The sequence below is a fragment of the Carica papaya genome, chromosome 1, assembly GCF_054855325.1.
Source record: "Carica papaya isolate Zhongbai chromosome 1, ASM5485532v1, whole genome shotgun sequence".
NCBI lineage: Eukaryota > Viridiplantae > Streptophyta > Magnoliopsida > Brassicales > Caricaceae > Carica > Carica papaya.
The window spans coordinates 11185238-11329416 of record NC_142309.1 but is presented as its reverse complement, the minus strand read 5'-3'; the positions used below and the strand labels follow the sequence as shown (position 1 = coordinate 11329416).

The 144179-nt window shown below is 35.6% G+C and overlaps 7 protein-coding genes across 15 annotated transcripts; 2 read left to right on the top strand and 5 right to left on the bottom strand.

The window, feature by feature from the left end:
- Window positions 1–4090: 4090 nt before the first annotated feature.
- On the bottom strand, window positions 4091–17952 carry GTB1 (global transcription factor group B1). The gene is made up of 17 exons (XM_088219433.1): window positions 17793–17952; window positions 17626–17715; window positions 13697–13835; window positions 13342–13411; window positions 13103–13247; window positions 12888–13023; window positions 12563–12809; window positions 12275–12466; window positions 12061–12186; window positions 11561–11947; window positions 11380–11487; window positions 10230–11006; window positions 8566–8707; window positions 7320–8491; window positions 6247–6456; window positions 5506–6001; window positions 4091–4773 (listed from the first exon to the last, which is right to left on the bottom strand). The coding sequence occupies exons 1-17, from the start codon at window positions 17821–17823 to the stop codon at window positions 4310–4312; spliced, it is 4932 nt and encodes a 1643-aa protein (XP_088075559.1). The 5' UTR covers window positions 17824–17952; the 3' UTR covers window positions 4091–4309.
- Window positions 17953–31475: 13523 nt separating this feature from the next.
- PFA-DSP5 (Phosphotyrosine protein phosphatases superfamily protein) lies at window positions 31476–34835 on the bottom strand. The gene is made up of 5 exons (XM_088219428.1): window positions 34504–34835; window positions 33890–33983; window positions 32832–32889; window positions 32701–32744; window positions 31476–32092 (listed from the first exon to the last, which is right to left on the bottom strand). The coding sequence occupies exons 1-5, from the start codon at window positions 34650–34652 to the stop codon at window positions 31829–31831; spliced, it is 609 nt and encodes a 202-aa protein (XP_088075554.1). The 5' UTR covers window positions 34653–34835; the 3' UTR covers window positions 31476–31828.
- A 2017-nt stretch (window positions 34836–36852) lies between these two features.
- LOC148269209 (uncharacterized) lies at window positions 36853–43916 on the bottom strand. The gene is made up of 2 exons (XM_088219419.1): window positions 42445–43916; window positions 36853–36930 (listed from the first exon to the last, which is right to left on the bottom strand). The coding sequence occupies exons 1-2, from the start codon at window positions 43691–43693 to the stop codon at window positions 36872–36874; spliced, it is 1308 nt and encodes a 435-aa protein (XP_088075545.1). The 5' UTR covers window positions 43694–43916; the 3' UTR covers window positions 36853–36871.
- Window positions 43917–72694: 28778 nt separating this feature from the next.
- Window positions 72695–79672, top strand: DMS3 (defective in meristem silencing 3). Of its 2 annotated transcripts, none has more exons than XM_088219410.1 (8): window positions 72695–72852; window positions 73335–73451; window positions 73636–73750; window positions 74051–74288; window positions 74748–74939; window positions 75029–75349; window positions 75630–75855; window positions 79325–79672. In XM_088219410.1, the coding sequence occupies exons 1-8, from the start codon at window positions 72832–72834 to the stop codon at window positions 79370–79372; spliced, it is 1278 nt and encodes a 425-aa protein (XP_088075536.1). In that variant the 5' UTR covers window positions 72695–72831; the 3' UTR covers window positions 79373–79672. The 2 variants fall into 2 exon arrangements, with proteins under 2 accessions (XP_088075536.1, XP_088075532.1); XM_088219406.1 differs by having other exon boundaries at window positions 73335–73478.
- A 6284-nt stretch (window positions 79673–85956) lies between these two features.
- LOC110816360 (ubiquitin carboxyl-terminal hydrolase) lies at window positions 85957–86796 on the bottom strand. Its single transcript, XM_022044515.2, has 2 exons — window positions 86596–86796; window positions 85957–86446 (listed from the first exon to the last, which is right to left on the bottom strand). Exons 1-2 carry the CDS (start codon window positions 86701–86703, stop codon window positions 86165–86167), a joined length of 390 nt encoding a protein of 129 aa, XP_021900207.1. The 5' UTR covers window positions 86704–86796; the 3' UTR covers window positions 85957–86164.
- Window positions 86797–90141: 3345 nt separating this feature from the next.
- Window positions 90142–120209, bottom strand: LOC110816315 (zinc finger CCCH domain-containing protein ZFN-like). 8 transcript variants are annotated; one of them, XM_088219363.1, is made up of 10 exons: window positions 119794–120209; window positions 118399–118556; window positions 107567–107629; window positions 103253–103372; window positions 99011–99301; window positions 92934–93263; window positions 91274–91723; window positions 91086–91158; window positions 90684–90790; window positions 90142–90514 (listed from the first exon to the last, which is right to left on the bottom strand). In XM_088219363.1, the coding sequence occupies exons 1-7, from the start codon at window positions 119870–119872 to the stop codon at window positions 91448–91450; spliced, it is 1317 nt and encodes a 438-aa protein (XP_088075489.1). In that variant the 5' UTR covers window positions 119873–120209; the 3' UTR covers window positions 90142–90514; window positions 90684–90790; window positions 91086–91158; window positions 91274–91447. The 8 variants fall into 8 exon arrangements, with proteins under 8 accessions (XP_088075489.1, XP_088075482.1, XP_088075504.1 ...); XM_088219356.1 differs by having other exon boundaries at window positions 90684–90777; XM_088219378.1 differs by having other exon boundaries at window positions 91387–91723.
- Window positions 120210–134475: 14266 nt separating this feature from the next.
- LOC110816361 (GDT1-like protein 3) lies at window positions 134476–141207 on the top strand. The gene is made up of 9 exons (XM_022044516.2): window positions 134476–134906; window positions 135167–135235; window positions 135469–135612; window positions 135877–135975; window positions 136160–136232; window positions 137481–137566; window positions 138659–138742; window positions 138942–139001; window positions 140867–141207. Exons 1-9 carry the CDS (start codon window positions 134808–134810, stop codon window positions 141053–141055), a joined length of 903 nt encoding a protein of 300 aa, XP_021900208.1. The 5' UTR covers window positions 134476–134807; the 3' UTR covers window positions 141056–141207.
- The last annotated feature ends 2972 nt before the right edge of the window (window positions 141208–144179 follow it).

Below are 144179 nucleotides of genomic sequence, written 5' to 3'. Positions count from 1 at the left end.
TTCTTCTATCTTTAACAATGATGTTAAGTCTCTCAATTTTTATTGACAATATTTTTTAGGAAAATGTGTACATATAATACATACGTACATGTATATATACAGGAGCTAGTTAAAAGAATGCTGAAAATATTTGGAAATGATGAACAAGAGTTCCATACCGTGCAGAATACAACAAAGAAGGGAAGGTTTTGGTCGAATTTTCTGATCACCTTCTTCTATCTTTAACAATGATGTTAAGTCTCTCAAATTTTATTGACAATATTTTTTAGGAAAATGTGTACATATAGTACATACGTACATGTATATATACAGGAGCTAGTTAAAAGAATGCTGAAAATATTTGGAAATGATGAACAAGAGTTCCATACAGTGCAGAATACAACAAAGAAGGGAAGGTTTTGGTCGAATTTTCTGATCACCTTCCTCTATCTTTAACAATGATGTTAAGTCTCTCAAATTTTATTGACAATATTTTTTAGGAAAATGTGTACATATAATACATACGTACATGTATATATACAGGAGCTAGTTAAAAGAATGCTGAAAATATTTGGAAATGATGAACAAGAGTTCCATACAGTGCAGAATACAACAAAGAAGGGAAGGTTTTGGTCGAATTTTCTGATCACCTTCTTCTATCTTTAACAATGATGTTAAGTCTCTCAATTTTTATTGACAATATTTTTTAGGAAAATGTGTACATATAATACATACGTACATGTATATATACAGGAGCTAGTTAAAAGAATGCTGAAAATATTTGGAATGATGAACAAGAGTTCCATACAGTGCAGAATACAACAAAGAAGGGAAGGTTTTGGTCGAATTTTCTGATCACCTTCTTCTATCTTTAACAATGATGTTAAGTCTCTCAATTTTTATTGACAATATTTTTTAGGAAAATGTGTACATATAATACATACGTACATGTATATATACAGGAGCTAGTTAAAAGAATGCTGAAAATATTTGGAAATGATGAACAAGAGTTCCATACAGTGCAGAATACAACAAAGAAGGGAAGGTTTTGGTCGAATTTTCTGATCACCTTCTTCTATCTTTAACAATGATGTTAAGTCTCTCAAATTTTATTGACAATATTTTTTAGGAAAATGTGTACATATAATACATACGTACATGTATATATACAGGAGCTAGTTAAAAGAATGCTGAAAATATTTGGAAATGATGAACAAGAGTTCCATACAGTGCAGAATACAACAAAGAAGGGAAGGTTTTGGTCGAATTTTCTGATCACCTTCTTCTATCTTTAACAATGATGTTAAGTCTCTCAATTTTTATTGACAATATTTTTTAGGAAAATGTGTACATATAGTACATACGTACATGTATATATACAGGAGCTAGTTAAAAGAATGCTGAAAATATTTGGAAATGATGAACAAGAGTTCCATACAGTGCAGAATACAACAAAGAAGGGAAGGTTTTGGTCGAATTTTCTGATCACCTTCTTCTATCTTTAACAATGATGTTAAGTCTCTCAATTTTTATTGACAATATTTTTTAGGAAAATGTGTACATATAATACATACGTACATGTATATATACAGGAGCTAGTTAAAAGAATGCTGAAAATATTTGGAAATGATGAACAAGAGTTCCATACCGTGCAGAATACAACAAAGAAGGGAAGGTTTTGGTCGAATTTTCTGATCACCTTCTTCTATCTTTAACAATGATGTTAAGTCTCTCAATTTTTATTGACAATATTTTTTAGGAAAATGTGTACATATAATACATACGTACATGTATATATACAGGAGCTAGTTAAAAGAATGCTGAAAATATTTGGAAATGATGAACAAGAGTTCCATACAGTGCAGAATACAACAAAGAAGGGAAGGTTTTGGTCGAATTTTCTGATCACCTTCTTCTATCTTTAACAATGATGTTAAGTCTCTCAATTTTTATTGACAATATTTTTTAGGAAAATGTGTACATATAATACATACGTACATGTATATATACAGGAGCTAGTTAAAAGAATGCTGAAAATATTTGGAAATGATGAACAAGAGTTCCATACAGTGCAGAATACAACAAAGAAGGGAAGGTTTTGGTCGAATTTTCTGATCACCTTCTTCTATCTTTAACAATGATGTTAAGTCTCTCAATTTTTATTGACAATATTTTTTAGGAAAATGTGTACATATAATACATACGTACATGTATATATACAGGAGCTAGTTAAAAGAATGCTGAAAATATTTGGAAATGATGAACAAGAGTTCCATACAGTGCAGAATACAACAAAGAAGGGAAGGTTTTGGTCGAATTTTCTGATCACCTTCTTCTATCTTTAACAATGATGTTAAGTCTCTCAATTTTTATTGACAATATTTTTTAGGAAAATGTGTACATATAATACATACGTACATGTATATATACAGGAGCTAGTTAAAAGAATGCTGAAAATATTTGGAAATGATGAACAAGAGTTCCATACAGTGCAGAATACAACAAAGAAGGGAAGGTTTTGGTCGAATTTTCTGATCACCTTCTTCTATCTTTAACAATGATGTTAAGTCTCTCAATTTTTATTGACAATATTTTTTAGGAAAATGTGTACATATAATACATACGTACATGTATATATACAGGAGCTAGTTAAAAGAATGCTGAAAATATTTGGAAATGATGAACAAGAGTTCCATACAGTGCAGAATACAACAAAGAAGGGAAGGTTTTGGTCGAATTTTCTGATCACCTTCTTCTATCTTTAACAATGATGTTAAGTCTCTCAATTTTTATTGACAATATTTTTTAGGAAAATGTGTACATATAATACATACGTACATGTATATATACAGGAGCTAGTTAAAAGAATGCTGAAAATATTTGGAAATGATGAACAAGAGTTCCATACAGTGCAGAATACAACAAAGAAGGGAAGGTTTTGGTCGAATTTTCTGATCACCTTCTTCTATCTTTAACAATGATGTTAAGTCTCTCAATTTTTATTGACAATATTTTTTAGGAAAATGTGTACATATAATACATACGTACATGTATATATACAGGAGCTAGTTAAAAGAATGCTGAAAATATTTGGAAATGATGAACAAGAGTTCCATACAGTGCAGAATACAACAAAGAAGGGAAGGTTTTGGTCGAATTTTCTGATCACCTTCTTCTATCTTTAACAATGATGTCAAGTCTCTCATTCTTTGCAAATGTGTGTATTCACTTGTGTGTGTGTGTGTATATACATATACTGATTCATTACTTCTTAGTTTATAACTAATTAAATTGATAATATTTACGTAGTAGTTATTTATTAATACAAATGGTAAAAAAAAAAAAAAGGTTTTGTGAGCTTCTACTAGAAATAGCAAAAGAGATTCTTGTAGAAAAATAGAATAAGAAGAAAAAGAACAACAAATAAAATCTCAATGAAAACCACAATAAAAGATCTGCCAAACTTACTCAAAACATTAGTTATAGAATAAGGTATATTATGGGTCAACCAAAATTAAATATTATCACATTTATATTTTTAAATTTAAAATTAAATTCTCATTTAAAGTTAACTACAAAAAATATGTAATAAATAATTTTTAAATATAAAAATAAAATTAATTTGATAATGTTTATAATAATTATTTACTTAAAATTTCTAAATACAAAACTAGAATTTAATTTTTAGTGAACTAATAATAAATCTATATGAATTTACATAATATAATAACTAATATATTTGAAGCCTAAATATTTTAGTCTCACATCCCTCAAACTCCACCTTTCATATTATTAAACTCCAGCATATTTATTATATCTCCTTAATTTACTAGAGAGCTCACCACAATGGTGTACATATATGTGCATACCAAATCTGAGTTGGTTATGCTGGCGGAAGATCCTTCTTTTCTTTCTGCAAATATATATTTTTTTGTTATAACATATTTTAGGTGAACATATATAAATGAGATGCATACATAGACGTAGATATAAGAACAAGTTGATACATACTAGATGTCTGCTTCTGTTAGTCACCATGTTATCTCATTTTTTCCGTAATGATGCCATTTGAAAAGTTGAAGATGAAGAAAATAAATGGACAAGCAAAAGATTAGAAAAGGAAGATATCTATTGGAGACAGGTGAGCATCAGTTTTGTGCAGCATTCATTTTGCATCATTAGAGCAAAATAAGCTTTCCCTAATGTGTTAATATACAAAGGCAGCTAACCCAATCAAATAATTGCAACATTACAAAATCTTCTAAACATGGTAATGTGAAATATGGTTACTTTCCACCATAAAACTTAACACGACTGGTGCATTATGCATTCACCAGCCGCCGCCACTTCCACCACCCCCGCTCCCACCCCACCCATTGTCTCCCGAACTTTTCTTCGTCCCACTGCCCCACCCTGAACTTTCATTATCTGCACCACCACTACTGCCACGTCGCCCCAAACCACTATTGTCACCACCTGCTGACCCACTGCCCCAGCCATTCCCACGCCGACTGCTGCTTCCACCACTACCCCAACTACCAGGAAAAGCTTCCCGGCCTGGTGAATTTTGAACTTTAGCACCTGGGAAACTACCCCAACCACCACCATCTCCATCCTTAGAACCAGAATCCCATCTAGGGGTATCATAAGCTGAATCATGCCTCTCACTGCTAGAATTGTTTCCCCTGTTGCCGCCATTGTACGAGCCTCGTCCACGCCCATGCCCACCATATGGCCTTGGTAGCCCACTTGGGTGTCCATCACGACTCCCGCCATTTCTATAGTCACCTCGGCCTGCAAAATAGAAAAATAAAACCACAAGAATCAAATTGCCTGCGCAATACAAAATAGTTCAGTACCTAAAGTTTGAAAGCATTTGAATGATTAATTATATAAGCATTTACTATATATGCAAATATCAACCAGAAAAAGAAGAGAAAAGCCAAGAATCAGACAACCAATCTCCATTAAGATCCGTAAGTCAGTACTGAGATTCCCAAAATAATAAAACAAACACACAAACAATGTAAAAATTCCTAACCAAAAACTGTTTACTGCATTTCCCAGCATGTCTGGGTTAAGAGATAATCAGCCATGACATTGCTCTTTCTGGATAAGTGGTAGGCTTCAAAATTTGGAATCTCAAGGTTAATCTTACCTACTTGCTTTAGATATTAAGAGTTTGATTGTTTCTAGAAGGAGAAATTTGTAGATTATTATAGAAGTTTCTTGGCAAAAATTATGCAGAATAAATGTCAAATATCCTACCACTTCAAGGTAGGTTTCCATGAATACAAGGGATAGCTGGTTGTTATGGTTCTTGTGTGCGTGCATCTCCATGTGCATGACGAGATACAAAAGATATAGTCACTGGTGAAAAGGTCATCTAGTGCTTGCAAGGTACAGAGGAATATACATGCCCACAGGTCGAAATTGCGTGCATAGTTCTCATGTTTCTCTAAAATTTTATCCAAAATATTGCTGCAAAAATGAAGACAGAACATGTTCAATATATTAGAAGTTTACCTGATCTTGACCCGGGTGTAGAGGACCGATCCCTGTCAAAAGATTGGGCCCTCCAGCCCCCATCATTAGTTGAACCACCCCAGCTGCTACCGACAGCTGCTCCGGAAGAGCCCCCGGTTGCAGGGCTTCGCATTGGTACCATAGCAGCAACTGACCTAATTGATGGTGCTGATTCATTCACAGGGTCATCAATATGCCTCTGGAAATAAGCCACAAGACGATCAATGTCCTCAAACATTCTTTTCCGGAACTTGAATCCCTTGGGATACAAACCAATATACTCGTGGTGGGGATTTGTGCTCCGTATATAAGTTAAAATGAAAGTTCCAGGATGCTCATGTGATATGCCAAAACTATAAACAATCCTTGAAGGATTCTCAGACTTCTCAATCCTTAGGAGCTCATCAACTTCTACTTTGGTTCCCATCTTGAATTTCCGATAATTAAGCATTGCCTTGAGTTGAGACACCAAAGGATCAACATATCGATCCATAACCTACATTTTAAGGTAGCCAGTTAGCAACTAAAGCTCTGTACAATTGCACTGTCTATTTCATATAAACTAGCACCAAAACAGACATCCTAAGCATGACAGCGATCTAATTACTTTCATCAAAAATATTGTTAACCATATGGTTACATCAATATTGTGGAACCTCCTACACTTCCAATTAATAACTTTATCTACAAAGCAATAACAGAAGAAACTTCTAAAATAATTTAATAAGAAATGGGACTCACCTCATCCAAGTCCTCAAAAGTGTTCTCCCCAATTTTTAATGTCTTTCCAATACGAAGCAAGCTCGTGATGTCCTTGTGCTCCTTTCCCCCTTCAACTATTTCCTTGTGAGCATACACTCCATCATAAACTTTGAGTGTCAAAGTTAAATAAGAAGGCCCACGAGAACTTGGATGAATGATACTCTCACCAGGCTCCTTGTCGGACAAGTACTGTCAAACATTCAGGACTCAATAAACATTTTTTTAAAACAAAAAGTATACCAAGTACATTAAATCATCGGTATCAAGGGGGTACCACCAATTTATAAAAATATTTACAAATGAGCTCAATAAAGAATAATGCCATAAAGAATTGCAAATCAAATGCCAGGATGGTTCTCCTGAGGAACACTAAGTTAAGCCAGCACGTTGTTTCCCAAAATCAAGTACCAATGAACTACCCAGTTCTGGGCCTTAAGCAGAAAAATTTGTTACAACGAAAATCACCAGATGCCAGAGAAGCATTAAACAGTTCATGAGACAACTGAACCAACATTTATTACAGATGCAGAAATTTCAAACAATGGAAGTCTTAGTTGTTTGGTTGCACCAAACTGAAACTGAAAATACATTAAGCCTATTAGCAGAGATAAACCAGTGAATGCAAATAGTTTATCTCATTTTCTTGCTTGCCATTGGAAAACTTGCAATTCATACTGCTATACATCCAGTAATGCACACTATATTGTAAGGATTAATGAATCACTGAAGCCTTTGAGAAAACTTTCCCTGAAAGAATAAGTAAATAAATATTTGACAATACATCAATTAAGTAACTTTTAACAGTTACGTAGATAATATCTTTTGAAAAGGTGGATATGCAATAGTAGAATAAACAATTGACTTCCTACATGCCCTTGGAAGAGTTCACTGTGTAACCCAGAGCCCTTCTTGTAAGTGCCCAAGATCAGTACTGAGTTATGGGCATTGCCATAGGGCTTCTTGTCCCTTCAGTATTCTAAGAAACTGGATGATTAATCATAAAGTTCATGAATCAATTCTATTCATCAAGCACAACTAAAATGACAACATACCGCTCTTGCTTCATCAGCCGTTATATTCTGAAAGCGAGGATGAACAATCATCCTAGGCTTGAAGTGTTTCTTTGCAAGCTCCTTCTCTTTCCGAGCTTTATCTTGTTGAATCTGTAGACTGTTTTGATCCTCATGGTAGTACGGATCAAGATTCAGGACATGCTGATGCCGGTTACTTCTCATCTCACTATCTTTACAAACGAGCAACACCTGATACCTATTCTTTTGAATTGATTTGATCTTGCAGGACAAAATGTCACCTTCATGAAGCCTATCAGACAACTCAGCAATATCCCTCCAATCATCCGAATAGTCTTCCTTCATAAGCATACCAGTCAATCCAGAATCTAGTGCACAGATAGCTCTCCCCCCTTGTACCCGCCGAACAGAGACCTGCACAAGTCTACCTTCAGCTAGTGTATCTTCAGTTTCACCTGATATCATATAAAATTCCTCATCTTGACTTGGTTCTTTATACTGTTTGCGCCAATCTTGAAAACCATGCATTAATTCTCTTCGTATATCATAAAAAGTTTCTCTCTTATTCTCACGATTCTTGCTTTTCAGATAATTAGGAAGATAAAGGCTTTTAAGTAAACTAGGCCGGTCTCTAACATGCTCTATTGCCATCTCTGCATCCTCGTCGTCATTTGTATCACCTCGGACATCTTCCTCATAGACATCTTTTGCCATCTCTTGTGCAAGACCATAAGATTCTGGATGTATTCTAGTGTCATCCAACAAATCAATGAACTGGCTACTGCTAGCAGCCAGCCCACTTCGCCGGATGCGGCAAAAGCCAACTGCATTGACAAACACCTTTTTACCAAGTCCATGGACTGTCACAAAATCCTTTCGGGTAAAAATTGTTCCAGCTCTTACCAAGGATCGCTGCAGAGATGCTGCCTTTCTAGGCCCAAGCCCAGAGATGAATTGTAAAGGAGCAAATAACCATTCATGACTTGTAGCCAAGTTTATGTCGAGGCCCACCTGGTTTGTCACATCTACCATAACCTGTTCAACCATCCCATATTTCTCATCAGGAGTGAGAAAGTTCTCAGAAGGACAAAGTTTCCAAGATAAGATTTCCCTTCCTGGTCCACACAACGTTGCAACCATGGCCAATGGATTCTGAAGATAACGCCCAAGAGCAACAGCCCGCTTGACAATGCCTGACAACATATGAAAAGGAATTTGATTGTACCAGAAATACAATACCCAAATTCAAAGATTTTAACTAAATTACCTGACTGCCCAGGTAACTGATCAGATGAAATTCGAGAATTTTCATAGAGTCGGGGAAGAGACTCATCCCCATATACAATGCCCAGTTCATCCATCTCATGCCCAACATCCCGAGGATTTTCCTCCACCATCTTGAAGATGATCTGATAAAAAAGTGATGAACTAAGCCTCAGAATGCATGAACCAACTTTGGGTAAGATATATGACACTATTTAGTCAACATTAAAACACTATCAAACCATTAAATGTTGCAAACCTATGGAAGGTAGATGTAATAAAATGCCACGACTTCCCCTGCTTTGTACAGGACCAAATAACTCTTAATAGACACAAGAGACAAAGAGAACCAATGTGCAATGACAAAAACATCATTTTACTTGCCTAAAAAACAAGAAATTTATCTAGGCTAGGATTTGACTGATAATAAGCTGGAAACAGGAGATAATTTACAGATCGGGTATAGCAAAAATATTGAGCAACTCAAATCTATGAAAGAAAACATGGAAAACAACGCACATGCTGCACTACTGTAGTTTCAACTTCATGAATTTGGACAACATTCTGGAAAATCATGAGGAACCAGCATCTTTGTTTCAGGGATCCTATCAGCATAAAGCCTTCAAGTCGTGTTTAGCTCATTTTTCATCAATTTCTAGTTCTAATTTCCATTTTAGCTCTAATACATTTTAAAATATAATTTATTGTTTTAAGTTATTACCACAACTCTCACCTTGATTTCCACAACCTAGGAATTAGATTCCTAAGGTATAGGATAGGGGTTGCGTTCCCAACATTAATGAATTCAAGTGGGATGGCCATTCCTCATATACGACAAATTATGCTTCACTCAAACGTATTAAGCTAATATGAGAAGTAAAACTAGCACATTTTATGGAAAAAGAACAAACACAAATATAAGTGCTACAGCATACACAAAGTTATTATCTGACGATGGTGACGGAAAAAAGGGATAAAAATTAGGTAAGTGAGAAGTATGCTGCAATCAGTAGGTAGAATCATATCTCATGGGAAGATAAATGTCTAAAAGATAGTATGATTTCTTTTTTTGATAAACAAAGAAGATAAATCTCCTATTTACTCAAATGACATATTCAGAAGAATCTATAAAATTTTGGAGTAATCTAATACTATAATATTAAAAATGCAATCAGATAGAAAAGATCAGACATGTGAAGTGCTTCACAGCTGACTGGAAAAAAAGCACTTAAATCGGCAGATCAATTAAATACAAATAAAAAGCATAACCATGAGATGAATATCATGCAGAGCCAACCATGTTTGCAACTCATTCAAAAACTGAAGAACAACAGAAAAATTAATGCATCTTTGTTGTCAACAGAAAGGTGCCCAGGTGCCCAAAGGCAATAATCTAATCTGCATAACAGTTGAGGGATGCTTTCCCTAGCACAGGTAAAGGCAAGCATCTAGTAAAACCAACATCTCAGGATATTCCAGACTGAGTATTTATAGGACCTAGTAGTATCAGAATTCAATCAAACATTGAAACTAATTTCAATAGTATTTTCACTTGGCATATAATTAAACTCTGAGAAACTCATTTACGGAATTTTTAATATGTTGTAAAAACGAAAGAAAATAAAAAATAATAACAAAATAGAATATGTAAAACATGGTAATACTTACCTCATAAATATCATCCTTCAGTCGAGTACAAGACAAATTCACAGCTCCAAGAACAACAACATGCGGCTGGTGGTCCGTCATAAATTTCAAAACTCGTTGTTGGTCATTTTTCTTACGCTGCTGGTCATTAATATTTTGAGACCGTAACGTGAGAGATCCAGTGTAAAGCACATCAAGCACCTCCCCAGATGAATCTAACATTACAAAGGTGGTTGCTGGCTTTCCAGGGCCCCAACAGCAAGCCATGACCCTTGGAGCAGCTTCATCATCAGAGTTTATATCCACTTCCTTCTTTTGATAGGGCCCTACAGAAACTTTATTCCATAAAACGTTTCCATACTGCAAAAGTAACCAACTTTTAGCTCTGCTAGTTAACAAGGATCTTGCTTCTTTCTCCATTGAAGGTAAAAGGAAACCAAAAAGGGCATCCTTCAGGATCAAATTCCTTTGCTCATTCCACAATTGAGCAGATTTGCTAACGCCATGACTAAGATAAATGCCAAATTCCTTAAGTAACTTATTTAGAGACTCTTCTGGCATTTTAAAGGTGACTTGAAGAAGCTTCTCCTCTTCAGCCTTTTGGATAAGGAGCCACTGTGCATCCTCAAAACTGTTCAACGGCTTCTCACGCAACCACTTCACCCCTGCAAACTGATGAAACGAATCTATGGCCATGTTTCCATCTGCAGTCGGACTTGTTGATACAACAGCATTGTCCATGAACTCCTTCCGGACATACTTCCTGACGCATGGCTCACAACTTATTTCAACAGCAGCCTAGACCCAAAGAAACAAAAACAGGCATGGACAAGATAAACAAAAAAGTTTTCTTTTACTAAAAGATAAAAAAAGGGCGATTAGCATCAACATCCTTGGACATGATCACAGGAACTACTGCAGAGTGTCCAATACTGTCCATAAGGCTCCTTCCCCACAGCGGCTAGAAGCGTGAACTGCTACCGCATGCGGATTCAAACCCATGAATGGGAAGACCAAGTCCTCACCGCTTGGGCCACCGTATTGGAGAAAAGATAGCATTACTACTTGGGCTAGCATCTTGGTGGTAAGATAAGATAAGGGATATGAAATTATGTTAAAGGAACAAGTAAAACACGTGTTCTCTGAGCATGGACAAGTAGACAATACATACCATGTGCCTGGCCCCTTTAAGGACAGCTTGAGGAGTTTCAAACATTGCACATGTAAAGTTTGAAGCCATCTCCTCTGGTGTTTCCTTAGCATCCTCCAATTCGTCACTCTAAAACAAAATCAAGTAGAAAGATTAAGCCCATAAACAACAGAATAATGACCAGAATATGAAGCATACTTACCACATGTTGTTCTAAAGATAAATGTAATCCAATTTGCTCAGCGCTGTAACCAAACTTGCTTGCGACTTCCCAAAGGCCAGCCTTGCTGCAGATACTATATTGTGATTTCCTCTTGGGCCTCTTATATTGTCCTTCAACACCTACCTCACCCGGAGGGAAATGTAAGTTGAATTTTGAGTCAACATCATCAACCTCCCTTTCTGTTTCCGCATCGCTTAAAGACTTAAGAATCGATTTAAAAAGCTGCTGGTTTAAATTAAGTCTTGTTTCGTCATAAATTTGACGGGATTCTTCTTCAAATCTTTTATTATAGTACGAAAGAAGTGCACTTTTACGCTTCTGAAGAAGTAACCACTTTCTGTCCAAGTCCCGAATCATCCAAAGTATCTAAATAGAAATTCAGGCCATTATTCACAAATCTTACTTCCTATCTTAATTCAATAATACCTTCTATATTAATTCAGGTAATAAAAATGCTGCTCCCCTGAAATTCCATTTACCTTGTGCCACTTTATTGTAGGGTTTCTTTCAGATTTTTCAACATTATTATCATCAATTTCACCCTGGTCAGGATCTGTCAGTAGGCTCAGGCACTGCTCCTTCCGATACATAGCAATGAAGGGAATCTGAAACAAATAATGAATTCCAGCATACTAAGAGAATAATTAGCTAAAAGAATATATTAACCCATAGGATAATTAAGAAGTTACTAACATCTAACTTCTGCACATGATGTAATTCCAAAAATTTAGTAATGTCATCCTTGTTTATAGACAAATCTTTCCCTCCACTAATCTGCTTCAATAAAGGTACTGAACCAGTTGTAAGTTGATTGTATATCCAGCTACTCTCTTCCACTATGCTAACTTCATCAGTAGGGGGAGTACCGGTGCTTTCCTCAGATATCTACAAAATACAATAACAATAAAATCATGATTACATGAAGACACCAAGTGGAAATCTAAGACCATAAACATAAACTGGAAAACACAGCATCAATACCTGCATTCTTTCTGGAATATCAGTCATGCGAATCTGATCATCCTTCTCTGTCATATACTTTTCAGTAAGAACGATTGGTTCAAACTCATCCTCAAGTCTCCTTTCTTTCCATTCACTAGAATCTAAACCTTGCTTTCGAAGTTGCAGGAGTTCATCAACATCACCAAATATTTCATGAGCTTCCTGCAAAGCAGATGAAGAAACTCCCGGTGCCTGCCTAGACTTCTTTTTCTTCAACTTCCTCCGTCTAAGCAAAATGTCAATTATTAAAAATGCATTCTCATTTGGAGAAGAACAAAACATATGCGGACAGCAAACAGTTTACCTGACAGGAGCACCATGTTCATCCACCTCTTCTTCATCCACAATAAAATCTGCCATTTCATCATCTTCTCCAATGTCTCCATCCTCTTCCTCTTCTACTGGTTCCTCTTCTTCAGCCATATCTTCAAGCGGCATACCTACATATCAGAGTTTACAATGAGTTTGAAAAACTGACCCAAATATGAAAACATCTGCAGGAAGTAGAGGTATATATACCTTCATCATCACCAAATAAGCTTCTTTTGAGCTTCTCCTCAGCAGTTCGTCCAACTTTGCCACTCCCATCAAATTCCTCATCAGATAAGCCAAATCGACCATCTTCCGAATCTTTCTGAGCTTTCTTCAACCTCTTGAACTTTTTCTATTTACCATTTGTAAAGCAAAAATCTCATTAATAAGCAACTAGTTCCCTATTTTCTTTTTTGGCAAGAGAAAACAAAAATAAAACTACCAACCTTTTGAATGTTAATATTGTTATCCTGGAGAAGCAAATAATCATCTTCATCAAGAACATCCTCAGATTCCCTACAAATATTATCAAAATTACAAAAGAGAAAAAAGATTAGATGTTGAAACTCACCCTTCACTGGATTGCCAAATATCCCACAAAAAAAAGAAATAAAAATTCGAATTTGCAAAGTTTCTTTATTCAATATATGAAGCCCTGAAAAGTTTATAAATGTGCAACAGCAGTAAAATATGAACCCATCATTCTCATTCTATTTCTACCCTTTTGCTGGCAGGTAACTTCTTCGCCAACTATGTAAAGCATTAAATGAAAGTTGGCAGATAACGGGGAAAAATACTCACTTTTTCTTCCTTCTTTTCTTCTTTTTCTGCCTCTCCTCATCACTGTCTTGTCTCTCCTCCTCCTCCTCCTCTTCTTCCTCCTCTTCTTCAACATCATCTACTATAAATCCATCCTTCTCATATTCATCCTGCCCTTCCTCTGCACAAACATAAGACAATTTAACAGTAGGAATAACCACCCAAATATCAAGTCACAAGGTCTATTTTATAATTTTTAAGAAGCAAAGACAACAAAAACTTTTAAAAGCAATGCATACACTAAAATTTGTCATTTGATTTATACATCTCTCCTCATACAAAACATGATCAACTAGGGGATTAATTGTTTTCAACCCCTTAAAAAGTTAATCAGGCATAATAAAAACAAAGTACAGTCCCAACCCAGTGGCCAAGTCACATCATGCCATTCATTTAAATCCGATAACATGAATACTTAAGTAGATGCTCAAGTGTGTCTGTCTGTGTGCGTAAGAAAGAACAAAGGCAGATTAAAGGTTCCGCATAGATTTAGTTGTTTGGAAAGAGTGTGTCCCTGGTTAGTAAAAATATTTTTGGAAGGTGTGTGATCATCTTTTATTTCATAATTTCTGTCTTATTTCAAGTCATTTCTATGAATTAATATTAAGATAACATACGCAAGGTATAACCTATGAGAAACTTAAAAATAATTATATCTATAACATCAAATTTAAATCAAAAGTTGTCTATGTGGTGCTCTTTGTAATACACTAGTAAATGTATTTTAAATTCATCTTCTACTATCACTAGTATAAGAATACCCATTACATTAAACACACATGTAGAAGTGAACAAATGTGTAACACGGAAATGTTTGTTCTTGTGTGTGTATGATAAAGAGATATTAGAAACAAAAAAAAAAGCAAAAAACTCCAAGAGAACCAAGGAAGAAGTACTCCTCTGTCAAAATCAATTAAAAGATCAAGAAGTTGCATTGACAGTGATTTTAAAAGCCACAAAATTGAAAAAAAAAAAAAGAGAGAGAGAAAGAGAGAGATCATAAGAAAACAAAAAACTAGAGAAAAGCTTAAGAACTAACCTTTATGTGCTCATAATGTTTAATGTATCAAAGAAGGGACGATTAGCCCTCATTAAAAGCACCCTATCTAATCTCCCTATTTATCTCCTTTCGGTGTTCAACATTCCAACTTGTGTTGCCAAACACCCTGGAATCCATTCAGTGCAACTTTCTCTGGGAAGATGAAGATAGTAACAATAGGAAAATCCACCTTGTAAACTGGAAATAAATCAAGAAACCTATTAAAGAGAGTGGTTTGAGCTTAAGATCTATAACTACACTTAAAAAGGCCCTTTTTGGGAAATGAATTTGGAGATTCTGGAACGAAGGTAAAAACCTATGGAAATCAATCATACTGTGCAAACGGTTCAACAGTAATTATCATGATCAATCTAGAATTAAAAATAGCACATTTAGTTCGAGCCTTTGGAAGAACATTTGGAAACTAAACAATATCATTCTACAAAACTCTAATTGGGTTATTGGGAAGGGTAACAAAATAAGATTTTGGTCTAACATATAGCATGACAAGTCTACTTTTCAAACAAGATACCCTCTTATTTACGTTATTACCGGGGACAAAAATATTTTGATTAAAGATGCTACAGTTCTTGACAACTAGGGCTTTTAGCAGGTGTTAGTATTCAGAAACTTACACGATTGGAAGTTAGAGAAATATTTATCCTTACTAAAAACTCTTTCTTCAATTCAAATCTATGACAGGGGGGATAATCAAAAATATCTACTCTCCAAACATGGTACCTTTATTGTCAAATCTCTCTACAATCACTTGGCGGGCAATTTTAATCAGAACAGTACTAGCTTCCCTTCCAACATAATATGGAAATCAGGTGCAACTCCAAGAATTTCATTTTTTGCTTGGGAAGCTGCAAAAAGTCACATTCTTACCCTTGACAACCTAATGAAAAGAGGTTTCAAGATTCTCAATAAATGTTTCCTACGTAAAAACAATTTTAAAACTTGTAACCACCTGGTTTTAGGCTGTTTGGTTTCACAGCAACTATAGAACACCATTATTAGTCTTATAGTGTTGTCTTGGGTCATGAACAACAACATTCATGCTGAACTCCTAGCATGGGAAGGCATCAGCAGCAAGAGGAAGATGTTAAGATGAATCTCACTCACCATAATATGGATCCTTTGGAAAGAGAGAAACAATCGCGCGTTTGAAGGAATAGAACTTAATTTTAACAAACTCATTGATTGTTGGTTTCGCAATTTTGCTTCCATTATTTTGGGACATAACATCGACTGTCTTGATAATCTTAGTTTTGTTGTCGATAGTTTAATCGACTTGCAAATACATTGTAAATGGGTTGTGCCCCCTTGGCACTCTAACATCAATACAACTCCACACTTTTATTTAAAAAAAAAAAAAAAATTTAATGTATCAATCTTTGGTAGCTAATTTCATTTTCAAATGTAATAATAATTTAATTTTACTTAAATTTCCTAACTGAACATGCAACTCTTTTCCTTGTCATAGCAAAAGGAGATATACAAGAAAGAAAACATAGTACGAGAGGGGGAGATGGCAAATCATCCTTAGAAAAGGCAAAAAATACAGAAATTAAGAAGAAGAAAAGGGATAAAGCACCAATACAATTAATTAGCCGAATCTCTAAGTGAAAAAGACTAAGCAATCCATGGGAGAAACCTGAGGGGCTTGCTGCAGAAAGTAGCAGGAAAAAAAAAACACTATCCTGAAGTGTGGGAAGTAAGAACATTGATTAAAGATCTCGTGGTACATTCGAACAACATAATCCACAGCCCATCAGAAAGAACACTGCTGCTTAACGCCTTATGCTCTTTGGTCCTCTTAATCAGTCAAATGATGAATTGAAATGAAAGATTTCAAGGTTTCAGGACAAACCATAATTACCCAGACAGGTAAAAATGCAATAGACCAATCTACCAAGCAACTTTCCAATGTAGTAAATGATGGTTGCTAGTCTCCACAATCCAACGATGCAACACATCACACCCTTCTTTTTTCGAAATAGCAACATATTACACCCTTGTCAGGTAATAAATGGCATAATTATAATTCTTTTACTAAATAACATATCTATTTGCAAACAGTAAATTATCATTTCCTACTGGAGAGAGCTTCTTGTTAAAGAGGGTAATAATCATAAAGGATGAGAGATATGGCTCCGAGTTTTTTCCTAGAAAACATACTGCTCCTAATTGTTTTAAACACATCAGGTGAACAACAACAGTCCACCGCAAAAATTTTGAAAAAGAAGGGTGACTATGAAATCTAAACCAAATTTCAAAATTAGAACTCCCAAAAGAAAATCTTGCTGTGAACTGTGCCCCGATCTAATGAAACAGATTCCAGTATTTGGTTGCTGAGAAGGTCATCAAATAGGAAAATGTTTTAAAAATTGCAACAAGTACTGGCATCAACCACAGCAAGTAGAGAGTTCTTCTATCTCCTTCAATGTTTTTCTTTTTTTTTTTTTTTTTGTAAATTATATAGAGCTTTAACAAATGTAAAAGTTCAGCTGTCTCGGACCTCTAAAAAAGGCAGAGCAGAGAGGGAATATCAACCTGAACATTCTCTAGGATATAAAAAGAATAGATGCAACTCTAATGTAATAAAAAACCTAACCGGGACCTTACCCATCGGCTCTGTTCCATGGCAAGTGAACAAACTCTAGCCATGATATCAGAAAAACAGTAAAACTTTTTTCCCGAAACATTCAAATCCACCAAAGCATCCAATAAAAAAAAAAATTGTATAAAAACCCTAATTGATTAACCTATTCACTAAATATCCCCGACCTTGTACAAAAAGAAATAAAAAAAGTCCATGCGGAAGAGGAAAAGATTATGTAGAACTTTATCACAACAAAACAGCCAGTACCGTCTTCATCCTCCTCATCGTCGTCGTCACGTCCCTCGATTGCGTCTCCATCCACTGGCTCTCTGTCCTCGTCCTCAAACTCTACCTCGTCTGCGCAAATTAGAAAAAATCACAATTAGCTGAAGAAAAGAACAGAATGGAATTAGGGTTTCCTCTCGGTAAGTTACCTTCGTCATCAGAAACTACATTTCTCCCCATATTTCTTACAGAGAATCAGCTCAGAACAAAGAGAAGAGAAGAGAAGAGCGTGGGTGTGTAGAGAGGCTGGAAATAGAGAAGGTTAAATGTTCTCCATTTTTAAATATTAAAATCGATGCTCAATTTTATTCTCTTATTTTTAAGTAATGTTATGTTTAAAACAAATTTCAAAGGTCTTAGGAAAAATATATAATAAATAATAATAATAAATTACGTCTCTATATAATTAAGACAATAATTTTTTCTATGGTTAATTATTATTAACACCATAAATAATTTAATTAATTAAAAATCAATTAGTAATTTATGTTTATCTTCCACCATTGTTTATGTTTAGTATATAATGAGTATTTCGATTTTGAGAGTTACAAACCAATTGATCATGAATTATCATAATTTTGGTTACTATAGTTAATAAATTGTAGTAAATATATTTATATTTTTAAAAAAAATAAAAAGTATATATGGATATTAAAAAATAAAATAAAAAATTATTCCTTATACAAAAGAATTATATGCTGTTTTTATATTATAATATTATTATTTTGTTTATTAATAATAAGATATTCGTCAATACATATTTTTTATAAACAACATCAAATATAAATAAAAATAGAGATATTTTAAAAAATATATATTTTTTATAAATAAAAAATAAGACTCTTTTATTATTTTTTTAAAATATTATTTTAGTGTGTTAATGGTATTTTTTTATATTATATTACAAATTTATGAATAAGAGTATGTTTGTAGTTAAATTATTAATTAAAAAATAAATTTTTTTTTTATAAAACATTTTCCTGTCAATAAGAGTGTTAAAAATAATAATGTAAATCGTTGGTTTTGTTTTTAAAAATTGATGTTTATTACCATTTGGTAACTAATATTTTTTATTATAATTTTATTTTTGATATGTTTTATTTATTTTAAATATTCAATTTCTCTTTATTTTTTTAATAAAAAAAGTTAAAGATCATTAGATCATGTTTGAACATCTTAAAAAATAATCTAAAATAATGATTTTGATTAACTCACTAATCAAAGTTGTTCTTTTGAGCTATTGCTTAAAATTTTCCAATATAACCTAATTATTCTAAATTTTTTCTATTATGAAACGATAGTAAATTGAATGTTTAAAATAAATGAAAAATGTCGTAAATCAAATTATAACTAAAAAATATTATGAATCAAACTATAAGAAATATTAAATTCCAATGTCTAATTTAACGATTTACTTACAATGATAAAATAATATCATATAACAAAATAATGATAAGTCTATTAGACCTCAAGTGTAACACCCGGCTCCGAAAAGTAGGTTCGAAATAATTTAATAATAATAACGATAAATTAATTTAATTTTAATTTGTTGTGAATTTTTGAAAAAAAAAATAGTATTTTGAATGCTTTTGAAAATATTTTCAAAAATTATAGCCATAATAGAAATAAGAAAGGACTTATTTGAAATGAAATTTGAAAAATTGTAACAAAAATAAGAATAATAAAACTTTGGCCGCATGGACCTCTATGTTAGCAGCGCGGCCAGTCGTCGGGTGTCGCGTGACAGACACGTGGGCACGCGTCCACGCAAGAAGCCACACAGGCAATCCGTGTGCCAATAGATCCAATGGCCCATATCTCCTCCCACATGCACGAACGGTCCAAATTCGTTCTCTCTTTAGGCACGATCGAACAATCATATTCAATCCGATCATGCGGTTCAGATTTATTCTTCGAATAAGAGTAATCCAACGGACAGGAAATGGTCATGTGTCATTGCACGGACAGCCCAGATCAATTCAAGGAGGGCATTTATGCGTCGCATTTCAAAAAACCCTAACCTTAACTGCATCAGTCCTCGCTGGAGACGAAGAAGAAGGGTGGCCAGAAAGGAAACTAACCATCGTTGCCACCGCACCAGAGCCACCACTGACGCCGGAGAGATAATTCCCCCCCCCCACCCCCGCCCCCTTCTCATTCGTAATTCGATTCTAAACCTCCCTACTTCCATATCGAAGCCAACAGGCCAAAGAGTAAACTGACTAATGTGAACGGAGCTCGACCGAGCTGCAGCTGCCATGACTCAACACCACTCCAATGAGCCCTTTCTCGTTTTCTATTTCGTTCGATTCTTTGACTCTTGTATTCTCTATCTTTTTTTGGTGTAGGTTAACCGAAGAGAACCCTCGACTACGAGAGAAGAACCACCACACCGGGAAATCCCCCTGCTGACAAGGCTTCGATTTTTCCCTTTCCTCGCCAACTGAGGCCGTCTAACACCTTTTTTGCAGGTTTTCATGTAAAACAAGTCAAAACTGGCCAAAAACAGCCAGGTCAAGAGGAGACACCACCGTTCGCGGTGGAGCCAGTGCTGGAGCACGGTGATGTCGCCGTGTTAGAATTTTAAACTGGTCGAAAAGCTTAAAGATGTATATTTTTTAGCCTTTTGGGGTATTTTAGAATACTTGATGTGTATTTTTTATTTTCGTAGAAAAAACCCAAGGAACCTAAGAACCGCCAAGAAGAATAGTGATAAAGGTGGTATCTCGAACACTGACTTGAAGTAAAAATCTCTCACCATTTTCTCCCTTTACGGTAAATTAAAGTTTAATAATTAATAATAGTGTATTTTGTAAAAACTAGAAATCTCTAAATTAATTATAAGTCACCATGTGTAGCTGGAAACGATCGATATATAATATCTTTAGTTGTGTTGTCTATTTATTCATGTACTACCTAAATTGTTATTGTTTAATGATTTTAATCGTTTTTTCGTTTATTGATTATTTGGTTGTTTTTCTCATATGTTGACTGATTCGAAGTAAATGTTCTAATCGCGTTTCCTTGATTGTTCGTATTATCTATTTATATGTCGTACTGTTGATATGTAAATATGAAATGGATATGAGTAATTGATAGCTGGTTAATGATGTAGATATGTATGAAAGGCTTATCGGGTATCCTAGGGAAGGGTACACAGACCTGTTGCATAGGAGTTTACCCTACCGTAGATATTATCTCAGTCGAACGGGGCTGAGAAGTTCCATACCAGAAAGGGTTAATATGTATAATTCACCCTCATACTGGACCAATTATTGAGGCGGTAATATGTTTGGTGCTCATTGCTGAACGGGGTATTGTAACGACCCCGAAAATTCTAAAAGAAATAAATTATGAATCTAGTGCGGAAGCAAAATAAATAGTTAAGGTTCAAATTCCTTAGACATAAACTTAATATCTCAAATAGTACTACGGGAATTACCCGTTTGAAGAAAATACAAAAAACTAAGGAAATAAACGGAAAATAAAATGAAATTAGCATCCTACTCGCAACCCTCTTGTGAATTGGGCTCTGGACTCTGGTCCTCTTGATCTGAAATGATTAAATAAAGAAAGAGTTACACTAGCCCAGTAAGAATATCACACTACTCACTGACACAGAAATGAAAGTTGGTAGAAAACCAAAACAACTAATGGAGGACTTAATTAAACAAATGCATTTATTAATAATAAAATCATTTACCGTCCACCTACCGCAGTGAGATTTTCAAAACCGACCTATAGAGACAATAACATAGTACTTATCATAATTTCATATGCAGTCGGTAATACGCACACATTATAAATCCATATTCAATAAATCAAACAACAACTGTCCCTTTTCATCAGCCTGCCAGTATTCATGGGGGTTAATAGAGATGTCCCCACTACACGTGAACTTTTTCCTTTAACATTCTCAATTAACGGGTCGTCCTCATACCCCGGTCCAGTATGAGTGCCAAATTACTAAACCTCAATACCTTGTCTGGTATGAGGGTGAAACAGACCGTTTCCATACCTCGTCTGGTATGAGCGCCAAATTACCAAGTCTCGATACCCCGTCTGATATGAGACAACGTTCACGGTAGGGTTCCCTATTGTACCCAGTCCGTCCACTATCTCTTCAGATACCCAATAAGACTGTCGTTTCATCCATTCACGTAATCATATAATTTTTCGTTTTTCTTTAGTTTCCATTTTCTAATTCAACCGTAATCACATAAATAAACAAACATGCATCGAGGAATGCAATCATCTCTCAGTTTTTCAATTTAATAGTAGTCACATAAGGCAGTAATACATGCATTCAAAATCATAAAATCAAAAAACTAGATATTATTATGCATTCAAACTGTAAAATAAATCGACAGACATTAACAAAGAATAATTTCTGATTTTGGTTCCATTAGTAACCCGTAATTAATTATAGATATTTTTTAAATTACACAAATATGGTATTATTATTTATTTAAACTTCAAATCTATAACAGAGAATAGGGTGAGAGATTCTTAATCAATTCAATGCCCAAAAAGTGAAACTTGTTAACTGCGCCTACCGTCAGTCCTCGGATTCCCTAAATTTTTCTTCAGGAATTAAAACGCGTTATAAACACCAACAAATTTCCCAAAAATTCCAAAATCAGTCTCAGGACCCAATTTTGGCCAATTTCATAATTTTGCTCTAGCAACGGGCAACGGCAGTCCACCTCAGGTCGACTGTTTTCGGTCAAAATCGGCTTTTCGGTCAAATTCAGCCGATTTTGTATTAACCCATGCAAAAAAATACGTTAAGGAGTCTCGGTTGGCCAAAAAAATAAAAAAAAAATTGAAACTCACAGGTGGCCGGTCCTTTTGCTCCGATTTGGCCATAAGAGTGTTTAAAATTGAATTCTAAGTAAAAAGGAAATTTTTTACCTCTTTTGGCGGTCGGAGAGTGATGCATGATCGGTATCTCAACAGGTACATGGTAGAAAAAGAGAGCAAAAAGTATACTCTTCTTCCTTTAACCTCTAAACAAGTTTTTGAAGACCAAATGCAACTTGAAAAGTTCCATGATGAATTCACACAAAGAGAGGCCGAGAGAAGAAAAAAAAAAAGAAAAAGAGAAAAGAAAAGAGAGTGAGAAAAAATTAGAGTGGAAAAATGAAGATCAAAAGGAAAAAGAAAGAGATGTGCATTCGACCATAGAAAAGAATGAGGGAAAGAAAATGAGCTTTTATACTAAAATGAAAGATGTGATAAAAGCTTTATTTTCGAACAAGCCAATGATTATATTCATGTACAAGGAAGCTTGTGTCTCAACTAATGAACTTGACCTTTCTTTGCCAAGTGTTGTGGTTGAAGTTTTGCAGGAATTTAGCGATGTCTTTTCCGATGATCTACCATATGGTTTACCACCTTTGAGAGGGATTGAACATCAAATTAACTTCATTTCGGGGGCTTCCATACCAAATAGTCCAGCCTATAAGAACAATCTCGAGGACACCAAAGAGCTTTAAAGGCAAATGGAGGAGCTCTTACAAAATGGGCATATTCGAGAAAGTTTAAGCCCATGTGTAGTGCCCGTCTTATTAGCACCCAAAAAAAATGGTAATTAATGTATGTGTGTTGATTGTAGAGCCGTCAACAAAATAACGGTAAAATATCGACACCCAATACCTCGACTTGATGATATGTTAGATGAGTTGCATGGTGCTTATGTATTTTCTAAAATTAATCTTAAAAGTGGTTATTACCAAATAAGAATAAAACTAGGAGATGAATGAAAAACTGTTTTAAAATAAAACAAGGGTTATATGAGTGGTTGGTTATGTCATTTGGCTTAACTAATGCGCCAAGTACTTTCGTGCGTTTAATGAACCATGTTTTACCTGAATTTATTGGAAAGTTTGTGATTGTCTACTTTGATGATATTCTTGTGTATAGCAAATCTATTGATGAACATGTCATGCATTTGAGGCAAGTTTTTGACACATTGTGTAAATTTCAACTATATGCTAACATGAATAAATGTGCATTTTGCATTAATCACATCATTTTCTTAGGATATGTCGTGAGTGTAATAGGAATCGAGGTAGATAGTGAAAAGGTAAAGGCTATTCAAGAGTGGCCGACACCTAAAAGTGTAAGTGAGGTGCGTAGTTTTCATGGTTTGGCAAGTTTTTATAGGAGATTTGTAGAAGCTTTTAGCACCGTTACTGCCCCTTTAACTGAAATCATGAAAAAAGATAGGGGGTTTGTTTGGGAAAAAGAACAAGAACAAGCATTTTCCTTATTGAAAGAAAAGTTATGTAATGCGTCTTTAGTAAGATTGCCTAATTTTGATTCAACTTTTGAAATTGAATATGATGCCTCTGGGCTTGGGATAGGTGCTGTTCTTATGCAGGATAAAAGACCCATTGCTTACTTCAGTGAAAAGCTCAATGGTGCACAATTGAATTATTCCACCTATGACAAAGAGTTTTATGCTTTTGTAAGAGCATTAAAGACATGACAGCATTATTTATTACCAAAAGAATTTGTGATTCACACCGATCATGAATCTTTGAGGTATTTAAAAGGGTAAGGCAAGCTTAATAAATGACATGCAAAATGGGTGGAATTCATAGTCCTTCCCATATGTGATCCAATATAAACAAAGAAAAGAAAATGTGGTAGCTGATGTGCTTTCAAGAAGGTACAGTCTTATCTCTACTCTTTCTACAAAGTTATTGGGATTTAAGCATTCTAAAGAATTGTATGTACATAATAGTAATTTTTCAAATGTTTATATGGCTTGTGAACATACAGCATTTCAAGACTTTTATAGGCATAATAGTTTTTTATTTAAAAAGGGAAAATTATGTGTGCCTAATAGCTCTATTAGAGAGTTACTTGTTCGTGAAGCACATAGTGGATGTTTAATGGGACATTTTGGGATTGACAAAACTTTAAGCATTTTACATGAACATTTTTTTTACTTAATATGCAAAAATATGTTGAGAAAATTTATGCTCAGTGCATCTCATGTAGGCAAGCTAAGTCTAGGTTCAACCACATGGATTATATATACCATTACCCATTCCTACACATCCTTGGGTTGATATTTCTATGGACTTTTTGTTAGGTTTGCCTAGAACTAGAAAAGGTCGAGACTCAATATTTGTTGTTGTTGATCGTTTTTCCAAAATGGTGCACTTTATACCATGTCATAAAACAGATGATACCACACACATAGCAGATTTATTTTTCTGTGAAGTTGTTAAAATGCATGGCATTCCTAAAATCATTGTGTCCGATAGGGATGTTGGGTTTAAGCCACTTTTGGCGAGTTTTATGGTTCAAACTTGGGACCAAACTTTTATTTTCTATTATTTCACATCCACAAATAGATGGTCAAACTGAAGTAGTAAATAGAATATTTAGTACATTATTACGTGCTATCATTGGAAGGAATGTTAAAACTTGGGAAGATATGCTACCATTTGTTGAATTTGCTTATAATTGGAGTATACATTCTTCTACTGGGTTTTCTTCTTTTGAAATTGTGTATGGTTTTAATCCCTTAACTCCACTTGATTTATTGCCAATTCCTATAAATGACATTTCTAATTTGGATGGACATAAGAAAGCCAAAATGGTTAAAGCAATTCATCAAAAAATAATGCAGAACATTGAAAAGAAAAATGAACAAGTAACATCTCATGTCAATAAAGGAAGGCGCAAGATTTTATTTGAACCTGGAGATTGGGTGTCGGTTCATTTGTGCAAGGAACGATTTCCATCAAAATGAAAATCTAAGTTGAATGCTCGTGGGGATGGTCCATTTCAAATTATAGCTAAAATCAATGAAAATGGCTACAAAGTGGACCTACCAGGTGAGTATAGTGTTTTGGCTACATTTGACGTGAACACAAATAGAGTTCTAAACCTGGAAAGTTTCAACGAATCATTAACAAGATAAAAAACAATGAAGTTTAAAGAGTTGCTCCAAGTTTTCACTCAAAAACAAGTGGATGATAGGCTAGCCAATTGTGAAAAGTTTAAATATGAACTTTTTGAACAGCTCAAATTCATAATTTTAATTCGGTTTAAATTATTTGGGATAATTTGGACTTGTTTGAGTCTTATTAGTAATGAGTGAAGTCTTATGTATGGGCTGGATTAGTTGAGTTATTTTAAATATTTGGATTGTTTTATTTTAGTTTGAGTTAATTAAGCCCATATAGTTAAGTGCAACTCATTTGGGCTTAAGTCTTATCTTAGTGTTATTACAAGAATGAGCCCATAACTATATGGTGCCATAAATAATTAGTGGTATTGGTTAAGAAGATTGGTAGCTACAAGGAGTTACATAACAATTACATACCTATAATTACCCTATTTATTGTGGAAGTTATAATTGTAGTTATTGTGTTGTAATTTATCATTGATTTTTTTGACTATAAATACCAAAGGAACTCTTCTTTGTGGACATCAAGAGTTGTAATCAAATATTTCAGAACTGAGTTAAGAGTGTTTTGGCTTTCTTTTCACTTTCTACACAAGGTGTTGATTTGGAATACAATTGTTACCACTTGTATTCAATTTTGATTTCCTATTCCAATTGTTCTTGGTGCTTGTTTGGATTGGGTTCAAGAGATATCATTTATCTTTCTTGGGTTCTATTTAACTTCTACCATTTGGGTGATTAAATAAATTTGATTCGTTTTTACTTGTGATCTAAATTCTGTTTTAAACCGATTGAAGAATTCTAAAGTTCAAGCAAGGGTCTTGGAGTTCCGCATCACAGGCCGTCCGTGCGCGCGGGAACGGATCTGGGTTATTATACCGCGAGCAAGTGGATCGTACACGTGGCACTGTGTCAGCGTCTGTTGCCACGTGGCATGTCCTGGTTCGTTGGGGCTGCTGACTGGGCATCCTATGTGGTAAAACTTTTCTAAATTGCATTTTGACACTCGATTTTCGATTTTTCTTTCAAAAATATTTTCAGAACCCAAATTTCCATCCTTTTTTTCCAAAATTATTTTTAATTTCATCCTCCATCACATTTCCTTTATTTTTACACTAAATTAAAATTAAAAAATTAAAAAATTTTATTTATAATTAACTTAATTTATAATTAAATTAATTTGAGCATTACAGTATGGGACAACCGGTTAATTGATAAATTGAATATTGGGTCCATGCATAGGGGAAACCCTATGGCCCCCCAAACGTACTAGTAAGTGGATGAAAGGTAAGTTTACTGTTATTATTTATTTAAATGTGTAATAATTTGCTATCTTGGTTACTGTCTTCATGAGTCAGTTTTGGAAACTTAAAAATGGTAGGTATGAAAGTCACGTTTTGTATTAAATGAATTTATTTAAGAAAGAAAATGGTTTTATTAGTTGTTTAATTGATTTCTACTAACCTTTGATTTTCTGTATCAATATTAAGCGTTGACATTCTTATTGGACTAATTTACCTCATCCATTTTATTTAACAATTTTATATCAAGAAGATCAAGATCTAGATCCTGAACAATAAGAATGTTGCGACTAAAAATTTGGGTCCCATATTCCACCAGAATTGCCCAGTGGAGTTTAACCCTATAGGACTTTAGTTATGTTTCTTTATTTTCGTTATTTCAGTTCGCTAAAAGGATATTCCCATAACCCTATTGGACATTCTGATTTACTACACAATAAATGAAAACTCTAAATTCATAATTGTTTCTGCTATTATTTCACTAATCCAATATATCCATTTTTATTAAGTTTTGGGTCTTTACACCGAGGGTATTGATACCCTTTCATATAGGCAAAAATCTCTTACAAAAATTTGAAGTTATTTAAGATTACTTAGAACCTTTAATTTTCATAATTACTCCATCATTAGTTGATTATCTATATGTTATAAGTTTATATGATTTTAGTCATGTACCTCTACATAACTCATGCCCTCAAGTAAAGTCCTCAATATCCTTACTAAATTCTTAACAATTATGTATGCCATGAATACATAGATTCAGAAACATATAAGTTAGTTTAAAGAATCCGAGCATTTATTCCTCTAATTAAAGACAACAACAACAATGATAATCCATTTATTATGTAACAACTCATTTTCTCTGTTAAGAAATGAGTGTTATCACATGTAAAAAACTTAATAAACTCGCGTAGTAATATTAATATTAAAATTTATAGTCTAATCATTCCGTATACGAAGTTACAATTTGTGAGTCTCACAAAGTTCTTAAATTACATCACTACGATATATCTAGATCTACTGTATAAATAAAACTTCTGAAATTAGTAAAAATTCTTCAAAGTCTTCATTTCGCCTTGAACACACTTTTGATTCAAACTAATATGCACTAAAGGTGTGAATTAGAGTAAGTTTCATGGGCTCATTAAGAAAATGACAGTACCCATACAAAGGCATACAAATAACTAATCATACAAGTTTGAAAAACAAATGCATATTTTATGCAAAGCAAAATTCTAAGCATAGAAGATAATACAGTAATAATAATTTCACATAGCCACAGCTTCACATTCTCATACACTATAAGCTTCACTTTTATATATCTCAATAATTATATCATTTACATATATGATTTCTCAAACATCATAAATATTTATAATCATATTCACATAAACTAGTAATTTCATTAAAATACCCTTTACTAATTTCATAGCACTTACACTTACACTTACACTTTGTAACAATCATTTTATACTTATTATTGAACCACTTATCATTGCACATGCCAATATCACTTTCACTTTGCACTTTTTACTTATCACTTTTCATTTGCACTTTCATTTTCAATTACTTTTTCATTATTGTTTACAATTTCTACTTTATGCCTTTTCATCGCGTGAATGCTCTATTTACCATAATCATCAATTTTCCATAGAGATCGCTTCTACATGTGGATACTCGAAATATTTTCATAACAAATTATCAGTCGTCCTCACCCCTCAACCTAGGTGAGTGCCATAAACATCGATGGTCCTCACTACTAAACTTAGGTGAGCACCATAAACATCGGTTATCTCCATCCCTCAACCTATATGGGCACTATAAATATCGGTCCTCCTCACCCCTTAGCCTAAGTGAGCGCCTTAAATATTTATAGTATCTACAGTAGGGTTTTCCGCACATAATCATCATATTTACCTACCAACTCACATACATATGTATTGTTATATACATATATTTATCATTACTCACACCTAAATTTATGCGCTTACATAAATTATGATTTGAGACACTCATAGATATATGCAATACAATGCACATCACACATTCATGAATACAACTACATATATACATAATTACAACAAATGTACCCAAAACACACAACATATTTGCACCCGTAGCAATATACATATACAATTACAGAGAGTCATTCACATACAGTCTACATTTATATGCAGATTTTTCAGAAAATATATATGCTGAGACCTAATTTCAAAATAATGTATAAAATTCTAAATAATCATTTTAAAATTAATAAACTATTTTTACAAAAATGTAAAGTCCCCAAATAAAAATTGACTCAATTAATATGTGAAAGTTGATTAGAAAATGTATTGACTCTTACTGGGTTCGAGTCTATGGTCCTCTCTCATTCTGGCTTATGTTCGGATAATTTTCTCATTTTTAAAACAGAAATAAGCATGTTAAATGATGAATAATAATTAATTATTTTTTAATTTATTTTTATTTAATTTATTATTATTATTATTGTTATTATTATTATTATTATTATTATCTTTTTTTTTATGAACACAACATGAAGGGAGAACTAATTTTACCTTCGACACACAGTCCCCACTTATCGGAGTCACCACGTGACATCACATGTATCATCACACGCGTGTCACTGGAATCACTACGTGCTGCTACACGCACCATTGTTGGGATCGCCACATGCCGCCACACTTTGGCTAAAACTTGTCGCAGACAACAATGAGCTCAGATCTAGAATAAATCTACACCAAAATCATTGCATGTGCGGTTCCTTCTCTCCCCGAACAAGTTCAACGCTCTCGGGTTCTCATTATGTCAAACTGCCGCATCAATTTTCTTTTTCCATTGCACGTAAGTTTCCTCCTTCAATCGTTTGTGTATACATGTGTCCTCACACAGATCTGATAGGAAGAAGCGTCGCAGATCCAATGTCCCTCCATCGTGCTACGCTTCTTTATTCTCTTTCTTCCTTTTATTCTTCTTCCTTCTTCTTCTAACTCTCCCTCTCTCCTTCACTCCCCCATCCTTTTTGCTAGGGCTCTTTTCTTTTTTTTTCCTAGCTTGGGCCTAGGTTTTCTCTTCTCCCTTAGGCCTTGCTATTATATATTATCCATTAAATTTGAAATAGTGATAAGAAAGAACATTTGAAATAATTTATAATTCATCTAAAAAAATAATTTATAATTAGAACAAAATACCAAACCTATTAATGGTTGTCATAAGCTTAGAAGAGTGAAAAAATGAAGATTTGGGAAAAAAAAAAGTTAATTTAAGAATAGGGGCTTAAGATGTTCGGAAGTAACATAAAGAAGAATATAGTGAATAGAGAAAGAATAATACAAAGATTTTGAACGTAAGGAAAAGAGACAAGTAAAGATGTGTTTCAAATTTTAGAAAGAAAAATATAAGAAGAGAGAGGTTTTAAGGATTTAGGCTTCATTTGTTCAAAAAAAGAAAAATGAACGAAAGATAGTGAATAAAGAGACATGCTTTTAACATTTAGGGAAGAAAAAGGGGGAAATAGAGAGCAAAAGTGCGAGGTGAGATTACGAAAAAATTTGAACAGGCGTTTCTTAGGTCTCCGTGTAAAGGGGAAACATAGAGAAGAGGATAAATTTTTTTTTAAAAAATGTAGAGTATTATGGAGATTACAAATAGAAGGGTTACCAACTATTGGTTATTTCTTAGTCTCTATATCTGTTAATTTTGTACTTCAATCTAATTGTATTCATAAACTTAAAACTCAATGAACTTGTTGTAAAATTGAACCACGTGATTTTGCCTTGATTCATGAATATGCAAGTATATTTATATGCTTGGAAGAATGTCTTAATGAAGATTTTCTCTAAATACTTTGGTTGTTTTTAGTGTGACTATTTAAAAAGACTATTCAACTAGCTTAATCGTTATTTTGTTAGTTATTTATATATAAAAAAATATAAAATTAACTACTTTGAAATAAATGAGTGGAATAAATTATTGCAAATAAAAGTGTTCATTTGATGATGTTTAGGAGTCCAAAAATAAACTAAAATTTGTTGTTAGTTTGTTGTCCAAAAATTAAGTCTTCTCTTTTAACCTTATACGTGATGCTTTGGCAGTATGCACGAATAAATAACCCTTGTCCATTGTTTTAAAAGATATAGTTTTTTTGCATGATTAACAAATGAGAATATCATTTATGTGGGTGTTTAAAACTACCAAAGGTTGGTAAGTTTAAATATGACAAGAAAATGTATTAATTTTTTTAATGAAATTTATCCTTTTTAATCTAGGTTATACCATAGATATATGTACGATATTTTTCATTGACTTCATAGACATTCGAAAGATCAGTTGTTACTCGGGTCCTCTTAGATGAATAAATATTTTTTTTTTATCCTTTACATTTTTAAATCATGTCATTTGCTTTGTTTTAATTATTTGTTTAATAGATCGTTAAAAGTCAAAATTACCATAGAGGCTATTTAAATATAGTGAAGTATATACATATATATATATATTAAACTATTTAACATTTATGTTATATAAGAATATCTATGTATAGAGTTTTATTATTTAAAAAGAAGACTAACAGCAAAAGGTTAGTCATGCAACATTAATCAAGATTAACAGCAAAAGCTACTGTGGAGAGATTTTCTCAAACTTTTCTATACTCTCAATTTTCATTAATTTCGTTGTGAAAAAATTTAGATGTAATAACACCAAAAAAAGAAAAAACTGGGAGTAAAAGGGGCCCCGGATTTCTTGTAAGTGTAAAACCGAAGTGGAGAAGGAAAATTAACAAAGAGTTCAAAGGGAAAAAGAATTATGGAATTGATGGGTGTTTTAGCAGTGTTCAATCCCCAAAACTAAGAACCAACCAAGTTTGAAACAAAGAAGTGTGACCGGGAGCCCACCAGAAGAAAACAAAAAAAAAAAAAGAAAAAGACAGAAAAACCCTAACCTAAACTGCACTAAACTATATGGAGACTTTAGTAACTTGGGGCTTCTGAAGATTCTCTTCAGTGTAAAGTAATCTCCTTTTTCTTGAACCATATCCATGATACTGGTATATGATGCTGTAGAGGCACTGCTGCAAGCAAAGTATATCAAATGTCTCTATAAATCTTAAATCTGTCACCCGGGATTTCAACCCTGCAAACCGCTCATACTCTTCAAACACAGACGACAAGCACCAATTCTGAAATTTTCTCAAGCACCCAACAACACAACCAGTCCTGTGCTGCAAGTTGCAAAAGCATATTACCATATTAGTCTCCTAAATTTTAAAAGTTATAAAATTGCTTGTTACTTAAGATGTTAATGTTATCTACACCATAGTATTCATATGTGCTTGATACAGTATAGAACTTGAGTCGACCAGGTAATGTAAAATTGTTAATTTTTTTTTTGCCTAAAATCAGACTTGAATCTATCATACATATGAGTTAGGGCTTTCATATAACCAACAATAAGAAACAAGAATTTAGATTGCTCCTGCATCCCCCAAGGACTTCTACTTCAATATTTTCTTCAAACAGTCAACTTAGGTTCTCCTCCCTCTTGTTTTATAGTTGGTCAAACACAGTAACTTCATCAAGTCAAAGATCATGGACTACTAGAGGACTAATGTAAACCTATAGAACATGGACATTTAATGATAAAAAACTGAGATTAGAGTTTTGCCATACTTGAGGCATGAAAATTATTTTCACTAGGACGCTGATGCTTAATTTTTAGTTGAATGACAGAAGCAAACAAAAGACTGATTGATGGCATTACGAGCCTAGAACAAAATTTTGTATCATAGCAGACCAAAAAATTTAGCAGCAGTGTACAACTCAGGCTTACCTTTCCGCGTTTGCAATGGATCAGAACTGGATGATTTCTCACATCTAAAAACACCAAAGAGGAAAGAAAGATGAGATTTTAGCATAGGTGCAAAAGCTGAAAGAAGAAAAAGGATCTCTTCGTCTCAGTACCAATTAAGACCTTCAGAGCTCTCATGATAGCATCCCTGAGAGTAGGTAGGGAAGGCTCCTTCACAAGCAAATAGTTGCAGAATATAACATCAGAAAGATAGTCATTGGCTAACAAAAGACCCAATCTTCCATTATAAAGCACATAATTCATGTACGGCATCCAACATAACTAACTGAAAATAATCCTAAGAAGTAGAACAATATATTGATTAAACATTTGATATATCAAGTAATTTAGACACCATAGAAACAAGAGCGCAGAAATATGACCAAAACTCTTAACTTCTACAGCCACTTTTGCCTCCAACACCCGATGCTACTGAATTGCATATACTAAAGATCATAAGTTGGTTGCCATCTTAACCTACTTTCGTCTAAACAAAACCAATTAATATTTTATACAACAGTTCCATCCTCCCAAGAACTAGATTAAAAATATTTATGCTTCTGTCCGCTATAAATAAACAAATGAATAGCTGTAAATTATCTGGACAACTAATATCGACACTACAGGGTAACTAACCACCATGATTCTGATGAATAATATACCATAATATAGAAATTCATCTACATCCAAAAGCATTACGGCAATTTTAATATATGCACAATTTATTTAGCTGAAAGTGTGTAGAACATGGTATCATTGTCCAAAAGTTCCTGTTTTATACGATTAGAAAGTGGTCATGAATAGATAATGACACAAGGTGTGAAAGACCTGTTAAACCCATAGACCATATTTTCATCATGAACAGTTGAAAACTAGTCTACAGAATCTACAGCATATTCCTGGAAAGTGTTTCCAACCTTACTATCGCAATTACAACAGACAAGGAAAAACCAAAGCCAAGTTACTATCACTTTTTAGAAAGCAGCCGGACAAGATTAGTCAAGCTACTTTTGGAATTTACCGTAAAAAAAAAAAAAAGAAAAACATTTAAAAAGAAACATTCATGGAATCAAGCATATATATCTCACAAATCAAGAACAAAAAGCATGTTTGCAGATAGATATTGCATATTTTTCCATGGCTGAAAACAAATAAACGAGAAGGAACATACTGTTTTCCCTTCAATTCCAAACTGAAATAGACGGATATTTTGAGACTCAAGAAACTTGAGATTCTCATCTGGATACGATTCCGTACACAAATATCTGAAATAAATTCAAACAAGAACACGTCATCCATCGTATGGTAAAAAACGTTTGCAAAAATCAAGAAACTCTTGGCAAAATTTTCCCAGTCAACAAACAAGCCGGGAGGGGAAAATTTTCAATTAGATTGTCAAACTAAAGATTAAATACACAATAAAGAACATAGAAATCAAAACTCCACGCGTAATTAAAATCGCAGTGTCAAAAGAAATACATCATGAATCAGGATTATCAGAAAAAAAGAAGGTTCTTATCCCGCAATTCTCTTTGCAAGAAACCAAAAAGGCAATAAAAGCAACAGCGTTTCTTTCTTCTTTCTTCTTTATTCTTTCTTCTTTCTTAGGGAGAGCTAAATAGCAGCATTTTGAAGAAATTGATAAAAGAAGTTCAAAAAAAGGAAAAATCGTCTCGACTTGATTAGTAAAGGTAATCTTCTACGAAGTATAAAAGCTAAAGCCACAAAAATTCAATCAAAGAAGTAAAAAAAGAAGATAACTAGAATCAAGAAAAATAAGATTACACTATGGATCGAAGATTGAGTGATCGAATGAATCCAAAATTGGAAGGCTGAGGGAAACTCGACCGATAAATGCCATCATCAACCATTGAGAAATTAGGCGGAGGAACCAAAACCTCATCTCCATCAACTGTTTCAAGTATTAAACCCATAGGTCGGAAGACTAGTGTATTGTTTCAGAGGCGAAATTGAAAGAGAAGAGGAATAAAGAAGAAGAATGCCGGGAGGGAAGGAGGGAGGGAGGGAGGGAGGAAGAGAGGACCAAAACGCTGTCGTGTTAGTATTTAGTTTTACAAAGGGAAGGGCTACGTTATTGTTTTCATTAAGTATATAAAAGCGGGGGGGGGGGTAAGTGGGCTTTGAGAAGGAATCGAATTGGAAATAATAACCGACTAAGATTCGGGAAACTGGAAGGTATTTATGAAACTCAGGTACGAAGTTAGCACGTGGGGAATGGGATCCGTTGATTTTCCCACGTGTGGGGAACTTTCCTTTTTATTGTATTTAAATTTCTTTTTTAATTAAAATATTGATTTTTGTTTTTGACGGTTAGTTAAAGATTAAGATGAGAAGGATCCAAAACCGCCCGCCAGCCAGTTTCCTGTCAAAGCAGGTTTGCCAGTTGTTGGATATATTAAAAAAGTCAGGGACCCACGTGATAATTAAAAAGTAAAAGTAAATAATAATAACAATAATAATAATAATGATATTACGTAATTTTAATTTCAATTTTTTTTTTTTTTTCACTTCTGATAGACATTAACTATGTAATAAATGCATATATTATAAAAATAAAAGAGTAATTTCCTTAAAATTAATAATAAATATTCATAGTAGAATTTTAACAATTAAACTTCTACGCGCTTTTAATTAAATTTTATCACTATAATATATTTTTTTAAAATTAATATGTAAAAAAATATCGAGAATTATTATAGATTAATATTTTAATTTTAAAATATTTTTAAAAAATAAAATTATGCAATAATATAACTTTTTAAATATAGTTTTTTTTATAATTATTTTGATTAAAAATTAAAAATTTTATTTTCATATCATATGATTAAATTCGTATGAACTAAATTTTTGTAATTTTAATTTTTATCTTTTTTTATTACATTCATATAAATTTAATAATAGTTTTAAATTATTGCGGTGGTATTTTTTTTTTTTTTTACATTTTTGAAAGAAAATAATATAACAAAAATAAAGTGAATATTATTGAAGATATAATAGATAGATTAAAAAATTAACAAATGATCAAACTAATGATACCTATTGAGAAATAAAAGTTATTAAAATGAATAAAGCAATTATCTTATGTATACTATTCAAGTCAATATAAGACATACATGAAAAAAAAAAAAATTGATAGAAATAGAGAGCAAAATAAATATATTTAAGTTTAGAGACCCTTTTTTTTTGTCTATATTTATATATTTACTATCAACTAATTTATAATGACCACTTCATAATAAATATTTGTACCTTGTAGAATTAATAAATATTTTTAATGGTTTAGGGTGTAAATCTCTATAATGATTGATGTGGTGAATTTAAACTTTTATATAGATAATAAAGTTTATAAATTTTGACGAATTTAGATGTAGAAAACGCGTCTCATTTACATTTATAATCATTAATACAATAAATTATATGAATAAGTTTACAATTTATTTGAACATATTATTTTAAAATATCGATAAAATTATAGACAATTAAATTATTTATATTTTTCTATATTTGAAGAAAGATATTTTAAAAAAAAATAAACAAGTGTAATTTTTCTAAAATAAATGTAATATTTATGTAATAAAATTATTTATATAAAAATCGTAACCCCGATTAGGGATTTCGAGCTTTTAACTTAATAATAATAAAAATAATGCCGAAATTTTTATAGAGCATGAGAATTAAGGTTCAAATGTTATATTCCTTACATGTTTACTTAAAATGCTCAAATATGAGCTAAAGAAATGTTCAGAACTTAAAACAAAAAAATTATTATAAAGTAATTATTAACCTCGATTCGGATTTGATGAGCGAAAAGAGATAGTGTTTAACTAGTCTATTTGTAAAGGCCCAAAACATTTATATTAAAAAATAATATTAACATTTATAAGTTTACAGAAGCAGTTTACTAATTTTAAGTGTTACATTTCTTGTACGGTTTAATTAAAATTGTAACGGCCCCGGAAAATATTAAAAAAGAAATGAGTATTTAAATATATCGAATGCGGAAGCGAGATCAAAATTTCAGTTAACATCCCTTACACGAAAAAAACCCAAAAAACGTACTTAAAATATAAAAGGTTAAACTAACTAAGAAAGAAAAACTCGAAAATAAACTATGCGTATGACTACAGAGTCTCTAGGCATCCCCTTCGTCGTCCTCCTGCGGAACGGGCTCGGGAACCATGTCTTCCTGATCTGAAATGGTTAATTAAGGAGTGAGCTACACTAGCCCAGTAAGAACATCACGATATCTCAACGTCACGGAGATAAAGGTGGGTAGAAAACCACAAAAAGACCAATGGAGCATAATTTACAATAAACTCGTTTATTAACATGAAAACCTTTACCATCCACTTACCTCGGTGGAATTTATGAAAACAATATAAGAAAAATAATAACATTATCACAATCATGGAATAATATAAGCTGTAAAACATAGCACTTATCACGCCTTTTGTAATTCAATCATTATACAACATATCCTTTTCTCATTTACCAGCCTACTAGTATCCGTGGGGGTCCATAGGGGTTCCGCTACCCGTTAACCTTTAACATTCATAATCAGTTTCCAGGACCGTCCCCATACCCCGTCCGGTATGGGCGCCAAAACCATAAACCTCAATACCCCGTCCGGTATGAGGGTGAAACGGGCCGTCCCCATACCCCGTCCGGTATGGGCGCCAAAACCATAAACCTCAATACCCCGTCCGGTATGAGGGTGAAACGGGCCGTCCCCATACCCCGTCCGGTATGGGCGCCAAAACCATAAGATCTCCATACCCCGTCCGGCATGTGAGACCACAATCCCGGTAGGGTTCCCTACGGACCCGGTCCGTCCACCATCTCCCAGGATATCTAGTCAGGCTGACCCCCATAATACAATTATCAGTTTACACAATCTTTCATTTTTCCTTTTCCTCAATCAGCATCATCAATTCACATTTAAACAAGCAAATCGTAATTCATACCAAACAGACAACATACAGTATCAGTTTTTCAGTCATTCAACCCATAATTAATAAAAACGTAGTACATGCACACAAATCTGTAAAATGAACACATCAAACCTCATTTTGCATTTAAAGCTGTAAACAGGCCAAATAACAGTAAACCACCAATCACACTAGACTCGGGCTCCATTAGCTACCTTAAGCAATTTCACACATGCATTAATTCAAGAAATACCGTTTTATCATTTTGAACTTTAATACCGTGATAGGAAATAAGGTGAGGGGTCCTTACCTGTTTTCGGGATTCGAATACGATTCACAGTGCGCCTACAGGCTGTTCCTAATTTTTCCTGAATTTTTCCCGGGGAACTGAAACACGCTCACAGTACCTGCACGGGTTCCAAAAAAAATCCAAATTAGGCCCAGGGCCTCTTTCGGCCCAAATCGCAACTCCGGCACGGCGGCTCCGCCGTGCTCCGGCGACGGCGCCGCCGCTGGCGGCGGCGAGTCGCCTCGGGTTGACTGTTTTCGGCCGTTTTTGGCCGAATTCGGCCACACTCGCATTGGTCCTTGTCAGAAAACAACCCTAGGGCCCTCGGGGGGCCAAAAAATCACGGAAAAACGGAGCTTACCGGCGGCGGCGCTCTCGGGTACGGCGACTCTCCGGCGAAGTTCGTGTTTTGGTGATTTGGCTTCGGTCAACCTGTAGAGAAAAGAATGGTGATCACGGTGATATAAAAATTGCATCGAACGGAGGCCGGGAAGGGCCTCGTCGGAGGCAAAAACCGAGAGGGGGCGCGGCGGTGCCGCTGGGCTTCGGCCGCGTATTCCGGCCGTTTGGCCGGGATTTCAGCTTCGATTTGGCCATAGGAGGAATCAGTGGGGAAAAACGAGTCGGGGGTATGAAATTTACCTCGATCGGCGGTCGGAAATTTCCCCGGTGCGGCGGCGAGTGGCGGCGGGTGGCGGCGGTCGGCCTCTGGTTCGTCTTCTCCGGCGAGCGGCTGGCGGCTAGGGTTTGTGGTCTGGTGTGGAGGTTCTATTTATAACCCCTTGCCTTTTGATCACAGCCGTTCATTTTGTTTTAATCTGGGCCGTTCGTTTTTGATTGAATCTGGGCCGTCCGTGCGATTGAATCTGGGCCGTCCGATCGCGTGATTGATCTGGGCCGTCGGATCGCACCCACGCGGATCGCCAACGTGGCTCCTTTTGGAGTGACGCGGTCTTGCCACGTGGCAGGCCCTGGTTGGCCGGGACTGCTGACCGGGCCTGCTGACGTGGCTGCTGACGTGGCCGCCCTTTTTTTTTTTTTTTTTTTTTTTTTCTCCTCCTTTCCGGGTGCTACAACTCTCCCCCCCATAAAGAAATTTGGTCCCCAAATTTGCCTCATTACTCTTGATCAAACAGATGAGGATATTGGGCCCTAAATTCTGATTCCAGCTCCCAAGTCGCCTCCCTAGGCGTGTGGTTCTGCCACAAGACTTTTACAAATGATATTTCCCGGTTACGGAGTATTCTGCTTTCTCGGTCCGTGATACTGACCGGTACTTCTTCATAAGAGAAGTCCTCTCGGAGTGAGAGCGGTTCATGAGCCACGACATGAGAAGGGTCCGGATTGTACTTGCGCAGCATAGATACATGAAACACATTGTGAACCCGGGAGAGCTCAGGGGGCAGTGCAAGTCTGTAGGCAGTGGTACCAATCTTGTCTAAGATTTCAAAGGGTCCAATGTATCTGGGGTTTAATTTTCCCCTTCTGCCGAACCTACTAATTCCCTTGAAGGGGGTGACTTTAAGAAACACCCGGTCACCTCTCTCAAAGGCCAGGTCCCTCCTTCGGGTATCAGCATAGCTCTTTTGCCTACTCTGAGCTGTCTGGATGTTCTTCTTGATCTTAACTATCTTAGACGTGGTTTCTTCCACTAAATCCGGGCCAAACAATCTTCTATCGCCCACTTCCTCCCAACAAATCGGTGACCTGCACGGACGCCCGTAAAGCGCCTCGTATGGGGCCATGCCGATGCTTGCTTGTTAACTGTTGTTGTAGGCAAACTCTATCAGGGGTAGATGGTCGTCCCAATGGCCTCCGGAGTCAAGGACACAAGCTCGGAGCATATCCTCCAGCGTACGGATTGTCCTCTCTGATTGTCCATCGGTTTGGGGGTGGAAGGCAGTACTGAGGGACAGCTTTGTTCCCATAGCTTGCTGGAAACTATTCCAAAACCGAGAAGTGAATCTGGGATCCCTGTCGGATACCACTGTTACTGGGACCCCATGCAGTCTAACTATTTCCCGGACATACATTCTTGCCAACTTGTCCAACGAATCAGTCATTCTGATGGCCAGGAAGTGGGAAGACTTAGTGAGTCGGTCAACAATTACCCATATGGCATCGTGTCCCGATCGTGCCTTGGGTAGTCCCGATACGAAGTCCATGGTGATGTGTTCCCACTTCCATTCTGGAATCGGTAAAGGCTGAAGCAACCCCCCTGGGCGTTGATGTTCTGCTTTGACCTGCTGACATACCAAGCACTTAGATACAAAGTCGGCTATATCTCTCTTCATCCCATTCCACCAGAATCGGGGTCGCATAGTTTGGTACATTTTTGTACTTCCTGGATGCATGGCGAACCTTGAATTATGGGACTCTGTCATGATGTCTCTTTTTAATTCATTGTCGTCTGGGACACACATTCTGTCCTTGAAACGAATCAATCCGTCGGCAGAGATCTGAAATTCTGAGTTCACTCCCTGTTCTGCATCCTTCTTGCGGTTTACTAGGGCGGAGTCGATTGACTGGGCTTCCTTTATTCTTTGGATTAGCTCGGGTTGGACTGCTAGGTGGCTCAAACATGTGGCCCTCTTCAGATCTTGCAGTCGAACCTGCTGCGTAGCCCCAATGGACCTGCATTCCGAAACCATCAGATGGGCTAGGGTGCCTGCACTCTTCCTACTGAGGGCATCGGCTACTACGTTGCCCTTACCTGGATGGTATAGGATGTCACAATCATAGTCCTTGAGGAGTTCCATCCACCTTTTCTAAGGCATGTTGAGATCCTTCTGAGTGAAGATGTGCTTCAAGCTCTTATGATCGGTGTAGATCTGAAAGGTCTCTCCATACAAATAATGGCGCCAGATTTTCAAGGCGTGTATGATTGCGGCAAGCTCCAAATCATGGGTAGGATAGTTCTTCTCATAATTCTTTAGCTGTCTAGACCCATATGCTATAACCTTTCCATGCTGCATCAGGACACAACCCAGGCCCAGATAGGAGGCATCACTATAAACTGTATACCCTCCTGATCCACTCGGTAGAGCCAGCACGGGTGCAGTAGTCAGTCGCTTCTTCAATTCTGAAAAACTCCTTTCGCAGTTCTCATTCCAATCAAACTTTGCATTCTTCTTTGTGAGTCGGGTTAGAGGGGCCGCTAGACTGGAGAACCCTTCGACAAACCGGCGGTAATAACCCGCCATCCCTAGGAAACTGCAAATTTCCTTAACTGTTGTCAGCCTTTTCCAACTAAGTACCGCTTCAACCTTTTCGGGGTTCACCGACACCCCTTCCTTCGATATAACATGTCCTAGGAAGGCGGTTTGCTCGAGCCAAAATCCACACTTGCTCAACTTTGCATACAACTTCTTTTCCCTGAGTACCTGGAGGACTTGGGCAAGATGATGAGCATGTTCTTCTCTACTTTTTGAGTAGACTAAGATATCATCGATGAACACGATGACAAATTTATCCAAGAACTCTCTGAAGATTCTGTTCATTAGATCCATAAAGATGGTCGGGGCGTTGGTTAGCCCAAACGGCATAACCAGGAACTCATAGTGTCCGTACCTGGTTCGGAATGCCGTCTTGGGGATGTCTTCTGCTCTCACTTTTACCTGATGGTAACCTGATCGTAGATCTATTTTAGAAAAGACCTGTGCACCCTGCAACTGATCGAAAAGGTCATCAATCCGGGGGAGAGGGTACTTGTTTTTAATTGTTACCTTGTTTATCCTTCTATAATCAATACACAGTCTCAACGTTCCATCTCCTTTCTTTGCAAAAGTAACCCCGGCACCCCATGGGGAAATGCTGTGTCTAATGAAGCCACTGTTTTGTAGCTCAGTGATTTGTTTCCTTAGCTCTTCCATCTCGATGCGGCTCATTCGGTAAGGAGCTACCGAGATGGGTTGGGTTCCTGGCTGTAAGTCTATGGTGAACTCGACCTCTCTGTCCTCTGGTAGACCGAGCAGTTCATCCGGAAATACGTCTGGAAAGTCTCGGACTACTGGAATCTCTTGGATACAAACTTCCTTCTTGGGTTTACCTAGTTAGGGAAAATACAATATCAACGCACTGGGAATTAAGAAGAAAAGAATTTGTCATTAGGGAGAATTAGTACCGAATAATTTTATTAACTTGTAAATGGCTCCTCGTTGGGAGGATTAAATACAATCTTTTTATTAAAGCAGTCTATGGTGGCGTGATACGCCGCCAGCCAATCCATTCCTAGGATTACATCAAAATCCCCTGTGTCTAACCCTATCAGGTCTACCCTCAATTTCCTATCTGCTATCTCCACGGCACATGCCCTGTAGACAACCTCTCCTAGTAATGTCTCCCCCCCAGCGGTGGATACAAACAATAATGAATCAAGTCTATCAGGTGGTACACAAATTTTGGAAGCAAGAACATGTGAAAAAAAAGAATGTGATGCACCAGTATCAAACAAAATATGAGCAATGTGGCCAGAGATAGTATACATACCATGTACCACGTCCGGGTCTGCATCGGCATCCTTCTGGGTAAGGTTGTAAACTCTGCCCTGGATTGGAGGCCTCCCTTGATTCTGGTTCCTAGGACACTCCCTCGCATAGTGCTGGGTACTGCCGCATATGCGACAGGTGTTGTTGAGGCGGTAGCAGGGTCGGTCCCCATGATCCCTGCCGCAGTACTGGCAGATCTTCCCACGAGCTGCCCCCATAGCCTGAGGAGGGCCCTGAGCGGCAGGCCTGGGTCTCTTGCTGGGTTGGACCGGCATGGTAGGCGCTGGCCTGCGGAGCGGGGCTGAAGGTCGGGAACTTCCCGCTAGCTGAGGGCGGGTGTCGAAGCTCCTTTCTATGATCTGCGCCTTTGCCAGGACTGCCGAATATGTCTCGAGCTCCATCACCAACAAGTGCTGTCTGATCGCCGGGCGGAGACCCCACTGGAATTTCCTGGCCTTTCGGCCCTCATCCAACAATGTCTCCGGGGCATGTCGGCCCAGCTCCAGGAACTTGCGGGCATACTCCGACACTGTCATATTACCCTGGACCAACTGAGCAAATTCAATTTCCTTTAAATGTTGGATGTGCTTAGGGAGATACTCCGCATGGAAAGCCGCTAGGAACTGCTCCCAAGTAACTGGTACAGGCAGAGTGGCCCGCTTGAGCTCCCACCAGCGTACTGCTTCCCCTACCAGCATGTAGGAGGCAATGGCAGCCCTCTGCTCAGGAATTACTCCTAAGGTCTCAAAGGCTCGCTCAGTCTCCGCCAGCCAGTATTGGGCCTCTTCAAAAGAGGATTCCCCCGAAAAAGTAGAAGGGTTCAGTCTCCTGTACCTCTCTATGAAGCCAGGGTCGATCAAGGAGGGAGCGGGGTCCCGAGGTAAAGGAACTGGGGCCGGCTGAGGGTGAACTGGGGGACCCTGTGGTGGCGCCTGCTGATGGGGTGGGGGCACTGGAATGTGCTGTGGCGGTACCTGTTGGTACCGTGGCTGTGGTACCGGGTCGTACCGCGGCTGTGGTGCCGGGTGGTACTGTGGAGGAACAGGCTCCTGCCGGGGTGGCTCGGGATCAGCCTGCTGTAACGGGGGCTCAACCTGCGCTAGCGGAGGAGGTCCGGGTAACTCCCTTCTCTCCTCTTGCCTTCGCTGAGCAGCTACGAGAGCTTCCACCATCTCATATAATCTGTCCAAATCCTCCCGAAGCGAATTATCTTGGGCCGCTCGGTTTAGTGGGGGCCTTCCTCTCCTCATTTCTGTGTACCTGCATTTACAAGGAATGGTTGAGTAACGACCAATCGGTGAGTATTTCTTTAAAGGACTATAGTGTAAGGGATGGGTCCGAGGAAACGCGGCTCTGATACCAACTGTAACGGCCCCGGAAAATATTAAAAAAGAAATGAGTATTTAAATATATCGAATGCGGAAGCGAGATCAAAATTTCAGTTAACATCCCTTACACGAAAAAAACCCAAAAAACGTACTTAAAATATAAAAGGTTAAACTAACTAAGAAAGAAAAACTCGAAAATAAACTATGCGTATGACTACAGAGTCTCTAGGCATCCCCTTCGTCGTCCTCCTGCGGAACGGGCTCGGGAACCATGTCTTCCTGATCTGAAATGGTTAATTAAGGAGTGAGCTACACTAGCCCAGTAAGAACATCACGATATCTCACCGTCACGGAGATAAAGGTGGGTAGAAAACCACAAAAAGACCAATGGAGCATAATTTACAATAAACTCGTTTATTAACATGAAAACCTTTACCATCCACTTACCTCGGTGGAATTTATGAAAACAATATAAGAAAAATAATAACATTATCACAATCATGGAATAATATAAGCTGTAAAACATAGCACTTATCACGCCTTTTGTAATTCAATCATTATACAACATATCCTTTTCTCATTTACCAGCCTACTAGTATCCGTGGGGGTCCATAGGGGTTCCGCTACCCGTTAACCTTTAACATTCATAATCAGTTTCCAGGACCGTCCCCATACCCCGTCCGGTATGGGCGCCAAAACCATAAACCTCAATACCCCGTCCGGTATGAGGGTGAAACGGGCCGTCCCCATACCCCGTCCGGTATGGGCGCCAAAACCATAAACCTCAATACCCCGTCCGGTATGAGGGTGAAACGGGCCGTCCCCATACCCCGTCCGGTATGGGCGCCAAAACCATAAGATCTCCATACCCCGTCCGGCATGTGAGACCACAATCCCGGTAGGGTTCCCTACGGACCCGGTCCGTCCACCATCTCCCAGGATATCTAGTCAGGCTGACCCCCATAATACAATTATCAGTTTACACAATCTTTCATTTTTCCTTTTCCTCAATCAGCATCATCAATTCACATTTAAACAAGCAAATCGTAATTCATACCAAACAGACAACATACAGTATCAGTTTTTCAGTCATTCAACCCATAATTAATAAAAACGTAGTACATGCACACAAATCTGTAAAATGAACACATCAAACCTCATTTTGCATTTAAAGCTGTAAACAGGCCAAATAACAGTAAACCACCAATCACACTAGACTCGGGCTCCATTAGCTACCTTAAGCAATTTCACACATGCATTAATTCAAGAAATACCGTTTTATCATTTTGAACTTTAATACCGTGATAGGAAATAAGGTGAGGGGTCCTTACCTGTTTTCGGGATTCGAATACGATTCACAGTGCGCCTACAGGCTGTTCCTAATTTTCCCTGAATTTTTCCCGGGGAACTGAAACACGCTCACAGTACCTGCACGGGTTCCAAAAAAAATCCAAATTAGGCCCAGGGCCTCTTTCGGCCCAAATCGCAACTCCGGCACGGCGGCTCCGCCGTGCTCCGGCGACGGCGCCGCCGCTGGCGGCGGCGAGTCGCCTCGGGTTGACTGTTTTCGGCCGTTTTTGGCCGAATTCGGCCACACTCGCATTGGTCCTTGTCAGAAAACAACCCTAGGGCCCTCGGGGGGCCAAAAAATCACGGAAAAACGGAGCTTACCAGCGGCGGCGCTCTCGGGTACGGCGACTCTCCGGCGAAGTTCGTGTTTTGGTGATTTGGCTTCGGTCAACCTGTAGAGAAAAGAATGGTGATCACGGTGATATAAAAATTGCATCGAACGGAGGCCGGGAAGGGCCTCGTCGGAGGCAAAAACCGAGAGGGGGCGCGGCGGTGCCGCTGGGCTTCGGCCGCGTATTCCGGCCGTTTGGCCAGGATTTCGGCTTCGATTTGGCCATAGGAGGAATCAGTGGGGAAAAACGAGTCGGGGGTATGAAATTTACCTCGATCGGCGGTCGGAAATTTCCCCGGTGCGGCGGCGAGTGGCGGCGGGTGGCGGCGGTCGGCCTCTGGTTCGTCTTCTCCGGCGAGCGGCTGGCGGCTAGGGTTTGTGGTCTGGTGTGGAGGTTCTATTTATAACCCCTTGCCTTTTGATCACAGCCGTTCATTTTGTTTTAATCTGGGCCGTTCGTTTTTGATTGAATCTGGGCCGTCCGTGCGATTGAATCTGGGCCGTCCGATCGCGTGATTGATCTGGGCCGTCGGATCGCACCCACGCGGATCGCCAACGTGGCTCCTTTTGGAGTGACGCGGTCTTGCCACGTGGCAGGCCCTGGTTGGCCGGGACTGCTGACCGGGCCTGCTGACGTGGCCGCCCTTTTTTTTTTTTTTTTTTTTTTTTTTTCTCCTCCTTTCCGGGTGCTACAAAAATGCTCAATAGGGCTACATAAATTTCCCTTAAGAAAATTAAAAACGTAAAAGAAAGAGAAATGCAAACTGAAGACCTAATGCGATCAACCTCCGCTGCGTAACTGGAAAAAAAAATACGAAGCAATCTTTTATTTCCTAACTCTCTTATTGCTCAAGATCCGGATCTTAATTGTTCTGATCTAAAATTGTTAATAATAATGGGGTGAGCTATACTAACTCAATAAGTATAAAAGCTCAAAACTTAAGAAAATAGAAATATTGAATTAAGTAACTATAAGCGAAAGTAATTTAGAGTTTAGGGTTTACATTCCTTACACAATAAACCAGGGTGCCCAATAGGGCTACAAAAAGGCTAATTTTCTTGAATTCCAGCAACGAAATAAATAAATAAAAGAAAACGTAACTAAAGATCTTATGGAGTTAACCTCTGCTGGTCAACTCTGATTAGATGCGGGAGGCAACTTTTATTCATAATCTTCTTGCGGTTCAAGATCTAGATTTTGGTCTTCCTGATATGAAATGATTAAATAAAAGAAATGACATACACTAGTCCAATAAGAATATTACATTTAACATCGATACGAAAAATTTAAATTGGTAAAAATTATCAAACAACTAATGTGTAATACTCGAGCCCGAAATTTGGCCCAGGACTAATCTTAAAAAAATAAATATAAATATATATAAATATAATTTTTATACTTATAAATTTTTATTTAATGTAAAAATTAAGAAAAAATAGGTGGAGAATGAAGTTGAAAACAATTTTGAAAAACAAAAGTAAAAATTTGGGTTCAGGAGATATTTTTAAAAGAAAAATCGAAAACTGAGAGTCAAAAAGTAACTTTAAAAAAAATGCTATGTAGGATTGCCCAGTCAGCAGTCCCAACGAACCGGAGCGTGTCGCGTGGCAAGGCACGCTGACTAGGTGTCACGCAGGAGACCACGCTGGCAATCCACCTGCCTGCGATCGGAAGGTCCAGATTTGTTCCCGCGCGCGTGGACAGTCCGGATCTGTTCCCTCATCAGGCGTGATCGGACGATCACAATTAAACGCAATGAACGGCTAAGATTTGTTCTCTCTTTAAATGCAATCGTACGATCCAGATTAAATCATAATGAACGGTTCAGATTCATTTTTTCTTTAAACGCGATCGAACGGTCGAGATCAAACGCGATGAATGGCTATGATTAAAGGGAGACGGGTATAAATATCTTACTTCACACCGAATTCTAACCCTAGCCACTAACCCCTCACTGGAGAAGAAGAACCAGTCATCGGAGAAGGGAGCCAACCTTCACCCGCCGCCGCGCCGGAGCCACCTCTGACCGCAAAAAAAAAGTAAAAAAATTTCTATTTGCTTAAAATTTGAATTTGAACACCCCCATGGCTAAATCGGAGCAAAAGGACTGGCATATGAGTTGAAAAATGAGGGTAAAGCCTGATGCCGCTGCCGCAGGAAAAACTAAAAATTGCTCCCGATGAGCCCCTTCTCGATTCCCGATTCGTACGATTTTCTCACCATTGTATTCACCATTTTGTTTTCTACAGGTTGACCAAAGAAAAACGCTTAACTGCGATAGTGAGTTGGCGAAGTCATCGCATCGAAAAATTCTACCGCCAGTAAGTTTTTGTTTATCGACTTTTTCGGCCAACCGAGTCCCCTTAACATATTTTTTCGTAGGAATGAGTATAAAACATGCCAAGATCGGTCAGTTTGAGGTAAACTGCCGCAATGGTGCCATCACCAGAGCACGGCGGTGCCACCGTGCCAAAATTTTAAAATTGGCCAAAAAAAGTTTTTAACACCAATTTTAAGTTTTTGGGGTATTTCTCGGTACTTGAAGCGTGTTTTAATTTTCAAAGAACAATTTAGAGAACCCGAGGACCGCCAATAGGTATAGTTGAAAGTTTAGTATTTCGAACACCGATTCGGGTAAGAATCCCTCACTTTATTCCATGTTATAGAATTGAAGTTTAATTATAAATAATACGATATTTGCGTAATTTAAAAATTTTTAATAATTAATTATAGGTTACTAGTGGAGCCGAAATCGATTATTTATCACTATTTGTCCTATTTTAATTGATTATTTAATTTTACAGCTTTAAATGTATTATAATAATACACTAGAATTGGTAAAATAATTCGGTTGTGTTTCCTTGATATATATATTTCTTGTCTTGCATGATTTACAGTTGAATTGTGAAATTAGAAATTAAATGCAAATAGAAAATTATTTGGTCAGGAGAATAAATGAAACAGTCTTACTGGATATCCTGAGAGATGGTGGACGAACTAGGTACATAGGGAACCCTACCGTGAACGTTACCCAATATCGGACGAGGTATCAAGGAAAAATATTTTTGGCCCTCATACCGGACAGGGTATGAGAACGGCCCGATTCACCCTCATACCGGACGGAGTATTGAGGGATGGTACTTTTGTCGCTCATACTGGACAGGGTATGGGAACGGCCGGTTAGTTGACAAGTTTTGTTATAGGTTCATGCACAGTGAGACATCCATATGGACCCCTAGGGATACCAGTAAGTAAATAAAAATGAGAAAGTTGTTGTTCTGGCTAATTGAATATGAGATTATAATATTTTTATCTTATTGCCTCTATAGGTCGATTTTTAAAAGTCTCACTACGGTAAGTATGCAATAAATAATTTTATTTATGATAAATGAATTTACTTAAATTAAGAGCTTTATTAGTTATTTTTATGATTTTTACCAACATTTATTTCTGTATCAATGAGTAGTGTGACATTCTTACTAGGCTAGTGTAGCTCACTCTTTCATTATACATTTCAGATCAAGAGGATCAGGATCCAGATCCCGATCCCAATCCACAAGAGGGTTGCGAATATGATGCCCAGTTGTTTACTTTTTAATTTATTTATTTTATTTTTCATTTGTTCTTTTAAAATGATTATTTCCATACTTTTATTGGGTATTCTAAATTATTATGTAAAGAAAGTAAATCCTAACTTTATTATTTCGCTTCCCCATTCAATTTATGATTCTATTTCTTTTTAAATTTCGGGTCATTACATAATGGAGTGATTATTTCTTTTTAAATCAATTCTTTTAACTTAAAAACTGTTATTTCATACTTACCTTTATGAGTTTCTAAAACTGACCAATCAAGACAATAACTCGAATAACATTTTTATTACAGAATCAAATGAAATATAACAATAAACTTACCTTCTTATTTGCTTACCAGTACCTCTGGAAATCCATAGAGATGCCCCCTACGCGTAAACCCAATATCTAAATTATCAATCAATCAATCATCCCCTATACTCTATATGGTAATGGGTGTCAAACATACCACCACCTCGATACACCATCTGATATGAGGGTGATCTATACCTCCTAATCCCTTTTGGTATGAGACTTTTCAACCTCGTTCGACTGAAGAATTATCCACGATAGGATTTTTCCTATGCACTGGGTCCGTACACCCTTCCCTAGGGTACCCGATAAACCCTTTTACAAACATGTTCACATCATTCACCAGCCACCAATTATAACTACAATCCCATTTCATAATTACAGGAGGAATAGAATGATGATTTAGTAGACTATATAGTTTAAAATTGAACATTTAGAGAGAAGCATAGTCAAATATTTATTTCAAAACCAGTCAAATGATAGAGATAAATAGTTAAGTAAATTAATTAACAAAAAGGCAATTAAACCTACAAATTTAAAATGTATGCAGTAAACAAACAATAAAAGTCTAGTAATATTGAACAGTATCGATAAAATGAGTAATTTCGCACTAACCAATTACTGGCTCCATTAACGACTTATAATTTATTTTAGAGTTTTTTAATTTTTACAAAACACACTGTTATTAATTATTTAAACTTTAATTTACCATAGCTGAAAAAAAGGTGAGATATTCTTATTCTGGATCAGTGTTCTAAATACAATTCTTTTTACTGCACCTCTTAGTATTTTCCGAATTTACTGAATTTTTCTTGTAGAAATAAAAAATAAGCATTACTTATCCAAAAATACCGCAAAATCCAAAATAAGTATTTTTAAACTTTTTTGGCCAGTTTAGGGTTCTGGCACGATGATGCCGCCGTGCTCTGGCACCGGCTCTGCTGCCCATGCGATGTTTCCTCTCAGCCAGGATATTTTCATATGGTTTTGGTCAATTTTGGCCTATTTTGCATTGAAACCTACAAAAAACAAGGTTAGGAGCCTTTGTTGGCTGGAGAATGAGAAAATCGAGACCCTACTAGTGGAGGATTTTTTTTGTGTGGCAGCTTCGCCGTTCCTCTACTGCGGTCGAGGTTTCTCTTCGGCTAACCTATATTAGAAAGAGACGAGCGACACATTGATCAAAAAATCGAAGGAAACAAAAAATGAGAAGGGATTCATCAAAGGAGTTTCAGTTTGCGGCCTTAACAGTTTGGCTGAGTTCTGCTCGCATTTTTTGGCTCATCCGTCGACCTTTCAGCTTCGATATGGGTGTGGGGAGATTTAAAATTCAATTCTGAACTAAAAGAGGGAAAAATTTTACCTTTTCGACGTCGATGGTAGCTCCAGTGTAGCGATGACAGTGGCCAATCTCCTTTTTCAACATCTGGTTCACTTTCTGGCCACCCCTCTACTTCTTTTCTGATCACCTCTCTAGCAACTAGGGTTAGAGTTCCCTGCGAAGAGGAGTTTAAAGACTCATCTTCATTAAATATGGGTCATCTGTTTGAGGCAACGTGTCTGTCCTCAACAGTTGGATCTCTCTTATTTGGGAAATTAATCTGAGTCGCACACTCTTATTAAATCCAACAGTGCGATCGTCCCTGAAAAAGAAACGAATTTGGGTCGTCCGTGCGCGTGAGATGCGATCTTGGCTGTTGGATCCGCTAGCACGCGAATCACCTGTGTGGCCTCCCACGTGTTCATGTGTCTGCCACGCAGCGCACAGGGACTTCCTGTGCTGCTAACGTGGCAGTCCACGTGGCCAAACTTTAAAAAAATTTATATTTACCCCAGTTTTTCAAATTTCTTTCCAAATAAGTCATTCCTTATTTCTACTTTGGTCCTGATTTTTGAAAATATTTTCAAATGCATCCAAAACCCAATTTTCAAAAAAAAAATAATTCATAAAAAATTAAAATTAAAATAATTTTAATTTATTTTTTTATTGATATTAAATTATCCCGGCCTAAATTTTTAAGCCGGAGTGTTACAAGTCTCTCTCCCTTAAAAAAAATTAGTCCCTCAAATTTGCCGCTCTCTCACTAGTCAAACAATTTAGGGTACTAGGCTCTGAAGTCCGATTCTATCTCCTTAGTGGGCTCGTCTATAACACTCAAAAAATTTTATTTATTATTATTATTATTATTATTATTATTATTTTACTGAATTATTTTTAATTAATTCTAAATAAATATAATTAAGTGTTAATCGAATTTAATTTATTTTAAATTACTTTAATTTATATTAAATAGAAATAATAATAATAAATATAATAAAAAGGGGGTAAAATTATTTTAGGGATTTAATTGAAAGTAATTTTGGGAAAAAGATGTGAAATTTTGGGTTCTGGGGGTATTTTTGAAAAAAAATTTGAAAATCGGAGGTCAAAACGCAATTTGAAAAACTTGCACCACGTCAGCAGCCCCGGCCAATCAGGACACGCCACGTGGCAGAGACACTGACGCGGGAGGCCACGCGGAAGGGAGCCACGTGGGTGATCCGCGTGCCCGCGATTGAACGGTTTAGATCCGTTTCCGTGCGCACGGACGGCCCAGATTAAATCGCGATGGATGGCTCATATTAAAAGCGGAAGGTTATAAATAATCTCATCCACACCTAAACCTTAACCCTAGCCGCCAGAGCCCTCACCGGAGAAGACAACCCATCCACCGGAGGACCGACCGTCGCCACCTGCCGCCGCACCAGAGCACCTCCTGGCCGCCAAACGAGGTAAAAATTCTCTCTTTGGCTCGGATTTCGATTTTAAACCCACCTGTGGCCATATCCGAGCCAAAATACCGGCCAATTAGCCGAAAAATGCCATCGAGGCCTAGCAGCGCCACCGCAGGTTTTTTCAGTTTTTACCTCCGGTGAGGCACTTTCTGATTCCCGTTCGATGTAATTTTTACACCATTGTGACCACCATTCCTTCCTCTACAGGTTGATAGGAGCAAAACACCAAATCGTGACTGGAGCTAGAGGAGTCGCCACACCGAAGAGCCCCGCCGCTGGTAAGTTTCGATTTTCGATATTTTTTCGGCCCACCGAGGGCCCTAGGAGTGTTTTATCATAGGAATCAATGCAAGTTTGGCCGAATTCGGCCGAAAACGGCCAACTCGAGGTGGATCGCCGCCGCTCGCCGGAGCACAGCAGAGCCGCCATGCCGAAATTCTGAAATTGGCCGAGTAGGCTCTGGGTCTGATTTTGAGTTATTTGGGGACATGTGCAGGTACCATAAGTGTGTTTCAGTTCCAAAAAAAAAAATTAGGGAATCTAGGGACTTCCCGTAGGCACAGTGAAAAATCAGTTTTAGATTTCGAATCAAGTAGGATCTCTCACCCTACTACGCCTGTCCAACAAAATAAGAGGCCCAGACCGGCGAAAGGAAATAGGGTGAGAGATCCTTACTTGATTCGAAATCTAAAATCGATTTTTCACTGCGCCTACAGGCAGTCCCTAAATTCCCTAAATTTTTCTCCGGAAACTGAAACACACTTCCAGTACCTACACATATCCCCCAAAAACCCCAAATCAAACCCAGGGTCCTTTCGGTGAATTTCAGAATTCCAGCATGGCGGCTCCGCTGTGCTCCGACGACGGCGCCACCGCCGCCCACAGTGGTGATCCGTCTCGGGTTGGCCTTTTTGGCCGAAAACTTGCATTGGTTCCTGTGATAAAACAACCCTAGGGGCCTTGGTGGGCAAAAAAAATTTCAAAAAATCGAGACTTACCGGCGGCGAAGCTCTCGGGTACGGCGGCTCCTCTGGTGCGAGTTGCGATTCGGTGTTTTGCTTCAGTCAACCTGTAGAGAAAAGGACGATGGTCACAGTGGTATAAAAATTACATCAAATGGGAAACGGGAAGGGCCTCATCAGAGGCAAGAATCGAGGAAATTCGCGGCAGCGCCGCTGGAGTTTGGCGGTGTTTTTCAGCCAATCAGCTGGTGGTTTTGCTCCAATTTGGCCACAGGCAGGTTCAGCATCGAAAAACGAGCTAAGGAGAGAAATTTTACCTCGTTTGGCGGCCGAAAAGTCCTCCGGTGCAGTGGCGGGTGGCGGCGGCCGGTTCCTCCAGTGGCTGGGTCGTCTTCTCCGACGAGGGTTCTGGTGGCTAGGGTTTAGGGTTGGGTGTGGATGCGATTATTTATAACCCTCCCCTTTTAATCTGAGCTGTCCATCATAATTTAATCTGGGCCGTCCGATCGTGATTAAATAAGAAATAAATCTGGACTGTCCATCGCGATACGATCTGGGTCGTCCGTGCGTGATCAAATCTGGACCGTCTGCACACGTGAGATCTGGACCGTCCACACGCGCCTTTGATCTGGGCCGTCCGTGCGCGCAGGAACGGATCTGGGTCATCCGATCGCGGGCACGCGAATCACCAACGTGTCTCCGTCCCGCGTGGCTTCCTGCATCAGCGTCCCTGCCACGCGGCGTGTCCTGGTTGGCCGGGGCTGCTGATCGGGCTGCTGCCGTTGCTACTGATGTTGCACTATTTTTCTAAATTGCGTTTTGATCCCCAATTTTCAATTTTCTTTTATAAAAACACCCCCAGAATCCAAATTTTCACCCATTTTTTCCAAAATCAATTTTAATTAAATCCAAAAAATAATTTTACCCCATTTTATTATTATTATTATTTTTATTTCTTTTAAATTAAATTAAATTAAATTAAAAACTTATAAATTAAAAATTAAAATAGAATAAAATTAAACAAAAATTCCAATAAAAATTGAAATAAAATAAAAATAAATAACAAAATAATAATAGAGGAAAATTTTGGGTGTTACAATTTATGAAAGAGGGAAATAGAATAGTAATGCACATCATCCATTCTAGGATACCAACAATAATTAACTTATCCATTTACATAATAGTAGTGCTTAGCTAATCTCTTGTTGTTCGAGATTCAGGTCTTGATTGTCCTGATCTGAAATGGTTAATAAGAAATAGGTGAGCTACATTATCTCAGTAAAAATATCAACACCTTACCACTAACACAAAAAATCAAATGATTATAAAACGACCAATGGAGTATATTTTTAATGAAATCTGAATACAAATGCATTCCTCATATGTTTTACTGAAAACATTAATATCTCCTTCCCCGACTAGTAGTCTATCAAACAAAATACACTAGATAAAATCAGAATGACGATTTAATAACAACAAGCATACATTTCAATAAACATGTAACGCTGAGTTCTTTACTATTTTGCCCGAATCGTGTTTTTTACCATATTCATTCCTGTCTTACTATTTTTATTTTTTTCTACCGGTATCACTGGGGGCTCATAGAGATCCTAGCTACGCGTGGGTACATAACACTTTCTTTGTAAATCATTGGTCATTCCCACACCTCGTCCGGTAATGGGTGCCACGTACTAAAGACCGTCGCAATACCTTCGTCTGGTATGAGCAAAATTAATTAAATTCCAATCTCATCCAGTATGGGACTTTCCAATCTCGTACGACTAAAGATAACATTTACGGTAGGGTTCACCTTATATACCAAGTCCGTACACTCTTTTTCACGATACATAGTAAGTCATTTCATTTAACAACATTAATTTAGGCATGCATTTTCTTCTTTTTCATTATCTAGCCACCCATAACATGTAGGCCCATATCTCAAACAACACAAGAGTACGCAATTTATATTTCGAAGTTCATAAGAAAATAAACTCGTAGATAAAAGTGGAACAAAATAGAATAGTAGAATAAAAACTTCAAACATTGTACTATGATGAATAATAAATTAGACGAATAAATTAAAGCGAAATTAAGTATAGTAGAACATGATAATGAAGCAGAATGGAATAAAACATAACAATTCAAAATGTATGATTAATATATTAATTCTAGATAGATATAATGAAAAAAAAAGGGGAACGGATTAGACCAAACCAAAGGACATAAGTTAAGATAAAATAAAGTAAAATAAATTAAAATATAACGAAATAAGAATGAATAGATAAATTAGATTGATAATAGAATTAAAAATAGCGAATAGATAATACAATTAAACTAGTGATGAACATAAATAAATTGATTATTGGCTCTATCGGTAACCTGTGTTTAATCATCAAGGAATCACAAAACTGTTTAGAACTACCATTTATTATCATTTTAATTTTAATTTAACCATAATAGGAAAAACGTTGAAGGATTATTACACTAGGTTGGAGTCTAGAACATCATTTTTTTCAACTATGGTTCGTGATGGTTATCAACTTTTGGATTTCTTGGGTTTTCTGGTAAAATGTGGAAACACACATCAAAACATCGTGAAAATACGTAAGGAGTTGTGAAAAAGAGTAGAGAAAACTCACCAAGGTTAGGTTGGGGTTCCGGCATGGCAACACCACCAAGCTCCGCCGCCTTATTCTCTTTTTTCAGTGCCCTTTTCTCTCAGCCAATCCGAACCTGACAATTTCTTGGTGGAAATCATGTTAAACCATGGAGAGGAGAGTGTTTCACGGGAAAATAGAGGAAATTTCGGCCTTGTCGGTCAAGTTTCGATTTCTGGTGCGGCGGTGCAACCGTGCTCTGCCGCCTGCTTCTCTCTAGTTGCGGCATTCCTTTGTTTTTTTCTGCATTAAAGTGAGTCTAAATGACCTAGGGTGAGAAAGTAGGGAGAACAAAAAGAAAAATCATGCTTACCGGTGCATTTTGGGTCTCCGATACGGTGGTGCCATTGTCCCTTCGGCGGCTGAGCTTCCTCCAGCCGCCCTTTTTCTTCTTCTCTGGTCAGGGTTGTTGGCTAGGGTTTAGTAGTCGTCATCCCTTTGGTCGCCCTTCTACCTCTCTTCATCTTATCTGGGTTGTCTAATATGGTGGACGTGGAGGCAAGAAGGTAGTTCGATCGAGCCTATTTAGGAAATTGATATGGGTTGTTCGCGCGCGCGGGAATGGGCTTGAGCTGTCCGATCGGTCTGATATGTGGATTGCCAGCATGGAGCCCGTGTTGACGCAGCCGCCACGCAACGTATGGCGATTCGTGGCATTATTGACTGGACGTCTACGTGGCTTGTTTCTTCTTTTTTGTGAGTTGACCTCTGTTTTCGCAATTTCTTTTCAAATAGCCCTCCCCACCCCCCCAATATCACAATTGTGCCCAAGCTTCTAAAATTATTTGCAAAAAGGTCGAAAATGAATTCTTTTAATTATTTTTTGTAATTTCGTGACAAATTAATTTTATTTACTCGTTCCGTTATAGAATTAAAAAAAAGAGATAAATAAGTAGAAATTCATGAAATTAAACGAAATAAAGTATTTTTTTTAATTCAAAATTAAATGGGTACATCTCAAATTTTGGGCGTTACAATTTACACTATCCATAAACGATAAATATTAATTAATATAATAAAAACCAAATAACAAATTTAATAATTTTTGCTTTAAATAAATTAATAAGTTGCCAATTCTCATACTTTTCTACTCAACTTTGACTAATAGATTAAAACAAATTAGCTAAAACTTTTTGACTAATTTAAATTAAAATTACTTATATATTAAGTTTAATAATTATTATAAATTAAATTTCCTCAATTTTGTCTATCTACTTTTGAATTAGTCAATTGGCCACAAAGAAAAATGATTGGGACGGTCTAATTTTTTGGGCAAGTAATTTCCTTTTTTCCGTAAATTATGTATTCATTTAATAATAAAATAATTCTAAAATAAAAGCATAAATATTTCTGTTATATTATAATTACGCCGTTAATAAATATATAAATTTCTCCAAAAAAAGAAAATTAATTAAGTGAAAATGAAATGACATGAACATTTAATTGTTCCTGAGGCCTTATTAACATCTCATTCATTTTTTAACCTAATTGTGGAGAGTAAGTTCTTAATTTGAACACGGTTGATGTTTAGTTTGATGATTCAACTGGTTTTCTATTTTAATTTAAGCTCTCGCATTATGTGTATGTTTATATATACACTCCCTTTGTGATTTTTATTATTATTTTCAGGTGTAATAATTTCCTTTCTCTCTAATTGTTTGTAAATACTATTAATTTATTTATGTATATTAAAGATGAATATCACTTTCATATATTCACAACATAATTAGGTCACTCACTAAATGTACGTAAATTAGATTATAGTTTATTTAGTTTATAATGTAAAGTAGGCATCTCGTATTTTTTTACATTGTATTATTTGACCTCAATTTTTTTATAAATTTTATATATTTTTTGTTGTACTTTTATGTTATTATCATGATACATGAAAATACACGAGTACTTAGTTAAAATTTATAATTTTCAATACAAAAGAGATAATATTATCGTATTATGCTTGTCTTGAGATCTATGACCAAAGTCGTAAATCAGGATTAGTTTCTCTTAAACATGATAAATTTAAAACTGAGTTTAATTTAAATTCTAATTCTACGGAACAAAGTTAGAAATATAATAAAATATAATAAAAATTTGAATCAAAATAGCATTCTAATATTAAGTCAATTTATAGATGTTTTTATGATTCATTATTGACAAGGTAGAAGTATAAATTTGTTGTGGTAGAACTGAAATAACCGAAATACAAAAAAAAATAATGATTTTATTTTTTAGATGAGGTGAAGGATGTATTCTAAAGTGAGAGTATTACCTCATATGCATTATATAAATTTATCTAACTATATATTAGATATATAAATAATGACTAACTTCAAGTAATTAAATAATTAAAATTAATTAATCAAATAAGAATATAATAAATTTAAATTAAAGGCAATGTAAATGTTATCTTATCATAAAGAATGACTATTACAATTTGTCTTGTTTATAAAAAAAATAAATAGAATTTGACTTTACTTATGTTCTAAGTTTTTATGGAGCACATTAGATGTAAAAAATGTATCTATATGAAATTTGATATTGAAAGAGTTAGTTTCTTCTAAGAAATCATTTTGATGTCTTTTAAAGGCGATGTCATAATAGTATATCAATAATGTTTTGCATATCTAATATCATTTATACAGGAAGTTATGTAACGACCCCGTAAATTTAAAAAGGAAATGTATATAAAAAATATAAGTGCCGAAGTGAAATAAAAGGTTCTGCTTAATATCCCTTACACAATAACTTAAACGTACTAACAATACCGAAAATAAGTCCTCTAAAGGAAAATACTGGAAATGAAGGATTATAAAAGAAACTAATAAGCATCTAGATAACTACTCGCCGTCTTCTTGTAGATCGAGTACGAGAACCAAGTCCTCCTGATCTGAAATGGTTAAGTAAGGAATGAGCTACACTGGTCCAGTAAAGACATCACACTATATCACTGTCACAGAAGTAAAGGTTGGTAGAAAACTAAAAACAACCAATGGAGCACAAGTTTCAAGTAAATTTATTTATCAATAATCAAACCATTTACCGTCCACTTACCTCAGTGGGATTTATAAAAACGACCTATGGAAATAATAACATCATATATATCATAAGTTCATACATAATCTGTAATATAGTACATGTCATACTTTTATTTTTCAATCATCAAACAACAGTTACCCCTTTTTTCATCAGCCTACTAGTATCCATGAAGATCTATAGGGGTCCCCACTACACGTGAACCATTCCTTTAACAAACTTAATTCCCATGGCCGTCCCCATACCCCGTCCGGTATAGGCCCCAAATAATAAAACCTCAATACCCCGTCCGGTATGAGGGTGAAGCGGACTGTCCCCATACCCCGTTCGGTATGAACACCAAAACATTGAAAGTCTTCATACCCCGTCCGGTATGAGACAACGTTTCTCGTAGGGTTCCCTATGGACCCGGTCAGTCCCCCATCTTACAGGATATCTAGTGAGACTGTCAACTTATCCATTTATCAATTCACATACCTTTTCTATTTTTTCCTTAGTTTTCTTTTACCCACATAAACATGAATACTTAAACAAGTAACGAACATCCAACAAGGCAAACATATCATCGAATTCACAAAATCAAGCCATAATGAAGTAAACAGTGATTCATGCATTCAAAACTATAAACTAAATAAATCAGATATCATACTGCATTTAGACTGTAAAATAAATCAAATAGGAACTTACAGAGAAATATGTTCGGTTCGGGCTCCATTAGCAAACGTAATAATTATGTATATCTATTTAATTCATACAAATACAGTTTTATCATTTATTAGACTTTAATTCTGTGATAGGAAATAGGGTGAGGGGTCCTTACCTAATTCGAAGTTAAAAATTGGATTTTTTTCACTACGCCTACGGGCAGTCCCTAGGTTCCCTGAATTTTTTCTCGGGAACTGATACACATTTACGATACCTACACATATCCCAAATAACTCAAAAATCATACCCAATGCCTATTCGACAAATTTTAGAATTCCGGCACGGCGGCGATCCGCCTCGGGTTGGTCGTTTTCGGTCGAATTCAGCCAAACTTGCATTGGTTCCTGTGAGAAAATACCCCTAGGGCCCTCAGTGGGCCGAAAAAACACCAAAAACCAAAACTTACTGGTGGCGGGGCTCTCCGGTGCGGCGGCTCCTCCGGCTCGAGTCGCGATTTAGTGTTTTGCTCCAGTCAACCTGTAGAGGAAGGAACGGTGGTCATAATGGTGTAAAAATTACATCGAACGAGAATCAGGAAGGGCCTCATCAGAGGTAAAAACGGAAAAAATCTACGGCGACGATGCCAGGCTTCGGGGGCATTTTTCGGCCAATTAGCCGGTGTTTTGGCTTCGATTTGGCCATATGTGGGTTTAGAATCGAATTCTGAGCAAAGGAGAGAATTTTTACCTTGTTTGACGGCCGAAAAGTGCTCCAGTGCGGCGGCAGTCAGCTCCCCGGCGGCTGGGTTGTCTTCTCCGGCGAGGGCTCTGGCGGCTAGGGTTAGGGTTTGGGTGTGGATGAGATTATTTATAACATTCCGCTTTTAATCTGAACAATCCATCGCGATTTAATCTGGGCTGTCCGATCACGATTAAAAAGAAAATGAATCTAAACCGTTTATCGCGATGCAATCTGGACCGTCTGTGCGCGATTCAATCTGAATCGTCCGTGCGCACGGAAACGGATCTCAGCCGTTCGATCGCGCGCACGCGGATCGCCCATGTGGCTCCCTTCCGCATGGCCTCCTACGTCAGCATCTTTGCCACGCGGCGCGTTCTGGTTGGCCGGGGCTGCTGACTGGGCAGCCGACGTGGCGTAATTTTTTTAAATTGCATTTTGACCCCTGATTTTTAAATTTTCTTTCAAAAATACCCTCAGAACCCAAATTTTCACCTCTTTTTCCCAAAATTGCTTTCAATTAAATTTTTGAAATAATTTTACCCCTTATTATTATTATTATTATTATTATTATTTCTATTTAATTAAATTAAACTAAATTAAAACCATATAAAAATTCATATATTCATATAAAAATTACAAAAAATCAAAATAAAATAATACTAATAATAATAATAATAAATGGGGATGTTACAACTCTCCCTCCCTTAAAGAAATTTGATCCCTCAAATTTGCCTCTTACTCTTGATCGAACAAATGGGGGTATTGGGCTCTAAAGTCTGATTCTAATTCCCATGTAGCCTCCCTTGATGTGTGGTTTTGTCATACGACCTTTACAAATGATATTTTCTGGTTGCGGAGCAACCTACTCTTTCGATCCGTAATGCCGACTGGTACTTCCTCGTAGGATAAGTCTTTCTAGAGTGGGAGGGGTTCGTGGGCCAAGACATGAGAGGGGTCCGGGTTGTACTTGCGTAGCATGGACACATGAAATACATTGTGGACCTTGAAAAGTTTTGGAGGTAATACTAGTCTGTAGGCAACAGTATCAATCCTGTCTAAGACTTCGAATGGTCCAATGAATCGGGAGTTCAGTTTTTCCCTCCTGCCAAACCTATTAATTCTCTTAAAATGAGTGACCTTGAGGAACACCCGGTCGCCTTTCTCAAACGTTAAATCTCACCTTCGGATGTCCGCGTAACTCTTCTACCTGCTCTGAGCTGTCTGAATGTTCCTTCTGATCTTAACTATATTGGATGTGGTCTCCTCTACCAGCTCCGGGCCGAATAATTTTCCATCACCCACTTCTTCCCAACAAATCGGCGATCTGCTTGAAAGCCCATATAACTCCTCATACGGAGCTATGCCAATGCTCGCTTGGTAGCGGTTATTGTAGGCAAATTCTATCAGGGGCAGATGGTCGTCCCAATGGCCCCTAGAGTCAAGGACACAAGTTCAAAGCATATCTTCAAGTGTACGGATTGTCGTTTCTGATTGTCCATCAGTTTGAGGGTGGAAGGCAATACTGATGGACAGCTTCGTTCTCATGGCTTGCTGAAAGCTACTCCAAAATCGAAAAGTGAACCTAGGGTCCATGTCGGACACCTTTCTGATTGTCCATTAGTCTGAGGGTGGAAGGCAATACTGAGGGACAGTTTCGTTCCCATGGCTTGCTGAAAGCTACTCCAAAATTGAGAAGTGAACCTAGGGTCCCTGTCGGACACCACTATCACGGAACTCTATGTAATCTGACTATTTCTCGGATATACATTCTTGCCAACTTGTCCAAGGGATCGGTCATTCTGATGGCTAAGAAGTGGAAAGACTTGGTGAGCCGGTCAACAATTACCTAGATGGCGCCATGTCCTACGCGTGCCTTAGATAACCCTGTCACGAAGTTCATGGCGATATGTTCCCACTTCCATTCCGGAATCGATAAAGGCTGAAGTAGCCCGCTTGGGCACGGATGCTCTGTCTTGACCTACTCACATATCAAGCACTTAGACACAAAGTCAGTTATGTCCCTTTTCATCCCATTCCACCAAAATCAGGGTCGCATGCTTTGGTACATTTTGGTGCTTCCGAGATGCATGACAAAATTTGAGCTATGGGGCTCAGTCATAATGTCTCTCTTCAATTCACTGTCATTCGAAATATACACATCTTGAAATCGGAGTAGCCCATCGGCAGATACTCAGAATTCTGAACTAACTCCCTGTCCTGCATTGTTCTTAAGGACCACTAGGGCGGAATCAGCTGACTGAGTTTTCTTTATTCTCTGGATTAACTTAGGCTGGACGGTCAAATGGCTCAAACATATGGCTCTCCTCAAGCCCTGAAGTCGAACCTGTTGTGTAGCCCCAATTTGCCTGCATTCTGAGACCATCAAATGGGCTAAGATACCTGCACTTTTCCTACTGAGTGCATTGGCTACCACGTTGCCCTTACCCGAGTGGTACAAAATATCACAATCATAGTCTTTAAGAAGTTCTATCCACCTTCTCTGACGCATGTTGAGATCTGTCGGAGTGAATATGTGTTTTAAACTCTTGTGATCAGTATAGATTTGAAAAGTCTCTTTGTATAAATAATGGTGTCAGGTCTCCAAGGCGTGTATGATTGCGGCAAGCTCTAAGTCATGGGTGGGATAATTTTTTTCATGGCTCTTTAACTGTCTGCATCCATAAGCTATGACCTTCCCATGCTGCATTAGGACACAACCCAGGCCTAGATAGGAGACATAACTATAAATAGTATATCTTTCCGATCCACTCGGTAAGGCCAGCACAGGTACATTAGTCAGCCGCTTCTTCAGTTCTGAAAAACTTCTTTCACATTCCTCATTCCACTCAAACTTGGTATTCTTCTTTGTGAGTCGGGTTAGGGGAGCCGTTAGGCTCTAAAATCCTTCAACGAACCTGCGGTAATAGCCTGCTATTCCCAGAAAACTACGAATTTCTTTAACTGATGTCAATGTCTCCCAGCCGAGCACTGCTTCAACATTTTCAAGATTCATTGATACTCCATCCTTTGATATGATGTGCCCTAGGAAGGCGGTCTGCTCAAGCCAAAATCCACAATTACTCAACTTTGCATACAACTTCTTTCTTCTGAGAACCTGCAAAACCTGGGCTAGATAGTGAGCATGTTCTTCTCTGCTTTTTGAGTAGACCAGGATTTCATCGATGAACACGATAACAAATTGATCTAGCAATTCTCTGAAGACCCTGTTCATCATATCCATGAAGATGGCTGGGGCGTTGCTTAACCCAAATGGCATGACCAGGAACTCATAGTGTCCACACCTGGTTCGAAAGGCTATCTTGGGGATGTCTTCTGTTCTTATTTTCACCTAATAGTAACCTGATCGCAGATCTATTTTGGAGAAGACCTGCGCATCTTGCAACTGATCAAAGAGGTAATCAATTCTGGGGAGGGGATACTTGTTCTTGATTGTGACCCTGTTCAATCCTTTGTAATCAATACATAGCCTCAATGTTCCATCTCCCTTCCTGGCAAAAGTGACTTCAGCGCCCCAAGGAGACACACTGTGTCTGATAAAACCACTGTCTTGTAATTCAATGATCTATTTTCTGAGCTCCTCCATCTCAACGCGGCTCATGCGGTAAGGAGCAACCAAAATAGGTTGGATGTCAGGCTGTATGTCTATGGTGAACTCGACTTCCCTGTCTATTGGTAGTCCGGGTAGCTCATCTGGAAATACATCTGGAAAGTCTCGGACTACCAAAATCTCTTGAATACAATTCTCTTTCCTGGGTTTGCTTAGTTAGAAAAAATAGCAAGGTTAAGGCACTCGACAAGTAAGAAAATTTTCTATCAAGTAATAAGTACTAAATGATTTTACTTATTTATAAATGGCTCCCCCTTTGGAGGATTAAATACAACTTTTTCACTAAAACAATCTATGGTGGCATGATACGCCACTAGCCAATTCATCCCTAAAATTATATCAAAATCTCTTGTGTCTAATTCTATCAGGTCTACACTCAGTTTTGTATTTGTTATCTCTACGACACAAGCCTTGTATACAACTTCTCCAAATAATGTTACACTCCCAGCAATAAATACAATTAACATCGAATCAAGTTTATCAGGCAATACATTAAATTTGGATGCAAAAACAGATAAAACAAATGAATGCGATGCACCAGTGTCAAATAAAATATGAAAAAAAAATAGTTACAGATAGTGTACATACCCTGTACTACGTCGGGATTGGCATTAGCATCCTGCTGGGTGAGGTTGTAAGCCCTGCCTTGAATAGGAGGTCTTCCTTGATTTTGGTTCCTTGGACACTCCCTCGCATAGTGTTGGGCACTACCACATATGCGACAAGTGTTGTTGAGGCGTTAACATGGTCGGTCCCCGTGATCCATGCCGCAATGCTGACAGATCTTACCACGCCCTGCCACTAGAGCCTGAGGGGGAGCCTAGATCACCGGTCTGGGCCTCTTGTTCTGTTGGACAGGCGCAGTAGGTGTTGGTCTGCGGAGTGGAGCTGAGGGTCAGTGGTTCCCTGCTGACTAAGGGAGGGTGTGGAGGCTCCTCTCCACTAACTGTGCCTTGGCCAGAACGGCTGAGTATGTTTTGAGCTCCAGTACAAATAGATGTTGCTTGATCTCTGAGCGAAGGCCCCATTGGAACCTCTTAGCCTTCCTGCCCTCGTCCATCAACGTCTCAGGGGAGTATTGGCCCAACTCTAGGAACTTACGGGCATATTCTGACACCGTCATGTTTTCCTGGATCAACTGGACAAACTCCATCTCTTTCAGGTGTTGGATGTGCTCTAGAAGGTACTCTGCATAGAAGGCTACTAAGAACTGTTCCCAAGTGACTGGAACAAGCATGGTGGTCTGCTTGAGTTCCCACCAACGGTCTGCTTCTCCCACCAGCATATAGGTAGCAAGAGTGACCCTTTGCTCAGGAGTCACTCCTAAAGTCTTGAAGGCCTTTTCCGTTTCTGCCAACCAATACTAGGCATCTTCAAAGGAGGATTCCCAGTAAAAGTGGATGGGTTCAGTCTCCTATACCTCCCTATGTAGCCTGGGTCAATCATGAAAAGAGCTGGGTCTTGCGGAAGAGGAACTAGGCCAGGCTGAGGATAAACTGGGGGGCCCTGTGGTGGTACTTGCTGGTATGGTGGGGGCACCAGATTATACTGTGGCAGTGTTGGGTAGTATTGCGGCTGAAGCACCGGATTATACTGCAGTGGTGGCATCAGGTGGTACTATAGAGGAGCAGGCTCGTACCGGGGTGGCTCAGGATTCTCTTACTGCAGTGGTGGCTCAACTTGTGGCAGTGGGGGAGGGTCGGGTAGTCCCTTCTCTCCTCCCGACCCTGCTGGGCAGCAATGAGCCTCTCCAGCATCTCAAATATTATGTCAACGTCCTCCCGAAGTGAACCATTCCAAGCTGCTCAGTTTAATGGGGGTCTTCCTCTTCTCATCTCTCTGCACCTACATTTCACAATGAAGGGTTTAGCAATGATTCATTGGTTGGGTGTTTCTCTAAGTATCATTGTGTAAGGGATGAGTCCGAGGAACGCGGCTCTGATACCAACTGTAACAACCCCGAAAATTTAAAAAGGAAATGTATATAAAGAATATAAGTGCGGAAGTGGAATAAAAGGTTTTGGTTAATATCCCTTACACAATAACTTAAACGTACTAACAATACTGAAAATAAGTCATCTAAAGAAAAATACTGGAAATGAAAGATTATAAAAGAAACTAATAAACATCTAGATAACTACTCGCCATCTTCTTGTAGATCGGGCTAGGGAACTAAGTTCTCCTTATCTGAAATGGTTAAGTAAGGAATGAGCTACACTAGATTAGTAAAGATATCACACTATATCACTGTCACAGAAGTAAAAGTTGGTAGAAAACCAAAAACAACCAATGGAACACAAGTTTCAAGTAAATTTATTTATCAATAATCAAATAATTTACCGTCTACTTACCTCAGTGGGATTTATAAAAACGACCTATGGAAATAATAACATCATAGATATCATAAGTTCATACATAATCTGTAACATAGTATGTAACGACCCCGGAAATTCATAATGAAAGGTATATTAAAAATATCAAATGCGGAAGCGAAGTCAAAATTTGAATAACATCTCTTACACTAAAACCAAAAATGTGCTCACAAAACATAAAAGATCAAACTACCTAAAGGAGAAACTTGAAAGTAAAAGCTACGAATATGACTATGGAGTCTTTAGGCGTCCCCTTCGTCGTCCTCCTGCGGAACCGGCTCGGGAACGATGTCCTCTTGATATGAAATGATTAAATAAGGAATGAGCTACACTAGCCCAGTAAAGACATCACGATATCTCACCGTCACGGAGGTAAAGGTGGGTAGAAAACACAAAAAGACCAATGGAGCATAATTTACAACAAATCCTTTTATTAATAATAAAACCTTTACCATTCACTTACCTCGGTGAAATTCATAAAACAATATACGAAAGCAATAACATCATCATCATCATGAAACCATATATATAAACTGTATAACATAATACCTATCAAGTTTTTCGTAATTCAATCGTTACACAACATATTTTCCTCATTTACCAGCCCACTAGTATCCATGGGGATCCATAGGGGTCCCGCTACTCGTTAACCCTTAACACTTGAAATCATATTCTAGGGTCGTCCCCATACCCCATCCGGTATGGGCGCCAAACCATAGACCTCATTACCCTGTCCGGTATGAGGGTGAAACGGGCTGTCCCCATACCCCGTCCGGTATGGGCGCCAAAACACATAAGATCTCCATACCCCGTCCGGTATGGGAGACCACAATCCCGGTAGGGTTCCCTACGGACCCGGTCCGTCCACCATCTCCCAGGATATCTAGTCAGGCTGAACACATTATACAATTTCTATTTACATAATCTTTCATTCTCCTTTTCCCTCAGTCAGCATTATCAATTACATACAAACAAGCAAAACGATAATTTATGCCAAACAGACAATATACAGCATCAATATCCCGGTCATTCAATCCATAATCAATAAAACAGTAAAATATGCACACGAAACTATAAAATGAAAACATCGAACCTCATGCTGCATTTAAAACTGTAAAACAGGCCAAATAACAGTTAACTGACAAACACACTAGACTCGGGTTCCATTAGCGACCTTAAGCAATTTCACACATTCGTTAATTCATGAAATACCGTTTTATCATTTATTGAACTTTAATACCGTGATAGGAAATAGGGTGAGGGGTCCTTACTCGTTTCGGGGTCCGAACACGGCTTCACAGTGCGCTTGCAGACTGTCCCTAATTTTCCCTGAATTTTTTCCGGGGAACTGAAACGCACTATTGGTACATGCACGTGTTCCAAAAAAATCCCAAATTAGGCCCAGGGCCCCTTTCGGCCAATATCGCAACTCCGGCACGGCGGCTCCGCCGTGCTCCGGCGACAGCGTCGCCGCAAGCGGCGGCGGTTTGCCTCAGGTTGGCCGTTTTCGGCCGAATTCGGCCACACTCGCATTGGTTCCTACGATAAAACAACCCTACGGCCCTCGGGGGGCCGAAAATTTACGAAAAACCAAAGCTTACCGGCAGCGGTGCTCTCGGGTGCGGCGGCTCTCCGGTGAAGTTCGTGTTTTGGTGATTCGGCTCCGATCAACCTGTAGAGAAAAGAATGGTGATCACGGTGATATAAAAATTGCATTAAACAGAGGCCGGGAAGGGCCTCATCGGAGGCAAAAACCGAGAAGGGGCGCGGCGGCGCCGCTGGCTTTCAGCCGTGTTTTTCGGCCGTTTGGTTGGGATTTTGGCTCCGATTTGGCCACTGGGGAAATCAGCGTGGAAAAACGAGCCGGGGGTACGAAATTTACCTCGATCGGCGGTCGAAAATCCCTCCGGTGCGGCGGCGGGTGGCGGCGCCGGCTTCTGGTTCGTCTTCTCCGGCAAGGGCAGGCGGCTAGGGTTTGGGGTCTGGTGTGGGGGTCTTATTTATACCCTTTTGCCTTTTGATCTCAGCCGTCCATTTTGTTTTAATCTGGGCCGTCCGTTTTTGATTAAATCTGGGCCGTCCGTGCGATTAAATCTGGGTCGTCCGTGCGCGCGATTGATCTGGACCGTCCGATCGCGCGCACGTGGATCGTCAACGTGGCCCGTCCCCGGTCGACATGGTTTTGCCACGTGGCAGGTCCTGGTTGGCCAGGACTGCTGACTGGGTCTGCTGACGTGGCATGCGCGTTTTTTTTTTTTTTCCTTCCTTCAATTTCTTCAATTTCCCCGGGCGCTACATAGTACATGTTATAGTTTTATATTTCAATCATTAAACAACAGTTGCCCCCTTTTTCCCAAAATTACTTTCAATTAAATCCCTAAAATAATTTTACCCTTTATTATTATTATTATTATTTCTATTTAATTAAATTAAACTAAATTAAAACCATATAAAAATTCATATATTAATATAAAAATTACAAAAAATCAAAATAAAATAATACTAATAATAATAATAATAAATGGGGGTGTTACAAGTTAAGTTTATCTAATTATCAGTAAAATAAGATTGATTATTCACTTTACTAGTACGAAGATGATTGAATCTATCGAGTTCTACACAATAATCTAAAAGATTTTTCTCTAAATTTTGAGTGATTGAGTAAATTTGTATCTATGCGATCTTAAAATTTAATTAATATTATTAATTAAGTTTAAGATATTTCATTTGGTTAAGTAGTTTATTCAAAAGCTAGAATAAATTAAAATGAACTTATTAAAATATTTAATTAATTACTTTGAAATGAATTAATTAAGGAATATTTATTTTATCATATGTTGGTTAATGAAAGTTACTTATAATATCTAAATAGATCATATTCAAACTCAAGTGCTAATTAAAATGTGTTTGGATTAACAACACAAAACAATCCATTTTAAAATTAATTATAGAGTACAATTAAGGCCAAAGGAAAAAAAAAAAGATGTTTTAGTAATGTGGCTTAGTTATCCACAATTAGCTAGGAGATGAACATTTTATTAATGGATTTTAATCGTCTTATATAGATAATTAGTTAATGTTAAGATAAGGTTTTAAGTTCTTAATACTAATTTTAAATAATTGGTATTGGACTAATACTTTGAATTAATTTAAATTCTCGAGTTTCAAAACTTAATATTGATTGAACCTACATTTTTTATAGAATCATTTGGTTGAAAACTGTTGCCAGCCCAAGGCACAATATTGGTTTTGCAAAAAATTCTCAAAATGATTAGGGTATTGTTTTTTTTTTTTTATCGTTATAACATCTTCAAGTATGATCGAAACTCTATAATCAGTACTTATATATATATATATATATCATAGACTCTCATTTTTTAGGACACAAAGTCGTTATAGAATTATCCACTCAAAAACTTTAAAAAAATGTTCTTCATATTAGAGTTAAAATTTAAGAATTGTGTGTACAAGATTGAAGAATTTTTTTTTTTTTTAGTACTTTTTCTCGAAAGATTTTGTTACACTTAAATGTTCAATCAAGAGAGTTAAAAAAAAAAAGTAAATAATATTTCTCTAAATCATTGCAAGTTAGAAGAACATCGTGCAATGCAAATTTAAGTTAAAAAAATTTAATATTTCACAATAATAGATAACCCTAAATCATATATCCCTAAAGCATAGGCAAACCCTCTTAGCATTCGGTCGATGGTTAAAAAAAAAAAAGAATTAATAATGATAAAAGAAGTTCTAAATTTTGAATTCAAAATCAATTAATTTTTAGTCGGTATTTAAATCAATTTAATTAAATTTAAATATAATTATTTATGTAGTGTTCGTATTACAATATAATATATTCAACATTATATGTATATTAATCATCCTGGTTAAAAATCAATTGAAATTCTAGACAAGACTTATTTAGTTTAATTTACAAAAAAAAAAAACATTTTATTATTAAGTTCAAGTATGAGAATTTTAATTTATATACGTTTTAAAAAATAGTTATGAAAAATATACATTGTGCAGGCTTTATGATTAGTACGAGGAAAGGAAAGCTTTTCACGGTCCTTATGTGACGTTGCTAGATTGGGATCCCACGTGACAGGGTTTTAATCTTAAAGTCTATGCATTCAAACACCTTTTTTCTAATATTTTAATTTATTATTTACTCCAAAATAAGTTAAAATTAAGACAAAGAATAAAGCTAATTAATTTATTTTAACTTTTATTTTAATTTCTTTTTATATTTTAATTATTATTATTTTTTTAAAAAATTTTAATAATATATTTGGGACATTATATATTAAATTTAAATTTGTAGTATTTTCTAAAGCCATTTGCTCATCTTTCTTCATATATAATACATGATGATTTCTCTCCATTTTATTTTTAATATTATGCTAACTATTTCTTACATTTCAAATTATATTCTCTACTTTTTGCTACTTGTGTGTTTACCTTCCAAATTAATACTATTCAAAATCGACTTAAAAACACTCTTTAAAAATAATTTCAACAATAAATTCTCTGAAATATGGTGATCATATATGAAAAGACGGATAAGAAAATGGGGAAGAATGAAAAAATGAGTATATATAATTTCGTTTTAAAAAAAAAAATTGTCCCTCCACTCAGATATCGCGTTAATAACATGTGATATTCTCTTAACATTAGGGTAAATGATGTTTAATAATAAAAAACTTATTTCAAAGTATTTTGAAACTATAAATACTTAAATAGATAGAAAAATAGTATAAAAATTCAATAGAAAATGAAAAAAATATAAGAGCTTATTATGTATTTATCCGTATATAAATATATTGGTGACTGTATTTTATTAGGTATTCAATTATGGTTTTGGACTAGTTAAGCATGACGAGTAATGATGAGATGAAGACAATAAGTGTTTGTGGGTAATGTGATGTTGGGGTATGTGTGACACTGGATTATGTGTGATGTTGAATAGAGAGAAAGAGAGTCCAAACAAGACATAATGAGTTTTTGTTTCATTCTGAAGAATATTGGATGAAATTACTTAATATATAATGTATATGTAAACACATAATATTATCTTATTCTTAATAACTTCAAAATTTCAAACATGAGAAAATATAAAAAATATTTTGGTAACTGTATATTGTATCGTATATTTTATTAGGTATATTTTTAGTTTAATACTAACTTGCTTGAACAAAATAATTTACAAGAAATAAAAAAAGATGTTATAAGACAAGATAAGGGAAAAAGTGGTGCTAACCATTGTTAGCGATAATTCTAGGTACCAATTTTTGTAAGGATATGATTATAGTTTAAATAGGCTCCTAATAATATTTTGGACCAAGTTATTAGATAACATATTATCTGAGAAGGAGAAACACTAACACAATTAGATTTTTTAAAGCAAGTTGTAGCCTAATATCTCTTGTTGATAAAAATAAATTTCGGTGTAATAGATTTTAGATAAAAAAATATTATTTGCTAGATCTAATTCTTTAATATATTAGAATGTAAATAGAGATGCCTCCCACTTATCATCTCTTTAGGATTTAAGTAATTATCAAAATCACTCTCTAATTATTAAGAGATCAGTCAATCACATTTTGTATAACGCTTTGAGTCCAATTATCACTAGTTTTACAACTTTTCGAATCCAAGCGACTAATACTCAACAACTCAAGCTTAAGTTGTAGGTAATGCATAACTTAAACTATTATATAGAACTTAAAAATAACATATATTTGTCGATGTAAAATTTAAATATCACAATCTTTACTTACTTTTTAATATCTCTATTAAGATCACATATCACAATTATAAATTATAATTCAAAGATCTTACAAAGTCTAAAATTGCACTAATATGGAGTCACCTAGATGACACTTGCTCTAATATTATTTATAACATTTTATGTCTAACACTACAATCGAAATGATGCGAGATATCACAATATTTACTTATTTATTTTTTGATGTCACCATCAAGATTGCATATCATAATCACAATATGTAATTTAAAGATCCTACAAAGTTCGAAATTCTACCAATATGAAGTCATTTAAATGACATTTATTCTGGTACTATTTGTAAGATTCTATCTCTAATGTTACAATGAAAATAATGTAAAATTAAAAAAGGACTATGGAAAATATAATTATAGTTTAAAAATTTATGAAATCACCGTAAATTATATTGAGAATGAATCGAATACTATGATAATTTGTTGAAATATTGAGTTCAGAAATGATATGAGACAAGAACGCGTGAGAGACCTACTCATGATATATGCTAAGTATTGATTTAATTTGCATGTAAAAATAAAAATAAAATATTAAAAACCTATTTATAGTGCACAAGTGTGTGAGTTATTGCCATATTTTTAATTGACAATTATTTAAAAATATAATTTATATTATTATATAAATATTTGATAATTTTAGAACTAAATTGTATTATAAGAAACTACTTACCAGGGACTTTTTACTGAGTGCTGAAAATAGGTCACCTGGAATATAAAAATGTTTTAGCAAAAACAAAAAAAAAAAAAAAAGAGAAAGAAAATATATAAATATTTATAGCCCTACTGCAACAGTACAAGTGCTGATGACGAAAGAGGTCGAAATCCACTGACAGGAAGAGCGGGCGGAAGAGGAGGATTCAGACGAGTCAAATCTCTCTCAACTGCATGTCTCAATCCTGCCACAAGGTGAGTAATCATCACGAGCTCCTGATCTTCAAGCTTCCTTTTCCGTTGCTGGAGAAATGTGATTGAAAACAGAAAATTTGAATTCCATGCACTGTTGGAATTTTATGTTTTGATGCCAAATTGATCTCACTTTTCGTTCTTTTTTCTCTGCAATCAAACGGAAGGACTTAAATCGTTATCCCATACTCTTTCGGTTTTTTTTTTTTTTTTTTTTTTTTTCCGTTTTTACTGCAATTTGATGCATCTAATGTATATATTCGCATGAAATTCCTTTTCCTGTGTTTCTTACGTTTTTCTTTATTCTCTGACCTTTTTTTTTTGAGTGAATGTGTTGAAGATTTCTTCTGTGTTTGTTTAAATTTCCTGGGAAAAAGACTTGTATTATTATTATTATTATTATTTGGTGCATGTATGGTCTAATCGGTTTGTTGTGCGAAAGATTTATTGAAAGCGCGTTTGAGGTTTTGATGTATTCTTTGCAGCTCTCAATTCAAACCAACACATTTACCATCCAAGATTCATCCGCAGTGATGCAAATGGATGATAAGAAGGCTTCAGTAGTTGGAATGGAGGAACTGCATAATGGAGGACTTTCACAAGTAGGATTTGCAGCTTTCAATTCTCAGGTTGTTATGAAGTATTTTGTTACTGGTTCTTTTTATATCCTTTTCTTTTCATATCTGTATAACCATGAATGAAACCAGGAAAACAAGTGATGGGGAATGAGTCATAATGAAGGTGAAAATTTTCTGTTTGCTTTATGTCTATCCCTTAAATCTGTAGAGGCTTCAAGATGATCTGGAAGCATTAGGGCGGAAAATAAGACAGCATGAAGAGCACATCCAGTTTCTCAAGGCGCAGGGTAACAGATTTGAGGAATCCATACTTGATCTGCAAGGTATATTTTTTACAGTGTCTTCTGCAGCACATCTATCGCTGAATATATTGGTTATCAAGATCATTTAGTTCCATCAAATATGCGTGTATGTGCGTGCCCACTTGTGGCATTTGCCTATTCTTAGTCAAAATAACTTTGTACAACTTGTGAACTGAAAATGAGCAGCTTATACAATTTAGGCTTCATTATGAGAAGGAAATGGGTTGAGTTCAAAATTTTGTAATATATTGACTCCTTCAGCAAAAAATACTGCATAATTTTTTCGTCCATATTTGTGGCTAATAATTGGTTTTCTTTCAGTTGTTCTCAGCAAGTATCATTCCTCAGGCACACCTAAAATTGAGAATGAGGACTATCCCAGACTTCAGAGTGAAGAGGAAACCTCTGAACAGATTATTCAGCATGAAAAATCTGCTGCTGGCATTTTTTGTCAGTTGAAAGCCCGTCATGGTGCCCAGGCTTCTCATTTGACCTCAATCAAGGATGTCTTGGGTATTGTCGCAATGCTTGGAAAAGTTGATGATGAAAACCTTAGCAGGTGGACTTGAAATTGCTTTTTGTGGATTCAATCTTTTCTAGTTCTGTATTTGTGCTTTATAGGAGGTTTGTATCTGGATTGTTTACTGTGTTTTACTTTGATTCTCCTAGCCAAGAATTTTTCTCTGTGGAGCTTGTATGCACGCGTATGTGCATGTGTATATGCCTATATACGTGCATGTATGCATGCATGTAATGTGAATTTGAATAATATATGGTCAGGTAAACCTACATTGGGCTAGTAGCCACGGCCCTCCACCTTAGGGTTGATGTCATGAGTTAAACTTTGTCCAGGTACAGTAAAAATGATGACTTATGGTCAGGAAGTTGCATCAAATGAGATGGCTTGTTCACATAGAAGATTGCAATGATGACTCTTTCTGAGATATTGTAAAATTTACTTATTACTGCCATAGTCAATGCTTTATATTGACAACTTTTCCTTGTATTTGAGATGTAGGCTTTTCTCTGAGTACTTGGGAGCTGATAAGATGTTGGCAATTGTCTGTAAAACTTTAAAAGGTGTCAAGGCTTTAGAAGCTTATGACAAGGAAGGCTGCATAAATAAAAATGCTGGCCTTCATGGAGTTGGTGCTTCAATGGGAAGGACTTTGGAGGGCCGGTTCCTTGTAATTTGTCTTGAAAATTTAAGGCATGAGTCTTATAAGCTGATCGTGATTGACAATCTAGATTTTGTTCTCTGAAAACATTCTAAAACTGGCTTTCTTTCTCCTTTTAAAGACCTTATCCTGGTCAATTTGTAGCTGATGACTCGCAAAGGAGGCTTGATATTTTGAAGCCAAGATTACCTGATGGCCAGTCTCCGCATGGATTTCTTGGGTTTGCTGTGAATATGATCAATATAGACAGTTCAAATTTATCTTGGGTCACATCTGATGGACATGGACTTCGAGAGACTCTATTCTATAATCTCTTTGCCCGTTTGCAAGTATACAAAACAAGAGAAGATATGATGCATGCTCTCCCATGTATAAGTGATGGTGCCCTGTCTTTAGATGGGGGGATAATTAGGAGCACTGGAGTTTTTGCTCTAGGCAATTGGTAAGAAGGTTGGCCAGTTTATGTTGTTGGAGCTTGGTTCAGCTAACTTCCATCTTATATTTTCTGGTTTGCTATGATTTCTCTCTAGTTCTCTTTGGCCTAAATATAACTCTTGATTGTTTGATGCACTTACATGGAACATTAACTGTAAGGTCTAGGGCTTCTGAGAAATAATTTAGTTCTTCATTTCTGGTATAAAGTGTCTGGACACTCAGGATAGCAAAACAAAAAAGGAAAAAAATATTTTTTGTTCTTATATTTGTTTGATGTGTGATCTTAGGGTCAAAGTTGATGTGAGATTTCCAAGACCCTCTCCCAAATCAAACCTACCTGAGAGCTATGTTGAAAGTGAGAAGCAGATCAAGGAGTTAAAATGGAAAAGGGAGAAGTTACAGGAAGACCAGAAGAGAGAACAAATACTATTGGATCAAGCAAGGTCCAGTTTTGATAGGAAGAAGGAAGAATTTGTTAAGTTCTTGGCACAAAGCTCATCATATGCCACTCAGGTAATGCCTAGATCACATTGTGACTAATTTTAGAATGTTCCTGACTGATGAATAAGCTTCTCATTTCATCTCTCTCTTTCTCTCTCTCTCTCTCTCTCTCTCTCTTTTCCTGGAAGTGTTTTTATGTAATATTGTTTATTACTTTTTGGTTGAGTTGCTCTTTAAGTGCTCCACCAAAATGTTCTTGGTGAATGGTTATTTTCTTAGAAACCTTTTGCTGATTGCGCATGTTTAGAACTTTGAATCTGCCAATTCTCTTTTGTTATTCAGAGAGTAGCTTGTTTGATGTAGAATGGGAATAAGCTAGGATGGATAGTTTTTAGTAATAGCAAATGTTTTTATAATCCTTATGTAATTTCTGTATTTGCATATGTTCTTACATATATGGGCTATTTAGGACAGATTAGCTAGATTCAGGAGTTACTTTCTCGGTGTAGTCTTCTTGTTTTGTTTTTCTTGGGATGAAGTGGCATCCTACTATTGTAGGTGAAGTAACACCATGTTTATTTGTTTCTATTGGTCAATTTAGGTGCTAGATTTTGATGGTCCAAAGGTGGTGGTTGCCAACTTGTGTCACCTTTCGTTGTCCAAAGGTGGTGGAACGCAAGTGGTTAACATGTTTTGTTTCTCATTGGTCTGAGAGTGATGGCAGCTTTTATTGGACTAGTAAATTGAAGAGTTCCCGTTTTTTTTTCTTTTTCATTTACTTTTCCATTTTAAAAAAAGTTGCTATTGGTTCTTTTTGCAAGCCATTTTTGTTTTAAGACGCTTAATATGATGCAAGAAGAGGATAATCATGTTATTTTTTAAGAGACAAAGGAATATTTCTCCCTAAAATTCTACTACTTTCTCTTTAACCCTTTTCTTATTCGTTTCTCCTTTCTTCTCCATCTCCCTTTCCCTCGGAATTCCTTTTCTTTCTACACCTCCTAGTTTCTTATCTTTTTACCTTAAAAAATGCTGCCCATTACCTTATTTGTTTAGCTGCTTGATTGTGGACGTTTGTCCTACATCAAGTGTCCTTAGAGCATGTTTGTTCTTCTTTCCTGTTCTTCTCTCTCCTATCTCTCCTTTCCTTGTTCTTGTGATCTACCTCTATTTCATCTTGTTCCTTCTCTCCAATCATAATGTTTTCGTTTTTCTTTTTCTTCCATATCGTTCTATTTTCTGGCTCATAACTCATGGGTACCAAATTTGAATCGCCACTCTTTCCCATGGACAAATCTGGTGTATTCCCTAGAAAAAAGGGTAACGTTTTAAGGTGGAGTCAAACTATATTTTGATTACAATTCATCATGCAATTTATCCAACTATTTTTTTTTTGAAATAAAAAATATGGAATGTATCCAATTATAAATGATATATTTTATCAAATTGTGGTATTTATGGATGTGTATAGGGAATTGATATATTTGGCACAATCAAGCTTAGTTCCATCAATGTCTTCAAGAAGCTCTCTGGTTTAAAAGTTCTCCGGACAGTTGATGCATTTATGTTTCTTGTTGAAATTGAGTATTGTCTGTTTTTATACTAAATGATAGAAGTTGCAGTGGAAGAATTCTAGAAATTCCAAGATAATTTGTTTTATAAAAGTTTCTTTCTTGTCAATGGACTCAAGACTTGAAGTATCGTCACAACATAAAGAACATGTTAAAGAAATTAAAGCTCTTTGTCATGCTCTTTTCGACAATCTTGATGAAACTTGTGACAGAAGAGACTTTCAAGATCCTTCAATTATGATTGAATCTATGGATGAGCCTGTGCAAATTTTTCTGGTGGTTTAATACATACTATCTACGTGGTTTCATGAGGATACCAAATTTCAAAGATCTGAAGCTGCAATATTTTATGCTTCCTGGTTCAAGATTTGAGGTTGACTATTGTTCAAAATATCGGAGAAAAAGAAGAAAGTGGCAGCAGGGAAGCTAGTGGGTGTTCGTCCCACGAGAAGGAGAAATCTACTCTGCTCATTAAGCGTGGCTTTGTTTTGGTTTAGATTTCTAGTTTGTGCTTAATTAGGAAAAAGAATTGGGCTAGGATTTTGGAACTTATCATCGCTAAGAGTTTGGTTTAGGATCTCTAGTTTTAGGACAAGCCCCAAGTAAAAAAACAAATGCAAATTGCTGGTCACTTACCTGTTTATGCATGCTAACTGCAACACTAAAAGTAGGCAGAAAATCATTATCAAATAAAGGTCTATAGTACCTAACTCTAGAGATCAAGGGGTTCTCTATGACAAGTTCCTAAAGGATATGTGTGAAGCAAGATGCATGCTTGACTCAAGATTTTACTCTCAATCAGACCCATAACCATAACATTGAGCTTTTTTCTTGCAGAGGACGCTGATGGAAAATTGTGGTTTTAGTATAAATATGTTTTTATAGTATTCATGTAATTTTTGTATTATGTTGACAACTTTTGCAATTATCAAGTTTATATGAAGTTTCCTAAACTAGGTATCGAAATTGTTCTGGCTATTGAAGGATAAGGTCGCATCATACAATTGGTAGCATGATATTATGCCTTGTTTAATTGTTCCTGTTGGTCCATTTAAGTGCTCTATCTCACTGATCCAAAAGTGGTGACAACTCCTTATTGGACTAATATGTTGACAAGCGCAGTTGATTCTTTCTGCCATCAATTCTTCTTGTTTAAGAAACTTGAGGTGATTCAAAAGAGGACGGTGATCATGTTATGTGGAAGAATTTGAAGCATATTGCTCTCTAAAATTCTACTCAATTCTCTTCTACCATTTTCTATATCGATTCATCTTTCTTTGCCTTCCCCTCTGTCACATTTCCTAAAGTTCTTTCTTTCAGTCCTGTTTTCTTCACTTTCAACCTTAAACTGCTGGGTATTACCTTATTTGTTAGGGGTCGTGTAGTCGTGAAAATGTCCTCATCATTTTGTTTTTAGTATTGTACCTATGGGGAAGTTTACTGTTTCTTGCAGACAAAGCTAGGCAAAGTATCTCAGTCACCAAAACCAGTTTCTAAGTCTTGTACCTTCTCTGTTATGGTTGTCTGTCTGCCAGTCTATAGAGACATAGAAAATCCCACCAAGTCTGAGGTAGGATGTGGTATGGATACGAATCATCTTGAGTTTGACCAGACAAGAAAGAAGAGAAGAAAACATGTTTTCTTCCAAATTCATTTTGGATTGCATTGTTAGGGAATCTAATATGCCAGTTAAATGTGGTCTCCAAGAAAATTAACCAGTTGTCAGTTATTTTCTTATGATCCTTAATAAGAGAAAGCTGTAGACAGTCTGAATCATATTATATTCAACATTTGATATTTCTGTTGGCCGTTATGAAGGTTTTAGTCAGACTTTTGTGCATAATGTTTGATTCATCTACCCGTTTGTTTAGCTGAAGTGATAGGAAGATTAGTTTGTGCTGATATACCTTTTCTTAATCATCTTGTTTTTGTCTTTGTAAGTTCTAAATACTCATTTCATACGATGGCAGCAACATATACAGGCAGCACGTGATAGGACGCCAATGATCCCTAGATGATATTATGGGTAGCAACAAGGAGTTTTCAGGCATACCGAACTTGTATTTTAGTATTTCGGCTGAGCTCATTGTCTCCGTTTGCCCAGGTGGATGAAATAACTTGATTGAAAGGCAAATGTATGTTCTTCTCAGTTATTTTTTCTGCTAATCATGAAAATGCCTTGGAGTTATGTAAGAATTAGTGAAAGCCAGCCAGGTTTGGAAGAAAACTTAAGAATGTATTTTGCTTCAATTATATGATATTTTGTTTTGTTAGGAACTTTCTATACTAGTAAATATATGAAGCTTTATTTTTGTTTCTTTCAGTAAAGTAAATAAGCTGCTTAATTATTTCACACTATTTATGGGTATGACAATAGCCATCTCTAGGGAGAAAGATGAGAAGTTTCCCAATTCTAAGTATCAATAAATTAATTCGGTTCTTAGAGCAAACATTTGCATATCGGTAAAAGGATATAGGTGAGTGTAACTGCAATGGAGGGAGTATTTTTTGGTGCTTATGCAGTAGGTTTTGACGCATATGCATGCAGCATTTGCATTCCAGCTTTCATACTATGCACTGGTAAAGGATTCTGCAAATTTAGAGTTGGCAATTGCATTTCAAAGTATATTCTGGATGTATGGAGCATCTTGTACTTTTGAGCAACATGGAAAGGAACGAACTTACTGTTATATGTTTAGCAGGACATAAAACAGAAGTATGCATAACACTGGATGGAGTTATGCATAATATTGGATTATCAAAATTGATATCTGTACCATGATCAATAACAAAAATTAGATGTAGACAGAGAAGGGTGATTTTGTTGAAGATCTTGAATCATTGAGCTATTTTAACTATTTGTGTTGGCAGGGCAGCTGCATCAGCCATTTTATCCTGCATGGTTGCCATCTGAACTCGTCTTATGTTCATTATCACCTTGAATTTTGTTTTTTTAGGGTTGTTGGTGCTCCAAATCGAACAATAACCTCCATTGTTTGATTTGACTGTAGAACCTTTAATGAAAATCTCTTGTAAGATAAAGACTCTTGGAAAACTCTTGTTAAAATCTTCATCTTGTTAGGGCTTATTCTCAAAATGGAGTTACTCAAAACAGCAAATTTTAATGCTTATAAAGATTACAATGCAAAATTTATATATGCAACCTATATAGTTCATCCATTTAATGTGAGAAATAGGGCTTATTCTCAAATTAGAGTTACTCAGATGGCAAAACATGTAAGTAGGGTAGAGTAAGGAATAGGCAAAGAAGTCTTTTGCTTTGCTGCCTTTCTTAATATTTAGGAGATACTTCCTTTATGAGTATGGTAAGCAACTACTCTTGGTTTTAAAATATTACCACTATCATCACTATTTCTGCTATTTTTAGTGTTGTTATTGTTACCATTACTAATTGTATTATTACTACTATTATCAACTAAATTACTACAATTATTTAAACTACCATCATTGTAATTGTATGCATCATAATTGATATTATTGTTCTTAATCTTTTATTTTTCTTCATTACCACTATTGTTGATGTCACTATTATTATTGTTGACATCAATGCTTTATTTATACTATTATTATTATTACTATTACTATTATTATTTATTGATTAGAGTAAAATATAAAAAGTGTTATATTCTAAATATTTTTAATTTTTTTAAAATGATAAAAAAGATTAAATAATATTTCATACTTTTTAGAACAGTTGGAGATTTATTAACATCATTTTTGCCTATAAAAAGATTGTCAATTTAGAAAATAGAAACCATGAACTAACTTGGGAAGAGTAAGAAAGTAAAAAGTGACAAAAGTAGAGTAGAAATTAGAGTGTTCTTGTAACACCCTAAATTAGTTTTTTTATAATTTAAAATTTTATTATAAATATAATAAGATAATTTTTCAATTATTTATTTATTTATTTAGAATAAAAATTAAAATAAAATTGGTGGAAGATTATATTAAAAATAATTTTGAGAAAATTGTATGAAAATTTAGGTTTTAAGGGTATTTTTGAAAGAAAAATCGAAAATTAAGAGTCAAAATACAATTTAGAGAAGTTTCGCCACGTCAGACACCTGGTCAGGAGGCTTGATGAATCAGGACGCGCTACGTGGTAGCAGACGCTGACGCAGTGTCTGCGTGCCCGCGATCAAACGGTCCAAATCCGTTCTCGTGCGCATAAACGGTCCAGATGCGTATCCCCCCAAACGCAATCATCGGTCAGATTTGAACGTGATCAGACAGTCCAGATTAGATCGTGATGGACGGTTCAGATTGAATCGCGATGAACGGTTTAGATCTACTCCCTATTTAATCGCGATCGGACAGTCCAGATTAAACGCGATGGACGGTGCAAATCAAAAGCAGACGAATATAAATAACCCCCATCCACACTAAACTCTAACCCTAGTTGCCATAATCGGTCGTCGGAGAAGAAGACCCGGCCACTGGGAAGGAGACCGACGCCATCCGCTGTCGCACCGGAGTTTTTTCGATCGCCAAAAAAGGTAAAAAAAATTTTTTTGCTTGAAATTCAATTTTAAACACACCCAAGACCAAATCGGAGTAAAAAGACTGTCTAATTGGCCGAAAAACGCCGGCGAAACTCGGTGGCACCATCGCCGAAAATTTCACAAAATGCCTCCTATGAGGCCCTTTCCGATTCCCGTTCTATGTAATTTTTCTACCATTGTGATCACTGTATCCTTCTCTACAGGTTGACCGGAGCAAAACACCCAACCACAACGTGAGCCGGAGGTGCCGCCGCACCAGAGAGCCCCACCGTCGGTGAGTTTCGATTTTCTGTATTTTTTCGGCCAACCGAGGACCTTTAACGTATTTTCTCGCAGGGATTGATATAGAATCGGTCGAATTCGACCGAAAATAGTTGAAAACAGCCGACCCGAGGCAGACCGCCGTCGCCAGAACGCGGCGGAGTCGCCGTGCTAGAATTTTAAAATTGGCCAAGTGGGTCCTGGGACTGATTTTGGATTTGTTTGAGACATTTATAGGTACTATTAACGTGTTTTAATTTCTGAAAAAAAAAATTAGGGAGCCTAGGAATCGCCCGTAGGTGCAGTCGAACAACGTAGCTTTTAGACATCGAATTGAGTAAGAATCCCTCACTCTATTCCCTATTATAAAATTGAAGTATAAATAATAATAATATGATATTTTGTGTGAATTTAGAAAATGTGCATAATTAATTACGGATTGCTAATAGAGACAGAACTGGAAATTCTCTACTGTTGTTTTGTCGATTGTTTTACAGTTTAAATACATGATAGTACTTTATTAATTAATTTTATGGTTTTGAATGCATGTATAGTTTATTCTATGTGTTTACTGTTGAATCAGGAAAAAATGAAGGTTAAACAGTAAAAATTGTGTGATGAAATGAATAAATGAAATAGCAGTCTTACTGGATATCCTAGGAGATGGTGGACGGACTAGGTACATAGAGAATCCTGCCGTGAACGTTGTTTCATACCAGACGGAGTATGGGGACGACCTGCTTCATCCTCATACCGGACGGGGTATTGAGGTTTGGTAAATTGACGCTCATACCGGAAGGGGTATGGGGACAGCTCGTAATTGAGAATGTTGAATGAAAGGGTTCACGCATAGCGGAGACATCCCTATGAACCACCATGGATACCAACATGCTGGTAAAAAGAGTGATAGTTATTGTGAATTTATTGATGATGGACATAAATTTATAATGTGTGGTATGATTGCTGATTATACATGGAATTATGATCTGTATAATATTATTGTCTGTATAAATTGTTTTTATGAATCCCACTACGGTAAATGAACGGTAAATGATTTTATTTTTAATAAATGTATTGATTTAAATTAAATACTCAATTAGTTGTTTTGATTTTATACCAACTTTTACTTCTGTGTCGGTGATATAGTGTGATATCCTTACTGGCCTAGTATACCTCATCCCTTATTTAACAATTTCATATCAAGAAGACCAAGTTTCAGAGCCTGAACCATAAGATGATTGCGAGTAGATGATAGTTTTTTTTTTTTTTTAATTTTTCACTTATTTCACTATTTCTTGTATTGTTTTTTTTTAAACTGAATTCTGCAACTTCGTTTAGTTCTTTAAGTTATCGTATAAGGAATGTAAAATTTAAACATTTATTTCGGTTCTGCACTTAAATTATAATTTATTTTTTTAGATATTTTTGGGGTTATTACAGTTCTAAAATTTTCACTGTGAAAAATGTTATTATAGGAAATAGTAGAGATCACATGTTGGTAGAGTTAATAATTTTATGAATTTTAATTCTTTGCAAAAAGTACCTCAAATCTCATCCACCCATCTTATATTGCATATCATCATTTTTATTTTACTTTATTATTTTTTACATAATTTTCTAAAAATTGAAGTCAGACTACATGAATATCCCATTTGGCAATAGAAAATATTTTTTTTTTCAAAAAAAAAAAAAAAATTAAGGGGAATTTTAGTAAAAGTTAAAATTAAAATTAAAATTTGCTTTAACATATATAAATAGAGAAACAGGTTTTGTGTACTTTTCATAAATTGCTTCTGTTTTTAAAGAACAATTTGAACATGTTTTTTTAAAAATTATCCTGACTCAAAACTTATTATTAATTAGTCAACTGTCTACTAATAATTCAAACTAAATTTTTGAATGATTTTTTGTTATTTCAACTTTTGTGTCATGATGATTTTTGTTAATTATTAAATTATGGTTAAAATTAAAAGTAAATATTCCCAATAATCTATATATTTTTTAAATTTTAATAATAATTTAAAGAATAAAAGACATCATAAAATAACGATTAATTTTTTTTAAATATTTTATTCTTTTGTTATGACTTTTTTTTTTTTTGATCATTTGAGTAAAGAAAGTTATTTACACTAAATATAATAATTTCTATTTTTAAAGCAATAGCTGAGGATGGTGAATTCACAACCCTGTCTATTTGTATGAAGAGCAAACTTGTGTTTTTAGGTTGAGTTTAATTTTATATATTCAAACTTACTCTAACAACAAACACGCTTTTTCTTTTCCTGCAACCCAAACTCAGACTTGATTCTATAAAAATCCATATATATATATATATATGTATATATATATAAACTGCATCGAATTGAGTATAAAATAACATCTCTAATTGTAAAAATCTTTACAACTATTTCTACCCAATGTATCAAAACTTCTTTACCAAAAACAAATTTACCAAAAAGTTATTTTGAAGACACTTTCATTACTCACATAATAACCAAAGTATAAGCAGTGCCAAGAAGACATACTGTTGTGGCCAGTAATTAATCTTAGTTGGATAATAATGCATGGTAATGAAGGTTGGTTGGAGAGTGTGGAAAAGAAGGGTCACATGCAATCTTTATGAATCCAGCTAAGCTTGCTTCCAAATGTAGTTGCAAGTCCTTTTCAATCAAACAAGAATGGGAACAAGAAGATCTTGAAGAAGAATTTGTGACAAATATATATATATACACACACACACATATTTGACAAAATTGTTATTTTCTTCATTTACAGAAGGATGGCATTGAGAAAAATGGTTGACAAGCAGTCAATCATGGAAATTGATTGACATTTGTCCTTGAAATGGCACATGGGTTGTTGCCCAATTTTCATACCAAATCACATTTTCCATTCACACTCCTATCAAGAACATTGTTAGAAACAATTTTAATTTTTTGTTAAACTAAATTTTAAGTAAAATCTCAATTGAGTTAACCCTTATTTATAAAGTCTTTTTAGTTCATCTCTGTTTTTGATAGGTGCATGTAGTGAAACTAGAAGCTAAGAAGCTTGCAATTGCCGTAAGTAATTTGCTCGTACCCAACTTGGCCGCCCAACCAAACCAACTGTAAGCATTAATGTTGCCTCATCTTCCATCCATCTTTAATTAAAAACTCTCCTCTTTCAATTTATCTATCTATTATTAAAAATCTACCAATATCTCCAATAGCTAATATTATATATATATATATGTATGTATATATACGCATTGAAGTTCATGGTGTTTCTGACATTGCCTCCAAAATTAACTATGGACAAAATTAAGACTGTTTGAAAATGGAATTCATTTTACTAATTTCACAAACTAATGAAGTTTTTTCTCAGATTAGGGAAAAGTTGGTGCATATAAAATTATACAATTTAAATTTGGTCAATTTTAATAAAATTTAGAATAAAATTGGTGTTTAGAGAAAACTAGGAAACATAAACAGATATACATACATATATAAACACACGAGTTGTGACCAGAGGGTCACAACCCATTTCAGTGTTTAATACAAAAAAAAAAAAAATCATAGCAATTTGCAATCTGCATTGCAGACAGCCCACTAGGAGTATGCAGAAGAAAACAATAATAATAATAATAATAAAATCAAGTATAGATTTAAACTTAAAAAATAAAAATAAAATAATTAAAAATGTTTATATATAATAATAATAATAATAATAATTTTAATTATCATCAGACCCAATAAGTTGATAAAGCAGAAACAATGTTTACTCATTTAATGCTCTAAAAAATTATACACAAAATCTCACTTCAAATAGCCAAAAACTTACCTGGAAATTCCAACCTTTGATATTATAATAATAATAATAATAATAGTAATAATAAACTATAAACAAAAAATAATTTGAAGAACAAATATTCTTTCTTCCCAACAGAATCAAGATTTCCCCAAAATTAAACAAGCGAAATCTATAATCAATGGAGAGAGAGAGAGAGAGAGAGAGAGAGAGAGAGAGAGAGAGAGAGATTAGGGATCAGATATGGCATCCGAAGCAATTACATGTCTTGGGCGTGAAGGAACAGAAGCCAAAAGGTCTGTTTGGAATGTTGCAGTTGATGGCGTAGCAACAGGGAGATGCTAAACAAAGCCCTTTCGCTCCACCGCAGCAAGTGCATAGTGCGCATATCTGAAAACTCCCTAGCTTCCTTCTGCTCTCGTTCACCATCACCAATCTCTCCTCCATCAATGGCACCATCATTGGTTGGGTTTCGCTTGTCGTCGTCGTCGTCGCCGCATCTGGAACAGAGCCGATTGCCTCCAAAATCAAGATACACAACAGAAACATCGAATCAATCAATCAGGAGAGAAAGAAAGAAAAAGCGTATGTAGCATATTAGGGGAGAAGAGTAAAGAGATCTGAGAAGAGAGAGAGAGAGAGAGAGAGAGAGAGAAAGAGAGACTCACTTGAGGTTGTAGAACGGAGGTTCCAGAGGAGTTGAGAAGAAGAAGAGCAAAAATGAGAAGCAACGGGAGAGAAAGAGTGTGGGGGAGGCAGCCATCTGCAGATTTCATGATTGGTAAATGGTGAAGAAAGGTAGTAGAGAGGTGTGGTTTTGATTTTTGATTTTTGGTTGTGATGTGATGTGAGTTTTCATTAAAAAAAAAAGAAAATGAAGAAAAAAGAAAAAGAGAAATTTAATTTTGACTTTTGGAGAAATTCAAATCCATCTTCTGCTTTGCAATTTTAATCTGATTTTATTACTAATTTACTACCCTTTGTAAAAATTTATTATTCCATTTTTTTACAAATATTTCATTTTTTTTAATTAAATTAAATTAAATTAAATTAATTTCTCATACGGCCCAAGCCCATTTCTTCCCCAAAAACAAAACGTTGTCGTTTCTTTCCTCCGTCCTCGAGAAACAAGCAAGAAAATTTGCAGGTTGATTGATAAAGAAGAAGAGGAATACGGGGAGAGAAACCCGAAGAAAGAAAATGAGGGAAATCGTGCGTGAAGTAAAACAAGAATGAACTGATTTCTGTTGCTTTTTTCATTTCTGTGTGTTGATTAAAGAATGCGCGGTGCGATTGTTACTGAAGGAAAAATACTGGATGCTTTGCATTTAAAAATCTTCGCTTCTTGATCGTGGAATGAATGAAAATGAACAACTTGGTAATTGAATGATCTCACGGTTAAAATATTATTTATTAACCTCACAAAACTAATAGCAAGTAGATGAAAGAACGGATGTGAATGACGAGCGAAATGTCCAGAGGATGATGATTACCTCTCTGCAACTCCAACCTGCAGTTCTCCGCTCCTTACCAGAATTCTCTAGATGCCCCTAGGAGCATGATTTCACTGGCTCGGCATCGACTGTTTCTGTTACAACTTTTGACTCCAGGGTTTTTTTAAGACAAGTTGCCTTCTGCGAAAATCATAATGCCCGTCTTTTGTTTTTATGGTCAGGAGCCCTTCAAGGTAGAGCTAAAAAGCTCCAACTTAGAATCAAGGAGAAAGGAGAACAAAATTCCACCAAGAAATTCTAGTGTATACATGTGGCCAAAATATATATATATATATATATATATTTATGGGGGGCTTTTTTTTAGTTTTTCTTTTCATGTATATTATATATGTATATCATGGGTATAATTCATTTTATTAAGTAAAATAAATTATGACATCTTTATATGCCATGTTAGATGCCTATGTCATGTAAATTAAATTCAATAAATATAATATAATCTTACATTAAGATAAATGAATACCCTTGATCTTTTTACAATATATTATTACATTATTTATTCCAAATACAGAATAATATAATCTCCTTCAATATCCAAATTCTATTACACTATAAGAAGTTCACTTTTAAATTTTATGGCTTTTCATCTCTTATTATGGTAAATATCAATACTTCTTCTTCCTAGGTTAAAAAAAGGATTCTATCATCCATGATAACCATGGCACTATCATCCTCTCTAAATCTATAGTACTTATTGAGAACTTTAACAATTAATTCACTTACGAAATTGTTGTATGTCACGTTGTAAATTTTCTACAATTGAAACGAGTGTTTTATCTCCAACTACCCATTTCTATAATATTTTTAAGAAATTCGTATATTTTGAAACAATCACTTTTATTTATTGTTAAATAAAAGTAGTCTTTTATAATTTTCTTGGAATATCTCATAAGAAAACACCTGCCGATCCTAACTCTTAATTTATCATTTTTTAAACTGTATCAAATTAGACTAACTTTAATTCTCTAAATGAATAAGAGTCTAACATTAGTTTACTCGTATTTTTTGTGACGTCTCTTAAATTAATTTAGATAAATAATCGTTTAACAAATATACGATAATATTCGATGCGGAACTTCAAAAAAAAATAAATAAATAAAAATGTAAAGTTTTTTTGTAAATCTAATATATCCAATGTAGTTTATTTTATTTTCTTAACTACTTACATTCATTTAGCATGTATTAAGGAAATCCACTTTGAGAGAGTTTCATATTATTCAATATAATCCAAAAAGATTCTCCACTCAAATATTTTTCATCATAATATGATATATGTATTTTAACACTCTTGACAAGCTGTTTCATAACCTCATTCTAGACTTCTCAATTCCTTAATGATATGTAATTGAAACTACAAGAAAACATTAACCACTATAATGAAATATGAAAACCTTCATTCTACCTAGCTGACATTGTTTTACGTATATTTTTTGAGATCGAAGCCGATACATTTTTTCTCATTTAAAAAAATAAAAAAAGTCTTTTCTATTTTTCAATATGACTTGATTTGCAAACTCCAACAGATTTCAAATTGTAGAATTTGATAATTATGTTTTTAAGTAGCTCATGCAATTAAGTTTGTTGATTAGTGGATTAAAATACAAAAGTTTGATTCTATTATATTTAATTGATAAGAATGGGAAAATTTTCGTTACCTACGACATCCGCCATAGGAGCAGACATTATATTTCACTTCAAAATAGAAAAGTAGAAATAATATCTTTCAAATATGGAGGTGCATGATACACTTCGATCTTAAAACCATAACTGAAGTATGCTTCATTTTTAACTTGTGTGGATGTATTCAATTCTTCTTTGATCCTTCTTATTTGCCAGCAGTTGCCAATCACAGCAAATACATGAGACACATCCATGATTCAATAGTACAAGATAAGTTTCAACTCACAAATCTATCTAAACTTTTTGATGAAATCTAGATGGTGCTTCCGAGTTCTTCTCTTTCGAAGTCTATCCTTACAATAGTCGGAAGCGGACTTCCTCAAACTCCATCTTAACACAAATATTTCTTGGACAGCTCATATACTTGATGTGTTCTTCATTACCCACAATTCTTGCAAGCTATCTTTATGCCTAAATGGTCCCATGAATCTCATGTATCCTTTTAAGGGAGTGCTATGATGCTTGCCTAATCATTCTCCCATCTTAATTTCTATTTAATTAGCATCATATACTTGAAAGTTTCACCTATTAAGGTCAAAAGGAGCTCTTCCATACTTCTATATCTTGTTTTATATATAATTTGAAATGATTCTCATTCTGCATATACTAATTTATACTTATAGCAAGATTTATCATCTTAATATCTCATGTGAATTTGGTCCTTCCACACCCTATATGGCTATTTTAAACCCCATAATAATATGAAAATCTGAGACACCTATGATAAGTAGCCAGATGTCTTCATTTCCCCATCCATTCTCTCACACACATCCCATCTAATCATCTTAGCAAAACTTTCATACTTACAGAGATAAAAGCAATGAAAATCGGAAGAAACATTCTCAACTACCGTTGATTTTCTAGTCAAAAGAGGTGGCAGAATGGGGAGGGAGGTTGACAAATGAATTTCTAATTCCATAAAAATATGAAATCAATATTGAATCATAGTTGAACTAAATACGAATTTATAGATGAATTTCACAAGTTTTCTCTAAGTTCATTCCTAACATAACAATGGCAAAATTCAAACTGGATTAGATGCTCATTGAAAAATTTGTTCTCCATCTATCAGAAGAAGAATCTTAAATTATCCATGCAAGTTATCTATGAATTACATAACCAGCTTTTGGGTAGAAATCCATTGTACATACATATAAGTGAAACTACAAGAAAACAAATTCAATCAGAGAAAAAAATAGTGAAAAGCTGCTTCCAGCTTCACCTAGAATGACAACGACTTTCCAATTATTGGAGAGCCTGTTTCATTTACTGATAATATCCAATTTTTCATGTTGTCATAGTACCTGCTATGAGTTCTTCAAGGTACTTAGCACAAATAATCAGGAGTTGTTGCAGTGCATCCATCACTATAATCTCTCTTATTTGAAGCCTCCTGGAAAAACAAGCATACACATCTGAATATATATGTATACTTAAAAGGGAAAGCCCAAACAGTAAGTAACACTATCGGATTAAGGCATTCGACTAAAACAACTTGTTGGATTAAGGCATTCAGCTTAAAAACTTGAACAGAAGGAAATGCAACAAAGAATGCAGATTACCTGTGAAACTTTTTACTATTAAAATCATCATCTTCTCACTGATTCTGGAAGGCCCAGTTTTTCCTGCTCATACCAATATTTGGCCCATGTTTCTCTGCATGACAAAACTATTTAGCAGAATGCTTAGTAAGAAACAAAGATTAAATTCAGAAGTGCCTTTGCTAATTTCACCAATAACAGATATCAAAAGAAAAGTTTGAAGCATGATGTATCATTGAACATTAAAGAAATCTTAGGAATGTCGGTGCAAGAAGAATAAAGAGAAAGAAGATGATGATAACGACAATAATAAAACTGATAATTATGATCATGACCATGAAGCGAAGTCCATATAATCAAAACAAGGTAGCAGAGAGATTCTACCATTATGAGAAAAAAAGAGCCAGGGTTAGACATTAATACCAGGGAAAGTAAATTGGAATTCCCAATAATCCTATGGTCATGAAGTTGGAAAAGAAATTCTTCATTCAATAAACTGGAAAAAGAAAAGAAGAGAAGAAATATCTTCAGAATCAGAAAGAGGAGTTTTGAGGACAGATGAAATGTTCACATTGGCTTTACCAAATGTGAAAATAATTTCAGATTTTTACACGATGCAGCAAAATTAAATCAGTTGAAGCAACTGCCAACTGAATTGCATTCAGAATAACAGAATCAACTGGCTTTAACACTATACATCTCCAGCCACGGAAAATGAATTTACAGATTACTCTTCCTTGTCTTCAGAGTCTGTAGGATGTAACCCGCCCATTAAAGAAGCCTTCTCACTCTGTATCAATATTATCATCTCCAGAAGGCATTTGTCTTGTCTCTGAAAGTGAAAGCCGCCTGGGTTTTGTAGAACCTGCTTCAACAAGACCTTCAGATGACAAATTTAATGCAGTTCCAGAAGATGATCCCAGCAGACGCCGTACTGGAGTATCATTTGAAGTTGACGCAGAAAAATTATATGTGAAAACTCCCATAGGGTGGTCAAACTTACAACTTGGCCCAAACTTGCAGATACCGTAACGTGAATAAAAAATGCATAAAGGTTCTCCCTGTTGAAACAATAGGAGGGTTTAATCATCTAAATGACAGGAAAAAGTCTGTATGGAAACAATAAAAGTCTTCGCACCACCCAGAAACATGGCAAAGACACTTTGCAACTTAATTACTAAAATATCAATAACACTTGCCACTAAAGAGAACAAAATGATGTCATTCCACAGTGGAAGATGGCAACAACTTTAAATTATAATAGTTGCATTTTTAATGAATCATTTGCATGAGAGCTGCAGAAGTAAGAAGACCTAAGACATAATCACAGTAATCTATACTAACTGCCAATCATAAAGAAGGACCTTGTAAAAAAATTATTACTTTGATTTTCTCATCCCATTGGACACCAAAAATAAGACAGTTGATGAGATTCGAATAAATCTGATTAGAATAAATCTGAGCAGCGAAACAGGCCTATGAAATAAAATCTTCAGTTTTTCTAATAGCTTCAGAGGATAGCTAATGTTAATTCACGAAAGTGGTCAAAAAAACACTGGTATATATTTCTACATTTCAAGGCCTGCATCATGCATACAGAGATAATACCATTTAAGCAATTTCACTATGAGAGCCCCATGAAAGATTACAGAATAGGAACACTGGTAAGACCTAGGATAAAAGGATACATATATATAGGTAGATATATTATTTTTGGATAAAGCGCATGGAAGTGCTTAATGTTTGGGAATAATTAGAACTAGACCCATTTGTTTTCAGAAACAACAATCTAATCCTTCCAATGTTCTGTAAGGCAAAATACATTTTTTAATTACTCATCTATTCACAATTTTCATGTGCATACTTTAGTTTGTCATACATTGTCATTATTGCTTATCCTTTACCATATAAACTATCATTTTTCTAATGCAGATCGTTTATATGTTGCAAAATTTTACTATTTTACAGTAACATGATTGATACATGACACATTCCATCTGCTTAGAAACTGAGCTGAATTTGACAAATAGATTCATTATACGAGGACTGTGTTATTTTTGGCAAAGTAATAGATTCAGCGATAGTTATTCTCCAGGCTTGTATTTATTCTTTTCTCATCTTAATAATACTTCTTTTTCTATCAAAAAAAGATTGAACTGTAGTTATACCCAAACTAAAAGGACCTTAATGTAATTTTCCAAAACATATTTCAATAGCATTGAGTGATAGTTAAATTAAATTCTCAGGCATTCCACTTGTAAGATAACTTACCTGCCGCAGAGGGAGGCCTATTGGACTTAAGACACAGTCAGGAGCAGGAATTAGCCTCTCCCTTGGATGATGGAACCTACAGACAGCCCCAAATTTACAGTCTCCAGTCTTCATGTAAAACTGGCACTCAGGCTGGCCAGGTCTCTCAGGAAAAACATTCTCTCTCTGCAATGCATAATATCCTACTGGTACAGAACCAGAACGGAATGCAGAAAAGGTTGCTTGAGTCCCACCAGTACCTGGTTCACTCTGGCGTGGTGTCCCATAAACTTGACTGTTTCCTGCTGCTTGCTGCAGGCTCTCTGTAGAAGATACAGATCCCAGCTGTCCCTGGAAAGATTACTTTTGTAAGGTTGATACGATCTGTCATCAAGTGTCCATAATACGTGAATGTCCACTACTTAATTCTAAAGAAACAAATGCATACCAATGGCTAGATATCCAAACATCAAATTATTAAAGGATAAAGTTTACAAATTCTCTCAGCCCTTAAGATGTGGTACTAAAAGGATAAAAAGACCACCCAAATATCCTTTCTCCATCCTGAAACTATTATCTAAACGTCACAAAATAAAAATGGAGAAACACTGATATAATCAATAAAGAAAAACATACTGAACCATGGTTAGAGATAAGGAAGGCTGTAACACCAGCATGGTATATTAACCCTTTTACTATCAAACTAAACAATACATCAACAAACAGTTCGAACCATGTCCATCAAGCAACATTCAATTAGATGGTTTTATATAATGCACCTAGCGGAATAAACTGAAATGTGAAAATCAGGTTTCCACTTTCCTTATGGGTATTTCAGAACCTCTATGATTTCTTATGCTTATGTTCACAATCTTCCTTCTCTTTCTTTTTTTCTTCATCAATTGGAAATTTTTTTTTTGAAATAATTGGAATAATTATTTAAGATGAGATTGATATAGTTACAAGCATGGAGAATAAATATCCTCCAAGAGCCTTCTAAGAGAAAACTTAAAAAACACAAAAAAGACTTACAACCAAACCCACTGAGGATCAAAGATTACCACCAGCAGTTTCCATGTAACATAGAAATAGCAATATCTGAGCATTTCCCACGCCTTTTTTTTAATAAAAAATATGCAATATATTATTATTCATAAGGTATCAATAAGGGATACCATCTGTATACAAAATATTTACAGTAATATTAGAGTGTCTATGACATTTTCAAAATCATCCTCACTAATGATGTCTTGACCTAACAAAATATACTCAAAATAGTGAATCCACCTATCTCTCAAATCAGATATACTACTCTCAACACCCTCAAAAGCACGAGAATTTCTTTCTTTCCAAATAACCCAAAAAACAATCAACGGGATAAGATTTACAATGTTTCTTTTAATACATAATCCATCCCAAGCCCAAATTTCATCTATAACCAACACAGCCATCACCCAATTAATCCCCAAAAGACCATACACCATACACCATACACCAAATATTATAAATGGTGGGACACCACAACAGAGATGGCTACAAGTTTCTCTGCCCGCAGACAGCAATAGCAATCATTGACCAGAATTCTACCTCTAGCTCTAAGATTATCAATAGTTAAGATTTTCTCCCAACATGCTTCCCAAGCAAAAAAAGCAGCACATGGAAGAGCTTTCGTATTCTATATTTGAGCAGCCGGGAAATTCAAATAAACATGATCATCCCTTGCATTCAAGAATCTGTAGTAGGATCTCAGAGTAAAAACCTCTTTCTTTTCCAATTTCCACACAGCCTGGTCAGCCGCGGCCTTCACCTGCAGTGAATCCAATATCCTCAATAGATCGTCATACTTGCTGATTTCCCAATCATTCAAGTTCCTTGTGGCGTTAATTGTCCGTTCAACTTTCTCCCTGTTAATCTGATATGCCTCCTCAACAGTCATTTTCTCCAATTGTGCCAGATTGTAAATCCTGGGGAATTTGCGAATAAGACAGCCCACTTCTAGCCAGTCATCTTCCCAAAAATTAATTTTATTCCCTCTGCCAAGATTCCATTTAATGCATTGCTGGAAACTAGGCCATTGCCTCACAATTTTCCTCCGCAAACCTCTCCCATGAGGGATATGTATTCTATTAATTTCCTTTTTTGACATGTAATGACCCCATCTAGCGTTCACAATATTTCTCCATAATCTTCATTCCAACCCTAAAAACGTCCACAGCCATTGTAGAGCCTCATTCATTTTAGTCAAAGATTTTATTCCCAACCCACCATAGATTACCGGTTTTTTGACATCCTCCCATTTCACCAAGTGATATTTACGGGCCCCATCTTCATCACCCCATAAGAATCTACTTTGCATTGCTTCTAACTTCTTTGCAACTTTCACGGGAATAGTAATAGTAGAGAGGTAGTAAATCGGGATGTTAACAAAAGTGTTTTTGATTACCTACCTCCTTTAGAAAGAAAATTCATCTTCCATCCCGCAAGTCTTTTTTCAAACAATTCAATCACCAGTTCCCAAGTAAGAAGATTCTTGTATTTGGCACTTAACGGAACCCCCAGGTATTTGAAGGGGAATTTGCCTTCTTTGCATCCCAAAACTCTAGCAAATATCGCAGCTTCAACATTGCCACCAATTCTAGCCATTTCAAATTTATTTAGATTGATTTTAAGTCCCGATACAGCTTGGAAGCACACAAGTACACAGTGCAAATGTAGAAAATTCCTCAAGTCCGGTTGACAGAAGATTAATGTATCATTGGCAAAGAATAAATGTGACACACTCAAAGAATCTTTTCTTCTCACCAAAACACCCCTCATCATATTCAAATTAGTAGCCCTACCCAACAGCCTATTGAGACCTTCCATAACAATTATAAATAAAAGAGGGGATAAAGGTCCCCTTGTCTTAAACTTTTTGAAGCCTAAAAGAAATTTGAAAGACCTCCATTAACTAAAACCCAATCACATTAGCATATACTCCACAAAACTCCAATTTACATTGTCATATGCCTTCTCCATATTAAGTTTACATAATAACCCATCCCTTTCTCAACTAATAAATCGTCACTCGTTTGATATGCCGCCATCATTGCATCGAGAATTTGTCTCCCAAATTGTTACTGTTAATTCCACTTTCTATTTTTTGGGTAGTTTGGAAGGAAAGAAACTTGAGAACTTTTGAGGGTATTGAGAAAGAGTTTACTGCTATTAGAGATACTTGGATCCACTCTTTTGCTTCTATACTTTTGGGTCATGATATTAAAAAGCTCGAGGATTTTAGAGCTGTCTTTGACATTTTGATTGACTTGTAATCACTTGTATATGGGTGTACCTACTCGGTACTTTATTAATAATACTGCATTACTTTTATTTCAAAAAAAGAGAATTTGTCTCCCACCAACAAATGCATGTTGACATTCCCCATTGACCTCACTAAGCACCTTTGATATCCTTCTTGCTAACACCTTTGCAATGAGTTTGTAGATACATCCCACCAGGCTTATAGGTCTAAACTCTCTAGAAATTCCCATGCCTTCGCCCAAAGAGAAGCCAAAATGTCATCCTCTCCCACATATCTTGATTAGGAGAGGAACAATATTCAGAAGTCCTTTGCTTCTAACCATATTGTCCACAATCTTGCCAAGAGGCGAATATGTTTTGCTTCCTTCTCACCTTAAGTCTAAAGATTTTAACTCACAAAACATTCCATTAAGGGTGGGAGGAATAATCCAAACTAACATAAAAATTCCAAATAACTTTCTCCCATCCCATATTGCACTATAAAAACAAATGGTTATTTGACTCCTCAGTTTGATGACATATAGTATGAACGTCTAGTGGAATTGCTTGATTATGCCAATGTATTTGCAGCAACTCATTAATATTGAGCCTATTCAGAGTAGCAGTTCACACAAACATCTTTACTTTTAAGGAATCCTAACTTTCTAAAATACACTGGCAAAAGGAAGATGGAAACAATTGGGGTTTTGTTTGATGTATTGAAAGAAGGCTTTGAAGGAATATAATCCCATGGGTCCAAGGTCTATACTTGATGTGAGCACAAACAACTTGGACTATTTAAAAAAAAACAACTTGAACTATTCAAAAAAACCAACCAAGTCAAGGAGATCATAGCTTGGACCCTTCAACACTTGGAGGCCATGATTTAGGTCTCATAAAGCATGGAAGATATGGCAAGGTCCATACAAGAAAGGAGCCTCACGGCTTAGTCCATTTAAATAAAAGAAAAGATCCAATTCAAGCTAAACCAAGTCCATATGGAGAGAAGCATATGATGGATCCACTTCAAGGTGTACTTGGGCTATATGGATGGAATATCACTATATCTTGGACCAATAAACTTAAGAGAGATTTTCAAGTCTATGTCAAGGGATGGATCCATGAAGAAGAAGACATTGGGTTGAAATTGGAAGGCCTTAGAAGATGGAAATTGAGCCTATTAAACCAAAAGGAGAGGCAGTCAACAATTTGTCTTACACCTTATGAAAAACGTGCACTAAAGTGTCTTATAAGTCAAGAGAATTCGATCATATCTTTCGAAAAGAGGATATTAAATATATGAAGAGATCATGAACAGATTCACAAGATCATGGACGGATTCACTTTCTTAAGGAATCAAGAGATATTCTTTAAATTAAGAAATATTCAAGATAACTTCTTTAAATCAAGAGATCTTCTTTAAAACAAGAGATCTTTTAAGGGACGACAACATTTCAACACAATTGGCAAGAAATCTTCTTTAACTCAAGATAGGCAATCATATTTCCATTAATTGTTATAATTATTTTCTTAATTGTCTCAACTATTATTTTCCTAGAAAAGTATTTGTGATTAATTAGGAGATTTTCTTTCTTTTTCTCTTAGCCTTCAACTATAAATATGTCTCAAGAATTGGTTGTAAGAACTCTGAATTCAAGTTTAAAGTCAATAAAATATAAAACTTTTACCTTATCAACTAGTGAGTTTTCTTCAACCTTCTTATTGAGTGGGAAATTAATATCTCCTTATCAAGGTAACTTGTACTATTTTCATCAATCTCATTTATTGAATTGATTTTAATTTATCAAGATTTTTCTTGCAGTGTTCTAATCAATTCATTTATCCCTATTACCTTAATTCTAATTACAGGTTGATTATGCATTAAGAGAGAAGGGTTTATTTAGAAAATAAGTTTTTGGTACTAATTGTATACGTGTGAGTTTTGAATTACACTGTTGATCTTGAGTTCCACATCAATGCTATGCAGTCGGCTGCAGTTTATCTTTGAAAGATTCTACTATAAGCAAATTATATTTGATTGTGTAACAGTAAGCTTTTAGTCACAAGAAAAAACCTAATTTTCTAGAATGGAATTTTGTTTCCCTCAAGACTACTAAACAGAGCCCAAAATCTCAGTATCTTCTAACATTTCCAGAAATACTTCTATGACCTTCTCCATCAAGAGTATCAACAGTTCCCTGCCATCTCCATTACTACCATCCCCATTAAAGCTAATTCAACTCCCACAACCAGCACATCTATGCAAATAGCCCATATTTGTTCAACTTCATGGCTGACCTCCGACCACATAAAAGAGCACTTGAAAGCCACCTTAAAATTAGTTGCTGCCAAGCCTATATCCATAGCAGAAAATAAACAATTCTAGGTGATCAGAACAGATTGGACCTAGCTAATAAGTATCAATTTCTCAAAGATCCACAACAAATTAATGGTCATTAGAATTTTGGAAAATAGCCCCAGCAAGAATGAATAAAATTAATGGGTTAAAGAAAGTTAAATATCTAAAAATTTAACATGCAATAATATCATTTTGTTTGTGCACAATTTCAACCACCAGTAAATCAGGAAACTCTTTTCCATAAATGATAGACAGATATTCAGCATTGAAAATGAAATCGCAAGGAATACATGCAAAACCAAAGGAAAGATGTAATTATTAAAATAACTTATTTCATGATCGATGTAGCTCCAGCTCTTTAAATTGGTTCACAGAAAACAAAGAACATCACCAACTAATATGAAGAACCATGTGTAGTGAGATCCCTTCAATTGATTGGTAAGGAGTGTGGAAAACTTACACTATATGCATTCCATCCGGGAACTGATACCATTCCCTGAGGCAAAATTAGAGGTGCATAACTAGAAGGACCTTGCCAGCGTGGGCTGGGAATAAAAGATGCTCTTGACCAGCTTGTAATTCCTCCTGGGTATGACTGCTGACCAGGCGTGGTTGGAGAATGTACAGTCGGATAAACCGGCGAGCCACGTAGAGAAACCATCATATTTGTTGGCTGAGGATGGTGGAATTTACAAGTGCTGCCGAATTTGCAGTGCCCAGTTCTTAAATAATATGCACACTCACTCTCATTCTGCAGGAGACCAGAGGGAAAACAAGTGAATAATACCACACACAAGCAGCACAAGCATAGCCACAGAAGAATCTTGTCCAGATGGTGACAACATTTGCATGATCAGAAAAATACCCAAATACAGAACACAATTAATCACCCGAAACCATGGAAAACCATGCATTGATACAGTAGAAGACAGCATTATTACTTCATGCTAACAGGTAAAATAGATGAGGTAGGGGATAGCTTTATTACTTTGAGCTTTATAGGTAGGCATGCTTCCCTTTGAATCGTAGAACTAAATGTAAACCTCCCTTTCCACAAAGCAAAAGGGATACCTTCTCCTAAATTTATAATACTTTTGTTTTTGATTTTTGTCACACCCAACTAAATACCAAACCATTGTAAGCTTTTACTTTTTGACAGGTAAATTATATCACGCACTGATAAGCACCTAGGTGTACTAATGATAAATGAAATGGGCTGCAATTCACAGTAAATAAAAATGAAGGAAATAGCTCAATTCTAAGCTTCTGCCAAGAATATAATCACAAAATGGAAATAACTCAACTTAAGCAAAGCCACTATCCGATTTTCTCACATTCTAGAAGTCAACTTATATGACAGCTCGTTTTCATCCTGTATTGGCACCTTGTAGAAAGTGATGACACTTAAAAGTGAACAGAGAGTGGAAGAAGGATTTTCTGTGTATTATCATATGAACCTTTGCACATAGATACTAGTAAATCTTATATGGAATAAGCTATAGATAGTTACAGAATTATTACAAAATTGGAAAGAGAATACTTTCACCTTACTGAGAGATATTGGCGATACAACAAGGAAAATGAGGACGCTGGAGTTATAGGTAATGTCCTGGAATTGTGATAGTTAACACTTCCCATGTCAACATTACCCCTCAAGATGATGCATAGGACCCTCATGCCCATCTTGCAAATCAACCCATGGAATTATTTACTATTGAGGCCTTGGTGAAAGCCACATGATAGATATTTAGACTACCACTACGTTTATCATTTACTTCATAAAATGTCCATCAATTTCAATATATTTACTCCTATGATACTGGATAGGGTTATGTGCAATCCGGGTTGCTAACTCGTTCTCATATAGTTTAGCATTCGACATTTTTGTCTAATGTCCTCACTTCTTGTAATAATTTTTTCAACCATAGTAGTTTGCACACACCTTGTGCTGTTACTCTTTATCCTGCTTCTATACTAGATCTTGCAACCATATACTAATTTTTACTTCCCCTAGTAACCAAGTTAGCAACTATAAAATTGCAACAGCCGTATGTACACCTCCTATCAGCCCAACCAGCACCAATGAATCCTTCTACTTTGAGGTGCTCATAATTGGAAAAGGTAGGCCTCTTCTAGAAGCAGACTTGAAATTCTCAGGAATTCAATAAACTCTCTATGTTTGATTCTTGAGGTTCATACATGCAGTAGCCCACCACACTTATAGTATATGCTATATCTGGTCCAGTATGTGACATGTAGATCAATCTCCCAACTAGCCTTCATACCTTCCAATGTCAACTAGATTACTAACATCACCCTGCAGCCTGTGACTTATTTCAATAGGAGAGTCAACAGGTCTACAACCCAACATAAAATTTTCTTTGAGAAGATCTAGAATCTATTGCAATTGGAGATAAAAACTCCACTTTCCAATCTTCCTACCTCAATAACTAGAAAATATCCAAGATTGCTCAAATCTTTGATCTCAAATTCTCAAGCAAGAGACCTCTTTACGTTTGTCATTTTCTTCTATATCATCTTTTATCCTTGCTATATCACCACTGCTTTTTGGTGATACCCAAATGAAGTCATGACACTATTAAATTTGGAAAACTATGCTCTTGAAGATTGCTTAAGCCCACACACTGCTTTTTTCAACATGCAACACTTAACCCTCACTCCCCTCAATATCAAATCTAGGGGAAATCTCCATATAAACTTCTTCCTCCAAAAGGCAGAAAAGAATTTTTAACACCAAGTTGCTGCAAGTACCAATCATAATTAGTTACACATGATAAGAGAATTCTTACATGATTCATTTCTGCAACTGGAGTAAAATATCTTGGTAAGCAACCCTGTATGTTTGGGTAAACATTCCTTTTCGCCACTTAGCAGGCTTTAAATCTATCATTGGCTTCATATTTTACAGTAAACATCACCTGCAGCCCATTCGTTTCTTTCTCAAGGGAAGATTAACATGTTCCTATATCTCGTCCTTTGCCAAAGCTTCTTATCTTGTGATCCAAAACTAGTTTCCACTTTGGACTCGTTAGAGCTTCTTGGAAACTCTATAAATAGAGGTATAAGACAAGGAGAATACAGAAAACTTTTAGCAGATGCTAGAGAATTATAGGAGACAAAGTTATAGAAAGGATGTTTAGTATGTTTAGTGCAAGTACAAGTCCTTTTTCTAACTACAATAGGAATATCAAAATCACCATTACTGGAATCAAGGCTAAGGGAGTTAAGAATAGCATTGAAACTCACCAAACTTTTTTCAGGAACTAAATCCAGTATCTGCTATAAATTAAGTAAACTCTACTTGACAATCTTGTGTGTGCCGGAGTAAGATCTCATATCATCCTTATAAAGTTTGCTATGAACAAGATTGTTTGGACTATCAACCTTCTCACTATCACCCTTTTCACTAGGGCTTGAGGTAGGTATGGAAGGAAAGAATCATGTTGATAAAGGAAAGTTAATTTTTCCTCGTCTAATCCCCCTTGAAGAGATAACTGGTCTAGAGAAAAATATGATTCAAATTACAGAAATATGACATCCACACTTCAATGTTTATAGCCTTTTTGTGTAGCAGAATACCCAATAAGAAGCACTTAAGAGAGCTCGGTGTTCTAATTTTCCCATGTTTCTTATATGAAAAAAACAGACACGCCTAAGGACTTTGGGACAGTAAGTATAGGAATTGGTACTTTGCAAAATCTTTTGCCCAAAGAAAATGCATCTATGATCCACAACCATATTCCCAGCCCTGCAGCAGACAACCAGGGGACCATCCTCAATTGATGGGAATTCACCAAGTTGGACTTCAATGTAAAACCTGTGCTTTCAATGTAAAATATTATGGAAATTTGTGACATTGACAATCTCACACAACAGCTGCATCAGAAAGTAAAATAATCTAGTCAAGGAAGCTAGTCTGGCTTGCACTAAGAAGAGCTAGAGAAAGAAGGTACGGAAACTAACAGAATGTGGCAGCATCAGGTGGCAAATCTCAACCCCAAGATTTAGGATAACCAAGTAGCACCATCTTTTGGTGCTTGCAGACAAGCACCATCTTTTGGTGCTTGCAGACAAGCACCATCAGAAGAGCAAAGTAATGTTATATCCTAGTTATCTGCAAAGAAAAGAGAAAATAACAATACAACAGGGGAGGGACTTGGAGAAAGAAGAATTTGACTTTGGAAAATAATCTTGAAAAACCTTAAATAGGTTGGTCTATATTTCTAGCTTAGCTAGCTTAGAAAGGAAAAATGAATTTTGTTTAGAATTTTATTTAGGAACTTGGAGTTTAAAAATAGGAATATTTGCCTCAAGGTAATAAGAGAACGGGTTAGGATTTTGACTTACCTAGATATATATAAGTGCAGCCATAAAATTAAGTAGAAAAATAACACTAACAAAAGGTCTAGTGTTAACCCTAGAGTTTGGTGGTTCTCTCTAATAACCTTAACTCCACATATCTCATCCTATAACCATATCATAACCCCAGGACCACAACAGTCTATTTTTACCAAGCTTGGCTTCATTTAAGTGTTTCAATTTAAGAGCTCTAGTAGTTTCCTATGTAAGTGTAGGGATATCTGTAAACACCTAAAAGTAATTTCTAGATAACATAATAAAATCACAATATTCAATAAATATATTATGCATATATGCATGAAATAAATGACAGAATCCGAACCGAGCGAAGAGGATAGCCTAATATATTTAGAGACACCCTTCCAGCAATGCCAGCCTTCTCTCTAGGATGATGAAATTTGCATGTTGCTCCAAACTTGCAAGTTCCTGTCTTCAGATAGTACTGGAGAGCAGTTAAAAAGCAGACTATTAGAGAACCAGACTCAATATATGCAAACATAAGTCAACTTAGCTTCAAAAACTTTCAGCAGATTCAATTGGTTTTTCTAACATTTACATATGTAGGATTAATAAAGAAAAAACATAATCATGTATTTTAAAAAGCCTTATCAATCTGAGATTCATCCCAAAGTTTATCTAAAAGTTGAGAAATATAAACATAAACCAATATTTTCACAAACAAAGGAACTGGTAATTGAAACAACTCAACAGTACAATCAGGCTTGAATTTGTCTCATAGTTCATTTAAATGTGGAAGCGGTATAAATATGATTCAATGTTGTAACATACAAGAATCTATTGAGTGGTTCCAATGTTTATAATGCATGCAAGGCCTACGATCATAGCTGATTGTTATTCCAGTTAGTTTGCTGGAATTTTATTGAAAAAAAAAAAAAAGAAAGTTAACACAAATAGAGAGTGTGATTTCTGATTACAATCAATTTTTGGGGAGACATTAGGATTAAGTTTCTCCAATTCAAAAAGTTTGTAGGAGGTAGGTAGACCTCCATTATCATCTCAGAAGGAAAAGGTGGCAGACTCTGTGAGTAGCATCTTCAATCATGGGGCCTGCCACTTTAAGAAGCGCAGGGGGATTGAGGCAAGAGAATTGTCAGGGATGCATCAAGGATCTTGAAGAGGAAAAATATAAAATTTTTTACAAGAAAAAAATGAAACTCATTAAAAAGCACCAAGGAGGTGCTCCTCAAATACAAAAAAAAAATATGCAACAGGCAAGTTTACAGGTTACTGAAGATGCCTATTTTCCCCTATCACAGGAATAAGCTTGATTGTGGAACTAAAGATCCCAAACTCTATCAAAGAAATTGATATTTGCATACTGAGATTAAATGTAAGATTACAATTAGTAATGCAAATTAGAAAAATAAGCTTGAATGTGAAAGTAAAGATCCCAACAAATTCCTTATTCATGTACTAAGATTAAATGAAAGATTACAATTAGTAATGCAAACTATAAGTTTAATGGTGTTGTGCAATGTAGGGCGAGGAGTTTATTGTTCGTGATTAAGTCATGATTTGCACTAAAACTAAGTGCCATCTTCTTCTTGTTAAGAATTTACAGCCCCGAGGCAAGAATCATTCTTTCATTTAGAAAAAGCTCTTGACACAATACTTATTACTTGATTTACTAGTCACATGAATATTAGTTGAGTTCTTACTAAGTTTCCTAAACAAGGAAGCCTTGAACCTCCTACCTTTTCTATTACTGCTTTTACAGGTACCGAGGTTCTTAGCACTCACTGTCATCACCTCTATTGCTGCAATGGATACATTACCTCTATTGCTGCAAGTTTCTATTGGTTCCTCCTGAAATGGAAGGATCATCTAAACTGAAGCACTTCATCAGCAAGTAAAGAGCAATTTCTTATTATGGGTTTGCATATGCTTGTTGACTACATTCAGATTCATTGTTTGACAAATTCTTTTAAAGAGAGGGAGAATGATGTAGGACCATCTAGCAGTCTTTTACTACATAAAATCACCAGTTGGATTATTATATCTTAGCATAATTCTCATTATTATATCTTGTTGGAACTTCATTTCTTATTTACTAAATAGTCTTTTTTTTTTAAATTTTCCTATTTAGGATTCTAGAGATTATAAGCCATGTAGAAATCCTATAAATACATGATTGGTTCATAATTGTGAAAAAGAGACTATATGAATAAGAACTATTAATTCCCTCTAGTTGAATTGAAAGCCTAACAAGCCTATGATGGTTGTTATGGAACCTATGATTGTTGTTGTTGCTGGACTCTCTTATGGTAATTGGAATTTTTCCTTTTTCTTTGTTCTTCTTATTACTCTAAACCCTGACCACTGTGTTACACCACTTTGGAAGCAGCATTGCTTCACAGATGAGGGATTCATCTCCCACTTGATATCATTATGGGACCCAAGATGCTATTAGAAGCAATCATTGAACAGAGAAAGGACCCATAGTCCAATTGTATGCCAAGTATTCCATTTCTTCTCAATCAATATTGCTTTCACCTAGATGTTTTTGCATTCAAATTTGTGGTTTCAATATAGTTTTGCATATTAACTTGCTGCGAACTTTGAGCCGTATCAAGCAGGACTTCAGCTCTATGAGAATGCCCTTTTATCAACAAGGTCACCTGGTTCAACTTTAAGAGTAACACTAAAATGGAGTTTCCTTATCGTCTCCCAAACTCTTTGAAAGTAGCTCTGAAAAGGCACTCGTAATCAAAAAGAATATTTCAAGTTCATCATCAAGTGCCTTTCATAGGAGAACCTACTCGATCTAAGTCAATTTGTTGACCATTTTCTACAGCTAGACCTATTATCTTTCAAGCATCTAACTATTTTCATTCCTCGTCCAAGTGGACTGCCTAGTGGATCAAGAAGTTCTATAATTTAATATCATCCTTGACATGAGTAGGGTACTTGCTCCTTTAGTGCCCGCAGTGTGCCTTGTTGTCTTACAAGAATCTTATGATTCGTCTGTTGTTGAAACACAAATTGTTAAATCCCATTGAATATCAGGTGATGATGATCACTTAGATAAGGAAAAAACCATGTACCCGGTTGTCTTGCGATCCCATCCCTTTGTCTATCATACCCTTAAACCTCTCACATAATTTCCAAATCCCAAGACCTTATTAGTTTTTATTCTTCTATTTAAGGGAGTTCCCAAGTTGGTAACTTTGTGATGATTAATGCTTTGCCAAAGTCATTGTGTACTTGCTTCCTTGGCCCATTCCTTGTATTTCAAATAATGAACCAACTAAATATCTTCTTGATGTACCTAACCATATTGACATTTTTGAAGTCGGTAATTTATCATCTTATTGAGGTTTCTTGGAGCCTCTTGCTTTGTTTTCTCATATTTGTGCAAGCCTTGATAACTGCAAGTAAATGTTATTGCCTGCAAGCGAGGTTGTAGCATGGAACCTGAATGTCGTTACCACCTTTCAGATGTAGTGTCCTTGAGTACCTTGTTGAGTGGAACATTCTTCTTCAGTCTATTGTTGTCTGGATTGATTAAGATTTGTTGCGCAACTTGAACCACAAGCCTTTAGATGATTATCTGCATTTTAACTCAAAGATGTTGAGATCTTCGCAAATGGAGGAGCATAATGCAGAACCATCTAAAGCCTAAATAGGAAATTGATATGAGGACATCAAGAGATTGGATGTTGTTCTATCTTAAGACTTCTTATGAGATTTAAGTTTGTTAATTATTTAGAATTTTTGGGAGCTTTGAATTTGCTTTACCATTATTTATTTTTCCACTTAATTGAAGTTAGAACCTGTATTAAGGCTTCCAATAAATAAATTATAAAGTAAGCTTGGGCCTAATGATTAATAATTTTCACGATTCTGTGTAATAATATTATCTAAAAAAAAAATGATTCTGTGGAATAATATCCTCTCTTTACTCTCGCCTTGTAAATATCTTTCTATTCTCCCTCCAAATTCTTCACCTCCATGCCCCTTTCCTTTATATCTTCTATTCCACTATTCTCTTCCTCATACATAAAACATATATTAGGTACCTACACCCAATTTTTTAATCAAACAGTGATCAAGTGCAGTACCAACAAGCTCAGTTACACTGTTTATCATTAGCAACAAATGGATTGTTTGTTCAGTATATTAAGTTCTTGAATCAAATAACTTACTATCCCTAGGGGGTAGATATGCACTAAAAATCAGATAACAACAACATCATCAACCTCCAGTCATTGTCAACAATTTGACTAATTCTTGTCAAGATATATTTTTCGAAAATTCAAATTAGGTGGTTTAGCACTTTAAAAGAGTATGTTTTTAGACAGTTTCACTCAGTTGAAAGAAAATCAAAAAATAAAAAATAAAAAACTATTTCTTCATATGCAAAAGTCCTATGTAATTTAAGGCGATTTAAGACAATTTATGATAGGGAAAAAATCAAAAGTTCTTTCACAAAATAAAAAAGTTCTCTTAGAATTCATTTGAATGATAAATTAACCCGTCATGTGGTTAGGCTAACATTACTAGCTGGGGAGAGAAAAGATAAGTGAAACTTTATTCTGAAATTCGAAGGAAAGAGATAATTTAAAAGTGTAAAGCACGCTACTCATACAAGAAAAGAAGACAGAAAAAAACATGCCTGGCATTCAGGCTGTCCAATTCTTTCTGGGTATTCTCCTTTCATCCTTGCAGTGGCAATAGCCTGAAATTTAAGATAATCAAACCAAATATAAGAATCCCAAATCACTAACATAAAACAACACTGGCATATAGATCAATTAAGAGAAAATAATGAGAGTGAAATTTCTTTGTGCACATGAAAAATCGCAAGAAAAAAAACACAATTTAAGGAGGTCGATGAATACATTAATCGTCTTCAGTATCTCTCACACTGCAAGGCCTGCTGAGGGTATTTATAAATCGGTGAGGAAGCTGGGTTCTAATTGGAGCTTTTTTGGTGAAATTGTTCTACTTTCAGCTGGTCAACACTTCTCCTGACAGCAGGAACTTCCTCTGGAAGCAGATTTAGAAACCCTTAATGCCTCTATCAAAGTTGCATTTTTTACTAGAGAAGTGACGAGCAGAGAATTCTTTTTTTTTTTTTTGAAATAAACAAGGAGGATTCTTATTATAACAACCTTGGAAAATGGGGGAAATCCTGGAAAATGGGTGTTCTTTTTGCAAGAAGGTAGTTAAAACTCCAAAGCACCTTCTATTATGGTGCCCTTTCTCTTGTTAGCTCTAGTGCACCACTTATGGGTAGTCGGAAAAAAACATTTCAGTGTCATTCCCCTTGCAATCTTTTGAGTGGTGTGTAAAAAAAAACGAGAGAACTTTTTAAGGGATGAAAGATGATCTCAGTAGGGTTAGAGCTAAATGGTTCAGATCTTTAGTTTTTTCTTTATGGGTCATCTTTTGTACTTAATGGAGGATTTAAGAGACCTTATTGATATTCTGTTTGATATGTATGTACATGGGTTGGCACTCCTTTGGTGCTTATAACTAATGATACATATCATACTTTTTATTTCAAAAAAAAAATCAGAATGAAAAGAACATGTTAGCTTTTGAGAGTATAGAATCTTCTTTTAGTAGGCCTGGAGAAATATTGGTTCCAGATGCCATATTTTTTTATTAACGGAGACTATCTTAATTTTGTTGATGACTTAATAGACTTGATTGACATTTCGATTGATTTGTAAATTATTTGCATTTGGGTTGCACTCCCTTGGTGTCATATTAATTTTCTTCTAAAAGATTAATAAACAAATCAGAAACAACTATAGACCAAAATAATAATATACGAAATTCTAGGATAAATTTGCTCACACAGAAATTTGAGATAAGTGTAGACATCAGCCCTAATATTTTTTAGATATTGCACCTCTAAGAATGGGACAAAAAATCAAAATAATTAAATAACTAGAGTCAAACCTATTGATCCCCTAGTGTAGTTTCTTAAGCATCACATGTAAGATACTGTTAGAATATTATAAAATATTTTCTAACATAATAGTATGATTATACTTCCAAATATCTAAACTTAATTAGAAAAAAAATTATTAAGATAACTTATGTTGATTACCAAATATGAATCCATCTACATGTATATATATCCTTACTTTTATTTCAATAAAACATAAGAAAATATTTAGTATTTATTTGTCTAATTCTTACATGGTATCAGAACTTGGGCTAAATCTAAGATTTTAGGAGTCAAATTTCATCATACCAAAAGAATGGTTAAACAACCCATTTCTGGCCCCGGAGGAAGTCGACCAGCGATCTCCGACTAGTTCAAAGTTTGGCCATCAGATCGTGTATACGGGAGAAGCTGAGACGGTGGTTTGCGCGACGGATTGAGGTTGTGTGCGTTGGGTTTACCAAAGGAGGGTATTTTTGTGCAGTTTGCTTTCCCGTTCGAGGATAGAAGCAATAGAGGGGCTCAGTCGACCAGCTCTGTGCACGAAACTAGAAGGCCGAAGAAAGAAAAGGCGTGGCGGAGCAGATCGCACAACAGAAAGCGATTCTCTGCTCTCTGACCCAATTTCGGCTGTTTCTGCAAGCACCATTCCAAATTAGGGTCGGCATTGGAGTTCTGTGGTGATTTTCGGCCAAAAGGAGGCTGTTTGGTAGTTTCAGAAGACGGCACGTGTAACTCCGACAACGGCGGGTGGTTCTCCTGCGGCGGTGCATATATATGGTGGTTGACAATGAGGTTTTAGTAGGGTTGTTGATACCTGTACATGAAGAGGTACTTTATTTTCTCAAATTTTTTGGTATATTTGCAGTGTTTTTGGTGTATCTCTAATAGTTGTATTTTAGTATTTTTAGGTGATAATTTGTGGATATTCTCGAATTAAGAATGAGTGATAACAAGTTTTTAGTGAGTGAGATAATTCTGACCATGTCAAAGATCATTGAGCATAAATTAACTAGCACAAATTATCTGAAGTGAAGCAAAACTTAGGGTTTATCTACACAGTATTGATAAGGATGATCACTTGACCCAAAACCCTCCCACTGATGGAACTCAACAAATCTGGCTAAAAGATGATGCACGATTGTTTCTGCATATCAAAAATTCGATTGACAGTAAGGTAATTAACATAATTAATCACTGTGAATTTGTTAAAGAACTGATGAATTATTTAGAGTTTCTGTATTCAGTCAAACAAAATGTGTTCCGCACGTATGATGTTTGTAAAACATTCTACCGTGCTGAGAAAGAGGCCAAATCTATCGCGGCCTATTTTATGGAATTTAGAAAAATATATGAGGAGTTTAATGTACTTTTTCCGTTCAGTGCTGATATCAAGGTACAACAAACACAGAGAGTAAATGGTCATAATGAGTTTCTTAGCTAGTCTTCCATCTAAATTTGAGACAGTTAAATCTCAAATCCTATATGGTTTCGAGATCACATCTCTTTAGAAAGTTTTCAAAAGAGTGTTTTGCACAGAGACTACTACACCTAATCAACACACTAATGTTCTTATTGCTAGAGGAGAAGAAAACAGAGCAATGGATAGTCGATATAATGATTTAAGTAATATTATATGTTATTACTGTCATGAGCAATGATATACGAAGCAGCAATGCAAAAATTACAGAATCGAAATCAAAGAACACAAACTGCAAATATTGCTACTGCTGTTACTGCTAGCTCATCTTCTGAGAAAATTATTGTGGTTTCAACCGACGAATATGTAAGGTTCTCTCAGTTTCAAAGATTTTTGAAAGATCGCATACCAACCATTGTATTTACTGAATCAGGTAAAAAAATGTCTTATCTCCTCATCAAATAAATGGGTGATTGATTCTAGTGCTACAGATCACATGATAGGTAACTCTAATATCTTTTCTAGCTTTCGATCACACATAGCACCATCTCCTGTAACTATTACTGATAGGTTAATCTATAGTATTGAGGGTTCTAAGATTATAAAACCAACTCCCGCCATTACCCTGATATATGTTTTAAGTTTACCCAAACTTACTTTCAATTTAATTTCTGTAAGTAGATTTACCAAAGATTTTGATTGTTGTATTTCATTCTTTCCTGATCATTATTTTTTTTAGGATCTTATGACGAAATAGATTATTGATAAAGAACATGTATCAAAAGGTCTCTACATTCTTGATAATTCTCGATTAGTTGTCTGCTCTAGTATTGTCTTTCTATTTGAAGCACATTGTTAGTTGGGGTATCCATCTCTCACTGTGTTGAAAAAGTTGTGTCCTCAGTTTCATGATATATCTTCATTAGATTGTGAGTCATGTCATTTTGCAAAATATTATCGTAACTCGTCAAATCCAAGAATTAATAAACAACCTGAGTTTACTTTTAAATTAGTTCATTCTGATATTTGGGGTTCATGTCCTGTTATATCTAAAACATGATTTAAGTATTTTGTTACTTTTATTAATGATTTTTCTCGAATAATTTGGATATATTTTATGAAAAATCATTCTAAAGTGTTTGCTAATTTTTGTGCTTTTTATGTGGAAATCAAAATTCAATTTAATGTTTCTGTGCATGTGTTAAGAAGGGATAATGTTAAAGAATATATGTAAGACTCATTTCAGAATTATATGACTCAACATGGGATTTTTCATTAGTTCTATTGTGTTGATACACCATCTCAAAATGGAGTTGCTGAGAGAAAGAACATATATTTACTTGAGACTGCTCGAGCCCTCTTGTTTCAGACAAAAGTTCTTAAACAATTCTGAGCTGATGGTGTATCTACTGTCTGTTTTTTTATTAATCGTCTACCATCTACAGTGCTCGAATGTGATATTTCTTATAGTATTCTTTTTCCAAACAAATCATTATTTCCTGTACAGCCATGGATATTTGATAGTACTTGTTATGTTCGAGATGTTCAACCAAATATTAGTAAATTGGATTCCAAAGTCTTAAAGTGTGTCTTTTTGGGATATTTTCGTTTGCAAAAGGAATATCGATATTACTTTTCAGATCCCAATAAATATCTAGTGTCAACAAATGTAGTCTTTTCAGTGAATATACCGTTTTTCTCCTCATAGTCTAGTTCTACAGATCAGGTGAAGGATGATGAGTAGCTCATTTATAGATTCCAAAATAGTACCTCTACAAAGCAACCAGATAACGGTATTTTTTCTGATGTGTCTTCTGAACAAACTGATGATGGTATATCTCCAACTCAAGAACAACCGTACATTATTCATGTTTATTCCAGAAGACAACTGACTAATGATACATGTTCTGCATCAGCTTCTTCGTCATCTGATCATTCCACCCATGATCTTGATCTTCCCATCAATTTTCGTAAAGATACACATCAATGTACCTTTTCTCATTCTACTTATCCTATTGCTAACTTCATTTCATATGATTATTTGTCTCATTCGTCTATCTCTTTAATTGTTTTTATAAATTCCACTTCCATACCCAAGACAGTTAATAATGCTCTGAATCACTCACATTGGTATAATGTCATGCTTGAGGAGATAAATATTCTTGATGATAATCATACCTGATATCTGGTAAATTTGCCCAAATAAAAAAAGGCTGTGGGGTGTAAATGAGTATTTGCAATCAAAGTGAATTCAGATGGCTTTGTGGTGAGACTTAAAGCTCGATTGGTAGAAAAATGTTATGCTTAGACTTATAGGGTTTATTATTCTGATACATTCTCTCCAGTAGCAAAACTTATCTCTGTCCGTTTATTCATATCTATTGCAACCTCTAGAGACTTACCCTTGCACCAGCTAGATATTAAAAATGCATTTTTTCATAGTAATCTCTTAGAAGAAGTGTATATGGAGAAACCACCTAGATTTGTTGCTCCGGGAGAGTACGGAAAAGTTTGTCATTTGAAAAACTCTTTATATGGTCTAAAGCAGAGTCTCCGTGCGTACTTTGGCAAGTTTAGTGAGATAGTATGTGAATTCAGATTGAGAAAGAGCAAGTATGATCATTTGGTCTTGTATATACAATCAATAATTGGTATTATACTTCTTATTGTTTATATTGATAATATTGTGATTACAAGAGATGACTATATAGGAATATTCTCTCTTAAGTTATTCCTACATACCAAGTTCAATACCAAATACTTGCGACAACTAAACTATTTCTTGGGGGTTGAAGTAACAAAAAGCAAGAAAAGAATTTTATCTCAAATGAAATATGTACTTGATCTAATTGCTGAAACAGGAAAGTTGGGAGCTAAACTATGCAATACGCCTATGGTACCAAATGTACATTTTACAAAAAATGATGGTGATCCCCTTGATGATTCAGAAAAATACAGGTGACTTGTTAGGAAATTGAATTATCTCACTGTAACTCGTCCAGATATTACATATCCTGTCAGTATTGCAAGTCAATTTATGTCTGCACCTACAATTAAACATTGGGAAATCCTGGAACAGATTCTGTGATACTTAAAAGGTGCTCCGAGACTCGACATAATGTTTAAAAATCACGGACATACTCACATTGAATACTTTACAGATGCTGATTGGGTTGGATCGAGATTGATAGGAAGTCTACTACGGGCTATTGTGTTTTTATTGGTGGGAACCTCATATCATGGAAAAGTACGAAGAAATAGTTTTATCTCGCTCAAACGCAGAGTCTGAATATAGAGTTATGGCCCAGTATACATGTAAAGTCTTATGGATATATTATCTTTTAGAAGAAATGGGTTTGAATCCCACATCTCCTGCAAAACTTTAGTGTAATAATCAAGTTGTCTTTCATATTGCCTCAAATCATGTGTATCATCAGAAAACCAAACATATTGAAGTTCATTGTCACTTCATCCGAAAAAAAATTTAGAAAAACTTTATATCTATTGGTTATGTGAAGACAGGAGAACAACTTGGTGATATATTCACAAAACCTCTGAATGGAACACAAATTGAGTATTTTCAAAACAAACTGGGTATGAATATTTGAGGGGGAGGATTAGAATATTATAGAATATTTTCTAACATAATAGTATGATTATATTTCCAAATATGTAAGCTTAATTAAGAAAAAAATTATTAGGGTAATTTATGTTGATTACCATATATGAATCCGTTTACATGTATATATATCCCTATTTTTGTTTCAATAAAATATGATAAAATATTCAGCATTTCTTTCCCTAATTCTTACATACACGATTTAATCAGAATATTATAAAAAACTCTTTAAACAATTTATTCACTCACGGTGTTATCTCAAAGTTGAGACTAAAGAAGTATTCATAGAGGTTCAGCATAAACCCTATTCTAACTATTGTTAAAGAACCTTATAGAAAACTTAATACTTAACAGAATTAAAACTGTAAATAAAACCTAAAGCTGGCCATATGCCTAATATTATTCATATTATCACAACAAATTTAGTTTAGCTTAAAGAAACGATTCCTAATCTATTTTAAAAATTCTAAATATAATACATTCTTCATCATTCTCCCTAGGTTAGAGAAAACTCATCCATGAGTTTTGAAATGTGGAAGGATCAAGAAAATCATGAAACATTCCAAAAGAATATGGAATGTTGGGAAACTTCACAATTATCCATGTTAAAAGCGATGACAATGGTTGTTAAGAGTGTGAAATCCTAGAGATAAGATCAACAAATTGATAAATTGGGGTGTCAAATTCCTCCCAGGATTCAACTATATAACATGTGCTTTTTCTTTCTTTAAAAAAAATAGTGGTATCTATATAAGGAATCTCATGTTGAAAATTTGCCCTCATTGGCTAAATGATTATAATGTTTTCCTTTGGAATCAATTCTTTGTAGCACAAGGTTATCAAGCATTGGGTTGCAAAGAATTTGGGAATCTAAAGGTAAATGTCTTATAGAAGCCCTTTTAGAACCATCTTTCAGCTCTGTGATCTTTTCATTCCTTTTACTCGTCAAAGAGTAGGTGATGCTCCCATGTTTCATTCTGCAATACTTTTGATTGATGATCTTCCCTTGCTAGCCTCTTTCAATATCTTCATAACCTTTCCTTGCGCCGTAAAGCTCCCATTTGTCACTTTATCGATCAACATGATGGGCACACCTCCTGGAGCTGATTCTTTTCAAAAGTATAAGCGGTCATAAGTTTGATGATATGCTTCCTTGCTAAATAGTCTTGAGCCTTTTACTATTTCTTCATAACTGGATGGTAAAATTTGGACCTGGAATTCTTCAAGTATGTACGCTTGCAAGTTCCTCTTAACCAAGCTTATCCATGATATAGCTGCCCCAACGGAACTATCAGCAATGCATTTTTAAGGGCTAAAGCTCCTTCTAAAATTGAGGTTTAAGTTTGGGCTGTTGTTCTAAACAGAGTCAAACAGAGATGTTTTGTTGCAAGTCTGTAGAGATAATCATGCTCTTTCTCCAAATGTATATGCTATATTTTTAGGAATAGTAAGTGTCATTGCCATCTCTTTTTGCACTATTAGGTGCATGTGTTATATTTTTAGGACTGCCAAATGCCATTGCCATCTCTTTTTATATTGTAAGGGGGCTTGGAGACTCTGGTTGAGGCTTTTGATACTCAAGCAACATGTTGGTGCACTCTCTTCCCTTGAGTGTTTCCTCTGTATGTCCCTCAACGGAGATGGGAAGAAAATGGAAGCAAAGATCCTTTTGAGCGGACCTGATGTAGGCAAATTCATGGTTAATTTGCCTATTTAAGGATTCTCGAACAAATACTGTGCATCACATATCCCACCAAGTGTTATGCATTGTAGTTAAAAGGATCAAATTGTATCCACAACTAGAAGAAGGCAAGAATTCTCCAAGTATTTTATTAAATAACTGAACTCTGCCTCAAAAAGTGAGATTACTTAGGTATTCATACTGCTTCCCTGAGTAAAACTTTTCCAAATAAGATGAATTAAGAAATACTAACACCACTGACTTGAAATTATTAAAGTCACAGTAACAAATTCCTAAATAGTAGAATAGTTTGATATTTAAAACAATAATAACTTTAATCTATTGTGCAATCTAAACCAACTTCATTATACTTATCTTTGAAATAAAAACCTACACCATTAAGAATCAGGAGCTCCGAAGCTCTCTTTATCAGTTCATGGGTGTTGTGGGTGGAAAGCAATGCAAGACTTTCCAAGATCGTTACTTTCCTCCTTACCTCTAGCATAGACTAGTTTTCTTTGCCTCCTTGTGGGCTATAGCTCACAGATTCTTCAAAGATGTCTGCTTGCGTATTTTACAAAAAGGATTGGGATGCAATGTTGTTTTGATTTACATGTCTCCCTTTCCTTTTTCTTTTTTTTTTTTTGGAGCCTAGGAGAATATCCTATCCCCTAATTTTCTACCTTTTAATCCTCTATATAGTTATATTTCTTTTTTCATTAAAAAAATCCTCCCTAGATTGAACATCTTTGAAGTCCATAGCTCAGAGGTTCTTCAAGAATGTCTCCTTGCCGATTTTACAAGGGGATTGGGATGTGGTGTTGTTTTGATTTATATGTCTTCCTTTTTTTCTTTTTTTTTTGGGGGAGGGCCTAGGAGTATATCCTATCCCCTAATTTTCTACCTTCTTATCCTCTATCTAATGATACTTCTTTTTTCATAAAAAGCTCCCTAGATTGAACATCTATTGAAGTCCATTCAAGTGAAAGGTCTTCAGTAATCTTAAAATCTCTGCTTTCTTAAGCATCTCTTGAGGATTTCTTTCCCGCTCTTCCATTCCACCAAACTGATTAAAATTTGATATTACCATTTCCAACTTCTCAAGGAGTTTTTTCATCACTACTTCTAGCTCTTATGGTCATCAACATTTATACATCTTTGCTACAGTCATAGGCTTCAAAACCATTCTTCATGAAAAGCATAAGATAATAAGCATCTTCATGAAAAGCATAAGATAATAAGCATTAGTACCCTCATCATACTAAACATATTGATCATAAAGCTAAGACAGCCAAGAAGCTTATGTGCAGTATTCATAAGAAATATATCTGACGTGATAAAGTCACATTAAGACCACCATGGTCAATGGGAACAGGTCATTGTTGATCAACTGTATAGGTCAACACAAGGTTCATATAACAATCATCATGAATAATAAACTTTTTACTTTTATTTCCATAACAAAATATGGTTTGAAAATTTGGAGAATATTTTCAATCTTCTTTTACATTTACTGCTTGTTGTCCTTAAATACAGACAACAAGAAGTATAGCCCATCCTTTGTCAATGTTGGATCATTCTACATTTTATTGAAAAGGGACGTTAGATTTCAATTTGGTGAAACACACTCAAAAACCAAAAACAAGTACTTAGAACACCAACTATTTGGTAAAATTCCTCTACTAGATGATTGGTTTAAGAAGAGTGTATCCAAAGTGTTTGTGAAAAGTTCTCAAAGAAAAGACTGATCTGAAAATCATGTAGAGGTGAAATTTTGGCTGTAGAGGATGATCGTTTCTTTTCAAATCAACAGGGCAACATGTCCCACAATTTAGGCTTATATATATGTTAAGCCCCAAAAAATGTTGGACCATTTCCCACAAAACGGTGGACCATTTCAATTCAAAGGACATTCTTGGAAGAGGAGAATTTGATATTATTTACAAGAGAGCTTCAATAAATTTTGTGGTCATTAAAAGGTTAAAGGAGGAGACAATATCCAATTCCAGACAAAAGTAGAATGAGTTCTTCTCTGTGTTCTTCAACATTTTTGAAGGACAAAGATGCCTTAATGGGGAGGGCAACATCAGAACCCAAAATTTATAATTGTTAAAGTTTGTTAGGATTAGTTAGTTGTTTGTTTACTGAGATCAGCACAAAATTGACTGCAATTAGGGTAATTAGTAATATCATCAGCTAAATAAAAGGTGTATTTCGTAATTTATTTGGTATTAAAAAAATGAATGATATTTCAAAAAAAATTTAAAAAAAATTGAATGAAATTTAAACTTCTTTTTCCCCCAATTTTTTCTGCATGTTTTCCATTCTTCTTCAAGTGCTTCCTTCTTCCTCATTTTTTCTCAAATCAGGATTAGGATTAGGATCCTGACATTTCTTAAGCATCAGATTTCAGATATGATTGCATCACACAATCAAAGCATTGAAAGAAATCTCAGAATAATATGTTAACTCATGGCTAATCTCAACGGTGATAAATACAGAATCTGGTACAAAGAATCTCAATCTAACTATAAGTAAAGAACCCTAATAGGAAATTTACTACGAATTTAAATATTAAACAAAATCCTAATGCTACAATTTCTATTCTATCTAGAAATTGTAAGTCTATTTCCTTCTGCATCAGAAAAGACTGTGCCAAGAGATCTGTTTGGTAAGGACAAAACTGCCGACAAGACAATATAGAGCCATAATTGATAATAAAATTTCATCAACCAACATCATCTTATCTAAACTAATAAAATTAATAAATTTGATTATCAAACTTTTAACTTAATAAAGACATGTTCAACCATACTGCCTCTTCATACCAGCTTTCTGTTAGGCGGATGATTAAATCGACATGTTGCTCCAAATCTACAAAGTCCTGTCCTGATGTAATATGAACAATCTGGCTCTCCAGGGTGCTCAGGGTAGCGCATAGATTCCATTGTTTCACTTGATCTCAAATTTATTTGCCACATTGCATCTAAGACAAAACGAATAGGTTCAGAAAATCTATTATAGAACATTGCAAAACAACAGAATGAGATCAAAAAATTTTATAGCTAATACATCCTCTACAATCTTAATTCCCCCAACGTAGATTTATCGATATTGGTTCATGGTTATGATGAAGTTGTCTATCCAACTAAAGTTCCTCATGCGTTAAAGTCCTTGTACTTGGTTATTACAGAAAGAACTTTAAAGAAGTCTAATTCACATGAGAATCTCAGACCCGAATGATAGAAATAAAAATTTTAAAGAAGAAAGGAAGAGGGATATAATAAAAAACATTTCTAAGAAGACATTTCTATACAGCTATCTCATTCACACATTTTCTGGTAGTTTGGTTCTTGAAAGCGGACTTGAATGGAATAAAAGTTACATTTCTGTTTATTATGCACCCAAAAAAATTTTAGCTTTATTTTGCCATTCATGAGGACATCCTAAGTACATCTAACAAGATTTGGAACTTCAACTCAGTGAGACTAAATAAGAACAATGTTCTCAAATAAAAATGTTTAGTTATTTCCTGATCGGCAACCAAGTGTATATAAGGAATGCAGAACATAAGTAACCCCATGCTGATTTCCCACCCAAAAAGGACCTAGCAAATCTAGAAACATGCCAAAGAAGATCAATTCTCTGATTGGATTTCTTCTACAATAAACGGATGGCGACACAAATAGAAATAAATTTGATCCACCCTCATTCTATTTTTTAGCAACAAAAAGAAATTCGACAGACAAAAGGAAACAAAAAAAAATTACTTTCTCCGTACAACTTAAATAACCAGCGATTGATTGAGAGAGAATATACCGCGTTGAACCACTAATCAAAACAGAAAAGCCAGTAGAAGAATTAAAAATAAAAAATAAAAAATAAAAACCACCACCACGAACTACGACTGCGTTATGGTACCTTCGAAAAAACAAGTAAAAAAGGAAATAATGGAATTTTATGCAAACAAATTTCTCCACAAGTAAGGTTAGTTTCCAGGCGATGATCAGCCCAAAGATTGACAAACAAAGCAGGAAATATGAAAATTCACCACACGCAACTACTGAATTGAGTTTTCTCCACCCAAATTAATCACTAACGAAATCCCATTCAGCCGGAAACAAAAGCGACAAAAACAAATTCGCAGAACAACACGAGAAGCTTCACGGACAACAAGAAAACGCCGAAAGGAAATAAAGAAAACAGCCCACAGAGAAACCAACCTTCACTCAACGACGGTGACAGGGAGGTTCCCTCGCTCACAGCCGCACGGGAAATCGGAATTCCAGCATCGAATTCCATTTCCAAAGGCTTCTCTGCATCAGCCAGCTATCACTCTAAACTTCCCCGGCGGAATTGCCGAAGCCCTCTGCACCAAGGCCCCATCATCATACCAAAACCCCTTACCCTCCTCCCCCCCCGTCACACAGAATCAACGAACCAAATGACAAAACACACCAAAAGAAACAGAAGAACAAAGGAGAAAAGTTTCAGAGGAGAAAGGAGATAGTGATGCGCCTAGCTTTTTTGAGTCTCGAAGGACAAGGGAGGCAGAGAAAGAGAGGAAGGAAAGCGTTCTCTTCTCCTCTCCACAAAAATAAATTTAAAAATTAAAAAATAAAATGCCGAGCAGAGAATGAATAAAAATTGACTGTTCTAAAAAATTAAAAACCCAAACCAGACAACCCCTTCTCACCACCATCCCCCCCTCCCCCTGCGAACCCGCGTTTTCCACCAAGCTGACGTCATCTCAACCTTTGCCGACGCGCCTCGTTTTTAAATTCCTCCTTTACTCTCTCTTCAGGTTTGCCACGTGGAGATTCTGATCTTGCTTGAGCGAGTGCGAGGTCATTGAAACTTTGAGATGGACACGTGTCTAGGTCCATAGGGCGAGTACGGTACCGGCGGACAGTGAAGGTGGAACTGTACCGGATACCAGAATCTCCAGACCGGTTCCCCACAACTACTTTTACTATTTTTTTTAGAGGGACTGCTTTTACTATTTTCAGGTAGCTTTCATTTTTTCCGTCTTTCTGTTAGGTACGGATTTTCTTTCCCGTTGGAATTATTTAATTAATTTATTTTTTTTCTTCTTTGTGCTCAAGCAAATACAAGGTTCGAATATTTGTGTCAATTATATCTAATTTTAGATTAAAAGATAATCTTCATTAATACATTGTTAATTGGAAAACTTATTTTATGTCTTATATTTGTGTACGTATAAATATTTAGAAATAATTTTAAAATGATAATAAGTGTTTAATATTCTTTTTTACGCAACGATTTCGTTATTTATGAATATTCATTTAAAATAATAACATAAAATCATATAAATTATAAGAATTTAAACTCATAAAATACTAAATTGTGATTTCCTATTAAGAAAATTACATTTTTGTTTGTCATATATTTTAGTTATTTAGCAAATTAACTTTTATTAATTAAATTTTTAATAATCAAGCAAATAAAAAAAACTATTAAGGTAATACTTAAAATTATGTTTTTATCATTTCTTAATTTATTTACCATATTAATTTTAATTTTATCCAAATATTTGATTAATTAAAATTAAAAAGAACAATGAATGAAAATATTAAAAGAAAGCGTTATTTGTTTTTCATGTAATTTTTATTTGTTTTTATTTTGTTATGTTTTGTCATTAGTTAAAATATACAAAAGGAGAAAATAACTAAAAATTAAAAAAAAAAAAGAACAAAAAATAGTTATTTCATCTTTCTTCTTTTACTTCCCTTTTTCCTCATATTCTTTTCTTTTCGCATGGGCTAGACCCGGAATTAATACAATCGAAGCCTTTTTCTTTCTTTTTTCTTTGGCATAGCCTACGTGGCTTTCTAGACTGACTTCCTTAAAACGTCACTATTTTAAACTCTTTTAACCTTTGTTTTCTTTTTTATTTGAGAACATTGTAAGAGAGAATTCAAATTTTATTTTTGTTCAATTCAATTTTCTTATGTTTTTAAATGACAAGTGGAAGTAGGTGGCCGACACTATGGTGATGATTGATGGTTGACGATGGAGATAATGTGAGCGCAAGACTAAAGGAGGGAAAATATATGATGGAGATAAGGGAGAAGTCGAAACTCAATAAAAAAAGACATGGAAAAAAGGATTGGCAATATAAAGTAAGTATCGGGAGAAGACAATTAGGGAAATGGAACTTGTTAATTGAGGGCCTAAACCGGTGAAAAACATAAAAACAACATATTGGTCCAAGATAGTAACCATTTCCATAATTTTATATCTAGTTTTTTATTTGAGTATATTATGATGGGTATTTGATTTGCTTTGATATCTTAGATTGGAATGAATTATGATTTGTGGATGAACTTGCAACCAAATTGTATAATTTGATTTCCTTTTGTATTCTCAATTTGATGCATATTCTTAATTTGAATTATTGCGATGAGAAAAAAATATTTATGATGTTTATATTTAGTTCATGAAACTTAAAATGGTATAAAGAACTTTCTGACTGATATATTGTTGAAATTCAACTATTATGAATATTAAGTTTAGTTTTAACGTATTCATCACATTCATTATTATGTCATAAGTTAACTTAACTTTTTTGAATATATATATATATTTTATTTTAGTTTTCAGCGATATAAAATACAGAATATAAAATGAAATTATTCTTAGGATGTCTATTAACAATGAAGAGAATATTCATTGAAATTAATTCATTTTTTATTGAATCATAATGATAACTCAATGAATTTTTTTTTTTTTAAAAAAAGAGTGATGTTTTATTAACAAATTTGATAAATTTAAATGTTATAAATTTGCATTATTAAAATTGATTAAATATTTTTATATATTTAAAACTATTTAATGACCCAAGAGAAGGGTGAATTAGATTTATAAAAATTTTACTAATTTTTAGGTTTATCCAACCACTCAATAATTTGAGCTCCCAAAATGTGATTTTAAATTAATCTAGTAATGGTATATAATGAAATAAATTCAATGGAAATTAAATTAATATAGCTCAAGAACAACAAATGCAATGAAACACAGTGTAAACGAGAGAAGATGTTTAGCCCAACATGTGCCTATATCCTCTCCTTAAATATCCAACTTAAAATTTCACTAATAATAATGCTTGTTATTCTTAGTGCTAAGCTCAACTTTCACAATGTTTGTTAATCTCGATACCAAGTTCACCTCTTAGAAGTGTTTCATCAAACTTTTTTTTACCTAAGGAGTACTGACTCCTTTGTTACAACACCAAAATAGAATAGTTAGAAATAAAGTTTAAAATTTTCTCCCATTAAGAGTAATTTACTAGATGAAAGTCAAGATTTTAAAGTTAAGGCTCAATGAAAAAAGATTTTACTCTTTATTTCTAATATTTAAATGCTCAAAAGTTATAACAAATAAATTTGAGAATGATATTTACATGTACTAATATAAAAATACTCGTTGGACATGAGTTTAGAGCATGTAAGACCATTGCATATTTTTAAAAGTGACTATTTCTCGTGTTTTTCAAAATTTTACTAGTGATAAATGTGTTTTTATAGTATCCTTATATTATACTCTGTATGTATGATAACATTACTTAAAAAGAAAAATTCTTATAAATTAATTTTTATATTTTTTTCCAATAATTCCTTTGATGATATTTTCTTTAAAAAAATTCAAATACTACTCTCAAAATTTTTAAAAATGATTAAAACGTACTTCTTAAGCCATAGATTTGAATTCCATTGACATATGAAGTTCGAAAGTAACATTATGTGCGAATTTTTTCTTATTCCCCTTCGTCCATCATTTATTAAATTATTCAAATCCATATTTCTTCATTGCTCATTGTTATATATTTTATTTGTAAGAACTCATAGATGTAACGACCCCGGAAATTTAAAAGGAAAATGTATATAAAGAATATAAGTGCGGAAACGAAATAAAAGATTCTGGTTCATATCCCTTACACAATAACTTAAACGTACTAACAATATCAAAAATAAGTCATCTAAAAGAAAACACTAGAAATGAAATACTATAAGGAAAACTATAAAATATTTAGGCATCTACTCGCCGTCTTCCTGCAGAATAGGCTTGGGAACCAAGTCCTCATGATCTGAAATGGTTAAGTAAGGAATGAGCTACACTAACCCAGTAAAAACATCACACTATATCATTGTCACAGAAGTAAAGGTTGGTAGAAAAACAAAAACGACCAATGAAGCACAATTTTTAACAAATTCATTAATCAATAATAAAACCGTTTATTGTTCACTTACCTCGGTGAGATTTATGAAAACGACCCTTAGAAACAATAACATCAAAAATATCATGAATTCATACATACTCTATAACATAACACATATCATGCTTTTATTTTTCAATCATCAAACAACAATTTCCCTCTTTTATCAGCCTACCAGTATCCATAGGGATCCATAGAGATCCCCGCTACACGTGAACCATTAACTTTAATAACTTAATTCTAGGGCCGTCCCCATACCCCGTCCGGTATGGGCGCAAAAACATTTAAAGTCTCCATATCTCGTTCGATACAACGTTCCCGATAGGGTTCCCTATGGACCCGGTCCGTCTACCATCTCTCAAGATATCTAGTGAGGCTATCAACTTGTCTATTTATCAATTCACATACCATTTTCTATTCTTTTCTTAGTTTTCTATTTCTCACATAAACATGAACACTTAAACAAGCACGTGCATTCAACAAGGCAAGCATACATTAAATCCACGAAATCAAGCATTAGTGAAGTAAACCATGATTCATGTATCTGAAACTATAAAATAAATAAGTCACATACCATAACGCATTTAAAATTATAAAATAAATAAAATAGGAACTGACCGAAAAATATATTAGATTCGGGCTCCATCAGCAACCTTAATTAATTATACATATCTATTAATTGCAAAAATACAATATTTTCATTTAATTGAACTTTAATTTCGCGATAGGAAATAGGGTGAGGGATCCTTACATCATTCGAAGTCTAAAACCAATTTTTCACTGCACTTACGAGTAGTCCTTAGGTTCTCTGAATTTTTTTCTGGAAACTGAAACTCACTTATGGTACCTACACACGACCCCAAATGACTCAAAATCGGACCCAGGACCTACTCGGCCAATTTCGAAATTCAGGGACGGCGGCTCCGCCGTGCTCTGGCGACGATCCGCCTCGAGTTGGCTGTTTTCGGCCAAATTCAGCTAAACTTGCATTGGTTCCTGTGATAAAACACCCATCGGGCCCTCGGTGGGCCCAAAAAATATCGAAAACCAAAACTTACTAGCGGCTCTCTGGTGTGGCGGCTCCTCCGACTCAAGTCGCGATTTGATGTTTTGTTTCAGGCAACCTGTAGAGGAAGGAACGGTGGTCACAATGGTGTAAAAATTACATTGAACGGGAATCGGGAAGGGCCTCATCGGAAGCAAAAATCGAGAAAACCCGCGGCGATGCCGCTGGGCTTCGGTGGTATTTTTCAGCCAATTGGCTGGTGTTTTGGCTCCATTTTGGCCACAAGTGGGTTTAGAATCGAAATCCAAGCCAAGGGGAGAATTTTTACCTCGTTTGGCGGTGGGTGGCGGCGGTCGGTTCTCCGGTGGCTGGGCTGTCTTCTCCGGTGAGAGCTCTGGCGGCTAAAGTTAGGGTTTGGGTGTGGATGAGATTATTTATAACATTTCGCTTTTAATCTGAGCCGTCCATCGCGATTTAATCTGGGCCGTCCAATCGCGATTAAATAGGAAATGAATTTGGGTCGTTCATCACGATGAAATCTTGGCTGTCCGTACGCGTGCAATCTGGGTTGTTCGTACGCGCTTTTGATCTAGGCTGTCCGTGCGCGAGGGAATGGATCTCAGCCGTTTGATCGCGCGCACGCGGATTGCCCACGTGGCTCCCTTCCACGTGGCCTCCCGTGTTAGCGTCTCTGCCACACGGCGTGTCCTGGTTGGTCGGGACTGCTGACGTGGTGTAATTTTTTTAAATTGCATTTTGACTCCGAGTTTTCGATTTTCTTTTCAAAAACACCCCCAGAACTCAAATTTTCACTCCTTTTCCCAAAATTATTTTCAATTAAATCTCAAAAATAATTTTATCTTTTTTTATTATTATTATTTTTATTTAATTAAATTAAACTAATTTGAAAACATATATTATTACATAATAAATTACAATAAAATTTAAAATAAAATAAAATAATAATAATAATAATAATTTGGGGTGTTACAACTCTTCCCCCCTTAAAGAAATATAGTCCTTCAAATTTACCTCTTTCTCTTGATGAAACAAATGGGGATACTGGGCTCTAAAGTTTGATTCTACCACCCAAGTACCCTCCCTTGGCATGTGGTTCTGCCACACGACCTTTACAAAGGATATTTCCTGGTTGCGGAGTATTCTGCTCTTTCGGTCTGTAATGCCGACTGGTATTTCCTCATAAGATAAGTTCTCCTGAAGTGGGAGGGGTTCATGAGCCAAGACATGAGAGGGGTCTGGGTTGTACTTACGTAACATGAATACATGGAACACATTGTGGACCTTGAAAAGCTCTGAAGGTAGTGCTAGTCTGTAGGCGGCCGTACCAATCCTGTCTAAGACTTCGAATGGTCCGATGAATCAGGGGTTCAGTTTTCCCCTCCTGCCAAACCTACTAATTCCTTTGAAATGAGTGACCTTGAGGAACACCCGGTCGCCTTTCTCAAAGGCTAAATCTCTCATCCGGGTGTTCGTGTAACTCTTCTGCCTGCTCTGAGCCGTCTGAATGTTCCTTCTGATCTTAACTATCTTGGATGTGGTCTCCTCTACCAGCTTCAGGCCGAACAATTTTCTATCACTCACTTCTTCCCAACAAATCGGTGATCTGCATGGACGCTCATATAACGCCTCATACGGAGCCATGCAAATGTTCGCTTGGTAGCTGTTGTTGTAGGCAAATTCTATCAGGGGCATATGATCGTCCCAATGGCCCCCAGAGTCAAGGACACAAGCTCGAAGCATATCATCAAGTGTATGGATTGTTCGTTTTGATTGTCCATCAGTTTGAGGGTGGAAGGCAGTATTGAGGGACAACTTCGTTCCTATGACTTACTGAAAGCTACTTCAAAATCGAGAAGTGAACCTAGGGTCCCTGTCGGACACTACTATCACTGGAACTCTATGTAATCTGACAATTTTCCGGATATACATTCTTGCCAACTTGTCTAAGGGATCGGTCATTCTGATGGCTAAGAAGTGGGAAGACTTGGTGAGCCAGTCAACAATTACCCAGATAGCGTCATGTCCTGCGCGTGCCTTAGGTAACCCTGTCACGAAGTCCATGGCGATATGTTCCCACTTACATTCTAGAATCGGTAAAGGCTTCGCCCGAGCGCTGATGCTCTGCCTTGACCTGCTTACATATCAAGCACTTAGACACAAAGTCAGTTATGTCCCTTTTCATCCCATTCCACCAAAATCGGGGTTGCATGTTTTGGTACATTTTGGTGCTTCCGGGATGCATGGCAAACCTTGAGCTATTGGCCTCAGTCATAATGTCTCTCTTCAATTCACTGTCATTCGGAACACACACCCTGTCCTGAAATCGGAGTAATTCATCGGCAGAGACTCGAAATTCTGAACTAACTCCCTATCCTGCATTGTTCTTGAGGGCCACTAGGGCGGAATCAGCTGACTGAGTTTCCTTTATTCTCTGGATTAACTCAGGCTGGACGGTCAAACGGCTCAAACATGTGGCTCTCCTCAAGTCCTGAAGTCGAACCTATTGTGTAGCTCCAATTTGCCTGCATTTTGAGACCATCAAATTGGCTAAGATACTTGCACTTTTCCTGCTGAGTGCATCGACTACCATGTTGTCTTTACCCAGGTGGTACAAGATATCACAATCATAGTCTTTAAGAAGTTCTATCCACCTTCTTTGACGCATGTTGAGATCCTTCTGAGTGAATATGTGTTTCAAACTCTTGTGATCAGTATAGATCTGAAGGGTCTTTCAGTATAAATAACGGCACCAGGTTTTCACGACGTGTATGATTGCGGCAAGCTTTAAGTCATGGGTGGGATAATTTTTTTCATAGCTCTTTAATTACCTGAACCCATAAGATATGACCTTCCCATGCTGCATTAGGATGCAACCCAGGTCTAGATAAGAGGCATCACTGTAAACCGTATATCCCTCCGATCCACTCAGTAAGGTTAGCACAGGTGCAGTAGTCAGCCGCTTCTTCAGTTCTGAAAAACTTTTTTCACAGTCCTCATTCCACTCAAACTTGACATTCTTCTTTCTGAGTCGGGTTAGGGGAGCCACTAGGCTAAAAAATCTTTCGACGAACCTGCGGTAATAGCCCACCATTCCTAGAAAGCTACGAATTTCTTTAACTGATGTCAATTTCTTCCAGCTGAGCACCGCTTCAACCTTTTCAGGATTCACTGATACTCTATTCTTTGATATGATGTGTTCTAGGAAGGCGGTCTGCTCAAGCCAAAATCTACACTTACTCAACTTTGCATACAGCTTTTTTCTTCTGAGAACCTGCAAAACCTGGGCTAGATGGTGAGTATGTTCTTCTTTGCTTTTTGAGTAGACCAGGATGTCATCGATGAACACGATAACAAATTGATCTAAGAATTCTTTGAAAACCCTGTTTATCAGATCCATGAAGATGGCTGGGGCGTTGGTTAGCCCAAATGGCATGACCAGGAACTTATAGTGTCCATACCTTGTTCGATATGCCATCTTGGGGATATCTTCTGTTCTTATTTTCACCTGATGGTAACCTGATCGTAGGTATATTTTAAAGAAGACTTGCACACCCTGCAACTGATCAAAGAGATCATCAATCCTGGGAAGAGGATATTTGTTCTTGATTGTGACCCTGTTCAATCCGCTGTAATCAATACAAAGCCTCAACGTTCCATCACCCTTCTTGGAAAAAGTGATTCCAGCACCCCAAGGGGACACACTGTGTCTGATAAAACCACTGTCTTGCAATTTAGTGATCTGTTTCCTCAGCTCTTCCATTTCCACGCGGCTCATACGGTAAGGAGCAACCGAGATAGGTTGGGTGCCAGGCTGTAGGTCTATGGTAAACTCAACTTTCCTGTCTACTGGTAGTCCGGGTAGTTCATCCGAAAATACATCTGGAAAGTCTCGGACTACTGGGATCTCTTGAATATAATTCTCTTTTTTGGGTTTGCCTAGTTAGAGAAAATAACAAGGTTAAGGAACTCGACAAGTAAGAAAATTGCCATCAAGTAATAAATACTAAATGATTTTATTAATTTGTAAATGGCTCCCCATTTGGAGGATTGAATACAACCTTTTTGCTAAAATAATCTATGGTGGTGTGATACGCCGCTAGCCAATTCATCCCTAAAATTACATCAAAATCCCATGTGTCTAATTCTATCAGGTTTACACTCAGTTTCCTATTTGTTATCTCCACGACACAAGCCTTGTAGACAACTTCTCCTAGTAATGTTGCACTCCCAGCAGTAGATACAATTAACATCGAATCAAGTTTATCAGGCAAAACATTAAATTTGGATGCAAAAACAGGTGAAATAAATGAATGCGATGCACTAGTGTCAAACAAAATATGAGCAAAATGGTTACAGATAGTGTACATATCCTGTACTACGTCCGGGTCGGCGTCGTCATCCTGTTGGGTAAGGTTGTAAACCCTGCCTTGAATAGGAGGTCTTCCTTGATTCCGGTTCCTTGAGCACTCTCTCGCATAGTGTTAGGCACTACCACATATGCGACAAGTGTTGTTGAGGCGGTAACATGGTCGGTCCCCGTGATCCCTGTCGCAATGCTGACAGATCTTTCCACGTCCTGCCACTGGAGCCTGAGAGGGAGTCTGGATCACCGGTCTGGGCCTCTTATTCTATTGGACGGGTGTAGTAGGTGCTGGTTTACAGGGTGGAGCTGAGGGTCTGTGACTCCCTGCTGACTGAGGAGGGGTGTGGAGGCTCTTCTCCACTAACTGTGCCTTTGCGAGAACGGCTGAGTATGTCTTGAGCTCCAGTACAAATAAGTGTTGCTTGATCTCTGGGCAGAGGCCCCACTAGAACCTCCTAGCTTTCCTGCCCTCATCCATCAACGTCTCAGGAGAGTATCAGCCCAACTCCAGGAACTTACGAGTATATTCCGATACTGTCATATTTTCCTAGACTAACTGGACAAATTCCATCTCCTTTAAATGTCGGATGTGGTCTGGCAGGTACTCCACATGGAAGGCTGCTAAGAACTGTTCCCAAGTGACTGGAACAGGCAAGGTGGTCTGCTTGAGTTCCCACCAACGATCTGCTTCTCCCACCAGCATGTAGGTAGCAAGGGTGACCTTCTACTCGGGAACCACTCCTAGGGTCTTGAAAGCCTTCTCTGTCTCCACCAACCAGTATTAGGCATCTTCAAAAGAAGCCGTGCTGGAACCCTAAAATTGGTCGGAAAGGATTTTTGACACTGGTTTTGGAATTTTGGGATATTTTTAGGTACGTGACGAGTATTTTAATTTCTGCAGAAAAAATTCAGAAAACCCGAGTCCTATCAGGAGGCATAATGAGTAGTACGGTATTTCAAAAATACCGATTCGGGTAAGGATCCCTCACTCTATTCTCTGTTATGATAAATTGAGACTTAATAATCAATAATTATTAAGACACAGGGTATTTAAGCGCGTTCTATGGAACTCAAACTCTAGCTGCTTTGCCTTCGCCGGAGAAGAAGAACCAGACGCTGAAGAAGGAGGACGACCATCGGCCGCCGCCACACTGGAGCCACAGTCAACCACCAAAAGAGGTAAAAAAATTTCCTTCCTACTCGGAATTCGATTTCAAGTCTGCTTGTGGCCAAATCGGAGCAAATGGGATGAAAAGTGAACCAAAAATCGCAGGTAAAACCAGGTGGAGTCGCCGCGACCAAAACCCTAAACTCTCTCTAATGACCCCCTTCCCGTTTCTCGTTTCATACGGTTCTTTGACCATCGTGTTCACTGTCCCTTTATATGCAGGTTAGCCGAAGAAGAAACCTCAGCCACGAAGGAAAACCGGCATAGCCGCCACACCCGGAGATCCCCCTGCTGGTAGGTTCAGTTTTTTAATTTTTCTAGCCAACTGAGACTTCCTAACGTGTTTTTTGCTATGTAAAACCGACTAAAACAAGCTAAAATCGGTCAAAACTAGCTAGATCGAGGCGAATAGCCGCAATGAGTAGCAGAGTCGGCGCTGGAGCACGACGGAGACACCGTGCCAGAACCCTAAAATTGGTCAGAAAGGATTTTTGACACTGATTTTGAAATTTTAGGATATTTTTGGGTACGTGACAAGTATTTTAATTTCTGCAGAAAAAATTCAGAAAACTCGAGTCATATCAGGAGGCATAGTGAGTAGTACGATATTTCAAAAATACCGATTTGGGTAATGATCCCTCACTCTATTCTCTGTTATGATAAATTGAGACTTAATAATCAATAATTATTAAGACACAGGGTATTTAAGCGCGTTTTAGGGAACTCAAACTCTAGTTGCTCTGCCCTCGCCAGAGAAGAAGAACCAGACGCTGAAGAAGGAGGCCGACCATCGGCTGCTGCCACACTGGAGCCACAGTCAACCGCTAAAAGAGGTAAAAAAAATTTCCTTCCTACTCGGAATTTGATTTCAAGTCTGCTTGTGGCCATATCGGAGCAAATGGGACGAAAAGTGAACCGAAAATCGCAGGTAAAACCAGGTAGAGCCACCGTGACCAAAACCCTAAACTCTCTTCAATGACCCCCTTCTCGTTTTCCATTTCATACGGTTCTTTGACCATCGTGTTCACTGTCCCTTTATATGCAGGTTAACCGAAGAAGAAACCTCAGCCACGAAGGAGAACTGGCATAGCTGCCACACCCGGAGATCCCCTTGCTGGTAGGTTTAGTTTTTAAATTTTTCTAGCCAACTGAGACTTTCTAACGTATTTTTTCGCTATGTAAAACCGACTAAAACAAGTTAAAATTGGTCAAAACTGGCTAGATCGAGGCAAACCGTTGCAGTGAGTAGCAGAGCCGGCGCTGGAGCACGACAGAGACGCCGTGCCGGAACCCTAAAATTTGTCGAAAAGGATTTTTGACACTGATTTTGAAATTTTAGGATATTTTTAGGTACGTGACGAGTATTTTAATTTCTGCAGAAAAAATTCAGAAAACCCGAGTCGTATCAAGAGGCATAGTGAGTAGTACGATATTTCAACAATACCGATTTGGGTAAGAATCCCTCACTTTATTCTCTGTTATGATAAAGTGAGACTTAATAATCAATAATCTTGTATTTTGTAAAAATTAAAAAAATCCTAACAATAATTACCGGTTAGTAATAGAGGTAGAACTGATCAGTGTACGATTGCTCTGGTTTAATGTTAAGTTTCTCCTATGTTCCTTAAGATGTTTACTATTGTATTGTGTGTATTAAATTGCCAATTTAAATTGTGTCCTCGGTTATTTAGTTTACTTAGGTTCTCCCGTACTGATTATTTAATTATCTGGTTACTTGGTTATTCAGTTATATAAGTTGTATCATTTGCTTAGATGTCATTTAAATTGATTTGTGAATGTATAATATGCGATTGGTGGTTGTTTGGACAATGAAAATCTATGTATAGTACATAGGGAATCCTACTGTGAACATTACGTCTGTCGGAGGGGGCTAAGAAGTTCCTTACCGGAAGGGTTTGAGAAAAGTGGTTCACCTCATATCAGACGAGATATCGAGGGGATAACATGTTGGCACCCATTACCGAACGAGATATAGAGACGACCGAGTTAATTATCAAATCGAGACACTGGGTTCATGAGTAGAGAGATATTCTTATTAACTTCAAGTGGTCCCAGTAAATAGATTAAATATGAAGAATTACTGATCTTATACATAAAATTAAAATGTCATTTGGTTACTTGTCTTTATAGGTTGATTTTGGAAAAATCCGTAACAGTAAGTATTGAATAAAACGTTTTAAAGTTAAATGTATTTACTTAAATCAATGGTTCCATCAGTTATTTTGTAATTTTTACTAATCTTCGATTTTTCATATCAGTGATTAGTGTGATATTCTTACTGGATTAGTGTAGTTCACCATTTTATTAATCATTGCAGATTAAGAAGACTAAGATTCAGATCTTGATCAGTAAGAGAGTTGTAAGTAGATTACATCTCGAACTCTCCTTCAAGTGTTAGTGGAGGTTAACCCCCTAGGATATCTATTTATTTATTTTGATTATCGTTTGTCTTTTTTTATGAATCAATGTATGAGGTACATTCTCGTAACTTTATTGGGTATTTCAATTTACTGTGTAAGGAATGTAAACCCTAATTTTATTTTTTTCTTCCGCATTTAGATAATCAACTCTTTTCTTTTAATCTTGCCTTTTATAAAAGTTCACTTTGTATTTCTGAAAATGGTCAAATTCACCTATTCCATTTTTAACTTACAGGCTTTGCAATTTTATTTTTCTACTATATATCTAGCAACAATGTTCATCTTTAGGTAAGACCTTATAAAGGTTATTATATAAGGAATGAAGTTAAGTAGAAACATAATTTCAGAAAAGATTCATTTGGTATTTAAACTCTTAAGATCCGTAGTTTCGCTCTTAATGAGCTCGTATTAATTGTCACATAATAGAATCATAAAGTAGGAACCATAACAAGAAAACATTACAAATGATCAATAATTATTTAATTTTTTTGATATAATAATAAGAAATTTTGTTCATATAAAGCATAATAACCTAATCAACTATGATGTCAATAGCTAACAATTTAACCCAAATTATAGTTCATTAAGTTCATATGTGGTCATATGTGGTGGGTGCTTTTAATTCATAGTTCAAATGAGCTGTATTGTGTTTAACTTTAAAATTGCTATAAGAAAGCTAACATAAAATGATTAACTTGGAAATAAATGATTAGTAAATTATAAGCAAGTCCATATTTTAATTTTTTTAAGTGAGATTGCTAAAATTATCATTGTGAAGCTTGCAAGAATTTTGTTCTTGAATTGAGATGATGATTTGCCTTTAACAAATTTTTTTTTTTTTGTAAATTTCTCTTAGCATATAAAACTTATTTAAATTTAACTTAACCACCAAATGAAAAAAAGAAGGATTGTTAAAAGATAATATCATCATCAAGTATTCAGAGGAATACTAAGTAAAAGGATGGAAGTAAAAGCTCTACAATATAACTAAAAATAAAAGGCATACAAATTTGAATATTATGTCTCTCCTCTCGTAAATAACTTTCTATTAAATATAAATGTGAAATAGATTAAATCTATAACAAACTATCTCCTACTTACAATCAATTATAATTTCAGATAAAAAGACAATTTTGAAAACTTATTAATGGCTAATAAAGAGAAAATTTTTGGTAAAACACATAATTTTTAACGAGATTAATGATTTTCAATGAACCAAATTTATCAGTGAAAGATGAGTTATCAACTATAGAATTAGGATTATGATTGACTATAAAGAAAAAAAAGATAAGAAAAGAAATTGGAGAAAATCAAGAAGGGGTTCTAAGTTAGACTTTTTAAACCTTATTTAAATGTAGTACCACACGACAATGCACAAATGATATTTATTAGTATTTGAAAAGTTTTGATTTAAATTTGAAAGTAAAAACTAAAATTTGAATATATACATATAAATGTATGCTGAATTTGGCATTTTCTAATGTTAATTGTGAACTTTATTATTTTAGCATATATATATATATATAAAATAATGCAAGTTGTATGAAATTAAATGAAGGTAAGACTGTGAAAAGGTGATAGGTCAAGCAAACGGACGGTCGTGATTTTGCACTTTTCAAGCATATTGGTAACTTAGTTTGTAAGTAAAGGTAGCCTAGCCCTCCCCTTCTTGACGAACTGTGATCGGTTTATACCGCACTGAGCCCCTCTTCCCTTTCGCCTCCCCTCTCCCCTGCCTCTCCAAAAGTTCTTCCTAGGACCACGCGTTTATGTGTTCATTTCTCTGTTCTCCGCCTTCTGGAGATCTTCGCTCCTTGCAGGATCTCTTCATTTTCTCAGAAATTTCGCTTCTTTGTTTGTCTTCCTTGAGATCACAGGAATCGGAATCTGAATCGCATTTCCATCTCTAAGATCCTCATCTTCGGATCTCCTCTTCCCTTACAAACGTGCGTTTTTCCTCCGTCGCCAAACAAAGTACCCCGCGTCTCTTACATCTTCCACCATGCGTTTGCGCTCAAACTCAAGGGATTCCTCTTCCTCCGTGCTCCTACTCCTTGTTGCCACATTCCTCTTCTTGACTCTTTCACCCGTCTCTGCTCAGGTATCCGTCTTTTGTTTACCCAAAAATGGAGTTAAAATTACTATATTAGATAGTTGAAACTTGTTTAGATGCAGAATTTTGTGTTTTCTTACCACTAGCATATACATCTTTCCCAATTTGTTGTTCGTTATGCTTGTTTGAGTTAACATTATTTGGTAACGGATGCGCGAGTACATATGTTTAAATATATATACGCAGGTGTAGACATGTAAATTCGTTTACCTTTCTCACATTAATCGAGATGTATTTGTTTTTACTAGGAATCTGCTGCTGAAAATGACAAAGAAGAAACAAGTGGATTACTTAAAGACCTGGGTCGCCGAGGCATGGTGATGGTTTCCTTTTTTGTTTCCCCAAGATCTGAGACCATAATTGCATCCTTTACATTTGTGAATTTTATATTTTATCTTAAATGCTGTAAGATCTAGATTATGGCAAAATACATGTTCGTTTCACAGGGAGTAGAGATTTTCACAATACTTCCGCTTTGATCTTTGACATTTTCTTAATTGCTGGCTTGTTTTAAAATTCAGTCATGTTCATTGTGAATTTCTATGTACAGATGGGCACAAACAGGCTTGGGATTGATGATGTAGGAGACGATAGTGATATCAACTCCCTTGGTCTAAACCTTGGCTTTGCTTCTACTGGCCTTGGGATTTTTGATGCATTCTTTACAAGCTTGTCAATGATCCTTGTCAGTGAGGTGCAAATCTACTTTCCTTTTACTTTGGTTTTCCTATTGTACAAGTTGTTCTGCACTTCTCTAGATTCTGGATTTTCAGCTCTTCTCAATATTCTGTGATTTTCGAAGCCTTTTATCATTTCCAAGAAATTCGAAATATAATATTTCTGTTTCTGAATTAGTTCACATGTTATTCGGTTTTAATGCGGCTTCAGTAGATTTTACTATGTCAGTTCTCTATGTTGAGCGAAACAATGATTCTCACTACTTTTGATGCTCTGCTAGATTGGAGATGAAACTTTCATAATAGCAGCACTCATGGCTATGCGTCATCCCAAATCAACAGTTTTATCTGGTGCTCTCACAGCCTTGATTGTTATGACAGTAAGTTAGCCCGTTATTCTTCCATCTAAATGTTTACCATACTGAATCTGCTTATTTTCTGTCTCTGCATTTTGCGTTACTGACAATTCTGGCTAATAATAAAATGGCGATAAAGCATTATCATGTTCTACATCCCTTCATTTCCAATATTTCCAAGGTTAACGCTGTTCTGCATGTTAATCAGGTACTTTCCACTGGGCTAGGTAGGATTGTTCCAAATTTAATATCAAGGAAGCATACAAATAGTGCAGCAACAGGTATGAATATTCTTCTCTTCGTCTAGCTGTTTTTACCCCTTTCTTACTTAGCTAGCAAACATGTTTTCTCTTCCATAATGTTCTTGGCTGCATACCAACCTTGTCCTGTTTGATTTTTTCAAATTGGTTGTTAAGCTCTATCAGACATATCTTACTCTATTCACTTGCAGATTCTTCAATTTCTAACTGAATGAAATTTTTAAGAGAATGATATCTGTTATCTAAGTATCAAAAACTTGTATGCTCAGCGCTTATCTGGGAATATTGGTTCCTCTTCCCTCTTCTGACTTCTTCCTGACCCAACCGGCATGTTTTGCTTGATTTCAGAATCTAGCACCTTATTTAGTTCTTACGTTTAACTCTTTATTTTAATCCATGCCCGGCAAAAAATAGAATTATGTGGGTGCTTGTGGCCATCCTATTGGATGTTCATTCCTAGTTTCTCTTATTATTGGCTATTGGTGTCTATGCTATGATATCACTGAAAAATGGTGACATCTGTATCTTTTTTAAGCCACAATGACATAGGGATATTAGGCTAAAAGCTTTTCTGTTATTTTTGAATCGCGTTGCAGTGAAGTTGATTTTGGTTCAAGTTTCAATTATATGTAATAGGAATGAGAATACAAGATCAATGAGATAAATATTTGAATACAAATAGTATTTTAATTTTCATACAATGTATTGATCAATTCAAGGTATGTATATTTGCCAATCTATTTTTGAAAAGTAAAAATAGAAGCTATAATTGTTGAACTGAAGGTGCAAGTAAGATTTGTTTAATTATGTATTAAATATATAAATTATGACCTAGTTCAATATATCAAATAATGAAGATTTAGGAATTGAATGAGAATATAATTGATTTGAACAACATGAAATGTGATATCTCTATAAGCAAAGAATTCAAAATAGTAATCAATGTTAAAGCCAACATATGAAGCTATAGCCTTTTCCTGTGGCCTGTTTTTCTTCGTCTCCAATCTGTCTGGTTTAATATGTTAAATTATTGACATTTCTTTCTTCTTTATGTAAAATGGTCTTGTTATAAACACAGCCACCTTTTGTTTTTGAGATGGTGTTATAAGCACGTCCAAATGAGAATAAACACATATAGTTTGTTTATCTTAAGAATTTTGATTTGCATTCTGTTGGTTGTATTGCTCTCTGGTTTTGAAATTTCATAGACTAGTTCAGAATTTCAATGAGATATGTGGGATCTAAATTTTGTCACATTTGCGTTTGTAGTTCTTTATGCATTCTTTGGGTTGCGGTTGCTTTACATTGCTTGGAGATCAGATTCAAAATCATCCCAGAAGAAAGAAATGGAGGAAGTATGGTTCTGGTTCTCAATTTTAATTTCAAATGCACATAAATATATACAACTGTAGCGCAACTTTTGTCTTCTTTCTTATTCCTCCTTTCTCTGAACACTCTCTTCATTACAGTGCTTTGTGCACTCTCTTCATTACAGTGCTTTGTGCATATTATGTTCCTTTACAATCATTGTTAACAAAGATGCTCGTCAGTCCAAATAGTAAACCAACTTGGATCAGGATGTACCCCCCACATATTCACCAATTCTATGCAAGTTTAGTTGCTTAAATATGATGAGTTTTTCTTTGCAATGTCTCTTTAGTTCTATCCTTAACCAATAAGGAGTAAGAGAAACACCAAAAGGTATATAGTGATGCAGCAAAATATAGTAGAAAATAGAAAAGATAGAAAACAGAGGGAGGAAAGAAGCACAGAATCCATAATAATAGTGATTGGTGGTCCATAATAACAGGGATTGAAAATTCAACGGACTGGTGGTTGGGAATCTATTTAGAGTGTTTTACTGGTACTTTGTTATACATAGGATATTAAATAGAAAATTACTAGATATATTACTTGCGAAACAAGAAAAAATAAAACTATGCCAGGAATAGAATTGGATAACATCCTAACCCTAAAATGATACAGTTTTCCTCACAAGCTGCATGGTTCTCTTGTAATTTCATTGTATCAAGATTAAATAGAAAATTACTAGATATATTACTTGCTAAACAAGAAAAAATAAAACTATGCCAGTAATAGAAATGGATAACATCCTAACCCTAAAATGATACAGTTTTCCTCACAAGCTGCATGAGTCTCTTTCCTTGTATCAAAATTTTGAGAAGGAAAGTTTGGAAGTTTATTAACGAGTACCAGGGACTGAACCATGTCCAACCCCCGGGGAAAATCCATAAGACTTAGGCTGTTGATCATATCCCTGAACTCCTGAGAACATAAGCGGGAAAGTGTTCCTAACCGATGATAAAAATTATCTGGATGCTCTCATGGAATGGATAGAAAATATACATGTACATTTTTCTTTTGCAGACATGTTTTTTCAAGATTTGTCTGTCCTTATATTGATTCTTATTTATATCACTTTTCAGGTAGAAGAGAAGCTTGAATCTGGCCAAGGAAAAGCAGCCTATCGCCGCTTCTTTTCAAGATTTTGTACGCCAATTTTTTTGGAGGTATAATTCCAGGATTTGGTTCCATGCAATGTGTTTTTCCACTCATATGGACACACTCAGTTAATTATTGACTCATTAATGATATTGCATGAATTTATCTTGGTGGTGTTCAGGCGTAATTTTAATATTAGAGCCCATAGCCTTAATTTGTTTAATTATTATAAGTATCACGACAGCTGAATATATATCATTTGTGCAGTCATTTATCTTAACCTTCCTAGCAGAGTGGGGTGACCGTAGCCAGATAGCAACAATTGCTGTAAGATAATTTCTTTTCCTTGACTCACTGATTGATTGATTGATTAATTATTCTTGTTGTTTATTTTTTTTTTGAAATAAAAGCAGGAAGAGTATGTATTAGTGTGGTGCCAAGGGGGCACTGCCCATGTACAAAAGTTTACATCTCTATTAGCATATCTACAATATAGCCAAAATCATCCATACAATTAAGGTTATGCCCTAGGACACTAGAGCTAAAATAGTGAAATTAATTGTCCTTGATGGTATTAAAGTCAACTTCCTTCCCTTCAAAAGCACGATTATTGCGCTCTTTCCAAATAATCCAAAATATAGTAAGGGGTATGATGCCAATAGCTTTTTTTCTACTGTTGATACCCTCCAGGCCAATAATTCAGAACTGATCGTGCCAGCCATCGCCCAAGATAAGCCTAAGAGCCCCAAGACCATGGACCATAATTTATAAGAAAAAGAGCAGTCAAGAAGACGGTTGCAGGATTCCTGGCTGAATTTGCATAGGAAGCATCTGTTCACCATAGGGAGGCTTTTTTTTATTTTATCAAATTGTCAATTGTGAGAATCCTTTCTATGGCAGCCTCCCATGCAAAAGAAGAAATTCTGGGAGGGGCTCCAGATTTCCAGACAATTCTTGAAGGAAAGTCCCTCGAAACATTATTGTTGGATCGGGAAAGTCCCTCGAAACATTATTGTTGGATCGGTTCATGTGGTGGTAGAATGACTTAACAGAAAATTGACCATTCCTTTTCAATTTCCAGCAGAGCTTGTCTTCTTGAATTGAGAACCGAATGTTAGCCACGGTGAGGAGCAAAGTCTCATATTCGTCCACTTCCCAATCTTTAAGATTTCTGGTAACATTGACATTCCACCCTCCGGGATTTCCATTGCTGAACATATGACCAACCAGGCAGTTTTTGTTTCTGCTAATCGCATAAATGAGAGGAAATTTTGATTGGAAATTCTCCTCACCACACCAAGTGTCTTCTCAGAAGCTAATCTTGTTACCCCTACCAAGGGTCCATTTAGGGCATTGTAGGATGTTATCTTGTTTATTTGTTTAAAAGAGTACTCTTTATGACCGAATTGATTGTGTCAGTACTTATGGGATGGTTCCTTATTCATTGTGGTTACTTTATCCTGACTGGGAGTTGCACTATATCATGATGTGTTGCTTGAATTTAACCTTTCTAGCACTGCTTCAACTTCTGTTTGCCACGTAGACACTAAAGGTTCTCAATTATGTTGGTACATGTATTTTAGGGTTTAGAAATATTTATCATTCTTCAACTTTACTGATTACAGATGTAACCATTTCATATCCATATAATTTGGTTTCTAGCATGCTGGAAATTTTATTTTATTTTTGAAATCCCTCCTTGACTTAGTCATTGCAACAATATTCAATTTGTCTTTGGAAGTATATCCAGATTTTTTTAGTTCTACTTATGAGGTTGTTCAAATCTTAATAAGCATGTTGTTTGTTAAGTGCCAAATGTTTTGTTAATGAAGCTTATTTTTGAGTCGGGAAAAAATAAGCTTATTCCTGTAAACTTTACTGTATTGGTTGACTGTATTCGTGAAAGTACAGTAGAGAACATTCTTTTTTTTTTTTTAAAAAAAATTTAGCTTCCAAAAATAAGCTTATTCCTGTTAACTTTACTGTATTGGTTGACTATATTTATGAAAGTACATATAGAACATTTTTTCTAAATTTAGTTTCCACACATGCTTATTTTTTAAAGTTAGCAGTTTAGTGCTCAAGTAACTTAAAAGAACCCGAGCAATAAGCACATATTTTTCTAAAATGCCCAAAGATTATCTAAATTTGAACTGGGGATTTGATATAAACATGAAATTATGATGGTGTAGCTGGCGACACACAAAAATGCGGTTGGAGTAGCTGTAGGGGCAACCCTAGGACATACTATTTGCACGTCGCTTGCAGTAGTGGGAGGAAGCATGCTGGCATCCAAGATCTCACAAGGCACAGTTGCCACCATTGGAGGCCTGCTCTTCCTCTGTTTTTCTTTGTCTTCATATTTCTATCCTCCTCTGTAAGTGTTACCTTGTATTCTTTAAGATCATTAACGTACTTCACCCACATTACATCTGATGCTGAATAGCTTTATATAGTAATCAGGTAAACAAAATACATGATTGTATTTCTGTATGATTATAATACACAATGCATAGATGATACATCTGGTTCACGACTTTGGTGTTTGTGGCTGCTTTCCAATTGTTTGTCATCACTGTTTATATTTAGCTCTTTTTATTCTTTAATGCTCTTTGGGAGGATGATTGGTAAAAGTAGGGTTTTTTTTTTTAATTTTTGTTTAAGTTTATTCTAATAAAAAAAGAAGAGATTTTTAAACTGAGTTTTTGTTTGCTTGTTTGTTTGTTTATTTTTTGTTAATATATATATATATATTTTAGAGAAGAGTTATGGTTAATTGAACAGAGAGGATCAAAGAATTTTATTTTTAAATTTATGTGAAATTTAATATTAATGAACCCTTTTTTTTTTTGGGTGGAATGAAACTTATTGTAAATGTATTAAATTTTTGTATTGGTTAGTTTTGGGTTTTTATTCTGAAGGGATATATTAACATGTTAAATCTAATATTTTGATTTTATTATAATATACGTAATAATTAAATTATATATGCGCATGTACATAATATTTGGTAAAAACATTTACTACTATTTATCTCCAAAACGATTAGGCCTAAATATAAATAAATATGTAAAATCATAGGTTAAAAATATAAAATAAGAGAATTATGTTAAATCAAGTACAAATATTTCATTATAACATTTGTCACATTTAATGTTTAAATTTAAAGTTTCAGTTAGTGCATCACTAATTTTATAAAATTTTTGGCGTTTGTTTTTTGTTTTTTTAATAATTATGAATTTGATTTTGACTTTAATACTGAAACTGATTTTAACCTTTAGCTTTTAACTTTTATAAAAAAAATGTAATATTACGGCTAGAGACGAAAAGAAAAAACGTGCCCATAAGAAAAGTGAGTCGGTCAGGTTTGAATTTAGAAGCAAAAATCTATTCAATTCCGACGTGGTTATATAATATAGTTTTTACTTTTGTTTTACTTTCCTGTTTAGTATGCTTAATCGGGCTCAAACTTTATATATTTAAAACCGAATCTTCTTATGGTTTTACAAATTTTATTTCTATCAGTACACAATTTATTCAGATTTAACTATATTATACTTCTATTATTCCATCCAAGGCCAATATAATATGAAAGGAGGCATCTTAGATTATGTAAATCTACATTTAGTTTAAAGAGCATATGGTGAACCATCTATTTTTAAAGATAATAAAAGGTAATTAAACATGTAATCATGAATAATTTTATATAAAATTAATTTTGTTATCTTTTATTAATATATATATATATATATTTTTTAATTGAGCCAAGTGTGCATCACAAAATATTTTAGGAATCAACACCGAACCATAATTAATTCTCTTTACGTAGGAGTTGATATTCCTCAAAGTAATATATATATATATATATATATTTGTGTACAATTTAATAATCTACCAAGTAGTAATGACTAATATACTTTATCCCTCATGAATAGTTTAGAGTTCTTTTTCTTTAAAAGCTTGATGCCGAGGAGCATTACATAGTGACAGACATCATATTTATTTTAGGTGAATTTAACATGCGCCTTCAATAATATATTTATTTGTTAAATCAACACTACTAGTAAAATAATTATCCATAAAAATAAAATATACTATTAAATTTAATAATTTTTTATCTGTTTAGTTTCAAATTTAAATTCAAATCAACCGTGAAGTTGTTTTACGGTAGGATACGTAAACACCATGCAACGTGTATACATGGATTTCGAAATTTTTGATTTTATCGTTTGGTTTGATGTAATCTGTTTCTATTATTGTATTCTTATATATACAAGCAAGAAATGAAATGAGAAATAGTCTTTTCTTCTACAAAAAACACAGTCTTTCTGAAAATTACAAAACAGAAGCTGTTGCATAATCTTACTCTGTTTCGTTGTCCCTCTCTCTCATCAACTTTCTCTCTCTAAGTTTGCTCATTCATAGAGCTTCCTTTGAAGCTCATTTACTTACGATCAACAAGTGGTATCAGAGCCCTTATCTTAAGGGACCGGTAAATCAACATACCCTCAAAAACCCGATGACATCCACTGGAACCTCACCTCCCCCACACTTCAACGGAGAAAATTACCATGTATGGACAATCAAAATGAGAGCCCATCTGAAAATCTTAAGTCTGTGGGATGTTATTATGGATGACAACGATCCTCCTCCACTAAGGGATACTGCCACTCTAAACCAAATCAGAAGACACGAGGAAGACAAGGCCAAGAAACCAAAGGCTATTGCTTGCCTTTTCTCGGCTATCTCGGATAGGGTGTTTTCAAAGATTTATGAATTTCGAATCACCAAAGGCTGTTTGGGAGAAACTGAAGGAAGAGTTCGATGGGGGAAGTCAGAAGCAGGAAGATGAAAATCTTGAGATTGAAGAGTGAGTTTGCATTACTCAGAATGCAGAAAAAATGAATCAGTGAAGGACTATGCCTCCAAACTCTCGGATGTGGTAAACAAAATAAGACTGCTTGGGGAGGATTTTCCGAAATCAAGAGTGGTAGAGTCTTATCAGCTTACCCCTTAAATTCGAGTCTAAAATCTCAACCTTGGAGGAGCTTGCCGACATTGAATCTATCTCCTTGGTTGAGCTGATAAACAAGCTTCAATCCAGTGAGCAACGGGTAAATATGTATGTTCGACAACATACTGAGGGAGTCTTAATTTCAACTCAGATCAAAGGTAGCTTTTCAACATAGCATCAAGGGAGAAAGAGTGAAGGGAATCAAACTGGAACTCAAAATTCCAGTAAGCAAAAGAAATATCCTCAATGCAGCATTTGTTCCTTGACAAATCACCCTAAAAATGAGTGCTGGTACAAGGGAAAGAAAGTCGTTCGGTGCAACTTCTACAAAAGGCTTGGTCATAAGGAGAAATTCTGCAGGCAGAAACAGAAGCAGGAAGGATTGCAGCCAAAGCAGGAACTACAGCATGCCAATGTCACCGAGGTGTCCAGTGAGCAATGTGCTACAATTCTCGTTGCATCAAGTGAGCTATCAGTGGAGGATGATACTC

Bases quoted from the DNA above. Each gene is read 5' to 3' on its own strand.
- GTB1 (XM_088219433.1), bottom strand. From the start codon at position 17,823: ATGGGGAGAAATGTAGTTTCTGATGACGAAG. The intron at 17,716-17,792 runs GTAACTTACCGA...TAATTTGCGCAG, and splicing joins TGTAGTTTCTGATGACGAAG to ACGAGGTAGAGTTTGAGGAC. The intron at 13,248-13,341 runs GTTGGTAGTTTT...AATGGTAAATAG, and splicing joins ACAATATTAACATTCAAAAG to AAAAAGTTCAAGAGGTTGAA.
- PFA-DSP5 (XM_088219428.1), bottom strand. From the start codon at position 34,652: ATGGGTTTAATACTTGAAACAGTTGATGGAGATGAGGTTTTGGTTCCT. The intron at 32,890-33,889 runs GTATGTTCCTTC...TTGCTTGTGAAG, and splicing joins TTGGAATTGAAGGGAAAACA to GAGCCTTCCCTACCTACTCT. The intron at 32,093-32,700 runs GTAAGCCTGAGT...TGCAACTTGCAG, and splicing joins TCCATTGCAAACGCGGAAAG to CACAGGACTGGTTGTGTTGT.
- LOC148269209 (XM_088219419.1), bottom strand. From the start codon at position 43,693: ATGAGGAGAGGAAGGCCCCCACTAAACCGAGCGGCCCAAGATAATTCG. The intron at 36,931-42,444 runs GTATGTATACTA...TAACCATTTCAG, and splicing joins AGACCCGGACGTGGTACATG to ATCAGGAAGACATGGTTCCC.
- DMS3 (XM_088219406.1), top strand. From the start codon at position 72,832: ATGTCTCAATCCTGCCACAAG. The intron at 73,479-73,635 runs GTTGTTATGAAG...TTAAATCTGTAG, and splicing joins TTGCAGCTTTCAATTCTCAG to AGGCTTCAAGATGATCTGGA. The intron at 74,940-75,028 runs GCATGAGTCTTA...CTCCTTTTAAAG, and splicing joins ATTTGTCTTGAAAATTTAAG to ACCTTATCCTGGTCAATTTG.
- LOC110816360 (XM_022044515.2), bottom strand. From the start codon at position 86,703: ATGAAATCTGCAGATGGCTGCCTCCCCCACACTCTTTCTCTCCCGTTG. The intron at 86,447-86,595 runs GTGAGTCTCTCT...TTGATTTTGGAG, and splicing joins CCTCCGTTCTACAACCTCAA to GCAATCGGCTCTGTTCCAGA.
- LOC110816315 (XM_088219351.1), bottom strand. From the start codon at position 119,872: ATGGAATTCGATGCTGGAATTCCGATTTCCCGTGCGGCTGTGAGCGAG. The intron at 99,302-103,252 runs GTTCGGATTCTG...GGTCTCCTGCAG, and splicing joins TAGGCTATCCTCTTCGCTCG to AATGAGAGTGAGTGTGCATA. The intron at 93,264-99,010 runs GTAAGTTTTCCA...TAATCTTTCCAG, and splicing joins CCGGATGGAATGCATATAGT to GGACAGCTGGGATCTGTATC.
- LOC110816361 (XM_022044516.2), top strand. From the start codon at position 134,808: ATGCGTTTGCGCTCAAACTCAAGGGATTCCTCTTCCTCCGTGCTCCTA. The intron at 135,236-135,468 runs GTGATGGTTTCC...TTCTATGTACAG, and splicing joins ACCTGGGTCGCCGAGGCATG to ATGGGCACAAACAGGCTTGG. The intron at 136,233-137,480 runs GTATGAATATTC...TTGCGTTTGTAG, and splicing joins TACAAATAGTGCAGCAACAG to TTCTTTATGCATTCTTTGGG.